The 144,179-nt window shown below is 42.9% G+C and overlaps 2 protein-coding genes and 2 pseudogenes across 6 annotated transcripts; 2 read left to right on the top strand and 2 right to left on the bottom strand.

Annotated features, from left to right (window-relative positions):
* Positions 1–42,027: 42,027 nt before the first annotated feature.
* On the bottom strand, positions 42,028–46,583 carry SOWAHC (sosondowah ankyrin repeat domain family member C). Its single transcript, XM_079776960.1, has one exon. The coding sequence runs from the start codon at positions 46,457–46,459 to the stop codon at positions 44,843–44,845; it is 1,617 nt and encodes a 538-aa protein (XP_079633086.1). The 5' UTR covers positions 46,460–46,583; the 3' UTR covers positions 42,028–44,842.
* Positions 46,584–46,738: 155 nt separating this feature from the next.
* Positions 46,739–120,740, top strand: SEPTIN10 (septin 10). Of its 3 annotated transcripts, XM_079776963.1 has the most exons (13): positions 46,739–47,086; positions 64,253–64,318; positions 83,146–83,263; positions 83,921–84,116; positions 90,719–90,905; positions 95,747–95,908; positions 98,018–98,114; positions 99,651–99,819; positions 112,488–112,620; positions 117,353–117,534; positions 118,018–118,097; positions 119,179–119,245; positions 120,508–120,740. In XM_079776963.1, exons 1-13 carry the CDS (start codon positions 47,060–47,062, stop codon positions 120,614–120,616), a joined length of 1,593 nt encoding a protein of 530 aa, XP_079633089.1. In that variant the 5' UTR covers positions 46,739–47,059; the 3' UTR covers positions 120,617–120,740. The 3 variants fall into 3 exon arrangements, with proteins under 3 accessions (XP_079633089.1, XP_079633087.1, XP_079633088.1); XM_079776961.1 differs by lacking the exons at positions 118,018–118,097; positions 120,508–120,740 and having other exon boundaries at positions 46,747–47,086; positions 119,179–119,338; XM_079776962.1 differs by lacking the exons at positions 64,253–64,318; positions 118,018–118,097; positions 120,508–120,740 and having other exon boundaries at positions 46,748–47,086; positions 119,179–119,338.
* LOC307102674 (large ribosomal subunit protein uL4-like) lies at positions 78,341–83,139 on the top strand (annotated as a pseudogene). Its single transcript has 2 exons — positions 78,341–78,390; positions 81,503–83,139. The product of its transcript is annotated as a large ribosomal subunit protein uL4-like (transcript).
* LOC307102673 (large ribosomal subunit protein eL21-like) lies at positions 85,576–90,710 on the bottom strand (annotated as a pseudogene). Its single transcript has 2 exons — positions 88,257–90,710; positions 85,576–85,582 (listed from the first exon to the last, which is right to left on the bottom strand). The product of its transcript is annotated as a large ribosomal subunit protein eL21-like (transcript).
* Positions 120,741–144,179: the final 23,439 nt, after the last annotated feature.

The following is a 144,179-nucleotide window of genomic DNA, read 5'->3' as shown; positions in this document are numbered from 1 at the left end:
AAGGGAAAGTGCACTCTGAGAGCTAGAGGGAAGCTGGCTTATATGGACAGAAGTTCTTGGCCCTGGTCTCTGATTGGTCTGTCCTCATGTAAATGAGGACTCCAAATTCTTGAATTTTGATTGGTCCAAATGGCACTGTCCTGATTGGACAGAATAGAGTCATTCTGGTTGGTCAGAGCTGCATATCTCCAATTGGATGGGGAAAGCCTCAGTCCTATTGGTTGACATAGGATTCCAGAACTCTTTTACAAGGGCTGGCTCAGGCGGCAGGAACACAGCGTGGCAGGCAGTTCAGTGCAGGCTTCTCGCTGCAGTGCAGTTTGTGTAACAGGCTCCCGTGTAGAAATGACTGCTAGGCTCTGTTTTTAAAATTTTAGCCCAGTTAGCCACCAGAAGGTAGTAGGTGTCTTAGTAGGTGTCTTCTTTCTCAGGGTTCATTGTTAGAGTAGAGAGGCCTGTTCCTGGAGGAGAAACAGCTTATATGCCAAAACAACTGCAAGATTTTGCTAAATTTATATACACAAGAACCTGAGATACAATAAAATATTGAACTATGCTTATTGATATGGGAACTATTATCCAAGATTCTGGACTTCTTGTGCTAGCTTGAAGACTAGGTGCAGCTCTAACAATCTGGATGTTTGATTGACTGAAACCTGGGCCCAATAGTGGTCTGCATTTAACAAAGTAGAGAGGCCAGAACTTCCCTGGATGATATCAGGGGAGGAATCCAAAGATTTAGAAATATGAGGAAGGAAATTATTTTGTGTAACTTAACCTGCTCATAACCTGACTATTTCCCAGTAGGACCCAGAGACTCCCCTCTATTAAGGTTTTGAGAAATGCTTTGGTGAGCAAGGACCAGCAGCCTTGAAAAGCCCTGTGAGAATGACACTGGGAGACTCCCCATTGAAATGAGCTTTTTGATTCAGTGGGAATAATGGGGGCCTGGAGCAATCCATGCAGTTGACAATGCTTAACCAGCAGACAAGGTGAGTGCCATCACTGTAGTGTGCAAAAGGCATAAAGACTGTCTTCAGTTTGAACTATAGGGATCACAGTCACCTTTGAAATGAAACAAATGGGCACCCTCCCAAAGCTTTAATTTATGTAATCAAAAAAATTCTGTCAGTAGAAACATGACGAGTAACAAAAAGGAAGGTATTTCTCTTTCAATTCCAAGACCTTTGCCAGCTTACAGGAGCCCCAGCCTCTTGATGGAGAGAAAACCAGGTCTCCTTAGGAAGGAAACTTTAACACTGTCAGAAATATAACCTGTAAGTCTTCCTCCAAGCACCCCCTAAAGGGACCTGAGGTCATTTCCCAGGGTGACCGTGCATCTGAGAAAGGGAAACAGAGAGACTTTTGAGCACTTATTAAGCACTAAATACATATTGACATTAATTTCTGGAAAGCTAAAATATCCCTGTATTCTATAATTCAGACCAAATATTCTGTAGTATACATTATTTTATAGATAACTATAGTTTATGCTTTAGAGAAACAGCTCTGATCTCCTAATGGGCTCTGGTAGAGACTGAAAGGTTGACATGGGACAACAGATCAGTAGGCAAGTCAAGTTGCCATCATGAACTGGGTGCTATCTGACCCACCAAACCATGTAGTTGTGCATACACTGCAGGAATCCATCATCAAGTGAAAAATGCCTTACTTTCTTTGATGTGTAAGGATTCTTTGGTCAGAATAAGATTTTGCAGGATGCTGTGACAATAAATAAAACATTCTCTGAATCCATGGAGTGTGGGGCTAGCAGAAGCATTGCAGGCAGGGAAGGCAAGTTCACACCAGAACAGCAGACTATTATAGTGAGAACAACTGGCCTCCCCCTCCGTGATGGAAAGGGGTCTAATGTAGTTAACCTACCACCTGTAGCCGGCCTCTGACCACCCCACTCTCAGAAATGGTGCCCTATTGGGAAAAAAGTGTTGGCTCCCACCATCAGCATTGGGCACTCAGCAGCAGCAGCAGCCAGAACAGCCTCAGTGAGGGTGGTCCATGCTGCTGAATCCATCCACAGCCACCATCCTTGGTGCTGTGGCCACTTTGTAAGAAAAGTGGGCCATTGAGCAAACTGATGGGAAAAGCTAATATCCACATATGAACATCATCATGTACACTGACTTTTGAAAGTCTCCCCTCCAGTGGATGCCATTGGGAAGCAATCATATGGGACACAAATATCATCATGCTCTGTCCATTTTGAGAGGTCAGACTTCTTCCCTAGACTTTCTTGCTATAGTCTTCCAATTTGTTTTAAGTTCTCAACCAACCAGCCAAACTGTTAGCCACTATCTGTGAATCAGGGCAGATCCTCACCTCTGGATCTCTCCAGTGCTCAGTTTGCATGCTGGGAAGATTCCCCTCACCACTGCCCTTCAGAGCCACCCTGGAAAGGGACTACATGCAACAGCAGTCCAGTCCTTGCTGGTACCAACATGTTGTGTGAATGTATCTATAAACCAGACCCAAGTTCGTATGTCACTCTCATGTGATCTTGAGCTTCCTTAAGGCCTTGAGAATGGGGTGAGGGAGAGAGATTGGGGTGCAGTAGTAGAAGGTGTCCCGGCACTCTATAACTCTGGGCCTTCTTGAGCCCAATCTTAGATATATTCAGCGATAGAACCAGCAGGGAAATGAGGTTGGAGTGCTGCGAGTCAGGGAGCAAATTTGGTGCCTCTTCTTCCATAGCAGAAATTCACAGGTTCTGGGATCAGGGGGTGGAAATGGTAGTGAACCCTCTCCCCATTACCGGATAACCCATTTCCATCTTTGAAAACTTGTTGCAGTCTTCGTCATCAGGGGAGAATGCTTCACCAGGGAATGCAACAATTCCCATTGACTTGCATGCTGAAACCCGACTATTTGAGGCCTCCCTGTACCACTGAACTAACAGGCAGATGGAGAAGGGGGTTTACTGAGCTGACAGGGTAATACATCCTGATTTCCAAGGGGACACTGGGTTGGCATTATGCAATGGGAACAAGAGAGGCCAGGTTTGGCACCAGGGGATTTAGTGGACTCTTCCTAATACTTCCATGTCCAAAATAAACTCTAATGGAAAACTACGGCTGCCCATTAAAGGCTGGACTACTGAGGAGTAGAACCCCTAAGAAACAAAGGTGTGTGTCATCCAATCACATGATAGAGATGAGAACTTAAAATAAGTGATAAGAAAAAAAGTGATGGTATCAATCTCATGACAGTTACAGAAATGAGAACTGCAGTAGATTTAAATAGTAAAATATAATGAAAAAAATATAATACATAAATATAAGTTTTAAAACTATATACACACATGTACCTATATGTTCACTTTACCTGTTGCCTATTATTTGGTATGAGGAGAGTTAGCAATAATTAACCAGGGTAGTTCATAGGCACCTGAAGCCACATCTGGATCTGAAAGAAGGTATTGTGTATCACCAGAGACCTGGGCTTTGAGATGGATCCAGAGGTTGGAGGAAGAGGGTATATTAAGAAGAACTAACCCTGGTAGTTGGACCTATGATATTACTGAGTGGGAGTTAAATGTGAATAGATATATGAGAATAGTTACTGAGCCATAAAAGGAGTGGTTGTGCCAGTCATTGGCCTTTTGCTTTCAGACACCTTCCCAGCACTGCCCTTATTCTGCTCCATCAGACTACATTTCCCAGAATTCCTTGCCAGCTCCCAGTTAGGATTGGCCAATGGGAGGTACTGGCAAAAGATAGGTAGAAAGGAAAAGGAGAGAAAGGGTACTCCCTCCCCATTCTCCCTGCTCTTGCTGTGTGTCTAGGCTGTGTCTTCTCCATGCTTCAGCTCTGGCTGGGTGGCTACACCCCCTTGGCCCCAGCTCCAGCCACACAGCCTCTGTGGCTCACAGCTGCCTCTGTGGCTCCAGCTCACACAGGGCATCCTGGCTTTGGACACCTGGCTTCACCTCCCCTCTTTGTCCTTTCTGCTCTAGGGAGGTAGTGGCTTTCTGCATTTACTAATATCTGGCATACTGTGCCCTCCACTGTGCTCTGTCAGCTTCCAACACACTGTTCCGAATTTCCCAGGTTGAATTCCCACTGTTGATCATTGTGGCTCAGGCTGTTTCCTGAGCCTGGCCACTGCTGTGTGTGCTGTCACATCACTAGAATGTATTGGGATGAGCCTTATGAATTTCCATCGTCTCCCTGACCTTTGTTTCCCACAAAATGTAAATGAGCACAAATGTTTGTGAATCAGTTGAAAAACCAAAGTTACACACAGTGCCCTGCAATAGACATTTGGAACGGAGGTTATTACGGGAACCATTATGATCATTGCAGCCTTGCCCTAGAGCAGCTCACCACTGTTTTGCAACAAATGGTTGCATTCCAAGTTTGTCATTTCATCACATCTACTCTGACACACTGCAGAGGAAGGGCTCGCGGCCTCCGGTGGACTGTCACTGTGGTCGTGCTCCCAGGTCTCTGCCTAAGTAATCACTCTTTCTCTTCAGCACACAAGGGAGGAGCGTTTCTTAAAGGGAAGTTGTGTTCTGGAAATCAGCTGTTTAGAAAATGGAATATGAAAAACTAGGAATTTTAAAATAGATAAATGACAAATTAATCAAATGCTTCACCCAAAACATTTATTTTAGTAAAGTGTAACATTCAGAATACCTTTAACTATTAAATCCCTGTAATACATTAAAGCACCATTTTCAGGAACACGTCTCAGATCAGAAAGGTTCAGATGTCAGCATGCAGGACAACAGGCACGGAGACAAATTATTCTTGCTTTCTAAGCACTTTCTCTCTTTTGCTGCTCCCAACTTGTAAGAAGCTTGTTTCCTTCTTTCCTTTCCTTTCCTTTTTTTTTCTTTCTTTCTTTTCTTTTCTTTCTTTCTTATTTTCTTTCATTCTTTTTTTAATGCTTACGTAGTTGGATGTTTATTTTTTAGTTCTGAACAAGAGCTGTAAAATGTTGATTCGTAGTGAACACTGTGTCTTACCTTGTTCATGGGTGAGGGCGGTGGTTCAGCACTGCACTGAAGCAGCAGAAGCTGATTTAGCTTTCAATGGGGGAGAAATGGGTCGCAGGACCAAGGTTACCTGGCCTGGTTACTTTACGCCTGGTTTGTGAACCAGTGTCACCTGCGCAATGGTTAGGAACACCGTCTCTAACTCCACCCCAGACCTGCTGGATCAGAATCCACATTTCAGCACAATTCCCAGGTAACTCACATTCATGGCCAAGTTTGATAAGCACTGCTCTCTGGTATAGAGGTTTTCACTAAAGCAATAGGAAGTTAAAATGGCTGTAAGGGCACCGATGACCAAGGCCTGAATCTGAGGTCCAGCCCTGACCTCAGGCAAGTCCCGGCTCTGAAGGAAGGGCAGAGGGAGGCTCTGATCCCTGAGGGTCCCAAGCACACCTGAGGTAGTGACTGGGGACAGTGAGGGCACAGGGTCTATTTCCAGTCGGGGTGTCTCCTCTTCTCCCCTACGATGCAAGCATGTTATTCCCTCCTGCTGCATTCTCCACAAGGCCCTGGGTAGGTGTCCTGTTCCCAGCTTTGGGAAGACCCTGGTCAGCCTACGGCCGGCTCCTTCCTTCAAGAGTGAGGGGCTCCTTCCCAGGCCCTCCAGCAGACTTCCTCATGCACCTCACCAGCTGGCCTTTGTCTAAACCTTGGCAAAACAATGGGTCCCAGTGACGGGCTAAGACTGACCAATATTTCTACACTGTGCAAAGGTCACCTTCCCAAATGGTGGATTCCTGAGCGGAACTGGGCGTAACTGGGAAGAAGAAGCGATGTGCATAGAAAGGCGTCCCCGAACCTGGTGCAGCGAAAGGCCCTCAGATGCCTGAGTGCCCAGGCTGCACTTCTGAGCCAGCAGGCGGGTGCAGAGGAGAGGCAAGGGCATGGGAGGGAAGATGGAGGCTGGCATTTCCCTAGCCGTGCCCACGCGGGGCCACTGCCCCATCTGCTGTGCTCTGGGGAGGTGGGAGCCTGCTGCCTCAGAGGTGGAACATTTCCTGCTGGACCCACGCGCGAAGGAAGCAGTTTTTGTCATTATGTTGAATGAATGGTATTCCCCAATCCACGGGACCAGGAACCAACTAATCATCTCTCCTGGAGCCTGCCAGGGCGGGGGAGGGGAGATGTTTCTGGTTCCTCCTCTCTGGATCTTCCCCCAATGACCATGGGCCAGTTGCCTGTTGTGGGCAATCTCAGGCACACAGGTCCAGAAAGCCCGGGCTGTGGAACCCCATGTTTGCTCCCTCAGCACACTGGAAAAGTGCTTTCCCTCTGTGTGATGATCTCTCATGGCCCTGGTCAGAAGAGTAGGCAGAAAAACGGACTGAACTTAAAGGGGCTTCCTCAGGTGGCTGAACATGGGGCCCTTCAATTCAAGCAGCCAGCCAGCCTCAGGCCCTGAGCAGCCTGACATCCAGGCCTGGTTGACTCAGTAATTGAGATCAGAAGCCTGCACTCTGGGTCCTTCTTTCACAATTCACAAAAGATGGCTATTAGGCGTGGGGGGGTGGGGGCTCCCTTCCCCCACTAGGACCCACTGACTCAGCTCTGGCTGAGACAAGGGAGGAAGATCGTGTGGGCTGGGGTCTTTGGGAAAGATTCCCTCACTCTTAAAAGGAAGCTCCAGAGAGAAACCGGGTCTTCTTCCACAGCATATTTCAGTGTCTGTCTGTGATGGGGGCCCAAATTTTGCAGCCCTGAAGGGGTTAGTGTGAGCTTAGCAGTCTGAGAATAGCAGAGCACAGAGATGGAAAGAACCTGGGTCCTTGATAACATCGTGGAGTGGCCATCGCATCTCTGGAATGTCCTTTAATAAGAGATAAATATATATATTTTTAGACAATTCATTTGAGATATTTTGGAACTTGAAGCTGAAGGCCTCCTAACTTCTCCAATCTCTATGTTCCTTTACTGTTTGTTAACACGCAACTACTACTTATCCACTAGTGTGTTTGGGATTGGCTGCAGGGAGGGAAGCACTCCTCCATCGTTAGCGATGAAGAGGGTGTTCTGGTCAGCATGGCAGCCACCCTATAGTAATGGGGTCCCAAGTTACTGTTTTCAACAGGCTTGCCTTTGGAGCACACTCATCCTGCCCCCCAGAAATGGTGAGAGCCTGACTCAGGCATGTATTTGCATGGCGACATGTAGTTACTGCCAGTGACGTGTGATACCACTTAGAACAGCAGCGCACCTAGCCTTTCCACCAGACTGGCCGCCTGATTCACTCCAGAGGAGAGCAAGAGGGCAGGAGGGGGAGGTTGGAGGTCTTTACAGTCTGGGCCAGAGGATCTCGGCCTGGCTGTCTCAGGACCTGTGAGCTCTTGGGCCTGACTAGACACCTCCCGGGGTATCTGTTTCCAAACGGCTGCCTCACCTTTCTACCTAGGTATCTTGCTCACATCCCAAACTTACTCCATCCCAAAATGTAACCCCCCAGTTTCCCCCTGAAACTTGCTCCTCCATTGGGTCTTCATCTCAATAATGCCACCAAGTTGTTCAAGCCAGAAATTGGAATCTTTTGGTTTTTAGCAGCATACTCCATGATTCAAACCAGATGCAACTAAACGGCATTGTAAGAAAGCTGGACAGTGGTTCCCTTTGAGGAGGAGGGTGAGGCAGGGGCTGCAAGGGGCATGGGGCTCTGGGAGCCGGTGGTGTCTTCTTTCTTGGTCTGGGCAGTGGTTACACAGTGTGATCACTCACTGAGCAGAAGGAGCTCACCCTCCACTCTCAGGACAGAAAAGCAGACAAGCCCGAGGATATCGCCTTGCCTATTTTTAAATATATCAGTACTAATATCACCTTATATTTGTATGTTTTGGCTGTCTCATTAGAATGTCATGTTAAATGACTCGGAACCTAACTTCAAACTAGACCAAAACTGATGCAGTGCGCTGGCTTTTCACAGGCTGCCCGAGTCTGAACCCTGGTTCTGCCACTTAAGTTTTAAATAACTCTTTGTGTCTCAGCTTTCCTCTCTGTGAAATGGGCTGGTGGTGATAAATATCAGTGTGTCTTTATTTCCTTGCTTTCTGTGCAAGTTACTTCTACATCTCTATGCCCCCCTGTTCCAGGGGCCAAGGCCTCCTAATTTCCTTCGGTCTCCTTGCTTTATTTTCTCAGGTGCTCTATTTATAATGAAGTATGAATGACTAATGACACTAAAACTGGAAAATTTGTATTTCAGCGTTCATTCATTTGATTCATTCATTTCATTAAAGAGAAAGGGTAGCCTTAGGGTTGGAGGGCTGATTTGAGCCCCAGCTCTGCACTGACGGCCACTTAGAGCTGTTGTTGGAGAAAAATGGTCGGTCGTGTAAGGGTACTCACAGCACAGGTGCCTTCACGGGTGCAGAACAATTATCACATGAGCATTAGCTGTGACAACTCATTCTAAGAACAAATATTCATTTGCAAAGAATGCATTTGTAACTTCTAACTTCTAGACTGCTCTAGGGTTCATGATATCACAGGACGATACTGTCTTACCCAAAGCATCTGTTTGTTTATATTAAGTACCTGACATTGTCGCCCCCGTACTAGGTACTGGGGATAGAAGGGTAAGCAAACAGCCACAGACCCCTACTCTCAGGGAGTTTACATTCTAGCAGAGAAGACACATACCAAAGCAAGCATTCTTACAAATATTTGATTACATGATTTTGAGAGGATTCACTTTAGTCTGGGGTCAGGAAAATATTCTCTGAGGAAGTGGTAAAACGAAACATAAAGGTTAACCAATCATGCTTTTTGCATTTTCTCAAAATAGCCACTCCTGGGACTGTCATAATACCTGCTAATTGGCACGTTCCTATTATCTTCTACCTGACATTATCTGTCATTGACAATGACAGCCCTACAAATTGTAGCCATGTTATTAGGCCTCCACTATCCTATTGGACTCAGCAAATTTGCCTCAATTATTTTTTTATTCTAAATAATAGAAATCTATTACATCAGCTTAAAGGATAAAAAGAGCTTGTTTATAAGGACATGCATGTAGATCATGGATCCTTGAGGAAATACTCAGGACTTACAAAGTTGTTTCCAAGTCCCACTCCTGGGCCACATGACCACTTGTCTCCATTTCTGTCTGAACCGCACTCATGTTCTGTCTTTGCAGACTATTATGTGAGCAGCCACAGCTGTCTCCTTGCTTCATTCCAGCAACAGCACACAGATAAGCTTTTCTGGCCCCAGTTCTCTAAAGGGATCTATTCTGTCTGGCGCAGTCTGGGTCAAGTGATCAGTCAGATGTGCTCAGGAGGGTCACACTGAATAGACGTTACCTGCCGATGTTAGGTATGCGTGGCTGGGGTCCGGAGCAGGGGTCGGACCAACATTGCCTTAAGACCACCTCTCTGTGGGTGGCCCAGCAGATCCCCAGCAGGCAGGTTTGGAACCAGAGGGTTCTTGGTGAAAGCTCAGGAAAAAATGACATGACCTCAATGCCAAAGCGATCTTACTAGGGCCCTGGACTAATTATAATAAAATTTGCATTTTTGTTTTGACCCCACCCCACATGGGTTTTTCTATATTTATTATGGGTAAGGGCATGACCACAAGAAATAATAGTTTTTATCAATCATCCCTGAATGCAAATGAAAGGCTCCACCCAGAGAATCCCTCCTTTAAACCCGGTAGTTGGGAGCCATGTGCTCTTGCCATTTTGGCTCTCTCACAAGCTCTACCTCCAAGGAGCACACCAATGCCATTCCTTTTCCTCTTCCCTTCTCCCACAGGCATGTATCCCCCAAACTCTAAGGGACCCCATGAAACTTGCAGCCAGGGAGAAACGGGCAGCTACAGCTTGTCCTGGGCTAACCCTTGAACCTGTCTCCAAGGCTCCCTTTTCCCTGACTTCCCAGTGAGCTAAAGCAGCCAGGCCATTCTCTCTCTCTCTCTCTCTCTCTCTCTCTCTCTCTCTCTCTCTCTCTCAACTGTCCCGCTCCTCATTTGGAATGTATCTTCAATAAACCCCATTTTGCTTTACTTTTACTGTCATCGACCTTAAAATCTTTTCTGTGTTGACGAAAAGAGACAAGGTCCCAGCCAGTAACTCCAGTAACCCCAATCTGTAACACAGATACTGCTCTTGCGGGCAAAGGAGCAATCTATACATATAAAAGGCTAAATGACCAGCCGACTGGCCGTCCAACTGACTGGTCAGTAGCTATGACGTGCACTGACCACCAAGGGGCAGACACTCAATGCAGGAGCTGCTGAGTGACAGCAACTTTGCAGAGTGCCCTCTCGCACTCCAGGACCCCTCAGGGGATGTCAGACTGTCAGCTTTGGCTCAATCCCTGCAGGCCAGGCCGAGGGACCCCACCTCTCAGAGGGACCCTGCTCACTCCACAGACACCCTTTGAGCCAGGTGCTGCCCCAGGTATGGGTGGACAGGGAGGGACCACGGAGGTTGGCTCCAGGGCATGTCTGGCCCCTCTCGCCCAGTCCCACCCCACCTGCCACCTTCTAATTAATTTCCTTTCAATGTGCACCAATCTGTGCACTGGGCCTCTAGTGTTTAAATAAGAGAGTCATTTGCTGGGCGATGCCTCCCAAAGTGTGCACACACATGCAGATCATTAGGCCTGAGGGCAGGCCCAGTTGTGCAGCCATATTGGAGCCCAAGGCAAAGAAGAAAAAGTACATTTCTCCTACAGATTCTAATGGATTTTTCCCCCCAGAACATTAAAAATACTGAAAATTTTAAATGCAGTGAAGTGAAGGAAGAACTTTCCTCTACCCTTCTAGGTTGTTTTGTCTGCTCTAATAATTAAATTGACATGAAACAGATTAACATGAGAAAATAATCACGTTTAATTACATATGTACATATAGCAACCCCACATACATGGGAGTCAGAGACAGAAACATAAAATGGTGTATGTATGGCATTTGGAGCTGAGGATCAGGTAAAGCACCTTGGGGCTACCCAGGGGAAGAAGATCATTTGCAGGACAATAAGAGCAGATATTCAGTAATTAGAAATTTTCTAGGCCCTAAAGATAGGTAATAAAAAGTTAGCTCTGATAATCTCTTATCATGGTCAAAGCCCCTAATTTAAGTTCTTTCAAGGAGAGTTAAAAGTGTCTCATGAGCCTTTAGGGTCTACATTGCCTTCAAAATAATTCACAGGCCAGGGTTACAGATCTGGGGAGGCCTGCTCTGAATCCTTCAATAGGCTCATTGAAACTCACAGTATTATTTTAAGTTTAAATATTTTACTTATACGAAAACGAGAATTTATTATCATTTTACTTTTCAGGCTTTGATGGAAGTAATCACTTTAATAATATTTTATCAAAATCATCAGCCATTTAAAAAGACCTAAAGACATGAATATAGGGAGCACATTGTTCCTTTGGCCTCAGGCTCCAATATGGCTCAGCATAGTGCTGCCAGAACCTGTCTTCATTTAAAATTTTAATTTTATTATGGATTTTTTTCCATTCACTTGATTTTTTTTTTAAATAGTGCATCAAAATATTATTTATCTGGATGACCAAGTTTTCTGACATCCCCCCTCCCCCAGCAACGTTGCACCTGAGGTGAGTGTCTCAGTTGCCTCACCCAGTTCCCTGAGTGAAGAATGGGTCAATCAACTGGAGGGAGACCGGAACTACGGCCAAGGAACAGAACGGCGCCTGAGGCGGAAAGTCAGTGCTCGAGAGGTAGGAAGCAGTCTGGACGGGAGGCCATCCAGGGAGAGTACCACAGGGCTGGGGTCAGGCTTCAAATTTACTCTGATGTTAGTTCCCTTTGGTTCTACCTTGTAACTTAGTTAAGTTTTTAAGACTATTGCAGCCTTTCTTGGCTGTGCTAAGAGAAAGTAGGTTTAGTCCATACTTGGAGCAGAATGCTTACCATGGGAAGAATGTGACTGGGAGCCAGCACAGGGTGACAGCCATCACCAAATAGGTACTAACACACCACACTTACTATGTGCACACACAGCTCTGGGGGCTTACCTATGGCAACGAATTCAGACTTCCAACTAGCTTTGTAAGCTACACACTGTTAGCATCCTTGGACCAATGAGGTGAGGCACTGAGGCAGAGGGAGGTTGATTTGCTCCACATTGGTCCCCACGGTACTTGATGCTTCGGCTCCAGACAGTCTGACTTCAGACTCCAGGCACAGAGCACTAGGCTCTCCCATCCCTCAGGACCTTACCACCCCATCCTCACCCTTTAGATATAAACTTGGGAGGACCTGGAGTTATTTTAATAAGGCAATTATCTTTAAATGAGAACAAAATCTCAGCTGAAAGCGTGTATTTTAAGTCAGAGGGGGCTGGGTGCCCACTGCCAATTCACAGCCTACTTGTCACTCTAGAGAAAGTAGCTGAAATTGCTAACTAAATGGGTGAGGATTTGCCCTGTGAGTCCCAGCCCACCTCCTTCCTGCAAGCTGTCTTCAATTGTACCACCAACCCTGCTCTGCTGGCAGCCGAGGTGCAAAGGCAGCAGCAAGCACCGAAGTTCGCTGGGACATAAAGGTGTACATTCAAAATAAAATATGGTGGAAGAATTTTCCCAACTGACTGAAAAGTAATCTTGCAGCTGCCTTTCTGCTGACGTTTAGGATTGCATTGGCTTATGAATCGTGTCATTGTCATTTAGGGCCACACAGTGAGGGAAGAAAACAAAAACTCCTTAGCGTTATCACGGCCTGCCTTCTATCTTGGGAGAGGGGCCAGCAGGAACAAGCCAACTAGGAAAAAGTCCCTAAAAGTAGCCAGTTTAATCAGACCCATTTGTGTTGACTTCCTCCTTTGTTTGTTTTAAGTGACAGGCCTTGAGGCTTGGATGGGGTCCTGTGATCTGGAAACCAAATATTGACAAGCAGCCAGGGACCCAGGGCAGGACACAAGGTCCAAGTTGTGATGACAGCTCCACTTCTTTGGGAAGTGGAGTGCTGGCTGCAAGCTTAAATTCCAGCACAGGCTGCATCCCGGCAGCGGCAGCGTTGCTGCGACCCCCAGCAACAGGATTCTAGGAGCCTTGGGGGTGAAGAGACAACAGGAGCCAGCTCACAGCTCCTGCAGGTTGAATTTGGTTACTGCAAAAGACTGAATTCTGTTTTTTTGATTTGTAAACATTTTGCAGATGATTTCTTAGTACTCATCCTAGATTCTGGAAAATTGTTACTCTAACATACACTACTTTTCTTTAACCACATTCTCTCCCTTATGACCTTAATTTGACCGGATACTTTTAAGTCCTATTAGGCTGTTGACACCTAAATGTATATTGTCAGCCCCAACATCTTGCTGGAGCCTCAGAGCTGGACTTCCAACTGCCAACTGACATTTCTCACTGCCATGTCAAATTTAGTGTGGCTAAAACTGAAATGAGTTCTGCTTATCTCTCCCAGTTTTCTGCCTCCTTCAGTTTTTTGGTAAGTTCATGACCATTCTCCCAGTCACTTAAGGCCAAAAACCTTGGACTCATAATTGATTTCTTCTAGAACCACTAAAAAACAGTTCTATACGCCCCCCAAAATATATCCCAGATTCATTCAACTTCCACCATCTCACAGATAGAATCAGAGTATAAGACCTCTTTTTCTCTCACCTATATATATTCTAAAAGCTTCCCTCCACAAAACATTTTACTTATTTATTTATTCATTTTTGTTAATCCTCACCCGAGGATATTTTTTCCATTACTTTTCAGAGATACTGGAGTGGGGAGAAGAGGGGAGAGAGAGAGGCATTGATTGGGGCTAGGCATCGAACCTGCAACCCAGGTACATGCCCTTTGACCAGGAATTGAACCCACAAAAGAGGTCTTAATAAATTTTAAAACATTGAAATAATATTAAGCATATTTTCCAACCACAATATTATGATATTAGAAATCAATTACAGAAAACTGAAAAAAAATCACAAATATGTGAAGATTAAATAACATGCTACTGAACAACCAAGGGTAAATGATAAGATCAAATGAGAAATTTTAAAAATACATTGAGACAAACAAATTTGGAAATACAATATACCAAAATCTATGATATGAAGAAACAAAAGTAGTTTTAGGAGAGTCCATAGCGATAAATGCCTACCTACCTCAAGAAATAATAAATATCCCAAACCACCTAATTTTACTCCTCATGGAGCTAGAAAGAAGAACAAATGAAACATCAAAGTTGATAGAAAGAAGGAAATACGAAGAACAGAGCAGAAATAAAGGAAATAGAGACTAAAAATACAATAGAAAAGATCAATGAAACTAAGAAATGGTTCTTTTAAAAGATAAACAAAATTGACAAAGCTTTAGCAAGAGAAAAAGAAAGAGAATTTAAATCATAAATGAAAGACATATTGCAATTGCTACTACAGGAATACAAAGGATCATAAGAACTACTATGAACTATTATACAACAACAAATTCGGCAACCTAGAAGAAATAAGTAAATTCCTAGAAACATCTGATCTTCCAAAACTGAACTGTGAAGAAATAGTAAATTTGAATAGACCATTTACTAGTAAGGAGATTGGATTAGTAATCAAAAACCTCCCCAAAAAAACAAAAGGCCAGGACTAGGTAGCTTCATTGGTGAATTCTACCAAACATTTAAAGAATAACTAATACCAATTCTCTCAAACTCTTCAAAAAAAAAAAAAAAATAGAAGAGGAGGGAACACTTCCAAACTCATTTTATGAGAACAGTATTACCCTAATAGCAAAACCAGACTAGAACACAATGAGAAAAGACAATTACAGGTCAATATATGATGAAAATACATGCAAAACTCCTCAATAAAATTATAGCAGAGCAGATCCAACAACACATTAAAATAATCGTACACTATGATCAAGTGAAATTTATTCCAGGGATATAAAAATGGTTCAACATTTGCAAATAAATAAATGTGATGAACTGTGTTAAAAAAAATTCAAAATTAAAAATAATGTCATCATATGCAGAAAAAGTATTTGACAAAATTAAATACCCATTTATGATTAAAAACTCTCAACAATGTGAATATAGAGAAAACATAGCTCAACATAATAAAGGACATGTATGACAAGCCCACAGCTGATATCATACTCAACAGTGAAAACCTGAAAGCTTTTCTTCTAAGATCAGGACCAATACAAGAAAGCCTACCCTCACCAGTTTTATTCAACATGGTATTGGAAGTCCCCACTAAAGCAAGTGGCAAGAAATATTTAAAAAAAAAAAAAGGCATTCAAATTGGAAATGAAGAAGTAAAACTGTCACTATTTACAAATGATATGACTTCACCAAGAAAACTGTTAGAAAAAATAAATGAATTCAGTAAAGTTGCAGAATACAAAAATCAATACAGCCCAACAGGCATTGAGCGTCCACCTATGAACCAGGAGGTTACAGTTCAATTTCCGGTCAGGGCACATGCCCCGATTGCAGGCTCGATCCCCAGTGTGAGGCTTGTGTGGGAGGCAGCCGATCAATAATTCTCTCTCATCATTGATGTTTCTCTCTCTCTCTCTCTCTCTCTCTTCTCTCTCTATCTCTCACCCTCTTCCTCTCTGAAATTAATAAAAATATATTTTTAAAAATCAATTGTATTTTTATACACTAATAACAAACTATCAGAAAGAGAAATTAAGAAAACAATCTCATTTACAATGACATTAAAAAGAATAAATACCTAGGAATAAATTTAACCAAGGAGCTAAAAGACCTGTACACTGAAAACTTATGACATTGATGAAATGAATTAAAGAAGACACAATTAAATAAAAAGATATTCAGTCCTCATGGATTAGAAGAACTAATGTTGCTAAAATGTATTTACACATTGCAATCTGCAGAATCAATGCAACCTCTATAAAATTCCAATGGCATTTTTCACACACACAAAAAAAAATTCTAAAATTTGTATGGAACCAGAAAAGATCTTGAAGCCAAAGCAATCTTAAGAAAGAAGAAAAAAGCTGGAGACATCACATTTCCTGCTTTCAAACTATGTTACAAATCGATAGCAGTCAAAACAGCATGGTATTGGCATAAAAATAGACACTCATATCAATGAAACAGAATAGAGAGTCCAGAAATAAACCTATGCTTATATAATCAATTAATTTATGACGAAGGAGTCAAAAATATAAAATGGGGAAAGGAAAACCACTTCAATAAATGATGTTGGAAAAATTGGACAACATCCAAAAGAATGAAACTAGACTACTATCTTACACCATACACAAGAATTAACTCAAAGCATATTAAAATTTAAATGTAAGAACTGAAACCAAAAACTCCTAGAAGAAAGCATAGGAAGTAAGCTCCTTGACATAAGTCTTGGCTATAATTTTCAGAATTGGACTCCAAGAGCAAAGGCAACAAAGGCAAAAATAAATAAGTGAGACTATATCAAATTAAGAAGCTTCTGTACAGCTAAGATCATCAACAAAATGAAAAGACAACCTGCTGAATTAGAAAAAATATTTGCAAATTATATATCTGATAAGGGGTTAATATGCAAACTATATAAAGAACTCATGCAACTCAATAGCAAAAAAAAAAAAAGCATACAATGTGATTTAAAAATGAACAGAGAATCAGAATAGAAAATTTTCCAAAGAAGGTATACAAATGACCAACAGGTACATAAAAAATGCTCAGCATCACTAATCATCAGGAAATCAAAACCATAGTAAGATATTACCTCAAACCTGTTAGAATGGCTATAATCAAAAAGTCAAGAAATATGAAGTGTTGGTGATGATGTGGACAAAAGGGAACCCTTGTGCACTGTTGGTGGGAATATAATTGATGTAGCCACTAGGGAAAACAGTATGGAGAGCCCTCACAAAATTAAAAAAATAACTACCAGATGAATCAGCAATTCTACTTCTGGGTGTTTATCTGAAGAAATCCAAAACACGAATTCAAAATGATATATGCATCCTGATGTTCATTGCAGCATTATTTACAACTAGAGGCCTGGTGCATGAAATTCGTACATGGGGGGCAGGGGGAGGATGTGTCCCTCAGACCAGCCTGCACCCTCTCCAATCTGGGACCCCTTGAGGGCAGTCGGACATCCCTCTCGCAATCCAAGACTGCTAGCTCCCAACCGCACACCTGTCTGCCTGCCTGATTGCCCCTAACCACTTCTGCCTGCCAGCCTGATCACCCCCTAACCACTCCCCTGCCAGCCTGACCAATGCCTAGCTGCTCCCCTGCTGGCCCGATTGTGCCTAACTGCCCTCCCCTGCCAGCCTGGTCACCCCTTAACTGCCCTCCCTTGCTGGCATGGTTGCCCCTAACTGCCCTCCCCTGCCAGCCTGGTTGACCCCAACTGCCCTCCTCTACCAGCCTGATTGCGCCTAACTTCCCTCCCTTGCCAGCCTGGATGCCCCTAACTGCCCTTCCCTGCCAGCATGGTCACCCCCAATTGCCCTCCCCTGCAGGCCTGGTCCCTCCCACCTGCCCTCCCCTGCAGGCCTGGTCACCCCCAACTGCCCTCCCCTGCAGGCCTGGTCGCCCATAACTGCCCTCCCCTGCAGGCCTGGTCGCCCCCAACTGCCCTCCACTGCAGGCCTGGTCCCCTCCAACTGTTCTTCTCTGCAGGCCTGGTCCCTCCCACCTGCCCTCCCCTGCAGGCCTGGTCACCCCCAACTGCCCTCCTCTGCCGGCCTGATCATCCACAACTTCCCTCCCCTGCCCGCCATCTTGTGGTGACCATCTTATGTCCACATGGGGGCGGCCATCTTGTGTGTTGGAGTGATGGTCAATTTGCATATTACCTCTTTATTATATAGGATAGCCAAAATATGTAAGCAACCTAGGTGTGAATCAGTAAATTAATGGGTAAAGATGATGTGGTACACACACACACATACTGGAATATTAATTGGCAAAAAAAAGAATGAAATATTACCATTTGTGACAACATGGATGGATCTATAGGATATTATGGTAAGTTAAATAAGTCAGATACAAAGAGACAAATACTATATGATTTCACTTCTCTATATGAAATTTAAAAAATCAAAACAGGAGAGAAACCAAGATGGCAGCATAGGTAAACACCTAAAATTGTTGCCTCGCACAAACACTTCAAAACTACAACTAAAAGACAAAACGGACATCATCCAGAACCACAGGAAGGCTGGCTGAGTGGAAATTCTACAACTAGAAGGAAAGAGAAAAGCACACTGAGACTCAAGGAGCTGCGGAAGTAAAGTGCAGAGGTACGGAAGCATGCACACTGAAAGTGCTGGCAACTGAGGACGCGGCTATCTTTTTCATTCGGGAGGGAGACACAAGCTCCCAACTGCTCTGAACTCCAGTTCCGGGCGAGACTCTGGGGACCCAGACTCATACGGGGAGAAACTGGACTGTCTGGCATCGGGCAGAACTCGAGAGCGGCCTTCTCTCAGAGGTGCTTGCAGTGATTACCGAGGGACACTAGACCCGGGGGCCTCTTAGGGCAGGGCTGACGGGAAGCCATTGCTGTTTGCTCCGCCCTGAGACCACACCCCACCCAAGCTGTGCGCAGAGGCTTTTGCATATGAATGGCCTGGTCCTTTGAAATCAAAACTTACCTAACAAACTGCAGCTGAGTCAGAGAGACCCAGAACATCCAAAAGAAGGCCCAAGGCCCCACAGTAGCTTGCATTGCTTCACAGCTGGGCCTCATCTGGGCACCTCCAAACCCCAAACAAAGAGGAGGAATCTGCAGATCTCTCCATAGCTCCTGCTGGGTGGCCTCAGGAAGAGGATAAATTAGCACCTCCTTGGAGATCCAAGAGCCAGTGTACCCAGTGGTCAGAGTGAGACCATCCAGATTACAACTCCTCAGATCCATAAGGGATACACTCAGGGGGCAGACTCAGTGAGCACCAAAACCCACTGAAGCAAGTCTTGCCTCATAAGGGTGTCTCCAGCACAAAAGTTCTCCCATTGTAGACACAGCTGATCCTCACAGCCAATTGGCCTGGAGGTCAATTCCTCCCAGGGATACCAACAACAATCAAGGCTTAACTATAACAAGACTGTGCACACAGCCCACAAAGGGGTGCACCAAGAGTGTCCACCTTAAGTAACTGGGGAAGTTGATCCACTGGGCCCTCTAGGACACATAACACACAAAGCCACTCTATCAACACAGGGAAGCAGCCAAAATGTGGAGACAAAGAAACAGGTCACAAATGAAAGAAATGGAGGAAAGCAAACTACTGGATATAGAGTTCAAAACCACAGTTATAAGGTTTTTCAAGAATTTTCTAGAAACTGCCGATAAATTCAGTGAGACCCTCGAGGATATGAAAAAGGACCAACTAGAAATTAAGCATACACTGACTGAAATAAAGAATAATATACAGAGACCCAACAGCAGACTAGAGGATCACAAGAATCAAGTCAAAGATTTGAAATATGAAGAAGCAAAACACACCCAACCGGAAAAGCAAAAAGAAAAAAGAATTCAAAAATATGAAGACAGTGTAAGGTGCCTCTGGGACAACTTCAAGTGTACCAACATCCGAATTATGGGGGGTGCCAGAAGAAGAGAGAGAGCAAGATATTGAAAACCTATTTGAAGAAATAATGACAGAAAACTTCCCCTACCTGGTGAAAGAAATAGACTTACAAATCCAGGAAGCGCACAGAACCCCAAACAAAAGGAATCCAAAGAGGACCACACCAAGACACATCATAATTAAAATGCCAAGAGCAAAAGACAAAGAGAGAATATTAAAAGCAGCAAGAGAAAAACAGTTAGTTACCTACAAGGGAGTACCCATACAATTGTCAGCTGATTTCTCAATAGAAACTATGCAGGTCAGAAGGGAATGGCAAGAAATATTCAAAGTGATGAATAGCAAGAATCTACAACCAAGATTACTCTACCCAGCAAAGCTATCATTCAGAATTGAAGGTCAGATAAAGAATTTCACAGATAAGAAAAAACTAAAGTTGTTCATCACTGCCAAAGCAGTATTATATGAAATGCTGAAAGGTATTCTTTAAGAAGAGGAAGAAGAAGAAAATAGTAAAGATAAAAATTATGAACAACAAATACATATCTATCAACAAGTGAATCTAAAAATCAAATGAATAAAAAATCTGATGAACAGAATAAACTGGTGAAGATAATAGAATCAGGGGCATAGAAAGGGAGTGGACTGACAATCCTCGGGGGGAAAGAGGTGTGGGGGTGCGGGAAGAGACTGGACAAAAATCTTACACCTATGGATGAGGACAGTGCGGGGGGGAGCGTAAGGGCAGAGGGTGGGGTGGAGGGGAGCTATGGGGGGAAAAAAGAGGAACAATTGTAAAAATCTGAACAATAAAGATTTATTTTAAAATGTTTAAAAAAATAAAATTAAATGAGCAAACAAAACAAAAACAGACTCATAGAAACAAAAAAACAAACTGATGTTTTCAGAGGGGAGGGAACAGAAGGAATAGGTGAAAGGGTGAAAGGAAATATAGTAATAGTAGTGTGATAAGTTTTCACAAACACAGATGCTTACTAGATCCAGTATGGTGATTACATTTTAATATGTATTGCACCTGAAACTTGTGTGCCAACTACACTTTAATAAAAACATGAAAAGAGCCCTGGCCAGTAGCTCAGTTGGTTAGAGGGTTGTCCTGATATGCCAAGGTCGCAGGTTCAATCCCGTCAGGGCACATACAAGTATCAACCCATTAATGCATAAATAAATGGAACAACAAAGCGGCATTTCTCTCTCTCTCTAAAATCAATAAATAAAAAATAAAAATACATTTTAAAAATGAAAAGAAAAGATATATGCAAAATGAAATACTGTTCAGCCATAAAAAGAAGAAAATCTCACCCTAGCCTGTGTTGTTCAGTAGTTAGAGCATTGGCCCATGCACCAAAGGGTTGTAGGTTCAACTCCCACTCAAGGGCACATACCTGGGTTGCAGGTTTGATCCCCAGCCCTGGTTGGGGTGAGTGTGGAAGGCAACCAATCAATGTGTTTCTCTTACATGGATGTTTCTCTCTCTCTCTCTCTCTCTCTCTCTCTCTCTCTCTCTCTCTTCCTCTCTCTCTCTCTTCCTTCCTCCCTTCCACTCTCTCTTTAAAAAAAAATGGGAAAAATATCCTTGGGTCAGGATTAACAAAAAGAAGAAGAAGGAGGAAGAGGAGGAGGAAATCTTGCATTCACTACAACATTGATGGGCTTTAAGGGCTTTATGCTAAGTAAAATAAGTCAGACAGAGAAAGACCATATGAATCTCACTTACATGTGAAATCTAAAAAACAAACAAAAAGAGGATGGAAGATGGTGGTGGAGTAGGTAGAAGCTGCACTTACCTCCTCCCAGGACCAAAATGGAACTGCAACTAAAATGTGGAACAATCAACCTGAATAACCAACTGAAGACAACCTGAACAGAAGGATTTATAGAAGAAGGCACATCAAGACAGGTAGGAAGGGTGGAGACACAAAGGGGACTGGCCCCGCTCTCAGTCAGCTGAGATTCTGGACAGATATGTCAGCTGCAAAGGTTCCCTCTGAGAAGCAAGGGATCTCAACCCCACTCTAGGCTCCCCATCCCAGAGTACCAGACCCAAGAAGGGGTGCCCACAAAACATTTTGGCTGTGAAAATCAGCAGGGATTCTGTCTCCCAGGGAGAGATGGGAGTCTGCTGTATGCACAGGCACTCTCTTAAAGGGCCAATTAATCTCATTTACAGCAACTCACAGAAGGAGGATGGAGTAGACTAGAGTTGTGTGAGGAGAGACAGGGGTTTGTGGCTCTGGGAAAGAGCTGAAGGGTCAGCTGCCAGGATCCCTGTGCTGAGTCCCTCTCCCCCACTGCAGATCCCATTTATCTTGAGTGGAGCACTCACCTTCTCGTGGCATCAATCTTGTGGAATGCAATAGCCCCATCCTCTGGTCTCCCTGTCATCCATACCCCATTGTATGTTTTTTACTCCTTTTTCAAATATTAATTGACAATAATGGTGTTGGTTTATTTCTGGGATCTCTATTCTGTTCCATTGATCTATAGGTCTGTTTTTATGCCAGTAACATGCTGTTTTGATTACTATGTCTCAGGAGTATAGTTTGATATCAGATAGTGTAATTCCTCCAACTTTGTTCTTCTTTCTCAAAACTGCTATGGCTATTTAGTGTTTTTTGTAGTTCTATATACATTTTTGGAATATTTGTTCTAGTTCTGTAAAATATGCCATTGGTATTTTGATAGGAATTGTTGAAACTATAGATTGCTTTGAGTAGTATGGACATTTTAATGATGTTAATTCTTCCTATCCCTGAACATGGTATATGCTTCCACTTATTTGTATCTTGTTTAGTTTCTTTCTTCAGTATCCTATAATTTTCCAAATACAGATCTTTTACCTGCTTGGATAAATTTATTTCTAGGTAACTTATTTTGTTTTGTTGGTGCAATTGTGAGATTGTTTTCTTAGTTTCTCTTTCTGATATTTATTAGTGTATAAAAATTTAACTATTTCTGAATATTAACTTTGTATTAATTTTGTAATTACTGAATTCATTTATCAGGTCTAGTATTTTTCTATGTGGAATCTTTAGGGTTCTCTATATTAGTATTATATCATCTACAAATAATGACATTTTTACTTCACCTTTTCAACTTGGATGCCTTTTACTTCTTCTTCTGGTCTAATTGCTGAGGCTCAGACTTCCAGTACTAAGTTAAATAACAGTGGTGAAAATGGAGATTCCTGCCTTGTTCCTGATCTTAAGGGGAACACTCATAATTTTTGCCATTGATTATGATGTTGGCTGTAGGTTTGTCATATATGGCTTTTATTATGTTAAGGTTGATCCCTCTATTCCCACTTTGCTGAGAGTTTTTATCATAAACTAGAAGCCTGGTGCACAAAATTGGTGCACTGGGGGGGGGGGGGGGGGCGGGGATCCCTCAACCTGGCCTGTGCCCTCGTGCAGTCCAGGACATCCCTTTTGCAGTCCAGGACCCCTTGCTCCTTACTGCCTGCCTTCTCACTGCTCCTTACTGCTCAGTTCGCTGCTCCTTAGTGCTGTCATGGAAGTGGGAGAGGCTCCTGCCACTGCCCCTGCACTTGCCAGCCATGAGCCTGGCTTCTGGCTGAGCTGCACTCCCCCTGTGGGAGTGCACTGACCACCAGGGGGCAGCTCCTGCATTGAGCGTCTGCCCCCTGGTGGTCAGTGCGCATCATAGCGATTGGTTGTTCTGCCATTCGGTCAATTTGCATATTAGGCTTTTATTATATAAGATGGGTGCTGGATTTTATCAAATGTTTTTTCTGCATTTTTAATCTTATTTTTTAATCTATTTTTTATGTGGTATATCACATTTATTAATTTGTGAGTAGTGTACCAACTTTGCATCCCCAGAATAAAACCCACTTGATCATAGTGTATGATCTTCCAAAACTAAATCAGCAAGAATCAGAAAATCTGAATAGACTGATTACATCTAATGAAATTAAAATAGTAGCCAAAAAACTCCCCCAAAACAAAAGTCCTGGACTGGATGCCTTCACAGGTGAATTTTACCAAACATTCAAAGGAAAACTAATACCTATCCTTTTTCTTTATTAATCTTTATTGTTGAGAGTATTACAGATGTCCCACTTTCCCCCCCTTCCCATTGACCCCTCACCACCCAAGCCCAGGGCTTTACCACATTATTATCTGTGTCCATAGGTAATGCATATATGCATATCAGAGTTTTTATTAATCTCTTTCTACCCCCACCCCCTTTCCCTCTGAGATTCGTCAGTCTGTTCCATGCTTCCATGCATCTGGTTCCATTTTATTCATCAGTCTATTTTGTTCATTAGATTCCTTGTTCTTCTATTTTGATTTTTAGATTCAATTATTGATAGATATGTATTTGTTGCCATTTTATTGTTCACATTTTCTTCTTCTTTTCTTCTTCTTCTTCTTCTCCTCCCCTTCTCCTTCTCCTTATTTCTCTTCTTAAAGAATACCCTTCACTCAGCCAGCATGGCTCAGTGATTGAGCATCAACCTAAGAACTAGGAGGTCACGGTTCAATTCCTGGTCAGGGAACATGCCTGGGTTTTATGTTTCTCTCTCATTGATGTTTTTATATCTCTCTTCCTCTCCCTTCCTTTCTGAAATCAATAAAAATATTTTTAAAAGAATATCCTTCAACATTTCAAGTAATGCTGGCTTGATGGTGATGAACTCCTTTAGCATTTTCTCTTCTAGGAAGCTCTTTATCTGACCTTCAATTATAAATGATAGTTTTCTTGGTAGAGTAATCTTGGTTGTAGGTCCTTGCTATTCATCATTTTGAATATTCTTGCCACTCCCTTCTGGCCTGCAAAGTTTCTGTTGAAAATCAGCTGATAGTCATATGGGTGCTCCCTTGTAGGTAACTAATTGCTTTGCTCTTGCTGCTTTTAAGATTCTCTCTTTGTCCTTAACCCTTGGCATTTTAATTATGATGTGTCCTGTTGTGGGCTTCTTTTTGTTCCTCTTGTTTGGGACTCTCTGTGCTTCCTGGACTTATAAGTCTATTTCTTTCAGAAGGTAGGGGAAGTTTTCTGTCATTATTTCTTCAAATATGTTTTCAATTTCTTGCTCCCTCTCTTCTCCTTCCAGCAGTCCCATGATGTGAATGTTGGTACACTTGAAGTTGTCCCAGAGGCTCCTTACACTGACTTCAAATTTTTTAATTCTTTTTCTTTTTGCTGTTCTAATTTGGTGTTTTTTACTTCCTTATATTCCAAATTCTTAATTTGATTCTCAGCATCCTCTACTCTATTGTTGACTCCCTTAAGCTATTCTTTATTTCAGTTAATGTATCCTTCATTTCTGACTGGTCCATTTTTATGTTGTTGATATTCTCACTAAGTTCCCTGAAATTCTCAGTAAATTCCTTGAACATCCTTATAACCATTGTTTTTAACTCTGTATCAGGTAATTTTCTTGCTTCCATTTCATTTAGTTCTTTGGAGATTTCTCCTGTTCTTTCATTTGTAACATGTTTCCTTGTCTCTGCCTTTTGGCTGTTTCCCTATGTTTGTTTCTATGTATTACGTAGATTTGCTATGTGTCCCAGACTTGGTAGAGTGGCCTTGTGTAGTAAGTGTCCTGTAGGGCCCAGTGGCTCAGCCTCCCAAGTCACCTCAGCTTGGCACTCTAGGTGCGACTCTGTATAAGCTGTGTGCACTATCCTATTGTAGTTGAACCTTGATTAATTTTGGTGTCACTGGGAGAAATTGACCCCAGACCAATCAGTTGCAAAGATTAGCTGCAACTACAGCAGAAGAGCTGCTATGAAGGAAACACCCTTATGGATAAGGACTTGCTTTAGTGAGGCTTTGGTACTCACCAAGTCTACCCATTGAATGTGTCTCTTGTGGAGCTGATAAGGTTGTAATCTGGCATGGTTGAAGCTGACCATCGGGTGCACTTGCTCTGGGGCCTCCTGAGAGTTGCAAAGTCAACCACTGTCTGTGCCCTGCCAGAGGCCACCAGGTTGAGCTACAAAGCAATCTGTAGATGGTTGCTAATTGTGTTAGGTTTTGAGGTGCCCAGGAGAGGCCAAGATATGAACCAAGGCAGACTGCTGCTAGTGCTGGGTCTAGGGCCACTTTTTGAGAGGTACAGGGCATGCTGAGGCCAGCTACTGCTTTTTTGAGGGATGTCATGTAAGCCTGAAGCATGAGACAAGAGAGGCCAGTAGTATGGAAAAGCCACTGCAATTAGGGAGGAGCAGGGTCTCAGGGAGTCACCAGGGCAGGGCAAAAAGTGTGAGCCAGGTTGATGGAGATTCAGATATGGTGTCCCGCCCACCAACTCTGTGGCAGGGAAGGCTCATCAATGGAACACCGGTCTCCACCAGCCTTGGAGAAAGGTGCCCCTTCAGCTCTCTGATTCCAGGCAAGTTAGTTCTTCCCCTAATGTCCCAGGTTCCTTTCAAGCTGCTGTCCTACCCATGGAGCTCAGAGGGAGTGAATCTGAATAAGTCCATGCACAGGCCCTTTAAGAGGAACTGTCTGGGCCCTGCTGTTGTAGCTCAGTGGTTCAGCATCAACCTGTGAACCAGGAGGTCACCGTTCAATTCTGGGTCAGGGCACATGCTTGGGTTGTGTGCTTGATCCCCAGTATGGGGTGTGCAGGATGTAGTCAATCTATGATTCTCTCTCATCATTGATGTTTCTGTCTCTCCCTCTCCCTTTCTCTCTGAAATAAATAAAAATATAGTTTCATAAAAGTGAAACTACATGGGACTCCAGCAGTTTCTGTGTCTCTCAGCTACAATCCCCGCTGATTTTTATAGCCAGAAGTTGTGGGGATTTTTCTTATCAGTACTGGAACCCTGGGCTAGAGCAGGGACCCCTCACACCTCAGGGAAACCTCCACACCCAAGATATCCCTCCTGATTTTAAACTGCCACATATGGGTGTGGGACCAGCCAGTTCAGTGATTCTGCCCCACATCTCTGCTTCTCCTCCTAAGTTTTGATGTGTATCTTCTCTAATTCCCTAGTTGTAGGACTTCCATTCAACCAGATTTCAGGTGGTTCTGAATGATGGTTGTTCTATATTTTAGTTGTCATTTTCATGTGGTTGTGGGTGGCAGTGAGGACTACATTTACCTACTCCACCATCTTGACCAGAACCTTAACCATGATTTTAGAAGAGGAAACAGCCTGATATGCTAAGAGAAAAAGAAAAAGGAATTTGGACACTGGACTTCTTTAATTCCACATGTTATGTGTTTACAGTATTTTAAACCATCCACATGATAAATCTTTTGAATATCAAAACAACTATGTGTGATGGGCTGTACAGGACATCCATATTATCTTCAATTTATACAAGAACTATTGAAACAAAATACACAGTTCCTCAGTTTAAATGGCATGTAAATGGCAGATCAATTTTCCAGTGATCAGAAGACAGTGGTCACTTTCAAGGAGAAAATAAAGAATATACATTTTGCATGAGTCAATTTTATCTAAACAAATATTTTTAAGTACTATAATTAATTACAATTGGGGGTCAGATCAATATGAATTTATGAAACTTCTGAATTATAAGATATTATAAGTACAATTCATTTCTATTTAGTAAACTCTAAACTAGGTTGACAAATTTTTGCTTCATCATAGGTTCCAGAGTTAATGAATGCTAACAGTGACCTGCAGCCAAGTTTCTGGAACATGAGAATCAGTACCTATATACCAAAATATTCTACTTAAAATGACCTCAAAGTTTATCCTGCCAACTTTCCACTCAGTTCAGAAACTCTCTCTTCACTATTCCACCAGAATGGTAGTGTTAGCCTGTAATGAAAGGCATGCTGTAGTGATTTCAAGTCCTCACCTAGCAATGTTTTCCTTAAATACTCCTTTATTCTGTTCATTTGCTTACTAAAATATCTCTTCATAATTAGTTAAGAGCTTAAATTCAATGTAGACCAAATCTGAATAAGTAGATTTTCAGTGTGTTAGCAAGAGGCAGAGAGAGATGTGGAGGACACAGGGAGAGAGGTGGCTGCAATCATCATCATAATCACACTCATCTAGACTATACTTATTACCTCCCCACAAGGAAGAAAAAGAAGAGCATACCTCCAGAAACATTCCCCAGACAGCTCACAGGTGGCTTCAAATGGAAACCTGAAGAAGCAGTCTAAGAGTCTGAACTATGTTTATGAAATGGGCAAGTTTGATTGAAAGCATGTTTCATGTTCCAGAATATTGCTCAGAATAATAAAAGCAATTGATTGTGAGAGATCAATTTTCTTAAAATATAATATTCATCATGTTGCTGTCCTATTGAAAAAAACTCACCAGAGTATGGATAAACTTCTCAGCCTGACATTCAAAACTTTCTAAGAGATGGCCCCTACCTGCTTTCATGTTTATCTCCTGCCAACCCTCCCTGGAGCACCCCTAGAATGGAGGTTACCTCAAAACAGTTTTGTATGATAGGCTGGACCATGGCATTTATTTTTGTCTTAGCCTCAGACCATGTTCCCATGGCTTCCTTTGAACACATTTGGACGAAGCAACTATCATGTGCAGAGCACTGTTGTAGACTATGTCAAGGCAGCCTCGCCCCTGTCTTCATGGAGCCGGAAGGCCAACAGGGCATGCCTAGCCCTGCAGTGCACAGAAGAGCAACCATCACATTTTTGTAGAATTAAATTGGCACAAAGATGACACCCAGAAGAAAGTTGTGCAGCCCCTCCCTTTGCAGTGTATCCCAGGACACTCAAGAGCTTCCCTTTTTTTGTCCAGACCCATATCAGGCTGTCCTTGTGTCTTCTCTTCTCCTCCCTCCACCACAAACGTACTAATCTTGCTTATGAAGTTACTAGAGGCCCAGTGCACAAATTTGTGCATGGGTGGAGTCCGGCCAGCCCGGCCCCCATGGGGGTGGATCAGAGCTGGGCCTGTCAGGAGGAAGAGATGGTGGGAGGTTGGCCTGCTGGCCTGTCCCGATGGGGACCAATCGGGGTTGGGCTGGCTGGGGGGAGGGGCTGAGGGTGATTGGCTGGTGGGCCCTGCCCCCAATTGGAGTGGAGGGCCAATTGGGGGTGGAGCCAGCCATGGTGAGGGGCTGTGGGTGGTGGGCTGGCTGCCCCTGCCCCTTAATGGGGTAGGGGGGTCGATCAGGGGCCAGTGGCTTGGGGGAGGGTCCATGGGTGGTTTGGCGGCTGGCCCTGCCCCTGATAGGAGTGCAGGGGCTGATCAGGAGCAGAGCTGACTGGGGAAGGGGCTGATCGGGGTGGTGAGGGCTGCAGGAGGTTGGCTGGCCGGTACCACCCCCTATTTGGAGTAGTGGGGGCAATCAGGGGCGGGGCTGGCTGGGGAGAGGGGCTGCAGGCCGATCGGGGTGGGGTGGGTTGATCGGGGGTGGGGCCAGGCATGGGGAGGGGCTGCAGGGGGGGGGCAGGGTTGGCTGGCTGCCCCGCCCTCAATCTGGCTGGTTCACTGGCCACAGTGGACATCATAGCAACCAGTTGTTATGGTCGTTACAGGGTTCCGGTCGCTGGCTTTATATATATAGATAGATTTTGGGAGATTGATTTGGTTTCTAGTGGTTGATTACTTCACTTTCCCAAAGTGTGCATATAGGAGGGTACCTTAATCCGGGAACACTTAGGCTTCTGAGGTAAGACATTGGGAAAGGTAATCAGGGTGGAATAGCTTTTAAACAAGTAACATAACCCTACACAGATACCAGATGCACCTGCCAGAAGCTATGCACCTGGGCCACTTGAGGTTTTGAGAAAAAGAAGCTCCAGATGTATCCTGTCTTAGAGATGTAAGGACTGTGGGGAGAGGTGCGGCTGGCGAGAAGAGCTGTTATCCCCTAGACTTTAAAGAACTCCTGAGAGCAAGTGCACCTCAGGATGTCTGGGCATGAGGAGCTGACAGCAGTCAGGAAAACCAGGAATGGATGATACAGGGACACTCATGGGTTGAGCAAAGCACAGAGGAGAACATTGTCAGCTGGTCAGGATTGTGGGGGTAGAACCAAGGAGGGACTAGGGATTTCCAGGCAATGAAGAAACTCGACTTCTAGCCATCTGCACAGTTTGGAAAAGGGCATGGCTGGAAAGGGCACTGTGTTCCGTGAACAGCAAAGAGCTTGGTGTGTCCAAAGCATGGTGCCGGGTGAGGAGAATGGAAGCCAGAAAGGAGAAAGTAGGCTGGGAAATTGCAGAGCCATCTCCTTAATAGAAGGCCAGGGCATAGTCAGCTGTTCATTTGCAAATCTCTCCCTAGGAAGGGTGCAGTGGACTGGTGGGGAAAACTCTGAGATGGAGCCAGGGCCTGAGTGAAGCTTCCTGGGAACCTAAACTATAACAAGTCCTACTTTCACCTCTGAAGCCTTATAGTTAAGGTGTTCTTTGGATAAGAATCTAAATACTAGCTGTGTTTCACTTCTTTGATATCTGCATTAGGTATAACCCAGTAAAAACTTAATAAATTACTTTAAATCAAAGAGATATGCTAGCCTGAATTAAAGAAGTGTCAAATAATTTAAAGTTTAGAAGGAACCATTAGCTGAAGTTACTCTGGGGAAAATAAATAGAGAAGACGCTAGGGGGTGGGGTGGGATGAGGGCATGCGACAGGGGGAAGGGGAGGCTGGGGGAAAGTCAAGCGGGGGGGAAAAAAGGAGATATATGTACTACTACATGTAATACTTTAAACAATAAAAAATATTTAAAAAAAGAAAAGAAATAGAGGAGAAATAAGTAGTTTTTTACTTTTCACCCTGTTTCTATACTGTCATTTATTTAAATCCATGAGTATACATTTTTATATAAAAATAGTTAATAAATTAAATAAATTATTAAATTAATTAAAATTTAATTTAATAATAAATTTAATAAATATATGATTTAATATTGAACTTTCATTCATTTGAAGTACATGCGTAGTTAACAGACAATAAGCCAATGTCTTCTGTTCTTAAATACATTTAAATATCACTCTTAGAAATAGAGCTAAGGTAGGCTTCTGCCTATTCCAAAAGAGGTTATCAAAATTCAGATTTAGTGTTACAAATTTATAGATTTATGGTAAGGAAAATGGGTGCTGTGTTGCTGGTTTCCTTTCAGGTTGGCCTTCAGTCTCATGGATATGTGGAAGGGAGTCTGAGTCTTTCTATTAGTGCTTAAGTGCTTAGACAAAGTGGGTGGAGGCTGGGGAGAGGCATGGTGAGCCTAAAAATAGAAACATAACCACACCCTATACATCTTAGCAAGTCTACCATTCTGACCTAAGGAAATATTCTTCCCCAATCCAAAAGAATTTTATTCTAGGTGAGCTGGGGGAAAAAAAAAACACAAAAACTAAAATTCTAGTTCTAATCTGTTCTTGTGCGTCTGTCTTAACCTTTAGTGCTTGTTTGTGGTTTTTGTTTGGTCTCTTGTAGAGAGACTATGAATTTTCTACATTTCTACAGCACTAGGTGGTAGCCTGATAAGTGTGGACAAAAAGGGGCCATATGCTAACCTGACTAGCTCAGGGAAGGCCTGTGTGGTGGCCTTGCAAGCTCAAAAAGAGACCTAAAGTAACCACAAAGGATGGTCTGAAATTAATAACTCAAGTACTAGACAACCTGATGATGCCAGGAGAAATTTCTATTGTCTACACGCCGGGTCATCAAAAGGGGGGAACCCTGGAAGCCTGGGGAAAACAGGATGGCAGATGAGACTGCTAAAGAGGCAGCACGACAGTCTGAAACTCCTATATTTACTCTGGTACCAGTCCTGCTACCCCTTGAAGTTATTCCAAAGTTTAGCATGGAGGAAGAGAGACAACACAGATGGGAGCTGTGAAGGATAAAGAAGAAAAATGGAATTGCCTGATGGAAGGGAAAAGATTAGAGAACTTATGACCCTCCTACACAAAGGGAGCCATTGGGGGCCACAAGCTATGTGTGATTTCATTCTAAAGACAGTGGCAAAACAGGTCCAAGAGGGCTGCATTACTTGCAGAAAGGTTAATAAACAGGCCTGAGGAAGCAACTCTCAGGGGGAAGACTTCCCGGGCTCAGATCCTTCCAAAGCATCCAGATGGATTATGCAGAAATGCCCAAAGTAGAAAGACAAAAAAATACCTACTGGTGATAGTAGATCACTTAACAAATTGGATTGAAGCCATTAAAATTTAGATTCTGATAACGGGATCCACTTTACTACCACTATTATTAAGGATATTATGGCTTAGATATAAGATGGGAATGTCACATCCCCTGGCCCCCCCCCCCCCCTTCTTTGGGAAGGGTAGAAAGAATGAACCAAACTTTAAAGAGACAGATCACCAAACTGATGCTGGAAACAAAGCACTAAATGTCTCCCTATCTAATTCTCTGGATTAGAACAGCCCAAGGAAGGATGTAGGGCTATCCCCTTATGAGATGGTGTATGGCCTTCCCTACTTAGGAAGGCCTCAAGATCTTCCTACAATGGAGACTAAAGATTAATTTCTTAAGAACTATGTACTGGGTAGCTCCTCTACTCTAATCTCTCTGGTTATAAGGCCTCCTAGCCCAAAGTCCTCCTCTTGGGTTTCTGGTTCATCGCCATTGACTGAGAGACTATGCTCTAATTAAGACTTGGAAGAAAAACAAGTTGGAACCCTCCTGGGAAGGACCCTATCTTGTCTTGCTTACCGCTGAGACCACTGTTCAGACTGCAGAATGTGGTTGCACCCCATCACACTTGGGTTAAGGGCGTACCACCAACCTCTCAGGGTAGAGACACCTCAACTTGGATGGTCATACCAGGACATAGCCCCTTGAAATTAACACTAAAGCAACTGTAAGCTGTCTTAATAGCCATCATGTACTAGGTTCTATTTGTTTTAGGGCTCTGGAAATTGCAAGGGCTTACAATGTGGGCTGGGGAAATGTGTACAATCTGGATCATGCTTACCCAGTTAAGTTATTGACCAAGAGCGATAAGCCTATAACCCTTCAATTCAATGCCTGCCAAACCATCAAAGGCAGCTACCGGCCTATTCCATTTACATGTATCCTGATACCTCACTGTCCTACCTGGAATGATGTATAGTGGATCACTCTACCAGGGCTGGATGGCTATACCCTGACCAGCAGATAAAAAGTTTAGTCAACTAAAGGCTAGAATACATCTATTCAGAGGTACACCTCCCTATGCTTGCCAGAATTTACAGTGTAATCCCTTGCTCTTCACTATGGATAACTTGAATGACTTGGATATTTCAGCCTCAAGGCCAAAAGATTGGCTCGGACTAGATTTAGGAGTAGATGTCACAGGACAAGATCCCCAAGGGAGGTTTGCTCTGAGACTGGTAGCCCCACCCAAGGACATCATCACTGCCATCACTAGTTCTACCTCTAAGCTGAGGGGAAATCCCTTTGTACCACAGAATCCTCTCTAATAAAATGGTAATATGCAAATTAACCATCACTCCGCTACATAAGCCACGCCCACCAGCCAAGCCACGCCCACCAGCCAATCAGGGCGAGTATGCAAATTAACCCAAACCAAGATGGCTACAGCCACAGAGAGCAAGGTTTCCCAGGTAACAGAGCAAGCCAAGCTTTCCATAGCCGTTGCAGGCCTAAGCCTCCACTCAAGCTACAAAGTTTCAATTATAGAAGGTAAACAAATTCAAACAAATGGCGGCAGAATGGAGCTTGAGAGAGCAGGCTAGGGTTGCCGGCGGCAACAGGGGAAGCAAAGCTTTCCGCACACCCTGGCCAGGCTCACCCGCTTAAGGCTACAAAGTTTCAATTGTAGAAGGTGAATTAACTGCCACAGAAATGGCTGCTGCCCCGGAGGGAGCAGTAGGCTTGGCTCCGCTCCAGGCTACAAAGTTTCAATTGTAGAAGGAAAATAAATTCCAGATACCAGGGCCTCCACTTAGGTTGCCAGGGGGCGTGGCCGGCCTGCAAACCACCACAGGCCCCTCGCTCAGGCCCCCCCATGCCCCAAGGGAACCCCACCCTGATCAGGGACACCCTTCAGGGCAAACCAGCTGGCCCCCACCCCTGTACCAGGCCTCTATCCTATCTAATAAAAGAGTAATATGCAGATTGATCATCACTCAACACACAATATAGCTGCCCCCATGTGGTCAAAGATCCTGCCCCCATGTGGACACAAGATGGCCAGCAGGGGAGGTCAGTTGGGAGGCACCCGGCCTGCAAGGGAGGGCAGTTGTGAGGGACCAGCCCTGCAAGGGAGGGCAGTTGAGAGGGACCAGGCTTGCAAGGGAGGGCAGTTGGAGGTGATCAACCCTGCAGGAGAGGGCAGTTAGGGGTGACCGGGCCGGCAGAGGAGGGAAGTTGGGGGCAAACAGGCTGGCAGGGGAGCAGTTAAGCATCAACCAGGCTGACAGCGGAGTGGTTAGGGGGTGATCAGGCTGGCAGGCAGAAGCGGTTAGGGGCAATCAGGAAGGCAGGCAGGCAAGCAGTTGGGAGCCAGCAGTCCTGGATTGTGAGAGGGATGTCCGACTGCCCGTTTAGGCCCGATCCTGGTGGGATCAGGCCTAAACGGGCAGTCGGACATCCCTCCAGGAGTCCCAGATTGGAGAGGGTACAGGCTGGGCTGGGGGACAACCCCCCGCCGTGCACGAATTTTGTGCACCGGGCTTCTAGTGATCCTATAAAAGTGACCCTAATTGAAGCTGAGGATTCAAGACAAACTTTGCAAATAGAAGGATATAAGGAAATGAATGTCTGGGTGGAATGGGTTAAATGTACTGTACACGCCCTATATAAAAGCAACTGTTACGCTTTTGCGGCAGGAAGGCCAGAGGTCCAAATGGTCCCATTTCCATTCAGACGGCCTCAGACATGGGATGGAATGTATGCTTGCCTTGTATCAGGAGGAAACCACCTGGGGAAACGCTTCCTGTAAGACTCCCTGTTGTTCCCATCCAACAGAGGTAAAGAGCAAGCGTTTCCCAAAATGATCCAGCCCCCATATTCTGAAGTAAATTATACCTCCTGCCTCTCAAGGTAGAGGGGGAACAGTACTCAGAGTTCATGGGAAATTTATCCGGATATGTAAATGGCTGAGTGTCCTCAGAAGCCAATCATGCTGCACTGTGAATATCCCGTGCTGATGTCTGGTGGTATTGCAGGGGACCATTACTTGCGGCCTTGCCTAGCCACTGGAGTGGAACTTGCGCTCTGATACAATTGTCTATCACTTTCACTTTGGCATACCATAAGCCTTTTTTAATGGACAGACAAACTAGGAAGAAAAGAGAGAGTTCAGAGGGCTCTTTTGATCCCCATCTATAATAATAAAAGGGTAATATGCTAATTAGACCGACAACCTTCTGGACGAAGCCAACACAGTGGCGAGGGCCAAGGCAGAGGTGGCCACGGTGGTGGGTGGGGGCTGAGGCCAAGGCAGATGCTGTGGCTGCGGGGGCCAAGCCCCTTGCACGAACTTGGTGCATCAGGCCTCTAGTATTTACATAGATTCCATTGGGGTTCCAAGAAGAGTTCCAAATGAGTTTAAGGCTAGAAATCAAATTGCTGCAGGATTTGAATCTGTCCTATTCTGGTGGTCCACCATCAACAAAAATGTAGATTGGATTATCTATATATATAAAACCAAATGGCGGAACAACCGAACAACCAGTCGCTATGACGTGCACTGACCACCAGTAGGTGCACGCAAAACATGGCAGGCATCAGCCGTGGCTGGATGGTGGAGCAGATGAGTGGAGGCACCAGACCAAGGTGGGGTGCTGCTTGCTGTCATCAGAGCAAGCCTTTGGTGGTTAATGAAAATTCTTTGCTCCCGCGCACAGCAGTCCCACTTGACACTCACACCTGCTGCTGGTGCGGGTCCCTCTTGCACCCGCTGCCAGCACCTGGTGCTGGTCCTGATCGCTCGGCGCCGTCAGCAGGTGCAAGCAGCCGCTGCCAGCCCTGATTGCCCCTCAGGGCTTCCCCACCCCGCACCCTGCTCCTGAGGGGCGATCAGGGCCAGCAGCTGCCTCTCATACCCGCTGCCAGTGATGGCTCCGCTTGCACCCACTGCCAGCGCCAGAGCTGCCACTCACACCCACTGCTGGCGCCGGCCCCAATCGCTCTGCACCAACAGTGGGTGTGAGCGGGACTGGCGCTGTCAGGGCGTGGGAGCGGTGGTGGCGGGAGGGACTGCCGGCAGACAGGGGACTGGGGCCATGGCTGGAGGGGCCATGGAGGATGGGCCAAGCTGCTCCTGTTCCCATTGCAGCCTCGCAGCCCACAGTTTCTTTCAAGGTGCATAAATTCATGCACTGGGCCCCCAGTATTTACTATAATCAACAAGGTTTGTCAGCTTTCCTTGAGATGCAGTTAAAGGTATAGCTGAACAACTAGATGCTACCAGCAGGATGACCTGGGAGAATAGGTTGGCCTTGGATATGATTCTGTCAGAAAAAGGGGGAGTTTGTATAATGATGAGGGGGCCAATGTTGTACATTCATCCCTAACAACACAGCTCCAGATGGAACCATCACTAAGGCCCTATAGGGATTAACAACTTTAGCTAATGAGTTAGCTGAGAATCCTGGGATTGAGGATCCTTTCTCCAATTTACTAGAGCAATGCTTTGGGAAGTGGGAAGTAATGATGGTATCCATAGTCACCTCTTTGATAATTGTGTTAGGAGTTATGACAGTAATGGGATGTTGTATCATCCCATGTATGAGAGGTCTTATCCAAAGGTTAATTGAAACCACATTGACCAAACAGACCCCAGTATCATACCAACAAAACAATCTCCTTCTCCTAGACCAGTGATGGGCAACCTTTTGAGCTTGGTGTGTCAAACTTTGCCAAAAAACTGAGCATAACTCGGGTAGTGTGTCACTTTGAGGAAAAAACACTATTTCGCAAATGTTTCATCCTCAGGAGCAGCAAATGTTTCATCCTCGGCATGTGGCCGCCTCAGCGGCCACGTGTCATCAGAAATGGCTACGCGTGTCAGTGCTGACACGCGTGTCATAGGTTCGCCATCACTGTCCTAGACACTGCAGAACATGTAAGTCAACTAATGCTGACCGGATTTGAAGAGTGAAATCAGTTAAATAAGAAAAAGGGGGGAATTGTGAGAATTATGAGAATCAACCTGTAATCTTTTCTGTCAAAGAAGGAAGTTCCTTAGTTTATGGGCAGCCATTTTGAGAGACGTCCGTCATTCTAAGTCGCATGACTTAGGAGGCCACCATTCTAAGTTTTGGTTTCCTAAATTCCAACCCCTCCCTGTCCTTTGAATTAGCTGATCATGCAAGAATGTGAACCTGAGCCTTAACCAATCAGGGAGAGGCAGACTGTGTCAGGAATAAAATCTGAGCGGACTTCCTGCTCCATGTGCTTGCTTACCAGGCTCTTTGTCGGTTGCACACCCTCCTGCAGAACTAAAGATATTGCCTTGCTGTCTGACTCCCGAGTATCCTTTGTGTTCTACCAGCACCCTTAACTCTGGTGATCGCCTTCTTTCTAACAAATTGGAATAGGGAAACTGAGGCAAGAAAATTAAACAAAGCCAAAAAGCTATGCAGGTAGCTTGTAGCAGGACCTTACCTTGAGAACAAAAGGTTAAAACCTCTCCTCACAAAAGAATGCAGGAGAGGAGGGGGAATCTTAATGCAACTAGAAAATACATGGCTAAATCACCCTGAAATTACTAAAAGACAGCAGAATGGAGGTTAGAGGGGGAAGAAGAATGCCCTACTGTTCAAACAGTGAAACCAGCAGTCTTTGATTGGTCTAGATAGAGTTGCCAGGTGCTTCTCATAATTGTGGAAAAGCCATAACAAGGAAAAGGGGGGACCTTCAGAGTTCATCTGTACCAAGATATCTAGCAGAGGAATTTTTAAAAACTTATAGATAAGAGGGTATATACGGCAGAAAACCAGCACCCCACATGCTCTTCAGATTAACTGAGCCCATCTGCACTTCATAAACCAGATGTATAGATTTGCTTGCCTTACTTCTTTAATAAATGTGCATGCTTTAATTTTTTGAATAAATTGGCTTTATCACAACACAATAGTCTGAAGTCTCTCATTTAAATTCATTTATATGAGAAGAGAAGAATGGAGGTGGGGGACATCCCTCTCCCTCTGACTCAGGGGGTTGGCTGTGTGATTACACCTCTCTGGAGTCTGTGAGAGGTGCCTGTCACAGAATTGTGACAATTGCCAGAAGCAAAATCTCTGAGATAATGCTCCAGAGAATGGCAGTTTTGCACCTTATTTTATACATTACAATCAAAAGAGAAGACATAAGTGGGTTACTTGAAAGTCATTGGTGATAGATTAGGGAGGCTGGAGAAAGCAAAGTGGGGGAAACCACTGGGATTGGATAATAAGTAAAATGATCCATCTTTAACATAGGTCAGTACAGAATAGTTAATATCAACAATTAATATGATAATAACAACAAGAAGATTTGTAGTCTCTGCTTTGGTGCATTGGTTATGCCCTGAGGGGTCCCAAAAAAGGGAAGTTATCCTGACATTCCCAAGGTATGTTATCATAGATGCAAAAGACAATAGACAGACTTCGTTAAGGTAAAGATTGACTTTTGTCAGGGAAGATTCTAGCCTAGGACATAAACTGCCATAAACTGCTTTTTTTTTAAAAAAAAAAATGTTTTAATTTCAGATCATCCTTTGTGGTTACTTTAGGTCCCTGAGTTTTCAAGGTCACTACAACAGGCCTTCCCTGAACTTGTCAGGTTAGCATGTGGCCCCTTTTCATCCACACTGAATGCTTGTCACCCCCAAATTCATATGTTGAAACCTAATCCCCAGTGTGATGGGATTAGGAGGTAGGGCCTTTGGAGGTGATTAGGTCATGAAGGTGCTGCCCTTAATAAAAAAAGACCCCAAACATATGTAAACTTTCTTTTTAAAATATATATTTTATTGTTTTTTTACAGAGAGGAAGGGAGAGGGATAGTTAGAAACATCGATGAGAGAGAAACATCGATCAGCTGCCTCCTGCACACCCCCTACTGGGGATGTGCCCGCAACCAAGGTACATGCCCTTGACCGGAATCGAACCTGGGACCCTTCAGTCCACAGGCCGATGCTCTATCCACTGAGCCAAACCAGTCAGGGCCATATGTAAACTTTCAACAATATAGATTTCAACTAAAAAAAAAGAGAGAGAGAGAGAGAGAGAGACCCCAGAGAACTCCCTTCTGTCATGTGAGGACATAGCAAATATGTTAGGGCAAAAATAGAATATTGGGGAATAGCTATGGTTATGGGAAATATTAATGATGCCCATGCTCTGTTAACCATTGTTGGAGAGTGGGAATTTTTGAGCACTCCGGAGAGGCCGTGGACTATACCCCAGATAGAGTTGCCAGAGGCTGTGGACTATACCCCAGATAGAGTTGCCAGTGTTGACACCAGGCCAGGCCTTGAGATATGGCTTCATGGCCCCTTCCCCTTGCACCTCACAAAATAGCCTTGCTAGATAGAACACTGTCAGCTTTCTGAAGAACAGGATGACCCTGTGAGCAACATGGTCGTCATTGGCATAATCTTGATGTTACTTGGGAAAACTGTTTTGTCTTAGGATTACTTGTTCCGCAAAAACAGGATGTGGTTAATGTGCTTAAAAGTGGTCCCACACAAAGGGTCGGGGCTGCTCTCTGACCTGGAGATCTGGAAGGCAGATCAGCCGCCGGCCGGCAATAAAGGTTCCCTAAAATTTTAATTTGGTTTGGACTCCAGTGGTCTTTACTCGCGTTCGCTCCACAACACCATGATTACCTTGTATTGGTTAAAGAAAGGACATTCTGACATGGTTGGGAGTTGAACACTGCCAGGACCTGGGAGTCAACCTTGGACCTAGGAGTCAACCTTGGAATGTAGTACAATCTTATTCAGGAACTGCCTATTATCGTGGAAAGATTAACAACCTTGTTGCCCAAACAATGGAGTCCCACTCAGCCTGCATTGCCAACTTCCCCATGTGATCTTTGTCCTACCCTATATAAGCAGCTGGTTTATGGGGATCTGCAGAGCAGATTTCTGTGGATGACCTGCTGCTCTCCCACACTGCTAGCAGTATTGGAATAAACACTCACATATGCTTCAACCCTGTCTGATGAATTGGCTCAAGTAGTGACAGGCAGCCCAGACCCACTGATTGTCTGGTTTCAAATAGACAAATGCCTATGAACCACGAAGCAGGCTCACATCAGAGACTGAATCTGCCAGTTCCTTGACCTTGGACTTCTCAGCCTCCATAACTGCAAAATCGGTTTCTATTGTTTATAAGTCACCTAGTCTATTATTCTGTTATAACAGCCCAAACAGACTAAACAAAGCTTAAAGATCACATTTGTCAATATCAGACAATTCTGGACAAATTTCAAGAATATTCAATTATATTTGTAGACTATTAAACTCAATGTTTCTTAGAGACCCAGAAGAGTATTCAAAGGGGTATTTCCAGGTTCTCTGATCAGAAGAGCATAAAGTTGTGTTTAAAAAAACAAAACACAAAAACATAAGTGACCCTGTTTCTCTGGTTAACTTCATTCTCAGTCAGGCCAGTTTTGGCTAAACCTTTGATCAGTATGGATATAGCCTAGAGCAGTGGTAGGCAAACCGCGGCTCTCAGCCACATGCGGCTCTTTGGCCCCTTGAGTTTTTAGCAAAGGCCAGCTTAGGAGTACCCTAATTAAGTTAATAACAATGTACCTATCTATATAATTTAAGTTTAAAAAAATTGGCTCTCAAAAGAAATTTCAATCGTTGTACTGTTTATATTTGGCTCTGTTGACTAATGAGTTTGCCGACCACTGGGCTAGAGCAAAGTTTCTCAAGACACAATCAGTCACAGGGATGCTTTAAATGATTGATTTTAACTTTTCAAATGCTCACATGACCTCTGACCAATTCTTTCCAAAGGTTGAGTGTTCCACCTCATGAGACAGTCCATGGCAAGCTTTAAATGACTATTAGAAAGTCCTCTAGGCAAAACTAAACATCATCTCTTATTTTGCTTGTTGGAGCTTCACAAAATAAGTAGTCTTTTGTATACTGATAATAATATATTTAAAGCCAGGAAACTTGGGTTTTCTAGTCACAGTTTTATATAAACAAACATCTAAATAACTGACATAACTTCAATTAATGATAAATACAACTCCACAAATTGATTCTTAAAATCTCAATTTGGAAATTGAAAATTAAGAAGAATGTAGAGTTAAAAGATTCTCCTAGGGATTATGTACTTCAGTCAACTTGTAAGGTAAAACTTTTTAATATCAATTTTACACCCCTGGGGGAATGCCCGACTGCCGGTGGTCGGACACCCCTCACACAAACTGGGACTGCTGGCTCCTAACCACTCACTTGCCTGCCTGCCTGATTGCCCCTAACCCCTCTGCCTGCCTGCCTGATCTCCCCTAACCTCTCTGCCTGCCTTCCTGATTGCCCCTAACTGCCTCTGCCTGCCTGCCTGATCACCCCTAACTGCCCTCCCCTGCTGCCCTGGTCAAGCCCCCAACTGCCTTCCCCTGCTCGCCTGATTGAGCCCCCAACTGCCTCTGCCTGCCTGATCACCCCTAACTGCCCTCCCCTGCCAGCCTGGTTGCCCCCAACTGCCCTCCCCTGCCGGCCTGATCTCACCCCTAACTGCTCTCCCCTGCTGGCCTGATGACCCCTAACTGCCTCTGCCTGCCTGATGACCCCTAACTGCCTCTGCCTGCCTGATCACCCCTAACTGCCTCTGCCTGCCTGATCACCCCTGTCCTCCCCTGCTGGCCTGATCTTGCCCCCAACTGCTCTCCTCTGCCGGCCAATTTGGTTCTGACTGGCCAGTTTCTATGCCAGTCAGTGTCAAAAGCTCCGCCTCCTAGGCAGCCATTGGCTCCTCAGTTGACCCAGATTTGGTTCTGATTGGTCAGTTTCTATGCCAGTCAGCATCTCGACCTATCCATGGGGCCTGATCAGAAAGGTGGAGCTAATCAGTGGAGGCCTGGAGAGAAATGGAGGCATGGCTATTGGCCAGGCTGGAAAAGAGAGGCAAGTTCTGATCAAGGGCTGCCACAGAGGCTATGGATTAAAACCTGCCTCTCTCTCTGCAGGCCTCTCTCCAGGCCTGATCCGCAGCCCCCTAGGCAGTCAGTGCTGGGTTTGGGCTATGGCAGTGACTTCCGGTCTGGTTGAGCCTTCGGTGTTAACAGTCGTTACGACCCTGGCTCTTTATTATATAGAGGCCCAGCACGGGTGGGGGCTGGCTGGCCTGCCCTGATGAGGGCCCCAGATCAGGCTGGGGGTCCCAGCTGGGGGGCAGGGCCGGCCGGGGGTAGAGGCCGCAGTCATTCTGGTCTCTGGTCATTCCACCGTTTTGATTGCTGGGCTTTTATTATATAGGATTAGGGATACATGATCAATAACTTCAAGGGATAGGAAGAGACCAAATAAACCGAAACGTCAAAAAGCATTGTATGAACCATAAAACATGATAAAGGACTAGAGATATTTAGACAATTCAGAGAAAAAAAATCTAGTATGAACCTTTTATTTTGACAAAACAAACTATAAATTTTACATTCTAAGCTCCCAAAGTTTCACTTATTTAAAAAATAAAAGACAAGGCATCCTGGACACCCCGATTTCAGGTATGAATAAAGTAGTACCAGATTTTCAAGTTATATAAGCTGGTTGCATTTTATATACCATAAATGTGAAGAGAACTATGACATACATTCATTAGTTTCAAATGTACCTATAAAAGAACACATGGACATTCTTGAGTTTCCTAACTACACAGTTTCATATCAACAAACATCTAAGTAACTGACATAATTTCCATTAATGGTAAATACAACTTCACAAATATCAAATTACACAAATCATTTGCTCTTTATAATCTTAAATTGGAAATTGAAAAATAAGAGGAATTAGAGTTAAGTAGCTGAAAATGCTACATGAGCACACTGTGACAAGGAATGTACAAGTAGTTTCCCTCAGGAATGATTTTTAAAAATTTAAAGTCAATTTTATCAGAAAAGTTAAAATCTCTAGTGTGAAAAGAAAGTTATATGAATTATTAGCTCAATCTCTAAAGATCTAGCAAATTACAGATTTTTGTGCAATTAATTAGTAACATACACATTTAAGAGCTTAATACTGACTGTTTAATAGAATGTTTAGGTGGTTCTGAAGTGCCTACTCTTTATAGATTACTTTAGCTTTACATGTCAATGAAAGATAAGATTCTTCAGTGGGAAGTTATAGCTTATTCTGCACTAGATATAGGTAATGCGTGTAAGATTCAGAGCAAATAGTGGTTTTCACCTTCAAGGAATCTACTTTTAATTTATACAAAATTAGATTTTTACCCACATGTATGGAAAAAGTGCTTCTCAAATGTATATAGCCCCCACTTCTATAATCCTAAAATAAAAATAAAGGCACATAAATGGATAATAGTTTATATATTTTATGTGAATATTCTTCATTAATCTTTAAACAAATTCACTCTAGAGATGTGTGATAAACTTGTTACAAATTTCTATGACTTGGGGAAATTAAAGATCTAAGATCTCTCTAAAGACTGCAGTGGTATACAATTCATATATTGGTTCATTCACTCTGCAAGCCAACTCACCTCTTAATCTCTATAGATTGCAGGTACTTGTTTCATCAATAATGAGACCAAAAAGACTAAAGAAGAACTTGTGGAATTAGTCTCCCAGGAAAGTTGTTTTGAATCTTGTTACAAATAGATTTAATTTGCTTGTGAGTTAAATTTTACAATTATAAAATATTCACACTAATATATTTGAATGGAATGTAATTAAGAATCATGTGTAAGTCTTTAATTTTAATGACTGGTATTTTTCACTTACATGCAAAGAAATTCAATAGCCAGCAGTATTTAAATATAGAAACAGTACAATCTCTTCTCTTTTCCCTTTTATAAAGTGCTATTCTTAACTGGGTAGAGTTACTATCCAGCTTCTCATTAACTTCACTGTATGTCTATTTAGGTTCAAGGAAACAATGAAAAATTGAAAGGATTTAGTAATTTAAAAATTTGCAAAATATTGCTACAAAGCATAAACTATGAGCATGTTTTATTAGTAAAACAAAAAGTGTACCTTAGGTTGATTTAATAATTACTTGAGAGAAGCATAGGCTCACGTACACTTATGCCAATTTTTGCTAATCATCTAAACCAGAAACAGTTCTGTAGGCAATTCAAGTCTAAGCACCATCAACTAGGGCAGTGATGGGCAACCTTTTGAGCTTGGTGTGTCAAACTTCGCCAAATAAACTGAGCATAACTCGGGTAGTGTGTCACTTTGAGGAAAAAACATTATTTCGCAAATGTTTCATCCTCAGGAGCAGCAAATGTTTCATCCTCGGCATGCGGCCGCATCAGCGGCCACGTGTCATCAGAAATGGCTACGCGTGTCAGTGCTGACACGCGTGTCATAGGTTCGCCATCACTGAACTAGGGTCATGTCAAATAGAAAGAATGGTTATATAACCCCAGAATAAAAACTTCAGCAAATTTAGACTTTTAGATTAGCAAAACAAGTCAGTGAGAATCGGAACCACATGCAATATTTTACTTAAAAGTACCATAGGTTGTTCAAGGTATTTTCTTTAAATAAAAATTTGGGTAGTTATTAGTAATGCACCTTAATACTGAGTGCAGTATGATAGTTAAGAGGAAAGCATACTACAGATTAACTAAAAGTGAATGTTGCTTATTTCTTTAGTTCAGTGATTAAAGCTGAAATTGCTTTTTAAAAACAGTTGAACACTTACAATACAGTAGGATACCAATAGGATTCCCATTTTTATTCATTTTCTAATTAGAATTTTTGCATTTCAACTCTTACCTGACCTTCGTAAAAATCTTAAAAAGCAAATGCAATTAGTTTTTGTTCACACTTAACAAATGTTACCAGTTTCATTATAATTTGCATATCTTGTTTTTGGAAGAGTAACCACTTTTAACAATCATAAACGAGCAATATTCCTCACTTAGCATGGCATCCAATAATGGTTAAATCAAAGAAACCCTCAGTCATCAATTCTGTACCTCCAATTTAGATACATCTGTAGTCTTTACAAACAGGGACTCCAGGGCAGAGGAATGGCATGGAGAAAAGAAGCCTAGGTCAAGGTTTGATGAATCACTTGGAAAGCCACCTCACTCAGAATACTAGGGGAAACTCCCCTCCTTGCGCCCTCCCCCACTCCAACCCCCCAAAGCAAGAATGCATAATTTAGCCTAAGTCTTTTCTGGTCTCATTTACTTGCCTGCCTCTAGTATTGTAGTTCAGACAAATAACCCTTAGAATTTTCTAAAAAATTACTTTTACCCAAATACATTGGACTTCGGTCTCAATTTGAATGAGGGTAAGTGGCCTTTGAGAGATCGATCCTCTTCTTCCTGCTCCCCCTCCTCCGGGGGCTGCTCCGGGTCTCTGAGAAAGGGCGTGGTGTGGATGATCTGGGTTCTGAAGTGCATTTTGTTGAGTCTGGGTTTTATTCGCCCACTAGAGCTGCCTGAGGCTTTGCGACCTGGGTCCTTTGCTTTGCCTCCTGCCCATCCCTCAGCCAGGTGGTGGAGGTGGTGGTGGTGGTGATGGTGATGATCCCCTCCATCCTCCAGGACGTGCGAGAGTTTGTAGGTGATGAGGTGGGAAGGAAGCACTTTTGAAAGCCTCCAGCGCCCACCCCCGCTGCCTGCGGCACTTTCACCATCGTCCTCGTCCAGGGCTCCCACCAGGTTCTTGATCTCCTCGGCGATGCTCTGACTCAGGTACTGCGAGGCCTTCTTCCCACTGTAGTCCCTGACGTCCACGTCTGCGTCGTAGGCCCCCACCAGCAACTTCACCACCTCCACGTGCCCGTGCATGGCTGCCAAGTGCAGGGCGGTGTAGCCTCCGCTCGTCTTGGCGTTGATGTTCACTGGCAGCTGGTGTTTGTTGGCGAAATTGACTAGCATGGCCAGGAGCTCCTGTCGGCCGTGCTTGGCAGCCCAGTGCAGGCAAGTGAAGCCGGTGATGAAGTCCCGCTTGGTCAGCAGGCCAGGCTCACAGGTGAGCAGCGCTTCCAGGCTGTCCCACTTGCCGTCCGAGGCCGAGAGCATCCAGGCGTGTTCTAAAGGGTCCAGCGTCACCGAGGCCCCGCTGCTGATCTCCTCCTCGGCCGACGACGAAGCCAGGGAAGCGCTGTCCGAGTCGCCCCCGCCTTTGCCGCGTCCTCCCCCAGAGCAGCCCCCGGTGCTGCCGCCCCCCGCACAGACGCTCCTCTTCAGCTGCGGGGAGTTACCCATCACGAGGTCCCGGAGGTTCTGGCGAGTAGACCTTGGGGTGGTGGTTCCCCCGGGAGAGCTCCCTCCGTCCGCCTCCTCGCAGACCTGGGGCTGGGGTTCCAGGTCCTCGCTGGGCTCGGGGGTTGGTGCGCGGACTGGAGGCTGCGCGCCGCGCCGCGAGTTCTTTCTCCTGGACCCGCCGTTCCGGGGCGGCCCGCTCCGGCCGTCGCCCGCCAGGCTGGGCGGCCCAAGCGCGGCGGCGGAGGGCTCTTCATCGCCGGGTTCACAGCGCGGCCCGGGGGACGCCGCCTCGGGGCACAAGCCGCGCTCCCGGCACTGGGCCGGGTCGTCGGACCCCTCCGGGTCGCCGCCTCCGTGGGGCTCGGGCTCTGCAGTCACCGAAATGCGGGGCAGGTCCCGAGGGGGCGCGGCCTTGGGTGACTGCGGGCCTTCGCAGAACCTCCTTTTGAGGTGCACGTACTTGGCGCCGTCGGCGGGGTCGGTGCGCACCGTGGCCACGGCGTTGACCAGCTCCTTGAAGTGGGCGCGCCGCTCGGGCGCGCCGCCCAGGGCCCCCCTGAAGTGCTGCACCAGCTCGGCGTGCCGGGCCCGGCCCCCGCGCTCCGCGAGGAAGCGCAGCACCGCCTCGGGGCCGAGCTCCGCCGGGCCCTCCATCCGGGATCGCGCTGCTCGCTGGGCTGCGGGCGGGCGGCGGGAGACTCAGCCCGGCCCCATCGCGGGGCGCTCCCCGGTGCGGGCTCCGCGAACTCCCAGCCGCCGCCCCGCGGCCGGAGACGCCGCCACTCGCTCACAGGGCCGCGCCCCGCGCGAACACGCCTCCGCCGGCCCCGCCCCGTCCCGCCCACTTCCGGTCCCCGCGCGGCCGCAATCTCGGCTCCCGCCGGCCGCCCGCGGACACGGCCCCGGGCCCGCCCACTTCCGGCCCTCGCGCGGGAGCGCCTCCGGCCGCCGCCCGCTGAGCAGTCCTGGCCGCATCCCCTCTCCCTCCCGGCCCGGGGTCCGGCGGCCACTGGCCCCGCACTGACTCGTCGCGCGACACGTCGTGGGACACCCCTGTGAGAGGCTCGCTCGCGCCCGCGTCACTGAGGCCGCCGGCTTGGCCCCGCCCCTCCCCGTCGCGCCGCCTCCGGCCCGCGCCCCGCGTCCCGAGCGCTTCCCGGCCCCCGGCTCCCTCCGCCGACGCGCTGCTCCGGCCGCGGCGAGACCGCCGCTCCGCCCGCCCTCGGCTCGCTTCGCCCCGCTCCCGCCGCAACCATGAGCTCTGAGGAGGCGCGGCACCTGGTGAGTCCAGGCGACCCCCGGGGCCGGACTCCCGGGGTCTCCGCCTCGCCGTTCCCGGGGTCCCAACGTAACTTCCTCCCGCACGTCCGGTCGGGCGGTGGTGGGTCCCGCCCTCCGCGGTCCTTGCGGGCTCCGCGGTCCCCCCTCTGGGGCGAACGGGACCCTCTCACCCCCTCGGTCCGCGGGCGTCGGCGGGCGGCCCGCACCCGGCGCGCGAGGCCCCCCAGCTCTCCGCGCCGGGCGGGAGCGCTCAACTTGGTGCTCGGCTTCCCGTCTTCGCCGAAAGTTACGTGGGAAACAGCGATCGTGGGTCCGCGTGTTTGTAACGGTTTTGGGCCCCGAGCACCGAGCCGCTGGCCGCGACGGCCGCGGTCTTCCGCAGCCCTGGCCTTTCCCCGACTCTGCCCCCGGGCTCCGGGCGCGGTCCTCCTCCGGGTCCTCCGCTAAAATTCGATTCCCCGACCCTCGTTTGGGGGGACCTTGGCACCCTCGCGCGTTAAAAGACGGGTGACTGAGCTGTCCGGGGTTTTATACCTTTCAAACCAGTTACATGTTATCTCATTTGAAGCCAGCGGTTCTCAACGTGTGGTCAGTTATTTTCCTGACAATACCAAGCTGTCACTTGTTCCCGCGGGAGTGTAGGTGGTTTTTCAGAGGCTACATGACGTGGACCTCACCGCCCCTCACCGTGGAATGTGTCTCTGTGCACACTGTCGTGTACATTTTTTACTGTAATTTCTAATACTACAAATACCGATGGTTGTAATCCCTGCAAACAAAAGCTCTCTGGGGGGCCTGAGACCAGAAAGTTTGAGGCTGGTCTAAGCAGTCTCTTGAGTCAGAAGGTTCCCTGGTAGGAACAGCTTACCCTTTGCAGCCTGAGAGGTAGGTGATGTGTCCAAGCCCCACAGCCTTTCTGGGACAGCCCGGACAGCCCGATTCCGCCGGGTCGCCTCCTACTCTATGATGTCCTTAGAGAAGTCTCGGTTTTTCTATCTGAGCTGCCTTGTTACGGTGGCTGTGTTCGTGTGCATGTGTGGGTGGGAAAAATGTGTTTTATAAACTTTGGTTCGTAGTAATCTTCAGAATTAAACTTGTGCTGAAGCAAGCGCTTCATTTAATGGGCGTTGGATTTCTTGTCAACTGCACTTATTTTGCAGTTCAGTAGTAAGGCTACCTTTATGTATTTTCTAATTAAACTTTTCATTTTGAGATAATTGTAGATTCACATGCAATAGAGATCCCTGTACCCTTTATTCAGCTTTATTCAATAATAACATTTGCAAAACCATTGTACAAGACCACAACCAGGACATTGATTGTTAAGATAGAGAACTTTCCACACCAGAAGGATCCCTTTTATACTCATACCCGCTTCATTTCCACTCCACCTCCTTCTTAATCTCCAACAACCACTAATCTGTTATTCCTTTCTATAATTTTGTCATTTCATGACTGTTATTTAAAGAACCACACAGTATTTAACCTTTTGGGATTGGACTTTTTTCACTCAGCAAAATTCTCTGGAGATTCATCTAGGTTGTTGCATGTGTCATTAGTTTGTTCTTTTTAATTGCTGAGTAGTAGTCTATGGTATAGATGTAGCACACTTTGTTTGAAGGACATCTAGGTTGTTTCCATTGTTGGGCTATTAATGAATAAAGCTGCTATAAACATTGATGTACAGTAACATGTAATGTAAAATAATGAACAACACATAAGACTTCAGGTTTCTGGGATAACTTCCCAGGAGTACAGTTGCTGGGTCCCATAGTAGCTGGGTGTAAAGATTTATAAGAAACTGCCAAACTTTCCCAGCGTTTTTGCACATTTTCCATTCCCACCAGCAATGTATGAGAGATCAGGTTCTCCACATCCTCACCAGCATTTGGAGTTCCTATCTTTTACTTAGGCATTCTGATAGGTATATAGTGATTTATTGTGGTTTTAACTTGTGTTTCCATGGTGGCTAATGATGTTAAACATCTTTTCATGGCTTTATTTGCCATCTGCATATTCTCTTCAGTGAAAGTCTTTTGTCCATTTTCTAACTAGATTTTTTAAATAGTTGGTTTTAGAGGTTTTTTTTTAATATATATTCTAAATACTAGTCCTTCCTTGATATGCGATTTGCAAATGTTTTCTCTTAGTCTGTAGTTTTTTTCTTCTTCTTAATAGAACCCTTTGCAGAGCAAACATTTTTAATTTTTATAAACCTTTTTTTTTCCATTTTTCCTCTTACGGATTGTACTTTTATTAAGTCTAAGAATTATCTGCTTAACCCTAGATCACAAAAGTATGCTCTTATTTTTTATTCTAAAAGTTTTCCAGTCTATGTTTTGCATTTAAGCCCATGACCCATTTTGAATTAAGTTTTATATAAGGTGTGAGTCTTAGATTGAAGATCATTTTTTGCCATGCTCCAGCACCATTTGTCAAAAAGGCTGTCTGTCTTCTATTGAATTGCTTTTGCACTTTTGTCAGAAATCAGTTGAGCCCCGACTTCCCCACTGCAAGGTTCTGTATTTGTGTGTATCTATTTCTGGGTTTTCTAATATCACGGTCTTGATTCCTGTAACTAAATAATAAGTCTTGAAGTAAAGTAGACTGATTCTTCTCAATTCTATTTTTCAATTTTTTTGGCTATTCTAGTTCTTTTGTCTTTAATTATAAATTTTAGATTCGTCTAAATAGTTTTGCTGGCATTTTTATAGGAATGATGTTAAATCTGTGTATCATTTTAGGGAGAATTTATATCTCTACTATGTTGAGTCTTCCAACTTATGAGCATAATATTTCTCCCCATTATTTCATATTCTTTCATTTCTTTCATCAGCATTATATACAAGCTCTGCATATGTTTTGTTACAATACTTCCCGTTTTCCTAGTACATATGTTCCAAGATCCCTATATATGTTATTTTTTCCTCTACACCAGTGATGGCGAACCTATGACACGCGTGTCAGCACTGACACACGTAGCCATTTCTGATGACACGTGGCCGCTCAGGCGGCCGCATGCCGAGGATGAAACATTTGCTGCTCCTGAGGATGAAACATTTGCGAAATAATGTTTTTTCCTCAAAGTGACACACTACCCGAGTTATGCTCAGTTTTTTGGTGAAGTTTGACACACCAAGCTCAAAAGGTTGTCCATCACTGCTCTACACCATTTCCACCTGAAAAAGGAAGCATTTTATGGCTTCTCCTTGGCATAGTCAAATTGCCAGCATCACTACTCTTGAGTTTTGGAGCCATTATTAAGTAAAATAAGGTTTACTGAACACAAGTACTGCAATACTGTTAATCTGATAACTGAGATGCTACTAAGTAACAGGTGGGAAGCTTATACAGTATAGATACACTGGACATAGGGCTGTCGCTTTCTTGAAGATGGAGCGGGATGGTGTGAGATTTCATAATGTTACTCAAAACAGCATGCAATGTAAAACTTATTATTACTGAAATTTTCCATTTAATATTTTCAAACTGTGGTTGATCATGGGAACTGAAAGTATGGAGAGAATAGATAAGCGGGGGACTACTGTATACCTATTTGATTTTTTTTAAAGCAATTGTAAACTGTCTATATACTCAATCTTAAAATAACATGAGATGCCTTTCAATTGTATTTAGCAATCATGAAGAAAATAGCTTTAAATTTTTCTTTAATGTATGTATACTAGAGGTCCAGTGCACAAATTCGTGCACGGATGGGGTCCCGCCGCCCCGGCCCCAATTGGGGCAGATCAGGGCTGGGCCTGTTGGGAGGAAGAGATGGTGGGAGGTGGCTGGCCAGCCCACCCCAATCGGGGTGATCAGGGCCTGGCAGGTTGGGGGGAGGGGCCGTGGACCAATTGGCTGGAGGGCCTCCCCCCCCGATTGGGGGTGGGGAGCCGATTGGGGGTGGGGCCGGCCATGGGGAGGGGCTATGGGTGGTGGGCTGGGCTGCCCTGCCCCTGATTGGGGTGGAGGTTGCCGATTGGGGGCCAGTGGCCTGGGGGGGGGGGGTCCATGGGTGGTTGGCCGGCTGGCCCTGCCCCTGATCGGGGTGGGGGGGGTCGATCTGGGGTGGGGCCAGGTGGGGGGAGGGGCTGCAGGAGGTTGGCTAGCCGGCCCCGCCCCCTGTTGGGGTGGGAGAGTCTGGTAGTGGGCAGTACTTATTAAAGGACTAGTAGCCCGTTTGCACGAAGATTCGTGCAATAGACCTTCATTCACCTGGCTGCCTGCACCAGTTTTCTGCCGGCACCAGTGACCCAGGCCTTGGCTGTGGCCACCGCCTTCTGCCTTTTTCAGGGTCGGGGCTTGGCCCCGGGCGGTGGCCTTGGGCTCCACTGCACCCAACATCCTTGCTAAGGATCGCAGGAGCCGACCCCCAGTGGTTTCCTGCAATCGGTGCAAGCTCCCCGCTGGTGCCCAATGCCCGGAAAGCCTCGGCCCCTGGGACCCCCGTGAGCGGCTGGAGGGGCCGGGCCACGCCCCCTCAGGTGGCCGATGACCCCCGGACCCCCGGGAGGGGCGGGAGGGGCCGGGCCACGCCCTCCCAGGTGGACGATCAACCCCGGGACCCCCGGGAGGGGCCCGGCCACGCCCCCCCGGGGTGCCGATGGCCCCAGTCACCCCGGGGAGCGGCGGCATGGGTCCGGCCACGCCCCCCGGGGTGCCGATCGCCCCAGGCACCCCGGGGAGCGGCGGCATGGGCCCGGCCACGCCCCCCGTGGTGCCGATTGCCCCAGGCCCCCCGGGAGCTTCAGCATGGGCCCGGCCACACCCCCCGGGGTGCCGATCGCCCCAGGCACCCCGGGGAGCGGAGGCATGGGCCCGGCCACGCCCCCCGGGGTGCCGATGGACCCAGGCACCCCCGGGAGCGGCGGCATGGGTCCGGCCACGCCCCCCGGGGTGCCGATGGGCCCGGCCACGCCCCCCCGGGGTGCCGATCGCCCCAGGCACCCCGGGGAGCGGAGGCATGGGCCCGGCCACGCCCCCCGGGGTGCCGATGGATCCAGGCACCCTGGGAGCGGCGGCATGGGTCCGGCCACGCCCCCCCGGGGTGCCGATCGCCCCAGGCACCCCCAGGAGCGGCGGCATGGGCCCGGCCACTGGGCACCGCCATCTTGATCTTCTCAATGGCGGATATGCCACCCGGAGTCCCGCCCCCAGCCTCCTGCTGGCCCAATCGTGGGCATAGCGGAGGTGCGGTCAATTTGCATGTTTCTCTATTATAAGGTAAGATATTTAAAACTAAAGGGAACTCTAGGCGTTTTTTTACTTCTTGGTTCATATTTTTACCTTTCAGTGGTCTAGTGATCTCTAAAGATCTTTGCAAACATTAAAGTATTCAAGATGCATTTTTATATGGATTTGTTCTTTGCTGCTCTGAATACATCCAATGGGTAAGTGAATGCTACCAAATGCTAAAGTGCATTCACTATGGCAAGGATTGCAGTGCTTGCATTATTACATACTAGAGGCCTTGTGCACAAATTCATGCACCAGTGGGGTCCCTCGGCCTGGCCTGTGGGATCGGGCCGAATCTGGCTCTCTGACATCTCCTAAGGGGTCCCGGATTGCAAGAGGGCGCAGGCCAGGCTGAGGGACCCCACTGGTGCACGATTGGGGCTAGGGAGGGATGCAGGAGGTTGGCCAGCTGGGGAGGGATCGCGGGAGGGCTCCAGGGAGTGTCTGGCCCACCTTGCTTGATCCCAATTGGCTGGACCTCAGCAACAAGCTAACCTACTGGTTGGAGCATCTGCCCCCCTGGTGGTCAGTGCACGTCATAGCGACTGGTCGACTGCCCCCTGGTGGTCAGTGCATGTCATAGCAAGCAGTTGAGCGGCCTTAGCATATCAGCATACTGGAGACCCATTGCATGAAGATTCGTGCAATAGGCCTTCCTTCCCCTGGCTGCTGGCACTGGTTTTTCTCTGGCACCCGGAACCCAGGCCTTCGCTCTGGCCGCAGTGGAGAAGCCAAGCCTCTTCAGTTTTCAGTCTTCAGTCGTCTTCAGTCTTCAGTTTTCGGTCTTCAGTCTTTGCTTGGGCCAGAGCCTTCAGCCTTCGCTCCCTGCCTGCATATGTAAATTAACCTGCCATCGTTGTTGGGCTAATTTGCATACTCACTTCTGATTGGCTGGTGGGTGTTGCAGAGGTATGGTCAATTTGCATATTTCTTTTATTAGTGTAGGTTACCCTTTGACTGGTTAAATGGACAACCAGACACTTAGCATATTAGGCTTTTATTATATAGGACTAGAGGCCCAGTGCATGAAATTTGTGCACTGGGGAGGGGGTGTCCCTCAGCCCAGCCTGCACCCTCTCCAATTTGGGACCCCTCGGGGGCTGTTCGACTGCCGTTTTAGGGTATCGGGCCTAAACCGGCAGTCGGACATCCTTCTCACAATCAGGGACTGCTCGCTCCTAACCACTCACCTGCCTGCCTGCCTGCCTGATTGCCCCTAACCGCTTCTGCCTGCCAGCCTGATCTCCCCCTAACCGCTCCCCTGCCGGCCTGATTGACACCTAATTGCTCCCCTGCTGGCTCGATCACCCCCAACTGCCCTCCCCTGCTGGCCAATTACCCCCCAACTGCCCTCCCCTGCTGGCCCGATCGCCCCCAACTGCCCTCCCCTGCAGACCTGGTCACCCCCAACTGCCCTCCCTTGCAGGCCTGGTCACCCCCAACTGCCCTCCCCTGCCAGCTATTTTGTGGCGGCCATCTTGTGATGACGTGTGGGCGGCCATCTTGTGATGATGTGAGGGTGTCGCACAAGGGCATGACGGCACCTAGGCTTTTATTATATAGGATATCCTCCCAACCCCATGAGTTGAGTAATGTCTCCATTTGGGGAGAAAGGGGAATTAACATTCTCTTATTTTGTTCATGTTGTCATTGTACCTCCTTGCCCCATGCCCTCATCCGTGGTTTTGGCAGTTACTTAGTGCACTAGCAATTTGTATCTGTTGCGATCCATAAACAGTTAATTCTAACAGCCTTCTTAAGCCATACTTTTTAAAAAATATATATTTTATTGATTTTTTACAGAGAGGAAGGGAGAGGGATAGAGAGTTAGAAACATCAATCAGCTGCCTCCTGCACACTCCGCACTGAGGATGTGCCTGCAAGCAAGGTACATGCTCTTGACTGGAATCGAACCTGGGACCTTTCAGTCCGCAGGCCAACGCTCTATCCACTGAGCCAAACCAGTCAGGGCAAGCCATACTTTTATTAATTCTAGGACCGTGGTCGGCAAACTGCAGCTCGCAAGCCACATGCAGCTCTTTGGCCCCTTGAGTGTGGCTCTGCCACAAAATACCACGGCCTGGGCGAGTCTATTTTGAAGAAGTGGCGTTAGAAGAAGTTTAAGTTTAAAAAATTTGGCTCTCAAAAGAAATTTCAATCGTGCTGTTGATATTTGGTTCTGTTGACTAATGAGTTTGCCGACCACTGTTCTAGGAGATCTCTGTTTAGGCAGAATCTATATGCTGCTGGTCATATAGTAACAGAGATTCTGTTGTTTAGAAAAGAATTAAAATTTACAGTTTCCACATAGAGCCAAAATACTGCATTGTAATTTGAACAATTGGAGAAAATATTTTAATCTCATTTTGCATTTGCATATTTTGCTCTATATTTTCTTTTTTATTACTGCTTATAAAATAATACATATATCGCCGAAACCGGTTTGGCTCAGTGGATAGAGCATTGGCCTGCGGACTCAAGGGTCCCTGGTTCGATTCCGGTCAAGGGCATGTACCTTGGTTGCAGGCACATCCCCAGTAGGGGGTGTGCAAGAGGCAGCTGATCGATGTTTCTCTCTCATTGATGTTTCTAGCTCTCTATCCCTCTCTCTTCCTCTCTGTAAAAAATCAATAAAATATATTTAAAAAATAATAATACATATATTGTCTTAATCATGTTGTTATCCTCAGTCCAAGTTTTTGTTAGCTACTACTTTACCATCTATTGATTACTTTTAGTTAGAAAATTTTGTTATATCTTTATGAATTAACTTTTTTTAATGACGTATAATTTATATACATTGAAATTTATTCTTTTTTATTATAAAGTTTTATGAGATTTGGTGAATATATACAATTGTGTAACTATAACCGCAAACATGTAGAATAGTTCCATCACTCCGCTTTCCCCAAATTCCTTTGTGCTTCTTTGTAGTCCCTCTCTTCATCTCTGACAATCACTGATCAGTTTTGTGTTCCTGTTGTTTTGTCTTTACCAGAATTTCTTATGTATGAATTATTATATTGAGATTCTTCCATGTGTTGCATGTTCCTTCTTATTGTTGACTAGTATTTCATTGTATGGTTGTGCCACAATTTATTTTGTTCATCCTTTTTCCATTGAAAAACATTTGGGCTGTTAGCAGTTTTTAAGAGTTATGAATAAAGTTAACTATATATTCACATGTAGGTTTTTATGTGAATATAAGTTTGCATTTCACTTGGGATGATATCTAGGAGTAGGATTACTGAGTGTGTGTTTAACTAACTTAAGAAACTGCCAAACTCTTGCAAATGTTTGTTCCAATTTGCATTCCCACCAGTAACAACTGAGAGTTCCTGTTGTCTGCATCCTTGCCAGTATTGTCAATTTTTAAAAAGTAATTCTGATATATAGTGATATCTCATGATTTAATTTTCATTAATCTAATGACTAATGCTATTGAGCATCTTGTCATGTGCCTATTTGCCATCTTATATCCTTGGTGAATTGTCTGTTTACATCATTTCCCATTTTTAAAAATTAAGTTATTGTCTAAATTATTATGGAGTTATACAAGTTTTTAAATATATATATATATATATATATATATATATATATATCATATAAGTCCTTTATGAGATAAATTATTTACCAATGTTTTATCCAAGTATGTGTCTTATTTTTTTAATTCTCTTAACAGTATGCCTTGAAGAGCAGAAGATTTTAGTTTATTAGGTACAATTTAGCTTTTTTTCTTTATGGTTCATGCTTTTGATGTTATAGTAAGAAATCTTTACTTAATGTAAGGCCACAAAGATTTTGTTTATACCTTTTCTTCTATTAGGTCTGTGATTCATATGGTACAAGGTATGAAATATGAATTGAGGATCACTTTTTTTTTGCATATGAGAGTCCAGTTGTTCCAGCACCATTTAAAAAAACAAAAACTGTCCTTTCTCCCTTAAATAGCATTTGTACCTTGTTGAAAATTCTTGCCCTCCCCGCCCCCTCCCCCCCTACACACACACACACACACTCTCTCTCTCTCTGTATCACATCACTCTTTCCTGGAGGCATGGTTGTTGACAACATTACTTCTCATTGCCACTTCCAGATCATTTTTCTCTCCCTAAATACTCCCAATTTTGACTCTCACTTAGCTATAACACTATATACTCATCTACCTTTCTTTGTTCAGTCATCTCTGAAACCTCACCTCCCTCTATGCTTGACAGTGTTGCTATTAGCTCTCTGTAATTCTCTAACATTAGACCTGTCATAATTCTAGGTGATTTCAGTATTCACATAGATTATCCTTTCAATAATCTGCCTTTCAGTTTTTGACCTCCTCTCCTAAAATACCTTGTGTTCTCTATCCTACTGTAGCATCTCCTTGTTGTAGTTTATAACTTGACCTTGTCATTACCCAATAACTGCAACCCCTCCTAATCTCACTTTCAGGCATTTCACTCTGACCATACTTCCTACTTTGCCTGTTTGTTTACTCCCTCAGGTAACTCCAAGTCCCATAATTCTTTGATCTAATCTGTTGAACCTTTCCCCTTTCCCTCATATCCTTCATGCCTTCTTTTCCTTTTTTGCCAGCTTTAAGTCCATCTTGTAACATGTATAATTATTTTCTTGCACATCTCAGTTTCATCTCTTGCTCCTTCATTCTTCCCTGGCAAAACCCCCCACACACTTAAACTGTCCCAGGACTCTGCTCTTGTACCCTCACTGCTGATTATGATGGGGGAAAGTCATGCTGGTGGTTTTACTCTAATATCATGATCACTACGTAAACTCAAGAGGCTGCTTAAAAATTGTACTGCATTTTCCTCATTCATTCACCCTCTCATTCTTCTTGATAAAGGGTGAGCAGACATTTAAAGGGCTAAATAGTAACTATTTTCAATGCTGTAAGCCACAAGGTCTGTCACAATTATGCAATGTCATTGTTTTCTGAAAGCAGCCACACATGGTAAGTAAAGGAATGGTAGTGGCACATTCTTCATTCCTCCCTAACGGACTTTTTTTTTTTTAACCTGTCTTTCAGGACTCCACACTTTTCTGGATTCCTTTCACCCTCCTTCTTAGCCCTTTGGACTGGTTGCTCCTCAGTTCTCGAACTTTTAATGTTGGAGAACCCCCGCCCAGGGCTCAATTCTGTGATCCCTTCTCTTTTTTGAATACCTTCAATCCCTGGGTGATTTCATCTCATTCCACAGCTTTAAGTACTAGCTATATATTGATGACTTCAGAATTGTTTTCTTCAGTTAGATATCTCTGACTCTCAACTTGTTTATCCAACTACATACTCAGTACCTTCACTTCAGTATCTAATAGGCATCTCCAATTTAACATGTTCTAAAGAGAGCTCCTGATCTTCCCCTATCCTCTTCCTCCTACAGTCTTCCCAGTTTTAGTAAATGGAAGCTCCCTCCTCCTTATTGTTCAAACCAAAAACTTTGGAACCATTCTCTATATCTCCTCACATCCCACATTGAGCCCTCAGCAAGTTGTGTTGGTTCTGCCTTCAAGGTAGATGAATTTGACCTCATCTTACCTCTTCCACCACTAACATTCTGCCATGATGTCGTTCCTGGATTAGATTAATGCAGCAGTCTCTTAGCTAGTCTTGTTTCTGCCTTGCCATTCTTCAGTCTACTTTCAACATAGTAGCTTTAGCAAACCCTTTAGTACAAAGACAAGTCATGTCCCTCTTGTACAAAACCCTTCAAAGCCAAGGCCTTACAACAAGCCACAAGAACTCTGCATGATCTGGCATTGCATTTATCTCTGGCCACTCTGCCTCCCTCTCTCTGCTCCAGCTGCTTGGTCTTACTGCTAGTCCTCAAACACTGCAGTACACACTTGCCTCAGGATCTCTGCCATTGTTAGTTCCCTCTGCCTGGAATGCTCTTCCTCCAGACATCCTCTTCACCAGTCTCCTTTAACCCCTCAGGTCTTTTCAGGTGGGCTTTCCCTTACTACCCTGTTCAAAATGGCACCCTCACCTCTAATTTTGGAAAAGTAAGCAGGTACAGCCTTTTTGAGGGGCAGTTTGGCAATATGTTTATACCTTTGACTAGTACTACATTCTAGGAATTTATTATGAGGAAATTAACAGTTGTTTCTATAGGACTGTTCCTTTGGATCCAGCAGGAAGCAGATGCTGGAGTTAGGAGTGTTAGAGATTGATTAAGGGTGGAAATTGGGGAGAAGAAGTGATGCCTGTGGAAGAGAAAGGGGGAGGAAGCTAGACTAGAGAGGAAAAGTGTTCAGGCCTTGGTGCAGATTTTGATAGCTGTGAAAGGAAAGAGGTTAGGAAGCAGAATTGGGCCCAAAGAGCTTCAGAGGTCTTGCGTATCTGGCAAAGTTTGGGCCAGCCCAGTGGAGAGCTTTGACTGCTTGTTAGGTTTGCCTGCTTAGGGCAGAAGGGGCCGGGTCCTGACACCCTCACTGTGCTCAGTCTTTGGCTAGGGGCTTCCTGGGAAGAGCTGGTCTTGGATTGAGTACTGTGCAGACCCTGAAGGCTCCGCAGCTGGAAGCTGTCGGCATTCTCCATAGCCAAAGGGCAAGTTCTTGCTGGAAGGGAGGGAGATCTGAGTGGAGGACAACCTCTTTGGCTGCTGCATGAGGGACATTTATTAGTGTTAATTTAAAATGACATAATTAGAAATGGTATTTTTCCCCCTATAATAAACATGAAATATTGCTTTTCTAATTAAGGGGGGGGGGAAGTAATTTCAAAGCAAACTTCCATTTGTATTTTAAGCAGCCATGTTAATACTGTAAGCTTTTGTTAAGCTTGAAACTCCTCTTTTACTAGTACATAAACAATTATCAAGAATTTCCTTGTCTTGATATTTTGAGGCTGAATGTTAGACTGTTTAGTTATCATTTAGGTTTTGTATTTATTGAAGAGGATGGTAAAATTGAGGTAAAATGGATATATTGATGGGACTTGTACTACCCTAAGCTGCCCTAGACTGAGACTATCCTGGGGGAGATCCAGGCAGGCTTTGCCATATATTGTGTTGCTTTGTCTTATATTACCAAGTCTTACTGATTTCATTTGAATTCTTTTTTTTCCCTGGGTTGTAATTAGCATCTAATTCTAGAATGATCCTATGCAGAATTTGAATAAGGTAATATTACTATTTATTTTTAGGAAATGTTTAGATTAGCACTATTAACTTTTTTTAAAGTTTCCTTAACCTGAAGATGTGATAAAGTGATTTTAAAGAATGAGCCTGTGTAATCTTTTAAATTATTGTTTTAAGCCAAAGAACCCTGCCCTCAAAACCCATTAAATGGGCCCAGATTTTTTATTTTTTTATTTTTGGTCTTAAAAGACTCTAAGAAACACCAGGGGACAATTTGAAAAGTTTGGTTCTATTTCTTTAACTTTATAAAGATAGAACTTACAGGGAAATGAAGTTAAAATGAAGCTATTTTTAAAGTCAAGTCTGAATTCTGTTCCCCTCAGGCTCATTGTTATACCCAGAGGCTATACACAGTCTCTAAGGAATGTTTCCAAGTAGGGTAAGGAAAGTTGTCTAGGGTCCTGTTGTGAAAGAATCACCATATGTTTTCCTGTAATTGGCCTGTACTCCCCACACTGAAATTTTGAAGAAGGGGAAGAACCTGATTTTCCTCCAGCTACCCCGGAATGTTCTGGCACTTTTTTCTACGACTCATTACATACTACAACTTTTAAAAAATGAGTAAATAAGTAAATAAATATGTTAGACTTTGCTAGGAATTAAAGGTACTGTTTAATATTTTTTCTTCTAGGTAGTAAGTATAGAGATTTAAATATGTATGTTTCTGTATGTATGATGTATATATGTATTTAAAATTAAAAAATGCAGGAAAAGCAAACTTGTGTGACTGTGTAATCAAGTGTAGGAATGAATAGTGATTTTATTAGTCTTCTTTGTGTTTTAGAATGGGATTATGATTGCCTGCTGTAAGTTTGTGTTCTCTGAGATAAGTTCTTAAGATCAAGGGCCATGTCTTCCTCCTCCCAAGACCCCATTGCTCAGCATAGTGATTTGCATATAGTAAGTAGATGGTCAGTAATAGAGCAGACAGAATTCCACTTCTTGGTGGTTGTTACTTTTAATTCAGGGCTTACCACTAAAGGGACTGGGTCAACTCTGGTCCGCTTATTATTTTACCTTTAAAAATGGGACAGGACATTTATTAAGAACTGTTTTCATTCTAAAAGTTGTTTTGGAAATTTGACTAGTAAAGTAGTACCAGTGGAAAATATGAAAAGCAGCTATTTATAATACTTTTTATGTGACTCATTATTATTTCCTGATCAAAACATTTATCCACAGAGATGTTAAGTAGGCTTTTTGGCAGGTATTCAGAAACACCAGAAATGAATAAACAAAAGCAGATATTTTATATTAACTTACATAAATGACAGAAATGTAACACAGGTTTTATTAGTCAAAGTTTAATGACAGATGAGCACAAAACCAATCATTGTTTTCTAAGCAAATTTTACTGGTACTTACCAACCAAACTGCTTACTGAACCGCATTTCACAAAAACCAAGTCATATGTTACCCATTATATTAAAAACTGACTAATGTTACTGTAATTTTTTAAAGTTTAATTAAAGTTGATATGTAGAAATAACACAGTCTTCAGTAAATTAGATGTGTGGCATCTCACTTCCATCACTGATGTGAGCAAATGGCACCTTACATTAGGAAGTAACATTGATCGTGGAGTGTTCTGCTCTCTCATTCAGCTTATCTCATGCAAGGCTCTGAACAGGGCTCCTAAAAAGACATTGTCTGTGGCATGTTTTGCCTTTACCACAAGTCAGCCTCTTCAGATTGGGGTGGGGAATGTCCGGACCGTGGACTGTATAAGGCCCATGAAATAATTTGGTCTGGCCCTGCCAGCACATGAGGAGTGAGTTAATTAAATGTTTGACCAGATATAGCAGGCTAATTTTTAAGTTAATTTTGTATGGCCCGAGAATGATGTTATAAATATCCAAATAGCCCTAGGCAGAATAAAGGTTCCCCCCCACCCCCCTGCTTTAGCTGGACTGGATGCTTCAGACTGTTTAGTCAGATACTGATCTTTAGTGTCCCTAATCTGTTTCTCAACCTCAGTCATAACTTTGCACCAGGAGACGGATGAACCCTTCCTTCTCTTACCAAACTCCATAATCACTACTTACTTTTTCCAGGTACGAAATTCTGCTTCCTCCTGGTGCTCAGCTTTTTTTTCTACTTTAAATGCCACCTCATCTGATGCTGTACCACCTTTCTGACTCAGTTCAGTATCATTGTCTTCCTAGAAACTGCTTTGGCCTTTAGTGACCTCCTCTTTCTCCAAATCTCCATTAACTACCACACTCTTCTAGTTATTCTCACCTTTCTGTCTTGGTGTAGAAGAGGGACTGGATCTGCTTATGTCCACACAGTGACTAGAGTGAAGGGGCTTATTAGAATGGCAGGGGGCTGGCTGGAGGGAGTAAGGTGAAATGTTTGTATAGTTAAAAACAAAACCTTAGGCCAATCTGATGGGCTTTTACTTTTTAAATTGTGAAACATAGCCAGTAGGTGTACTTTCATATAGTGGCATCTTCCAACTGATAAGAGTCATTTCATGTTGGAACAGCGTGTTCAGTTAGCTACTTAGGATTTGGAAACACTGTATGTGTAGTGATTATTTAACAAGTCTAGCCTTCAATAGCTTAGATTACCCATATGTACCAGAGGAAGATGGTTGTTAGCATTCTGTAATATCCAGTATGAAATATACCTGTGTGTCTGTGTGGGATTGCATTCACACCTGGGGGTGGGGGTGGAGGTAGGGGTGGAGGTGGAGGGATGGGATCAGGGGGTTGGTGAGGTGTAGAAACACCACTCCCTTGCTGCAGTTGGTATGGTTCCCCCTTTTATCACTGTAGTATAGTTCATTGTAATTAAAGGCCAGGGGACTGCTTAAATAAAGGTAGAACATTTACATATACTCTAGTACACAGAACAGAATGCTACACTATAGAAACAACTAGAGGCCCAGTGCATGAAAATTCATGCACTGGAGCGGGGGTTCCTCAGCCTGGCCTGCCCCCACTCACATTCTGGGAGCCCTCAGGGGTGGGAGGTGACCCAGTGATCAGGGGAAGGTGACGCCCCCATCACACCTCTGCTGCTGCCACTGCCGGCAGAGCAAGCCTCGGCCAGCCCTGGTTACCTGAGCCTCGGGCGGCCCTGGGCGGCTGGGCAGCCGCCATCCGAGGTTTGCCTGTGCCTCGGGCCGGCCCTGGGTGGCTGGGGGGCTGAGGGGAGTGAGGGACTCCGGAGGCCCCTGCCACCCCAGCGGGGCTGAGGGGCATGGGCGCCACCATCTTGTGGCTGTGGGCGCTGCCATCTTTGAGGGAGGGGCAGTCAATTAGCATATTCCCTCCTTATTGGCTGTGGGCACTGCCATCTTTGAGTGCGGACAGTCAATTAGCATATTCCCTCCTTATTGGCTGTGGGCGCTGCCATCTTTGAGGGAGGGGCAGTCAGCATGTTCCCTCCTTATTGGCTGTGGGTGCCGCCATCTTTGAGGGAGGGGCAGTCAATTAGCATATTCCCTCCTTATTGGCTGTGGGCGCTGCCATCTTTGAAGGAGGGGCAGTCAGCATGTTCCCTCCTTATTGGCTGTGGGTGCCGCCATCTTTAAGTGCGGGCAGTCAATTAGCATATTCCCTCCTTATTGGCTGTGGGCACCGCCATCTTTGCAACAGTATTAGGGTCAATTAGCATATTCCCTCTTTATTAGATAGGATGAGGTAGATCTGGGTACTAGTGAAATGGCCTCTAGGACAGATTAAGCAAAAAAAAACCAAACAAACCAAAAAACAGTATAGAACAATAGGCTACTCCTGTAAACAAAGGAGACCTGCATATTCATGTATGTTTCTACATGCATGGTCTGTCTCTGGAAGGAGACATAAGCTGGTGGCCTCTGGGTAGCAGAATTGCTGAGGGATTAGGGAATTAAAGGTAGGAAGGGAGCTTATTAGCACTGTTTACATATTTTCTTACTATGTCCATATTGATAATACTTTTTAAAAATGCACGCATTTCCTCAGTATTGTGCGCTGCACTCAGAAGTAGAATAGTAATGCCTCTGAGGCAGCATTGCTTTGAAATTCACAGAACTTCTCTCACACCTGTCTTACCCCATTCCTATTCCTGACTGTTACAAGCACAGTGAATATGTATTTGGTTTACCACTTGGGATAGTAGAAGGAACAGCTTTGCAGTCAGATCAGACCTGGCTTACTGGCCTATATGATTACTTTCTGAATTGTAGCTTTCTCATGCAGGGAATGTTAAAACTCAGATCTGTTGTAAGGTTTAAGTAAGAAAGTGTATTTAATAAGCTAGCATAGTGATGGGCATATAATAGTAGTTGGATAAATGATAATTATTTCAATTTTAATTGGATAACCAAGGGACATTTAAAAATACTTGCTTTTCCAACTATACTGAAATTGGAGCATTGACATATCTATTTCCCCTGGCATGCTACAGTGGAATATAACAAATTTTGAGTGCCTCTTGGCTCCTAGAGTAGTTTTTAAGTGATATAGCTTATTTTCCTTTTTTTAATCCAATAAAGTCTTTCAAATAAAAGTGATGTTCTTTGTTTTCCTTTATGTAAGTGGGCATTTGCTAATTTTTAAAATAATTTGTGTGGGGGTAAGTGCATTAATGTATATTATATTTTGACGATTATATATTACTTACTTATGCAGATATCTAGCAAGAAGGTTTTAAACATGAGTCAGTTGTATAGATTACAAGTCAAAATTTGGTAATAATGACTATTAGAATTTCTTTTTAATGTAAATACATTATTTAGGTGTAGGTTTTTGGAGTAATATGTATGTTTTCTATTAATTTTTTTCAGCTCTTTCAGTCTCACATGGCAACAAAATCTTGTATGTCCTCCCAAGTATCTGATGATGAACAGAGAGTGAGTATATCTTTTAAATAGATCCATAAAGTACTCCAGATATCTCTGTGATTTCAAGATAATTATTCAGAGACCTAAGAGACTTTTGTTTGTACTTACCTTGAATGTGAAATAACTTTTATGTTTATTCAAGTTAAAAGTCAATGATGGAGTGAATAATTGCTATGTGTCCAGTATCTCTATCCTACTTGACATTAAGCAAGTTAAAATTCTAACTGAAGACTAGATCTGCTTTTGCTGGGCATACTTGCAGAACTTGGTGGATGTGGAGAACTCCTCTAGTTCTTGAGAGTGTGGAAGTCACAAGACAGCAGTCAGATGCCTTCCTGAGTGTGAGGTCAGACCTTAATGTTTACAGGGTCCCAAAGTCCTAAATGGGCCATATAGCAGGGATGTGTTTCAGTAATTCCTATTAAAATTTATATTTAAAAGGATGGATAAATTTAACTTGGTGAAAGAGAGAGGTTGTCAGTTTTTTAAAAAAAAGAAAATTACAAATACAAGCCTGGGTAATTCGATAAGATTAAATAATTGCCTTTAGTTCTGTGTTCCAGTTAAGTCTTTTCTTATTTTTCCTTCTTTCCCCACACATGCTAAAGTCCTCATGGGTTCGATAAGTCATAATCAGACCACCAAACTGCCATCCTTTTAATTTTTTTCTCATTGGTAATAATAGTATATTTCACCTTTATTTTATCTCCTCAAAGACTTTGAATTACTCTTAATGTGCCTTCTGACACACTGCTTTGCTGAAACTACTGTCATAGTAATCTTTAGTGACTAATCCATTGAGTGCTCATCGCTTACTCCTGATTTTCTCTGGCCCTTCTTCAAATAATTTATGGTGACCAATACCATGTTTTTGAAAAGCTTCTTTTGTTTTCATGACATTAAAATTATATAGCTTTACAAAGCTGTTCAGCTTTTTGTCTGGTACTTTGAATAATTGGAGCCATATTTGCCATTGATTTTGATGTCTGATACAGGTGAGTTATTCCAATGTGTTGGTTCCTACCCCTCTCTGTTAGCCATATGACTATTGTAATAGCATGTCTTAAATATTCGGGATTATTTTGAGATACACATATTAGCATAATCCTAATTATTAATGTAATAAAAACCCTCTTAGCTTAAAAAAATTATATAGCTTTAGAGCCAGAAGGAATTCTACAGCCACTTAGTTCAACTTTTGCATATGCTTGTTAGATAACAAGTATTTTAATTTTCTTGAATACTTTCATGACTGGAAAGCACAGTGTTTCTTCACTCTCCCTTTTTTAAATTATAAAGATAATATGCTTACATGACTAAAAGGGATTAAAGGGGACAAAAGAAAATACAGTGTACTGGTTTTCTGTTACTCCATAACGAATTGCCACAAATTTACTTGGTTAAAACAACACCTATTTATTAGCTCACTTCTGTAGGTCAGAAAGCCAGGCACGGAACAGCTGGGTTCTCTGTCCAGGGTCTCACACTGAGGATGTTGGCTGGCTGGGTTCTTATCTGGAGGCTCCCCTTCCAAACTCAGTTTGTTGGCACAATTCATTTTTTGGCAGGCCAGTTGCTATCAGTTCCTCATCATTCTTAGATACTTGCTCTGTGGCTCCTTTGTACCCATACAGCAAGGAACTGGAATGCCTCAAACCCCTTTCTTCAGAACTTCTCAGCCCTTTTTATATCACACTTAATGATTATAGCTTTGAGTAGGTAGTATAAGTCCTTCAATCCTGTCTTCTATAGAACTGTTTTTACTATTCTAAATCCTACATTTCCATATAAATTTTAGAATTAGCTTCTCAGTTACCGTATTGACAGCATATAGCTGGATCTTGTTCTTTTGTCAAATTTGACAGTTTCCTTCTTTTAATTGAAATGTTTTGTCCTACACTGTCCAGTATGGTAGCCACTAAACTAGAGGCCCAATGCATGAAATTCATGCACGGGGGTGGGGGGTCCCTCAGCCCGGCCTGCACCCTCTCCAATCCGGACCCCTCGGGGGATGTCCGACTGCCTCTTGAAATCTGGGACCGCTGGCTCCTAACTGCCCGCCTTCCTGCCTGCCTGATCGCCCCTAACTGCTCCCCTGCTGACCTGATCGCCCCTAACCGCCTCTGCCTTGCCCCGCACCTAGGACCCAGGATTCCCTCCTCCGGCCGGTCGCAGGCACACGGGACCCGGGCCAGCTTCTCCCGGGATGGCCACAGCTGCAGGGCCCTGTGAGTGGGCGGGTTCGCCCGGGCCACAGTCGCAGGCGCCCGGGACCATGGGGCGGGCGGCTTGTCCCTCTCCTGGGCCGCAGGTGCAGATGCAGCCGCTGGCACCCGGGACTGCGGGGCGGGCAGCTTGTCCCTCTCCCGGGCCGCAGCCTCAGCTGCTGGCGCCTGAGACCATGGAGTGGGCGGCTTGTCCCTCTCCCGGGCCGCAGCCTGGATGGTCTCCATTCCTCTCTCACGAGCTCATTTGTACCCGGCTGGTCCCCTTTCCTCTCTCCCCAGTGTTGAGCCTTTATGGTGTGAGGGTGTGATGACCATTTGCATATTAGCTCTTTATTATATAGGATTAGTTAAATAAAATTTTAAAATTACTTTCTCAGTTGTATTAGTTACGTTTTTTTTATTGTCTAAAGTATTACATATGTCTTCTTTTTCCCCAATTGACACCCTGCCATCCACTCCCTTCCCCTAGGACAAGCCCCCACCACCCCAGTGTCCCTGTCCATTGATTATGCTAATATGCATACATACAAGTCCTTTGGTTGATCTTTAACCCCCCACCCCCACCTTCTCTCTGAGGTTGGACTGCCTGTTCAGTGTTTCTTAGTTCTGGATCTACTTTTGTTCATTAGTTTATGTTGTTCATTATATTCCACATATGAGAGATCATGTGATATTTATCTTTCTCTGACTGGCTTATTTTGCTTAGCATAATGCTTTCCAGGTCCATCCATGCTGTTGCAAATGGTAAAAGTTTCTTTTTTATAGCAGCGTAGTATTCCATTGTGTAGATGTACCACAGTTTTCTAATCCACTTATCTGCTGATGGGCATTTAGGCTGTTTCCAAATCTTAGCTATTGTAAATTATGCTGCTATGAACATAGGGGTGCATATGTCCTTTGTGATAGGTGTTTCTGGTTTCTTGGGATATACTAGTATTCTCAGCATTGGGATTACTGGGTTGATTGGGAGTTCCATTTTTAATTTTTTGAGCAATCTCCACACTTTTTTCCACAGTGGCTGCACCAGTCGGCATTTCCACCAGCAGTGCACAAGGTTCCTTTTTCTCCACATCCTTGCCAGCACTTGTCGTTTTTTGAGTTGTTGATGATAGCCATTCTGAGATGTGAGATGGTACCTCATTGTTGTTTTGATTTGCATCTCTTAGATGATTAGTGACTTTGAGTATGTTTTCATATGTCTCTTGGCCTTCTGTATGTCCTCTTTCGAAAGTGTCTTTTTAGGTCCTTTGCCCATTTTTTGATTGGATTGTTTATCTTCCTTTTGTTAAGTTGTATGAGTTCTCTGTAAATTTTGGAGATTAAATCCTTGTCTGAGATAGCATTGGCAAATATGTTCTCCCATACAGTGGGCTTTCTTGTTGTTTTGTTGATGGTTTCTTTTGCTGTGCAGAAGCTTTTTATTTTGATGGAGTCCGATTTGTTTATTTTCTTCTTAGTTTCCATTACCCTAGGAGCTGTATCCGTAAAGATAGAGCTACGACATATGTCTGATATTTTGCTGCCTAAGGAGTCTTCTAAGATTTTTATGGTTTCCTGTCTTACATTTACCAGGTGTACCAGTTAATAATGCGGATTTTTTTCAATAGATGGAGTTACACATATATTGATATCTATGCAATTTGATATGTATGCTATTTTGTTGTATTGACAGCAAGCTTCAAAACTTCATATGTCAAATTTCCTGAAGGGGTTAACATCATAGATATTTTTACGCTTAACAATGTCGAATTTTGTGCCCAAAAAAGAGCATTTGCAGGAAGTTTTAATGCATTACTTTATTTTGAAGAAAAGTGCTGCTGAAAGTTACCATATACTTCAGGAAGCTTATGGTGAACGTATTCCATTTTGAGATAATTGTGAACGTTGGTTTAAAGCCTTTAAAAGTTATGATTTCCATGTGAAAAACGAAGAATGTCCAGGTCAACCGAAAAGTTTGAAGACCAACACTTACAAGCATTATTGGATGAAGATGCATGTCAAACTCAAAAATAACTTGCATAGAGATTATATGTTGCTCAGCAAACAATTTCTGATCATTTACAAGCAATGGGAAAGATTTAAAAGAAGGAAAATGGGTGCCACATCAACTGAACGAAAGACAAGTGGAAAATTGAAAAGGCATCAGTAAAATGTTGCTTCAATGGCACAAAAGAAAGTCTTTTTTGCATCGAATTGTGACTGGTAATGAAAAGTGGATTTATTTTGAGGATCCCAAACACAACCATCAGCATCGAATGCAAGGCCAAATTGCTTCAGAAAGAAGACAATGCTCTGCATTTGGTGGGATCAGGAAGGTGTGGTGTATTATCAGCTTCTAAAACCAGGTGAAACCATTAATACTGATCACTACTGTCAACAAATAATCGATTTGAACCACGCTTTGATCGTGAAACGACCAGAATGGGCTAGAAGACACGGCAAAGTAATTTTGCTTCATGATAACACACCATTACACACTTCAAAACCAGTTAAAGACACGTTAAAAGATCTTGCCTGGGAAATATTAACCCCCCTGCCGTATTCACTAGACCTTGCTCCTTCAGATTACCACTTGTTCTGGTCGATGGCACATGCACTTTCTTTTTTCTTTTTTTTAATTTAATAAATCTTTATTGTTCAGATTATTACAATTGTTCTTCTTTTTTCCCCCATAGCTCTCCTCCACCCAGTTCCCACCCCATCCTCTGCCCTTACCCCCCCCCCGCACTCTCCTCATCCATAGTTGTACGATTTTTGTCCAGTCTCTTCCTGCACCCCCCACACTCCTTTCCCCCCAAGAATTGTCAGTCCACTCCATTTCTATGCCCCTGATTCTATTATATTCACCAGTTTATTCAGTACATCAGATTTTTTATTCACTTGATTTTTAGATTCACTTGTTGATAGATATGTATTTGTTGTTTATAATTTTTATCTTTACCTTTTTCTTCTTCCTCTTCTTAAAGAATACGTTTCAGCATTTCATATAATACTGGTTTGGCGGTGATGAACTCCTTTAGCTTTTTCTTATCTGTGAAGCCCTTTATCTGACCTTCAGTTCTGAATGATAGCTTTTCTGGGTAGAGTAATCTTGGTTGTAGGTTCTTGCTATTCATCACTTTGAATATTTCTTGCCACTCCCATCTGGCCTGCATAGTTTCTTTTGAGAAATCAGCTGACAGTTATATGGGTGCTCCCTTGTAGGTAACTAACTGTTTTTCTCTTGCTGCTTTTAATATTCTCTCTTTGTCTTTTGCCCTTGGCATTTTAATTATGATGTGTTTTGGTGTGGTCCTCTTTGGATTCTTTTTGTTTGGGGTTCTGTGCTCTTCCTGGAGTTGTAAGTCTATTTCTTTCACCAGGTGGGGGAAGTTTTCTGTCATTATTTCTTCAAATAGGTTTTCAATATCTTGCTCTCTCTCTTCTTCTGGCACCCCCTTAATTTGGATGTTTGTATGCTTGAAGTTGTCCCAGAGGCTCCTTACACTATCTTCATATTTTTGGATTCTTTTTGCTTTTTGCTTTTCCGGTTGGGTGTTTTTTGCTTCTTTGTATTTCAGATCTTTTGACTTGATTCTTGTGATCCTCTATTCTGCTGTAGGATCTCTGTATAATATTTTTTATTTCATTCAGTGTATGTGTAATTTCTAGTTGGTCCTTTTTCATATCCTCGAGGGTCTCGCTAAATTTATCGGCCTTTTCTAGAAAATTCTTAAACCTTATAACCATAGTTTTGAACTCTATATCCAGTAGTTTGCTTTCCTCCATTTCTTTCATTTGTGACCTGTTTCTTTGTCTCCGCATTTTGGCTGCTTCCCTGAGTTGGTAGGGTAGCTTTGTGTGCTAGGTGTCCTATAGGGCCCAGTGGCTCAGCCTCCCCAGTTGCCTGAGGTGGACACTCTTGGTGCACCCCTTTGTGGGCTGTGTGCACAGTCTTGTTGTATTTAAGCCTTGATTGTTGTTGGTATCCCTGGGAGGAATTGACCTCCAGGCCAATTGGCTGTGAGGATCAGCTGTGTCTACGCTGAGAGAACTTTTGTGCTGGAGACACCCTTATGAGATAAGACTTGCAAAAGCCTCTGTGCTCAGCTTGGATGGGGCGGAGTCTCAGGGCGGAGCAGACAGCATTGGTTTCCCCATCAGACCTGCCCTAAGAGGCCCCTGGGTCGTAGTGTCCTGCAGAAATTGCTGCAAGCACCTCTGAGAGAAAGCCGCCCTCAAGTTTTGCCTGCTGCCAGACAGTCCATTTTCTCCCCAAATGAGTCTGGGTCCCCAGACTCTCGCCCAGAACTGGAGTTCAGCTCAGTTGGCAGCTTTTGTCTCCTTTCCGCTTGAGAAAGCCAGCCGCATACTCAGTTGCCCGCCCTCTCCACGTGTCGCAGTACCTCTGCCTTCTGCAGCTCCTCTGAGTCTTAGTGTGCTTTTCTCTTTCCTTCTAGTTGTAGAATTTCGACTCAGCCAGCTTTCCTGTGGTTCTGGATGATGTCCGTTTTGTTTTTTAGTTGTAGTTTTGAAGTGGTTGTGTGAGGCAGCAGTTTAGGTGTTTACCTATGCCGCCATCTTGGTTGCTCCTCGGCACATGCACTATCTGAGCAGCACTTCAAAACATACAAAGAAGTGAAAATTGGGTCTCTGAATGGTTTGCCTCCAAACAAGTAAAGTTCTATTGGGACAGTATCCACAAATTACCTGAAAGATGGGGGAAATGTGTAGCCAGCGATGGACATTACTTTGAATAAAGCACTTTTGATGTTTCTCTTGAAATTATTGTGTTTTCTTTGATTACAGAATCCACATTATTAACTGGTACACCTGGTAAGTCCTTTACCCATTTTGAGTTTATTTTTGTGTATGGTGTAAGTTGGTGATTTAGTTTCATTTTTTTCCCCATGTATCTGACCAATTTTCCCAGAACCATTTATTGAAAAGACTGTCTTACCTGTATTGTATGCTCTTGCATCCTTTGTCAAATATTAATTGAGCATAATGGCTTGGGTCAATTTCTGGGTTCTATGTTCTGTTCCATTGGTCTATATGTATATACTTGTGCCACTACCTGGCAGTTTTGAGAACCATGGCTTTGTAATATAGCTTGATAACTGGTATTGTGATCCCTCCAACTTTGTTCTTCTCTCTCAGGATTGCTGTGGCTCTTTGGGTGTCTTTATTTCAGATGAATTTTTGGACAGTTTAGTCTGGTCTGTAAAATACGCTGTTGGTATTTTAATGGGGATTACATTGAATCTATACATTGCTTTGTGTAGTACGGACATTTTAATGATGGTGATTCTACCAATCCATGAACACGATATGCTCTTCCATTTGTTTGTCTTCCGCTGTCTCTTTTTTCAATGTCCTGTAGTTTTCAGAGTACAGGTCTTTTACCTCCTTAGTTAAGTTTATACCTAGGTATCTTAATTTTTTTGGTGCAATGGTAAATGGGATTGTTGTTTTAATTTCTCTTTCTGTGAGTTCATTATTGGTGTATAAAAAAGCCATAGATCTGGGTGTTAATTTTGTATCCTGCTACATTGCCAAATTCATTTATTAAATCTAGTAGTTTTTTGACGGAGTTTTTAGGGTTTTCTATATACAGTATCATGTCATCTGTGAATAATGACAGTTTTACTTCCTCTTTTCCAATTTGGATGCCTTTTATTTCTCTTGTCTGATCGCTATGGCTAGCACTTTTAGTACTATGTCAAACTGGAGTGGTGAAAGTGGGCATCCCTGTCTTGTTCCTGTTCTTAGGGGAAATGATTTTAGTTTTTGCTCATTGGGTATGATGTTGGCTGTAGGTTTGTCATATATGGGTTTTATTATGTTGAGGTATGATCCCTCTATTCCCACTTTGCTGAGAGTTTTTATCAAGAAAGGGTGTTGGATTTTGTTAAATGCTTTTTCTGCATTGATTGATATGATTATGTGATTTTTGTCTCTCAGTTTGTTTATGTGATGTATCACATTTATTGATTTGCGGATATTGTACCATCCTTGCATGGATCTTTCTAATGTAATGCTAGATCTGATTTGCTAGAATTTTGTTGAGGATTTTAGCATCTATGTTCATCATCAGGCCTGTAGTTTATTTTTGTTTTTTTTTTGTGGTGTCTTTATCTGGTTTTAGAATTAGGGTAATGCTGGCTTCATAGAAAGAGCTTGGAAGTGTGCCTTTTTCTTGAACTTTTTTTGGAATAGTCTGAGGAGGATAGGTTTTAGTTCTTCTTTGAATGTTTGGTAAAACTCCCCTGGAAGATTTTTGATTACTGCTTCAATTTGATCGGTAGTTATCGGACTATTCAGGTTTTTTTATTCTTCCTGTTTGAGTTTTGGAAGCTTGTATTTTTCTAAGAATATGTCCATTTCATCTAGGTTGTCCAGTTTGTTCGAGTAGAGTTGTTCATAGTATTCTTTTTTTTACAATCCTTTTATTTCTGTGGAGTCTGTTGTTACTTCATCTCTTTCGTTTCTGATTTTATTTACAGTCAGTCCTCAGGTTATGTTGGGCTCGACGTACATCATTTTGTGGTTATGTCACCATCACCCATTTATTTATATTAAAAAAAAAGTTCCGTCATTTCGATGTATGCACACATGTGCTTTATGTTTTTTATTATTTATTTACCACAAGTAAATGTCAGGAATTGTTATCTTTTAAGTTTTTTTTACTGTTTCACTTCATTACCGCTGTGTATGTGCTCCATGTGAGTGAAGTAGGTGCTTATGTAGGTGGGTTCCAACTTACAGCAAAAATCGCGTTACATCGCACTTTAGGAACGGATCTCCGACGTAACCCAAGGACCTACTGTATTTGGGTCCTCTCTCTTTGTTTCTTGGTGAGCCTGGCTAGAGGTTCATTAGTCTTGTTTATCTTTTCAAAGAAACAGCTCTTGGTTTTATTTATCTTTTTTTTTTTTTGTCTCTATGTCATTTATTTCCACTCCGATCTTTATTATTTTCTTCCTTCTGCCCACTCTAGGATTTTCTTGTTGTTCTCTTTCTAATTCTTTAAGTTGTAGGGTTAGATACTTTTTTTTTTTTTTTTTGGTTTTTGTTTTTTTGAGGTAAGCCTGTAGTGCTATGAATTTCACTGTGTCCCATAGATTTGGGATTGTTGTGTTTTCATTGTCGTTTGTTACCAGGATGCTTTTTATTTCTTCTTAGATCTCTTTGGTGACCCAATCATTGTTTAATAGCATGCTATTTAGCCTCCAAGTGTTTGATTTTTTTTCATTGTTTTTATTGTTGTTTTCTAATTTTATGCCATTGTGATCTGAGAAGATGCTTGATATGATTTCTATATTCTTGAATTTGAAGAGACTTTGCCTGTGTCCCAATATGTGGTCCGTCTTTGCAGATGTCCCCATGTGTACTCGAGAAGAATGTATATTCTGTAGCTTTGGGGTGAAATGTTCTGAAGATGTAAATTAATTCCATTTGTTCTAGTGTGTCATTTAGGATTTTTGTTTCTTTGCTGATTTTTTTGTTTAGAGCATTTATTCAGTGGTGTCATTGGGGTATTAAAATCCCCTACTATGGCTGCCGATCTCTCCCTTGATATCTTCCAAAAGTTTTTTTATGTATTTGGGTGCTATGTATTTCAGTCGTATTTACACAAGCATCTAAAGGAAATTTTCTTTCCTTTAAGTAACTGTATTGGGTGCAGTTATGTTTGCCATAGTGATATCCTCTTGTTGAATTGCTCCCCTTAGTATTATGAAGTGGCCTTCGTTATCTCTTGTTATGGCCTTCAATTTGAGGTCTATTTTGTCAGATATATGTATTGCTACCCCAGCTTTTCTTTCATTTCCATTCGCCTGAAAAAATTTTTTTTCCATATCCTCTCTATCAGTTTGCGTGAGTCCTTTGTTCTGATGTGGGTCTCTTGTAGATAGCAGATATATGGGTCATGTTTTCTTATCCATTCAGCTATCCTATATATTTTGATTGGAGCATTTAATACATTTATGTTTCAAGTTATTATTGATAGGTACTTGTTTGTCATCTTTTTTATTCTTTATGCCTGTGTTCCTTCTTCCCTTCCTATTTCTTCTTTTTACAGCAGTCCCTTTAGCCTTTCTTGCATTGGTGGCTTGGTGGTAATAAACTCCCTTAGCCCTTTTTTGTCTATGATGCCCCTTATTTCACCTTCAATTTTGAAAGATAACCTGGCTAGGTATAGTATTCTTGGATTCAGTCCCTTGCTTTGCATCACTTTGTATATTTTATTCCATTCCCTTCTGGCCTGTGTGTTTCTGTTGAGAAATCAGTTGAGAGTCTAATGGGAGATCCCTTATAGGTAACTTTTTATCTCTCTGGCAGCCTTGAATATTCTTACTTTGTCGTTGGTGTTTGCCAATTTAATTATGATGTGTCTTAGTGTTGGTCTTTTTGAGTTCATCTTGTTTGGGACTCTGTGTGCTTCTTGAACTTGTGTGAGTTTTTTCTTCCCAATATCAGGAAAATTTCCTGTCATTATTTCTTCAAGCAGGTTTTTTCTTCCTTGCTCAGTTTCCTCTCCTTCTGGCACCCATATTATGCAGATGTTGTTTCATTTTGTGTTGTCCTAAAGCTCCCTGAAGCTCTCCTCCTGCTTTTAAGTGTGTGTTTTTTTTCAGTTGCTGCTCTGCTTGGGTGTTTTTTCCTACCTGGTCTTCTAGCTCACCGACTCAGTCCTCAGCTTCTTCTAATCTGATGCTTTCTATTGTGTTCTTTATTGCAGCTATGTCATTCTTAATTACTTCTTGCTGCTTCTTCATTTCATCTTGATTCTTACACATGTTGAATTTGTTTTACATCCTTTTCAGCCTCCTTATGACCATTTCTCTGAATTCTTTCTCTGACAAATTGCTTGCCTCCATTTCATTTACTGCATTTTCTGGTGATGCCTCCATTTCTTTTGTATGGAGCCTGTTTCTTTGTCTCCCCATTTTTGCTCCTTTCAGGGTGTCTGGTTATGTAGCTTACTCTGCCACGTTGACCGATAGGCACAAAATACAACTTGACAAGACACGACACAGAGGGAACAAAAGGTGAATGTATTCACCACACCGATAACCCCAATAAAGGTGACCACCAGAGAAAAGAGAATTTGGAGAGCAAAAAGAGCACAAAAATGATATTGAGAAAAGGGGAAAAGGTAAGAGAGAAAAGAAAAAAGAAGGGGAAAAGTATACATATATGGGGAGATAACTTCATGAAACAAATAAATAAACCAAAAAAATGCAAACAACAAACATCCAGAGAAAAGGGAGGGAACTGAATCTGAATTGGCAGACCTTAATTCCAGAAAGTAAGTTAAAGGTATTGAATGAATGGGGGAATGGCTATGGTTCAGTATAGAGGAGGTAGAAAGAGAATGAGTGGATAGGAAGGAAAGTAAAAAACAAAATAGTCAATTAAAATAAATAAATAAATAAATTTCCCCCTTTAATCTATCTATCTGTATATTCATCTATTTTTTGAAAAGGAGAATAGAGAGCAAATAGGCTTGAGTTTGGTTAGTTAAACTAATTAAGCAATTAGGAGAAGAACAGCACGTGAGGAGAGGAAAAACAAAAGCATCCTACCTAATAAAAGAGTAATATGCAAATTGACAGTCATTCCAACACACAATATGGCCACCCCTATGTGGACACAAGATGGCCGGCCGGGGAGGGCAGTTGTGGGCGATCAGGCCAGCAGGGGAGGGCAATTGGGAGGGACCAGGCCTGCAAGGGAGGGCAGTTGGGGGCGATTAGGCCTGTAGGGGAGGGCAGTTAGGGTTGACCGGGCCTGCAGGGAAGGACAGTTGAGGGGGACCCAGGCCTGCAGGGGAGGACAGTTGGGGGGGACCCGGCCTGCAGCAGAGGGCAGTTGGGGGTGACTGGGCCTGCAGGGGAGGACAGTTGGGGGGCACCAGCCCTGCAGGGGAGGGCAGTTGGGGGCGACCAAGCCTTTAGGGGAGGGCAGTTAGGGGTTACTGGGCCAGCAGGGGAGGGCAGTTAGGGGCGACCAGGCTGGCAGAGGAGGGAAGTTAGGGGTGACCAGGCCGGCAGGGGAGGGAACTTAGGGGCAATCGGGCCAGCAGTGGAGCAGTTAGACGTCAATCAGGCTGGCAGGGGAGTAGTTAGGGGGTGATCAAGCTGGCAGGCAAGCGAGCGGTTGGGAGCCAGCAGTCCTGGATTGTGAGAGGGATGTCCCAGATTGGAGAGGGTACAGGTTGGGCTGAGGGACACACGCCCCCCCCCCCACCCCCACCCCCCCCCCGTGCACGGATTTCGTGCACCAGGCCTCTAGTAATTAAATAAATTGGCTAGCAAATAAAGAGAAAAGAGAAGGGTGCATGGACTTGTATCAGGGAAGAGGAAATTAGATATATGAGTTAGCCAACAGAGACTACTATAACAGAACACGTCAATAAAGCAGATAAAACAGATCAATTTTTAACAAGGAGTAAAAAGAAAGGAGAGATAAAAACTAAAGCAAGAACAGGAGAATAGATACAGAATGAAAAAGGGAATAGTGAGGAAGAAAAGGTTGGCAAAAAGGAAAAAGTGAGATAAAGTAAAATAATGATAAACAAAAATAGCATGTAGAATATTAATAAAAAAATAAAAGGTTAAAAATAATAAAAGGTTAAAAAGTAATAATAATAATATAAAATAAAATAAAGAAAAAAATTTTCTTTCCTTTAAGTAAATAGTAAAAAATAAAAAAGTTAAGTGTTTGTTTCAGCTGAGTTTTAACCCTTTGCACTCGCTTGCTTTTTTCTCGATTCCTGCTACCAATGCTAACATCCGAGTGCAAAAGGTTAATGTCCCATGGGGGCTATATTAAGACCCCTCTCTACTGTTCTGTCTGCCACTTTTCAGTTTCCTGTTAGGTAGTCAGGACCTGTTGAAGTTCCCAGTGATCTACTGCTCCTCTGTATCTGTCTCCCCATGGTTTGGATTTAGGTATGTGGGACCAATCTGCCCACTTGGTCTCTCTTCTTTCAGTCGTATTTACACAAGCATCTATTTCTGAAACGGGCTCTAGGTGGCAGTGTTGCTTTATTAGTTTCCAAGGCCACTAGGAAGGGCTAGCTCTTCTGGAGAAAAATGGCTGTTTAGGGTTGGAGGGACCGGGCTGTCCCAGAGCTGGATTCCTGGTCACCTCTCCTTGCTTTGCTCCTCAGTCTCCACCAAACCCACATCCAACTCGGTGAGTGTAATTGAAAGATCCTATATACTGGGTTTAGCGAGTAAAAGCAAGGGCAATATAAAGACAGAGCAACCATGCTGCTGCTTGATTCTCTCCCCCTGGCATTGTGTGGCCAGTGCAGAACTTCAGGCTGCCTTTCTGGGTGCAGCCTCCCATGGCTGTGGACTAAGATCTAAAGTCCCCCACTGCCAGCAGCCCTGTGGACTACCTTCCACAGTTGAGTGGTACGGTGTCCCCACGGGACACGGACTTGGTGCAGCACAGTTTCCTTCTGACCCTCTCGTCCCGGTAGTTGCGCGTTTCTCTCTCCTCTCCGGCCATGGATTGTCTCACCAGCTGTGTTTAATTCACCAATTCCGGTGGATGTTATTCGATTCAGCTGTTTCTTCTATCTGCTCTGTGAGAAGGCACAGGACACGTCTTCCTATTTGGCTGCCATTTTGTCTCCCCCCAGACAAATGTTTTAGGAGCCTGAAGCCTGGAATCTTGGTGTTCGTGAGTTCGCAGCTGAGGCAGCTGGTCCCTGGCTGGTGTGGTTGCAGGGTCCCATGGGGTGTCTGAGGGCTCTCTGGGTGGAGGTGAGTCTGGGCTCCCAGTCACAGCAGCTCTCCCCTTCAAGATGGCACAGCCTCTGTGGTGGAGCCGGCTGCCCCGGGAGAGATTTCAGCGGTAAGAGAGGCCACCCAGCTAGGGGAGCCTGGTCCGCCATCCCCCAAAGTCCTGCTGAATATAACTGTCCCTCACTGACACACACATGCCCCACACACCCACACACTCCCTTTTCGCTCCCTCACTCACACTCTCCCTCACTGCCATGCTGTTGGCCACCATCTTGGATTTTGTTAATTACATTTTAAGTGCTTAAGTGCTGTATGTGACTAGCAGAGGATACCTGTTGCACAGCTCAGATAAAGAATATTTCCATCATCACAGGAAGTACAGTTGGACAGCACTGGTTTAGATCATTTACATTTAATTTAATTATAGATAGAGCTGGATTTAAGTCTATTAATTTTCTATTTGTTCCAGGTTTTTCTTTTATATTTTTTCTTATCCTGTCTTCTTTTGGACTAACAGTATTTTTATGATTGCACTAGAGTCCTGGCACACAAAATTCGTGCATGGGTACGGTCCCTAGGCCTGGCATGCGATCAGAGCCATCTCCCCAGCTGCCCGCAGTCAGCCCCATCCCCCGCCGCCACCCATCCCCAGTTCCCCATTTCCCATTGGGTGATTGGAGCTGCCGGCTTGGGGGAAGCACTGAGAGTTTGGCTGTTCTGCCTGCCCGCCAGCCCCACCCCCCACTGCCACCCACCCCAGTTCTCCGTTTGCCATTGGGCGATTGGAGCCTGATGCCGGGGGAAAGGACCAAGAGGTGGGCTATTCCCGCCTGCTCACTGGCCCCGCCCCGCCACGGGTTGCCCTCTATGTGTGGGGTGATTGGTGGGGCAGGGGTCTTGGCCTGGCACCACCCATGTCCCCCGCCACACACCCCTCGGCGATCGGAGCCTGCGAGCTGGGGAAAGGGACCTAGAAGTGGTCAGTGTGCCTCATAGTGACTGGTCGAGTGGTTGTTCTGGTCGTTGCGCCATTAGGATTTTGCATATTACCCTTTTATTATATAGGATTTTGTCTCCTATATTAGTTTATTAGCTATACTTCTGTTTTTAAATTTTTTTAAAATAGTAATCGATGCAGGCTTTAACTTACACACACTACCTTCAAACTGTGCTATAGTAGTTCATGTATAATATGAACCAATAGGACTTCCTGTGATGATGAAAATGTTCTATATCTGAGCCATGCAACAGGTAGTTACTAGTCACATGCAGATATTAAGCACAGAAACATTACATGTGCAGATCCTATCCATGTGCAGATCTAGTCCCCTTCCTATCCTTTGTGCTGTTACTATAATATGTTCTGCTTCTTCATGTATTATAAACCCTGTAATAATTGTTGTTGCTTTAAACATTCAGTTATATTTTCAAAAAATTTAAAAAAGCAAATATTCTCTTATATTTACTCATATTTTTACCTTTCCTGTAGTCTTCATTCCTTTTTGCAGATCTGAGTTTCCATTGTCATTTTCCTTTCTCTTGAAGAACTTTTAACATCTCATAGAGTGTATGTCTGCTTACACAGAATTTTCTTAGATTCTAAGATGTCTTCATTTTGCCTTCATTTGTAAAGGATATTTTCACTGGATATAGAATTTTTGGTTGTCATTTTTTTCTTTTGGCATTTTATTGATTTTGTTCTATTGTCTTCTGGTTTGCATTGTTTCTTATGAGAAAACTGGTCATTTTATGTTTTACTTGTGTGTAATATGTCTCCCACACCTGTTTGCTCATAAAGTTTTCCTTTATCCTTATTTTTAAACAGTTTGTTCTGACATGCCTGTTTGTGGGTTCCATTACATATTTCTGTTTGTAGTTTGCTGAAATTCTTGCATCTCCGAGTTCATGTTTAGAAAATTATAAAATTTTCAATTACTCTTTACTTAGATATTTTTTACTTAGATACTTTTTCCCCTTGCCTACTCCTTCTTTATCATCTGGTATTTTAATTATAGGTATGTTAGCTCATTTGATATTGTTCCAGTTTTTTGAGTCTCATGTTACAGTTTTATTTCTTCCATGAGAGAATTTTATCATTGTTTGATCTTGCTGTTAATACTGCTCAATAACTTTTTATTTCAGATGCTGCTTTTTGCCATTCTCTGAATTCTGTTTGTTGCCCCTTCTTTGTGGGAGCTTTCAAATGTCATAATTTCATGTGCTGTCACCTCTTATAATCCATCTCTTCTGTAGAAAAGAACATATTTTTCTCCTTTAGCATGGTTATCATAGGTATTTTAACGTTCTTATTAGGTAATTCAACATTTGGTTCATTTGTGGATTTCTTTCTGTTGACTTTTTTCCCCCCTTGACTATGAATCAACGTTTTTTGCTTCGTATATAGTAGTTTTTATTTGTAAAAGAAATACTGTGAATGATATGTTGTGGAGATGCTGGGTTCTGTTTTCTTCTGAAGAGTGTTGACCTTTGTTCTGGCATGCAAGTTACTAGCTGGTCACATTGATTATGTTGAGCCCTTGTTATAGGCATTGTTAGAGCAGGTCTACTTCAGTTGTGCCTTTTATACTAGTGAGCATTTCTGACTTCTGGGATGTGATTCTTATTCCTAACACGTGGCTAATACAGGTTTTTAGTAAAAAGACTTAGAGTGTTTAACAAGCTCCTTTAATTTATAGACTTAAAATTCAAGCTCTCTTGAACACTTCACATAGCTTTTCCCCATTCCCATTTCTCCCCTGCTAGGCTCTTTGTATTCCTCCGATACATGTGCGGTTCAGCAGTCAGCCAAGGATTTGAGGGAAGTGTATTTGCTGATTTAGGACTCCATCCTTTCTTCTGGAATTTTTTTTCACTTGCCCTTATCTCCAACTGACTTGTCAACCCAGTAAGACTGCCATTTGCATGTTGAGCTCTATCTTTGTATGGCAATGACTAGGCAGTACTCTCAGGGGAAAAGGTAGTAAGTATCATCTCACCTTATATAGTTTCCTTCTCTCAAGAGTCTCCCCTTCAGTGTCTGTCAACCTTTGATTGCACTCCAGTTCCTTGAAAAAATTGATTATAATTATTAACTGGGAGGTTAGTGTGATGTAATTACTCTGCCATTACTGGGTGCTAGAACTATAGCTATAATTTTATATTGTACTTTTTACACTTAACTTTTTAACATAAGAATTAAAGTGTTCCTTTTTCTGTGGGAGCCACTGGGTTGAGAGGAGTGTAGCTTCTCCTCTCCATGCACTTAGTGTACTCCAAAAAGTGAAATTATCTGGCAAAAATGTCACTTTGCCTACTGTGTTCAAGGCTCCCTTTCGACCAGATATTGTGGACTTTGTTCTCATCAACTTATGCAAAAACAATAGACAGTCCTGTGCTGTCAGTGGTCAGTGAATTGGCAGGTCATTAAACCAGTATGGAGTCTTGAGGTACTGGCAGAGCTATGACTCGAATTCCCAGAGTTTGAGGTGGTGGGACTCCTTGTTCTACGCAGGGTGCTTTTGAAAATATGTGTCATGGGGCCACCACATGTTTACGCCAACAAAAACCTGATGTCATTGGCACCATAGAGTGAACGCAACATAGAAGTGCTATGACATCTGTTCTGCCGTGGCTGCCTTGGCATTGCCAGCGCTGGTCATGTCTGAACGTCATCATATTGAGGAAGTTCCTGAATTTCCTTTGGTGGTTGAAGGTAAAGTTGAAGGCTACAAGAAGACCAAGGTGGCTGATTTATTTTTTAAGGAACTTAAGGCCTGGGAGGATGTTAAAAAGGTCTATACCTCTCAGCTAATGAGAGCTGGCAAGGGCAAAATGAGAAATCATCGTCATATCCAGGGCAGGGGACCTTGCATCATCTATAATGCAGACAACAGTATCATCAAAGCCTTCAGAAACATTCCTAGAATTGCTCTGCTTAATTTAAGCAAATAGAATATTTTGAAACTTGCTCCTGGTGAGCATGTGGGCTATGTCTGCATTTGGACTGAAAGTGCCTTCCGCACATTAGATGATCTGTATGGCACTGTGCAAAGCTGTCTCCCTCAAGAGTAACTACAACCTTCCATGCACATGATGCTCAATAGAGACCTGAGCAGAATCGTGAAAAGCCCAGAGATCCAAAGAACCCTCTGAGCACTACGTAAGAAAATTCATCGCAAAGTCCTAAAGAAGAATCGCCTGACAAATCTGAGAATCATGTTGAAGCTAAATCCATGTGCAAAGACCATGCACCGGAACACCAGTCTTCTCCAGGCCAAATCAGATGAGAAGGGGGTTCCAGGCATGAAGCCTGTGGTGTAGGAAAGGAAGGAAAGAAGGCCTTGCCGTTACGAAGCAGAAGAAACCTTTGGTGGGAAATAAGGCTGCAGCTACCAGGAAACCGGCAGCTGAGAAGAAACCCACAGAAAAGAAACCTACCACAGAAGAAAAGAGGCCTGCACATAAATTTAAATTTTTTCATAAAAGTTAAATCACTTTGGATAGCTAATTTTGAATAAAAACCTGATCAAAGGCAAAAATAATTAAAATGTTATTAAAAATGTATAACAAACATCTTTAATGACTTTAAACATACTGTTTTATGAGTGAATATGCCATAGTTTACTTGGGTACTTTCCTATTTTGGAAATCAAATATTTCAGTGTTACAAATAATGCTGGATTCATTATATGAAGAGAACTATGTTATGAGGGTCTGGACACAATTTACTTAAAACAGTTGTATCTTGGGGAAATATAATGGTCATAAAATCTTTAGTGTCTTTGATTTTTTTATTCTTTCAAATTTGCTTACATCCTATTTTAGTAAAAGTTTTATTTTTATCATTGCTGTTTTTCTTCTGCAGAAAAGAGAAAATATTCGTTCTTTAACTATGTCTGGCCATGTTGGTTTTGAGAGTTTGCCTGATCAGCTGGTCAACAGATCTATTCAGCAAGGCTTCTGTTTTAATATTCTCTGTGTTGGTAAGTGCCAGACTCTTCCTCTAAATTGTTCTCATATTCCTTGTGCTCACTTAATTCTTTATTTTTATTTATTTATTTTTACATTTTATTGATTTTTTACAGAGAGGAAGGGAGAGAGATGGAGAGTTAGAAACATCGATGAGAGAGAAACATCGATCAGCTGCCTCCTGCACACCCCTACTGGGGATGTGCCCGCAACCAAGGTACATGCCCTTGACCGGAATCAAACCTGGGACCCTTCAGTCCGCAGGCCGACGCTCTATCCACTGAGCCAAACTGGTTAGGGCTCACTTAATTCTTGTAAGCTGTGTGGTGCTCATGTTATCAGTTTGAGATCATGATCACAGATATTTTTCAGTTATTTAAATTCTATGAGTTTTCTTTTTATTTTTTTTAGCTGTACTACTTTAACTTTTTTGTTTGTTCTTTAAACATTTCAGTACTTCAACGTTCTGAGTAACTTATCTTACGTACTCATTTTTATGTTCTGCTAATGACTTAGTGGACCACCCTTAGCATATATTTCTTTCTTGGACAACTCAGCCATTGAAATATTTGAAATATTTGGGATCCTTAAAACCACTTTAAGAGTTTATAGTTCTATTTTTTTCTCATCCATCCTGTGTACCAGTGAAGATATACCTTTGTTTCTTTCAGGGGAGACTGGAATTGGAAAATCAACATTGATTGATACATTGTTTAATACTAATTTTGAAGACCATGAATCCTCACATTTTTGCCCACATGTTAGACTTAAAGCTCAGACATATGAACTTCAAGAAAGTAATGTTCGATTGAAATTGACCATTGTGAATACAGTGGGATTTGGTGACCAAATAAACAAAGAAGAGAGGTACATGTTTTCTTCTTGTAATAAAACAAATTTTTCTTAATTCAGGACATTTGCATTCTTGCCCCATGAACTATGATTTGACTTTCTACTATGGAAATCCATACCTTAGCCTCCCAGACTTTTAATTTTTTTAAACATTAAGCAATATTTTATTCTCACTAACAATTGACATTTCTATATTTGATTATCTAATTTCTTTAGAATGATTTGAATTACATTATTAAAATGTCTATTTCAGCAAAAATAGTTTTAATTATTTTCTGATACGCCAATATAGTGTATTTTAAGTGACTTGTATGTATTTTCAGGCAAGACTTATTTCAGTGAGGGGGAAAAAAAGCAATAAGTCATATAATCCTATATAATAAAGATGTAATATGCAAATGGTCGTTACGCTGTGAAGCATAACAACCGAACGCGTAATGACCGATTACATAACGACCGGGTCACGGATCAGCAGGAGGGTGGGGCAGCGAGCTACAAATGGGCGGTGGAGAGCTACAGGAGGGGGCAGGGCAGCAAGCTATGAGGGGAAGGGGGGCGGGGGACGGAGGGAGCTACAGGAGGGCAGGGCAGCAGGCTGAGAGCTACAGGAGGGTGGCAGTGAGCTCCTACAAGTGGGCAGCGGAGAGCTAGAGGGGGCAGGGCAGCAAGCTATGAGGGGAGGAGGGGGCACGGGGGGGAGCTACAGGAGGGTGGGGGAGTGGGTGGTGAGCTACTGGAGGGCGACAGCGAGCTACTGGCGCACGGATTCGTGCGCAGGGCTACTAGTGGCAAATATAAATGGCCAAATCCATGGTGCATGAATTTTTTTGTGAAATTCTAACCAAATTAGCCAGGTACCTTATTATGCATTACAGGAAAGGTTTGATAATGAAATTTCCATTTTATATTATGTCATTATTTCTCTTGTGTTATTATAAAGATTGATTATAGGTTCTGTATGAAATTTAAACTAAGAAAGGGAGAAATAGATTGGGGTAAAGCAATAACTTTTGTTCTTTTGTTTCTTTTTTGAAATGTATATATTTTCATTATTAGCAGTAATTTCCTAAAGTTTGCTTTAGAGAGAAAATATTTTGCATAATTGACTCTATGTAACTTATATTAGCCTTTTCAGCGCATTTGTGTGTGCTGCTTTAAATTTCAAAAAATGATTTGTGTGCTTTTTGGAAGAAACAGATCAGTGGCAGAGGCAAAGGCCTATGACATGCTACTTTAAATCATATTAGTTTTTAAAATAATGTTCTATATAGAGATCTTGGGCATTTTTGATGATCTCATACACTGTACCTTTTAAAAGTATTTCATTTTCTATAGAAATATCAATTTTACATATAGAAACTTTTGTAAATTCTCTGATTAATTATAATAATTTACTTCTAATATTTAGATTTTCTATGTATGTGATAGTACAATGACATTTATATTTCCAATTCTTTTTTTTCTTTTTAAATGTTTAGTTGCTGTAAAATTCACATAGAAAAAATAAAACGTACTGATTGTTTTCAGTGTACAATTCAGTTATTTTGATTAGATACAGGAGAAGGCCAGAGTCTTGAGTGCTTTTCTCATATGCACATGCACATACAGATTAGGGCTTTGCTAAAGCCAGGCCGGCCCTCTCCAGACCTGTACTGCTTTCTCTTGGTGTAGCTCCTTTTCCTAGTGTTCTTGCCTACAAATTCTAGTTACGTTAGCCTCCCCGAACTGCTGTCTGTATCTCTCCAGTCATAGAGTTGGCCAGGCTCTGTTCTCTCTTCTGTGCTATGCCCTGGAAACTTGTCTCCAGACAATAATCTGAGGAAATCGTTGTGCTCTCCTCATTTACTTCCCACCTTTGTGATCACAGTTTTATACTGCCGATTGTCCATTGTCTGAAAACCTTTGTCCATATATTTTGTCCAAGTTTCTGGCTATTTAAGGTGGGAGAGTAAATCCAGTCCCATTTACTCCATCATGTCTGAAGATGGTAGTCTTTATTTTTCTTTCATTTTAAATACCTGACTGTACTTGGTAGAATCTGCAGTATTTTATTGGATAGTCAGTGGTGATGGTGGGCATCCTTGTCTTGTGTTGACTCCAAAGGGAAAGTTATGTTTTAAGCCGTATATTATACTTGCTTACCTTTTTTTCTTTTGGTTAGAATAAGGGAGTTTCTCTATATTACAATAGTTGTGGGTGTTTTTTTAAATCATCTCTATATATAAAAGGCTAATATGCTAAGTGTCCCTCCAGCCGTTCAACCGGTCGCTATGACGCACACTGACCACCAGGGGCAGGCGCTCAACAAAAAGAAACGGCACTGTGGAACTTGTGCCAACAAAGCAACACTCGGCTTTCCCCAAGTGGGACACAGGCCCCACCATCACCCCGGAGAGATAGCCCACCAAATCACAGACAACGCTGCCGACACCCCATTGTGCAAAATGCGGCTCACAGCCCAGCCCAGCCCGGAAACGTCACTATGGGCGCCGGGTAATGACGTCATGTAGCAACGCCCGGCTTCCTCTCCCTAGCAATTAGCCTCCTTGCAGTTTATTCAGCCCAGGAACATGACTTGCTTTATAGCTAGGTAGAAACATTTTACCCTTTAACCAAATGTCTGTGAAGCGTTTTCACATGCCTCATCTCATTTGATCCTCACAGAAGTCCTGGAGTAGGTAGATAGAAGACTCGGTGGAATCCTATTTTCTTTTCATTGGCTGGAAAATGGAGATTTAGAAAGTTTAGAAACCTGACCCGACTGAAAAGCAGTAAGAAATAGTGGACCTTGAAAATGACTTCAGGTTTTCTCACTGCGCAGAATATAGTCAAACATTGCTGCAGTTAAATATTTTACCCTTTGTTCTCCCTGCATGATCTATAATATAATAATAACCTGCTTTGTGTTGATATTTACTGCTGTGTTGCTGACAGTTACCTGAAAGAGAACTTGGGGTGCTTCACTGGGCTGGAAAAAGTTTAGCTAAATCAGAAAGCAGGTCTAATTAAGTTTATTTTATACTAGAGGCCCGGTGCATGAATTTGTGCATGGGTGGGGTCCTTCAGCCTGGCCAGCGATCAGGGCGGATTGGGGCCATCTGGCCCAGTCCCGATTGGGCCAATCGGGGCTGGCCAGCCAGGGGGAGGGACTGTGGGAGGTTGACCGGGCGGGGGATTTTGTGTTTTTGTTTGTCCTGCCAGTTCTGTGTTTCTTTATTCTTTCTTGCTTGATTTCTATTCTTATAGGTGTTACTCTAGAAATTATAAAGCATAATATGTAACCTAATCAAAGTTTAAGATAAATTGATATTTCTACTTGTCCCTGATGATTCAAATAAACAATAAATTGGAATTTTGACCAGTTAAACTTCATTAACTCACCCTTCTGACTTATCATGGCATGTGTTTTATATCTCTTTTTTTTCTTAACCACACAGACATTATTATTATACTAGTGGCCCAGTGCACGAATTTGTGCACATTGAAAGGAAATTAATTAGAAGAAATATTTTAATATCGCTATTCGCCCTTTCTCTATAATAGAAGTGTCAACCAAATTCACGATCAACAATGATAGATTGAAACACACGTGGTCCCAGTGAGAGCTTTATATGTATCATGCATGCGTGAGTCAACTCAGCCTTTTATATATACATAGACTAAACTTGCTTAATTAGACCTGCTTTCTGATTTAGCTAAACTTTTTCCAGCCCAGTGAAGCATCCCAACTTCTCTTTCAGGTAATTGTCAGCAACACAGCAGTAAATATCAACACAAAGCAGATTATTATTGTAGATCACACAGGGAGAACAAAGGGTAAAATATTTAACTGCAGCAATGTTTGACTATATTCTGTGCAGTGAGAAAACCTGAAGTCATTTTCAAGGCCCACCATTTCTTACTTCTTTTCAATCAGGTCAGGTTTCTAAGCTTTCTTTTTTTTTTTTTTTTAATATATATTTTATTGATTTTTTTACAGAGAGGAAGGGAGAGGGATAGAGAGCTAGAAACATCGATGAGAGAGAAACATCGACCAGCTGCCTCCTGCACACCCCCCACCGCGGATGTGCCCTCAACCAATGTACATGCCCCTGACCGGAATCGAACCTGGGACCCCTCAGTCCGCAGACCGACGCCCTATCCACTGAGCCAAACCGGTTTCGGCTTTCTAAGCTTTCTAAATCTCCTTTTTCCGGCTCTTTTCCATTGGTTCTCACAAAGTGTGCTTCTCTGGGTGGAGCAAGCTGGTGCTTCAGTTGAACCCAGGTACCTTTCTCTTTGGCTTCCTTCTTTTTCTGATCATTTTCCTTCACACGTTTCAGGAAGCTATCTCGGCTCTTAGAGTGCTTAATATGCTCAATATGTACATTAATTCTCTTGGCAAGAATCTTGCCTTTAACTTGCTTGTTCACAATAATGCCCACTGCATGCTGGGTGACATTGTAGACTCCTCCAGTTTTGTCTTGGTAACATGTGTGGGGCCTTCCTTTGTGAACAGCGCCCATTCCCTGGATGTCCACAGCATCACCTTCCTGTAGATCTGCATGTATGTGGCCAAAGGAACAGCTCCATGTTTTCTAAAAGGCCTAGAGGACATATAGCGGGGGCCTGTCCTCTTTCCCTGTGCGTTAGTCATTTTGGCGAATTACTGGAAGATGGCAGTTCCGGCTGGAAAGAAGCGCAGGCTAATTTTTAAGTTGATAATTTTGTATGGCCCGAGAATGATGTTAAAATATCCAAATGGCCCTTGACAGAAAAAAGGTTCCCCAGCCCTGGTCTAATGTATGCTATTAAACTAATCCATTGCGTTTTATATTTTGGTTATTAATCTTTCAAGTGTGTACACTCTGTGTGGTTCATATCTGTAGGATCACTTGTTATACTTTACTATTCCCAGCACATATGTTTAAGCTGCCTTTTATTTCTGTTTCTTTTATCTCTACTTATAATTATATCTTATAATTCCAGTATATTAAAATTTTGCAGTTATTTTACTGATGTTTGTTTTTTCCTCTGGTTTTCATTCATTGTGCTTTTTATTTTCTCATGTGCTTGTTGTTTTTTATTGTAGTTGATGGCCTTTGAAAAGTTATTAGCAGAGATACTTTGAGGTCTAAGGTGAACATATCTTGCTATGAACAGATTTGTGTTTGCTTATGTTAAGCCCCTCTGGGCATTAATACTCTGAAGATCCCTAAACCTGTTTCATGGCTTGAGGTTTCCAGAATCAGAGGCAGTGTGCACCTGTGCTGCACCAGGGCCGCCTTGGGCCATAAGTTCTCAATGATGGGTGTTTTTTTCCTTTTCCTTTTATTTTTCCTACTTCATTTAGTGCCAGGCAGCCTTCCCTATAGATACTTGGGGAGAGAGTAGGAAATGTAGATCTATTCTAGTTCATTCTTACCCTGAAGGTTTAGGCTTTTAGGATCTCAGCTCAATGTGAGGAGCAGTCTCAATAGATTTCCACCTTGTATGGGTCTTGGACTTTTATTCTTCCTTCTCATCTTATAAGTTCTTCAGAGCAAAGCCCAAGAATTAGATTGACAAATGACTTCAAGACAAAACTAGCACTGATGCTTTAGTGCAGGGATTACTAAACTTTTTCTTTAAAGGGCCACATAGTAGATATTTCAAGCTTTGAAGGACATATAGTTTCTGTCTACACTACTCAACCCTTCCACTATAGTACAAAAGCAGCCAAAGTGCATTCTATATTTCAATAAAACTTTACTTATAAAAACAGGCATCAGGCTGGATTTGCCTCTGCTTACCTCTCAGTTTCCACACACTCTTCAATTTAAAAAAATGTTTTTATTAATTTTTAGAGAGAGTGGAAGGGGAAACATGAATGAGAGAGAAACATTGACCGGTTGTCTCCTGCATGCCCCCTACTGGGGATTGAGCCCGAAACCTGGGAATGTGCCCTGACTGGGAATCGAACTGGCAACCTCTCAGTGCACGGGATGGGACAATGCTCAACCCGCTGAGCCTCACCAGCCAGGTTGTATATTCTCTTCAATTTTAATAAGTCAAAATGATTAGTTCCTTACCACTTTATGAGTACTTTGATATTTTAAGAGGTGATTTTTCTATTTTAAGCCAGTATCTTTCATTTCATTAGAAGAGTGATCCTGCAATTTACTGGAAATGGAAACCTAGGGCAAACTACTATGGAATGGCATTATTATTTAACTGAGAAAAGGCTTGAGTATCAATAGCTTAATAGACAGTAAAGTAAAATTTCGTGACTTCTTCTTAAATCAGATTTGTAAGGCATGAAAATCATGAACATATTAAGGAAGGAAGGCACACACCAAGTGAAAGGATAATATCAATAACTCAGGCAAGTGTGGGAACCTTGTCAGAAAGGGGTCCATTGTATGAATGAATTGAGAATGAATCAATGTAAATTCAATATCATTTCTGTAAAACAGCTTAAAGCACTATATTTGTACGTGCATGTTTTGCACAATTTAATACTAAAGTTATCTGTTTTGCATAGATATTGAGTGTTTATTAATTGATGAAAATATGGATCTCAAACTTTAGAGTTATAGATATCTTATTAAGGTCACATGAATATGTTGTATTCAGTATTTAAATTATTATTTTTCCAGCTACCAACCAATAGTTGACTACATAGATGCTCAGTTTGAGGCCTATCTCCAAGAAGAACTGAAGATCAAGCGTTCTCTCTTTAACTACCACGATTCTCGTGTCCATGCATGCCTCTACTTCATCTCTCCAACAGGCCACTCTCTGAAGACACTGGACCTCTTAGCCATGAAGAGCCTTGACAGCAAGGTGGGTTTGGAAGAGGAATAAACTTACCCTGCTGTAATATTTATTTTTACTTATTAAAATACCTTTATGATAATATATGTATAACTTTCATTCTTTGCATTTTTAAAATATTTGCTAAATTTCAATCTTAGCTTATTTTCCAGAGAAATTTGGTTTGGAAGATGAGACGCAAAGAAAAAACATTAACATAAAACTTTAGTTCTTTTTTAAATGCTAGTAGCAGCACTTTTTAAAAAAACATATTTTTATTGAATTCAGAGAGGTAGAAACATAAATAAGAGAGAATTATTGATCAGCTGCCTCCTGCACGCCCCATACTGGGGATCGAGCCAGCAACCCTGGCATGTGCCCTTGACCGGAATCGAACCCGGTACCCTTCAGGACACAGGCCGACACTCTATCCACTGAACCAAACCGGCTAGGGCAACTTTAGTTCTTTTTTCATATTAAATTGTATGTCAGAATATGAGAATTTATTTACATTTTCTTTTAAAATGCCTATCAGTAGTCCTTTCCTTTTAATTAATCTATATATATAAAAGCCTAACATGCAAAGTGTCCCCTCAGGAGTTCGACCGACCGGGCGTTCGATCGCTCGCTATGACGTGCGCTGACCACCAGGGAATGGCACGGAACGAAGGAAGGCCCTGGCCGGCTGCCTCTAGGGACCCTACCTGTGCACGAATTTCATGCACTGGGCCTCTAGTTACTGAATAATATTCCATTGTATGGATATGTCATATTTTCTCTATCAGGTGATGGACATTGGAGTTTTGGCTACTCTGAATAATGCTGCTAATGCACACATTTTTGCGTGGTCACATAATTTTTAGTTCCCTTGGCTGTCTATCTAGGAGTGAAATTGCTAGGAGACATAGTTTATTAGTTTGTCTGCTAGAGCTGCTATAACAAAATACAACACACCGAGTGGCTGAAATAACAGAAATTTTCTCACAGTTTTGGAAGATGGCTGAAATCAAGGTGTCAGTAGGTTTGATGTCTTCTGAGTCCTCTCTCCTGGGCTTGCAAAGGCATCCACAAGTAGAAAACTAACTTTTTTCTTGCTAAAATTATTTATTTTTTATGACAAAATTTCTAGGGACTTATGTTAAAGAAAAATCGGGGTAGAGGAAAAATAGGGTGTGCACACATGACAGAAAATCCCTTTCTTCACATTTGATTAATAACACAAACTTCTATTAGAATCTTTGTGCCGTTGGTGCTTTGTAAGAGCCAGTGTGTAGATGGACAGGGTACACCCAGGACTGTTCGTTTCTCTTGTATAGTGAAATTCCTACGGCCCAGGGTCCTGGTAGAATTTAGTTTGGGAGGCTGGAGGTTTAAGATCAGGGTGCCAGCATGGCTGTGTGAGGGTCATCTTCCTGGTTGCAGGCTTCTCAATGTAGCCTCACATGGTGGAAGGGTCATTTACATTTTTTAAATGTGGAATTTATTTGACACTAATTTTACTTTATGACAAGTTCATTGACAAAGATTAAGATGTAATGTTTTATCATATATTATAGTAAATTGTGTTTTAATGTACATTATACAAAAAACACACAACTATTTTTGAATTTCTGAGCCAAGGACATATATATAAATTTAGAGATCTATAAAAAATATTATTCACAAATTAACTCACAATTTTTTTTTGTTTAAGAGGTGGTTATAGACTACTATCTTATACTAAAAAAATAACTAGAAATTTTCTGTAACCTCTAATATTATGAGAAATTCAGCTTTCATTATCCTGGCTAGTTATTTTATGAGATAGTATTCAGAAAGCAAGGTCATTCTGGGCATTACTACTTTCTATGTAGATAGAGTGGAAAGCATGAAGGCCTGCCGGTGAAGTCTTGGTGCATAGATCAATCGACGTTTCACTAGTTGCAGGCTCCTGGTTTTAGCGAAAATTTGATGAAGCTTATTTGATAGCCTGTTCATCTGACCAGACTTTGTAACCACTTAGCCAGTTATTTTTCATTATTTAGTCTGATTATATGGAAGTTCATATTTATTAATGGAACATAAAAGTAAGCATGCAACATTGTCTTAGCTAGACAGAAGCAACATGATGTAGTTTGTGTAAAGATCATGGAATTTGGTGTCAGTAAAGGCTGGTTTTAAATATTAGCTCTGTCACTTAATAGCTATATGTTCTTTGGCAAGTTATTTTAGCCCTCTGAGCCTCCGTTTCTTCGCCTCTAAAATAAAAGCTAGTGAGTTTTAAAAAGAGGTGATCTCAAGGGGCAGATGTGAAGATTAATTAAAATGGATAGTTTGTCTTTTGTTCCTAAAAGCAGAACACTCCACTGCTCACATGGAAACCTACCTTATCTTACCTTCAATGTGGAACCTGTTACTTCCCCTCCCCCTGGTATACAAATACTAATTAGGTTTATCTTTCGGTCTATGTGTGTCCTCAAGCCTATTGATGGTGATGCTGGTGGTTAGAAATGCCGAAGGTACTCCTCTGACTGTATTTATTCATGGTATGAGCTCCACAGACATCCCCCACCCGCTTACCACACCACCAGAGTCTGTGTCCTGGCTGGGCCAGTCCTTGTGGTTCTTATTATGATCTCAGGATGCAATTCGGCAAGAAACCATCAGGGAACTCAAAAGAACAAGATTTGTTACAGATCCCTGGAGGGTACATGGCACATCCAAGGACCACATAGGAGATCAGGAGAAGAGAGAAAAGAAGGGAGTACAAACCTGGAACTCTGTGTTTATTAGGGCTCAAGAATGGGGTATCTCGGGTGTTGTGGGTTTGCTCTTTATTGGTGAATGTAAAGCCTAAGAGTGGGAATTAGAGTGTGGGAAGAGAGATGTGGGTCAGTTCTTTAGGTGGCTCAGGCTATCTAAAAGGGAAACTTCATGGGTCTGGCAGCCTGGTTCCTTACTGGTGTTTTGCTAGTAGCTTTGTCGTATACCTAGCAATATATTTATTCAAGTTTGATGTCTTTGAAATGGATGCCTTGGCAATCGAAAACTTAAGGTCAGGCACTTTTATTACAGTCAAAAAGCTTAACGTTGGGCCACTTATACTGTAGCCCGCTTTCTGCACTTATTGTGGATGCAATTATGTAAGTTATTAACTTGGCATAATTTATTGAATATTTAAGTACATCATATTGAACTTTGCATCAACTTTTTATGTACTGTACTCTGACTAATTTAACATAAAAGCTATTTTTACCAACATGTTGGAAAGTTTTCTGTCATTTATTTTATGGATAGTTAGAAAAATTTTCACTTCCATATTTAAGACTAATAAATCCAAACATACCAGTAAATCAGTGTGAAATTGGAGACGAGAAAGAAATATAGGAATAGAGTAGAAATTATGATTTTTACTTTTCATTTTCATTTTGGAAATTATATTGATATCTCACTCTCTTGACACATGTGACTAGTTAGCCTGAAGTTTTTCACTAAAAACAAACTACGTAAATAAATAAATAACCAAAACCCCCAAAAACTTACACACTCCTAAATTTGTGTAGACATCCATCTTTTATTGTGACATTAATCTTACAGAATTAGCTTTTTACAAGTTTGTTGGCCTTCATGACCCCAGATCTCTTTCTCTCTGGCTGGTGATAGGACTTCAGATAATGCTGAGAAAGTTATTCCCTTGAGTTACGAACATTTTCATTTGGTCATAAAATTTCCTTCCTTTAACATCTAGGTAGGAGTCACTGCTGATGAGGCACAGGTTGGATAGATTCTTTGGGGAAAGGGAGCTGTTGAAATGAGAGGCAGAAGGAGAAACAACCTGTTTCACAATTTTGTATGGGATCAATCATCCTAATTACTTAGTGCTTAGATTATTAAGAAATAAAATATTAGTAAGTAAGCAGGCGGTTTCAACTTAATGATACATGTTACTTATTTGTGTATGATAGGACTGTAAGAGATTTTGAGAGAAGAAAATGTGAGATTTTTAAACTGAAATTCAGGTGAAAGATTAATCTAGGACAGGGGTCGGCAAGCTTTTTCGGTGAAGGGCCAGGTAGTAAACACTTCAGGCTTCTTAGGCCACAGGATCTCTGATTGTAGCATGTAAGTGTCCGTAAACAATAAGTAATGAATAGGCCTAGTTGTATTCCAGTAAGTTCCTTCCTTCTTTCCTTCCTCCCCCCTTCTCTCTCCTGTTCTTTGTCTTCCTCTTCCCTCCATCCCTCCTTCCTTCCCTCCTTCCCTCCCTGTTTCCCTTCTTCCCTCCCTCCCTCCCTTCCTTCCTTCCTTCCTCACCCAAAGATATTTTGACTATTAATTTTTAGAGTGTGGAAGGGGTGGGGAGGAGGAGGAGAGAGAGAAAGAAAGAGAGAAACATCAATGTGAGAGAGACACATCCATTGGTTGCCTCCCGTAACTCAGGTACATTCCTTTGATGGGGAATTGAACCAACGACCCTTTGGTGCGAGGGCCGATGTCATAACAGCCAGGGCAATAAGTCTTTATTTCTATAAACAGGCAATGAGCTAGAGTATAGTTTGCCCATCCCCTAATCTAGATTAAGGAAATTTCTCAGAGATTTAGTGGTTTTGAATGCAGAAACTGAAGGATTAAAAAATAAATCTTGCCCTAACCTGTTTGGGTCAGTGGATAGAGCTTCGGCCTGCGGACTGAAGGGTCCCAGGTTCGATTCCAGTCAAGGGCATGTACCTTGGCTGTGGGCACATCCCCGGTAGGGGTTGTGCAGGAGGCAGCTGATCAGTGTTTCTAACTCTCTATCCCTCTCCCTTCCTCTCTGTAAAAAAACCATAAAATATATTTTTAAAAAAATAAATCTTCAATTATGAGATTTTGTTTTGCTTTATTTTTAATAGGTGAACATTATACCAGTGATTGCCAAAGCAGATGCAATTTCTAAAACTGAATTACAGAAGTTTAAGATCAAGCTTATGAGTGAATTGGTCAGCAATGGTGTCCAGATATACCAATTCCCGACAGATGATGAAACTGTTGCTAAAATCAATGCTTCAATGAATGTGAGCTCCTAACTGAATATTACATCTGTTTTACATGTGAAAAAAGTAACTTATAGATAACATTGCTACTAACATATTTTCACTTATGTTTTCCAAAAAGACTCTAAAGGTGAATTTTCAAAAAGTCTAGTATAGGAAAATGTTTTGTTTTCTGGAGTTGAAAAAAGTATAACAAGCCTATATTTTTTAACATATTTTCTTTCTTCCATATTTTCATGTAAATCAAATGATACATTGTGAGACTGGGATACTCCTTTTGTGGAACCATACTTAAAGATACCTTAAAGATACCTTAATTGCCTTAAAGATACCTTTCGACTCTGTCTTTAAAAACAGAAGACTTGATAGTTTCCTTTGGATACTTCAGAATCTTAAAATCTTTAAGGAGATCTTTCTGATCTGGTGTTTAAGCTCATTCTCTCTTATAGTGTCACAAGTACATAATCTATCTAGTAAAGAGGGAATATGCTAATTGACCCTCACACCGTCGCAAAGATGGCCGCATACACAGCCAATAAGGAGGGAATATGCTAATTGACTGGCCCGCCCTCAAAGATGGCGGCACCCACAGCCACAAGATGGAGACACCCAGTCCCCTCAGCCCCGCCGGGGCACCTGCCTCCAGAGTCCCCCAGTCCCCTCAACCCCTCAGCCCCCCAGGGCCGGCCCGAGGTGCAGGCAAGCCTAGGATGGCGGCTGCCCAGCAGCCCAGGGCCACCCGAGGCTTGCGCTGCCGACAGTGGCGGCAGCAGCAGAGGTGTGATGGGGCATCGCCTTTCCCTGATTGCTGGGTCACCTCCTGCCCCTGAGGGCTCCTGGACTGTGAGAGGGGGCAGGCAGGGCTGAGGGACCCCAGCTCTAGAGCATGAATTTTCATGCACTGGGCCTCTAGTAACATTCGTATAACCTTTAGTTTACTATAATTGAAGACAGATAAGTTATTTATATTACTTTCTTCAGGCTTCCAAATCTTTTAAAATATCGGCTTATATTTTGAAGGATCATGGGTTTTGGAGTTGGACAGATTTAACCATATATTCTTGTGGAAGTTATTAACCTCCCCTCCCCTAAGACTATTAACTTACCTATAAAGTGGGATTAATAATACCTATCTTAAGGGTTGTTAAGAGGATACACTTTTATGCACTGCCAACATCTTGACATTCAATAACTGTTCATTCCATTTCTCTTTTTTCCCTTTTCTGATTTTTCATACTCCCATTTATTTTACGATACTTAAAACTAAATATATAAAAAACCTGATGAATTTAAATGACATATAAATGTAAGTGATCTTAATCCTTATGTGTCATATTATCTCTACATCTAATTTTATTTCTATGTCCATCTGGAATAACTTTTTAGAAAGACACAATTAAGAGACTAATAATGTCAGTGATTAAATATTTAACATAATACTTAATATTTTTTACATCTGTCTTTTCCCCTATATTAATCCTTAACTTTAGACAGACCAGTCTGCTCATTGACTCTAAATCTACCTTTTGTATGTTTGCTCAACATTTTCTCCTTACCACCCTGGCCAGTGTGGCTCAGTTGATTGGGCATCATCCCGTGCACCAGGAGGTTGCCAGTTTAATTCCTGGTCAAGGGCACATGCCCGGATTGCGGGCTCAATCCCCAGTAGGGAGGCTTGCAGGAGGCAGCTGATAGATGTTGCACTCTCACATGGATGTTTGTTTTTTTTCTGTCTCTCACCCTTTTCCTTCCTTTCTCTCTAAAAAGCAGTACACTATTCTTCAAATAAGTTTGTTTTTCTCCTTACTTAAGCTAGTTTTCCAGTCTGCTCGATTCATCTTTAGTTTGGGTTGTATCTTCTTGCTCATAGTAATCTCTCATTTCTCTAAATTTCAGAAACATTTTCTGTATTTAGCATTAATTTGGGATGTAAATATTATTTTATATTAATAGTATATATCTGTGCGCACACTAAATATATATATGGTCAAGTTTTAAAATCTGAAGCATAGTAGATTATTTGATTTTAATAAATTTGCTATCTAATTAATTTTATGTTATTTTTATAAAACTGTTTTAGTATTTATCACACTGGTATGAAATGTAGTTGATAATGTGGCTTCTTTCCAGGGACATTTGCCATTTGCTGTTGTAGGAAGTATGGATGAGGTAAAAGTTGGAAATAAGCTGGTCAAAGCTCGCCAGTACCCTTGGGGTGTTGTACAAGGTAAATGAGATAAACAATGACTAGAAATATTTATGTTACCCAATAGTCTCAAAGTTGCGTTTAATGCATTCTTTAAAGTGATGTTTATTGATTTTTTAACATTTTTATTGATTTCAGAGAGGAAGGGAGAGGGAGAGATAGATAGAAACATCAGTGATGAGAGAGAATCATTTATTAGCTGCCTCCTGCATGCACCACACTGGGGATCGAGCCCACAGCCTGGGCATGTGCCCTAACCAGGAATCAAACTGACTTTCTGGTTTATAGATCAACACTTAAGCACTGAGCCATGTGGGCTGGATAAAGTGATGCTTATTTTTTGTTGACTCATTGTTAGCCAGGTCTGTAGAGGCCAGGCAGAGCATCCCCATTGCCTGCTCAGATGCACCAAGACATGCAGAAGGTGGGACACACTGGTCAGGCACTTTGAACAAAAATTTGAGTGTAAATAACAGTGTGTAAACATGATACATAAACTAATTATCAGATAATTCTAGGGTATAATAAGCTATCTTACAAATTTACATATTTTTTACTACAAAGTATTGCCAACTATTTCCAAAATAAACCAGTCAGCCAACTAAAAAAATGTTAGGATTTATTTAGCATTATAATGAGTAAGTAATTAGAACTATTTGGTTCATTTACTTGTAATGGTAATTGCTAGTACTGATTTCCCAATGCTTTTTATTAAACTGACAAATTTTATAATGAATTTAAATACTGAAAATTAAACATTTTTAATGTATAAAAATATTAAAAAACAGTTGTACTTAAACAGTAACATACTTATTTGTGGTTTTCTGGTCACTATAAACATAGGGGGAACATTTAAGTTTATTAACTGTCTAACACAAGATTGTAAATGTGGCATTTGTATCAAAAGAATTTGATAGTATGCACAGATGGGATTCTTGAGTATGCAGACTTTACTACTTTGAAGTGAAATAATGTTACTTCTTTTTTAAAATATATTTTTATTGATTTCAGAGAGGAAGGGAGAGGGAGAGAGAGATAGAAACATCAATGATGAAGAAAGAATCATTGACTGGCTGCCTCATGCATGCCCCTTACTGAGGATCGAGCCTACAACCCGGGCATGTGCCCTTGACCAGAATCGAACCCAGGACCCTTCAGGACACAGGCTGACACTCTATCCACTGAGCCAAACCAGCTAGGGCTGATGTTACATTATTTTTTAAGCACTATGTGAAGTATCCTGAAGATGTTTTTAAACTGTTAGCACTATATTAGTGAAATAACTGGAGCACGTGATAACACAATATAGGACATTTCTTTCCTATTTTCTGTTTATCCATTGGCTACTAAATTTAAAGCAAATCTTCTGGCCATCAGATTAATGTTGCCTATAATTCTTATGCAAGAGTTTCTTCCTTGGTTACTTATACAGATGTCAGACTTATCATTTCCCTGTTTGTTATTTCAGATATTTTCATTTAATCATTCATTCAACAAACACTAATTGTGTGTCAGTAATTAAAAACTGGTGTTGCTGTTTCTCGTTTTTCTGGCTAGTGGAAAATGAAAACCACTGTGACTTTGTAAAGCTTCGGGAAATGCTCATTTGTACAAACATGGAGGATCTGCGAGAACAGACCCATACGAGGCACTATGAACTGTACAGGCGTTGCAAACTGGAGGAAATGGGCTTTACTGATGTGGGCCCAGAGAATAAGCCTCTCAGGTAAGCGGGGATTATACTTTTTTATTTATCCAGAAGGATGGAAAAAGTCTTTTCCAGAAATCTCCCAATATGAAGTAGAACCATTTGATAGTGATTAATTATTGTGCTTTTAGGTCACTTAAAGCCTTCTTGTTTTTAAGGGTTTCTAAGTCCTCACATAAAAGGAAGAACATATGGCAAAAGCTTACTATTTCAGTATGTGCTGAAATGAATAACTAATTTGGTTTTGATTTTTACTTATCTGAAAAAAAATGAAAGCATATTTACTTATTATTATAAAGGAAAGTTGAAATGGGAATCATATTAAATAAATTTAAAAACTTGGTTTTTATCCTGATGAATGTTTTAGAATGACTTAAATTTAGGGAAATATAAAGAAAGAATGAAAGTACTTATAGGGAGTCAGAAATTAGACTGTGTCTTAAATATTGCAATATACTTACAAGAATTTTAGAACCTGATGACCTTCTTATGATGAACATTAAATGTAATTTTTTTATGCTGCTGCTGCATTCCATTTTTTTAAAGATATGTAAACATGAAACTCTAATCGTTAATACACTAAGTCAGATTTGACAAGAGTATTCCAGAAGGAAAGCATGAAATCTTTAAACTATTTTAAACTCTGTTATAAAACTTAGGACTTCTTCTCCTTTTGATTATTTGTATTTCAGTCATTTTTCTGGCTATTAGAAATTGCACCATAGTAAACAAAAGGAAGGAAGAGGAGAAATTAAATTGATGCTGCTATTGCAAATGACTTTTGGGGAGATTTAATAAATGACATTAAATTTTTAAATTTTTTTCAATCTATGGATTTAATTAGTGTTTTAGTTCTTAGGAGCATTTTATGTACTTAATACCTCATCACCTATTCAGGAATGCTATACTTTCAGTTCTGAGCCAGTTCTGGTAAAATGATTACGTTCTCTATTGAAGATAAGTCACCTAGAGTTGATTCCTCTAATGTTTCCCAAAGAAGGCTTCATCTTTCATTCTTTCAAGTCTCAAGGTCAATTCAGAGGTCTCTGTGTGCAATAGTGAGACATGGATCCTGAGTGAGAGCAAGTAGGACAGCCTTGAAGGACTCCGAGCATCGGGATTCAGGTTGCCTGGTGGATGGGTCATCGGTCACCTGTGGATGACTAAGGGATACAGATTCAGAATTTCTAGGGATGGAGCCCAAGAATCTGCATTTAAAGTAATATTCTAAGTTCAGTCATTTAGCAGATACTTAACTGTTTGCTGTCTGCCCAGCATGATGCTAGTCACTGGGCATGTAAGCACTGTGGGATTAAACCGAGACCCTACCCTTGTAGAGCTTCTGAGGTGGGAGTGGGAGGAAGATACTCTGGCCCTGTGTGGAAAAGAGAATGTGGGATGTGCTCAGAAGTGGAAGTGAGGAAACCAAATTAGGAGTGCACTGTAGTATTCCAGGCATGAGAAGTAGAGGCTTGGATTAGGGGAGTGGAGTAGAGGTTGTCAGAAGCATACTTAGGATATGTGATTTGAAGGTAAAGTTAATAGGACTCACTGATGGTTGGACATAGGACTTAAAGGAAGGAGAGGAATTGAGGATGACTCTAGTCACCAATTGTGACCTAAGAAACTGGATTCATGGTGGTGATGTTTATTGATATGAGCAAGATTGGGGAAGGGTTAGATTTTGGGTGTTGTGTGTGGTAATTGAGAGATTTGGGACATGTTAAATTTAAGTTGCTTATTAAATATTTAGGTGAAGAGTTTGAGTAGGAACTTGGGAAGAAGTTACTTTGGGATTCAACAGTGAATAATACTGTGTAAAATTATAAGTATTTTTAAAGTGTCTACTATTTACAAGGCTGTGGACTAAGTGCTGGAGATATACTGATGATGATCACATGGTCCTGACCGTCTTGTAGTTTATGTTCTTGTAGGGGTGGACAAAATCAACTAATTGCACAACAAATCCCAGTTGTGAAATGTGCACTAAACGACAGACAGTGTATATTGAGGGGAGGGTGTCCTGGTTTAATTCAGAAATTTAGGGAAGACTTCCTTGAGGCAATTACTGTTTTGAACTATAATAACATGGGGGAAACAGAGCAAGACGTGTAAAGATCTGAAGGCAGAGAGCAAATGGCCTCCGGAAAGGCGACAGTGGGGATGGCATAAGATTGAGAGGACAGACAGGCAGGAGTAAGACCATGGAGGCTCTGGGGAGGATTTTGGTCTTTGTCCTAAGGGAAAGGCAAAGTCATTGAAGGAGTGATATCATGTTTGCATTTAAAAAATCACTGTTAGCTGTAATGTAAGGAAGGTATTAAAGGAGTGTACAATGATGCTTAGGAGAGACGAGTTAGGAGATGTGGGTGGGACTAAAGAAACAGCAATGAAATTAGAACTGGTTGCGTTTGAAAAATAACTAAAAGATGAAACTGAAAGAACTAAGTGATTGTTTAGCTCTCTACACTAATAAAAGAGAAAGATGCAAATTGACCATACCTTCACGACATCCACCAGCCAATCAGGAGTGCGTATGCAAATTAACCCAACAAAGATGGTGGGTTAATTTGCAGGCGCCAAGCGGCCGGGGGCGGGATGCTTGTGTCATCACCATGGCGATGACACAGGCCTTCCGCACCACCCCAGCCGCTCCGGGCCTCTGGGCAGCGTGGGAAGGCGGAAAGGCGGCTCCAGGCCAGAGTGAAGGTGGAAAGGCAGCTCCAGATGGAGCGAAGGCGGTGCCAGCAGCCAGGGGAAGGAAGGCCCATTCTTGCATGAATCTTCGTGCATCAGGCCTCTAGTAATAAGATAAAAAGGTAGGGGATGCCAGAGGATGCTAGAGGAAGACTTCTAGTCTCCTGTATTTATGGTTTCGTTGGCTAGTTAGATCTTTGTACCATTCATCATGCTAGGTGTCTCTGGAGGAAAAGTAACTTTTTTGGAGGGGTGGGAGGACAGCAGTAACTAGCATGATGGAAATCATAAGCTGAGTTTTGTACCTGTTGGCTTTATTTCTTTTTTATTTTTCTATTTTTTTATTTTTATTGATTTCAGAGAGGAAAGGAGAGGGAGAGAGAGATGGAAACATCATTGATAAGAGAGAATCATTAATCAGCTGCCTCCTGCACGTCCCCTACTGGGGATCGAGCCCGCAACCCAGGCATGTGCCCTTGACCGGAATCGAACCCGGGACCTTTCAGTCTGCAGGCCAACGCTCTCTCCACTGAGCCAAACCGGCTAGGGCTGTACCTGTTGACTTTAATTTTCCTCTGAAACATCCAAGTGACAATGTCAAATGGCACTTTGGATATTTATTTGGAGCTCAGAGGAGAGGGCTGGACCAAAGAAATTAGCTTAAGATGGTTAATTGAATATATGAGTATGGATGAGATTACTTGGAAAGGGAAGTACATCTGAAAAGAAAGGTGCCTTGGAAACAGCCTTGAGTTTCTCTAATATTTGTCAGCTGGAGAGGCAGAAGAGATTGAGAAGCCTTGGGTAGAGGAAGGAGGGAAACTAGCAAGTGAAGAGGGTCTCAAGAAAAAAGAAGAGGTCAGCTATGTTGAAGTTGAGGATCAGATTTTTGCTGTGGAAGTACAGCAGTGCAGTACAATCTAGTTGCTTCCTTTCCAGTTCTTTGAAAATAATGGAGATCACTTCATCCAAAACAAAAAGAGCAATAGTTGGAAGACTACATAGGCCAAGACCTATAGATTCAAAGGGAATGTTTAGAACAGTGGTTCCCAACATGGGGCACACGCCCCATAGGGGGACAATTTGAGTTTTAAGAGGGCAATTTGAGAATGTGTTATTAACAGTGAATTTTTTGCATTTCTTATGGTTCTAGGGGCCTCATATACAGTATATAAATATATATTGTGACATATTTATGCATTTCAGTTCTCTATTATATGTTTTGAAACTTTATTTGCTATTTTTTCATATATCTTCATTTTAAAAAAATAATTTTTTAGTGATTTCTTCCTCAGTACTGCAACTCTCCTTTTGTTCTTTTATTTTTCTCTTTCATGGATGCCATGTTCTTTGGAAACTTGTTTAGACCAAGTTAATGGCCTTTTAGGCTTCCTCCACGTGAATAGGAGTTCACTCTTTGAATAAGAATTATATGTCACGGGCTGAGGGGGGGAGGTCAGGATTTTAGAGAAGCTTAGGTGGGGCATGGTCAATAAAAGGTTGGGAACCACTGGTTTAGAACCAATAGGAACCAGTTTTATTCTAGTGCTGGGAGCGGAATGAATGAACTGAAACCATTTCCAGCCTTTTTATTCTCTGCTCAACAATCAATACCACAGGGATGGGCTATGAGGTGCTCAGTAGGCCCAGTTTGACATGCACACATGTTTTGGCTTAGGTTGGGATGAACCTGATTAATTGTCCTGCCAGACTATATCCCATGGCGGAGAGGTAGCACTCCAAAAGGGAATCAGAGTAGTAATACCAAAAGGAGATAGGCAGCCCAGCTAGTGTGGCTTAGTGGTTGATCGTGGACCCATAAACCAGGAGGTCACAGTTCAATTCCCCATCAGGGCACATGTTCACGTTGAGGGCTTGATCTCCAGTAAGGGGTATGCAGGAGGCAGTTGATCAATGTTTCTCTCTCATCATTGATGTTTCTGTCTCTCCCTCTCTCTTCCTCTCTGAAATCAATAAAAACACTTTATTTAAAAAGGAGATAGGCAGGTGGTGGGCAGTCAGAGTCAATGACTGCTCAGACCATTTCTTGAGCATTTGTCAGTTTGGGATGTATCTGCTTATTAACCAGATGAAGAATGGAGAAATGGGAAAGGGGGTTTCTTCAAAGGCCAGGTTACACAGATTGGGTACAGAGCAGTGAGTGTAGGTTGCTTGCAGAGGACAAGCAAGAAAAATAGAGAACTAGATATCAGTGTAAGGGAGGCTCTGCCCTTTTCATGCCTGCTGTCCTTAAGACAGAAGGCATCTTCCTACTGGATTTCTCGGGTCAGGGGCAGCAGAATGTCTCTTCTCACTTGTGGATAAATTATTTGATATAGCTTCCATAGTTAATTATAGCCTGATGTCTCAGGAAGGTATTACTTTTGTACTTTGAAGAAGTTACATTCTATTTTCTGGGGAATCTTTCCCATTTAATTTGGGGTGTACATAACAATCCTACATAATAAAAAACTAACATGCAAATTGTCCCCTTGCTGTGACTAACGTGCACTGACCACCGGGGACGGCATGGTACCTGGCAGGCATCAGCAACGCGGCACTGGCAGCGGGTGGCAGTGGAGGCGCTGCAGGCCCCGATGGGCCCTGACAAGAGTGGGAACCTGGCGGGATGGTAGAGCAGGTGAGCAGGCAGCACCAGGCTAAGGCAGGTGCAAGTGCAAGCCTGATCGCCCCACCGATCGCCCTGCAGATGGCAAACAGCGGTGGTGGCGGGTGGCGGGGCCACTGCCCGGTGCCCAGGTGCTGAGAGAGCCGGGCAGGGGGCCCGGCCCAGACCAATTGCCCCGCAGATGGTGACCAGCGGCTGGCAGGCCCTGATCGCCCTATCTGGGCCGGGCCCCAGGCTGGGACAGGAAACTGGGGATGAGTGGTGGCGACCAACCTCCCGCGGCGCCCGGGCAAGGGGCTGCAGCCTCCAGGACTTCAGGGGCTGATCTGGCTCCCTGTGGCTTTGCGCCAGAGCCAGTCTGCGAGGCCGGCAGGGAGAGAGCGTGCTGTCCACCAGAGGCCCACGCTGCACCCTGGCCCGCGGCATCTGGCTGCGTTCACCACATCTCCACATGGGGACTCAGGCGCCATGACTCAGGCAGAGGGGGCCGCATGGAGGTCTGGGGGCCCAGGTGATGCCCAGAGCCCAGAGGTCAGCTGGGACCTGCCCTTCCACGCCAGACGCTCGTGCTTCGATTGCCAGTCAAGCCTGGGGATTACACCCATGCACGAATTTCATGCACCAGGCCTCTAGTAGTCACTATAATTTGGTTGGCATGTAAGTCTGTCCCTTAATATTACCTATAATAATAAAAGCATAATATGCTAATTAGACTGGACAGCCAAACGACCATCCGGACGTCCTTCCGGATGAAACCGCCGTGGCAGGGGCCGAGGAAAGGCAGTTAGGGGCAATCAAGCAGGCAGGCGAGCAGTTAGAGGCGATCAGGCAGGCAGAGTGGTTAGGGGCAATCAAGCAGGCAGCCAAGCCATTAGGGGCGATCAGGCAGGCAGGCAGGCAGGTGAGCCATTAGGAGCCAGCTGTCCAAGATTGTGAGAGGGATGTCTGACTGCCGGTTTAGGCCCGGGGATCAGGTCTAAACCGGCAGTCAGACATCCCCCAAGGGGTCCCGGATTGTGAGAGGGTGCAGGCCGGGCTGAGGGACCCTGCCCCCCCCCACCCGCCCGTGCACAAATTTCATGCACCAGGCCTTTAGTCCTATATAATAAGAGCCTAATATGCTAAGTGTCTGGTCGTCAGGTGACCAGTCGACTGTTCAACAAATCAAAGCATAATCTATACTAATAAAAGCCTAGGTGGCCCTCGTGCCCTCATGTCATCACAAAATGGCCGCCCCATGTCGTCACAAGATGGCGGCCACAAGATGGTCACCCCCATGTCATCACAAGATGGCCGGCAGGGGAGGGCAGTTGGGAGTGACCAGGCCTACAGGGAAGGGCAGTTAGGGGCAACAGGGCTGTCAGGGGAGGGCAGTTAGGGGCAACCAGACCTATAGGGGAGGGCAGTTGGGGGCGACCAGGCCAGCAGGGGAGCAGTTAGGCATCAATCAGGCCGGCAGGGGAGCGGTTAGGGGGCGATCATGTTGGTAGGCAGAAGCACTTTGGGGCAATCAGGCAGGCAGGCAGGCAGGCAGGCAAGTGACTAGGAGCCAGCAGTCCTGGATTATGAGAGGGATGTCCGACTGCCGATTTAGGCCCTAATCCGACAGTTGGACATCCCCAGAGGAGTCCCAGATTAGAGAGGGTGCAGGCTGGGCTGAGGGACACCCTCCCAGTTCAAGAATTTTGTGCACCTGGTGTCTAGTATGCTAATGATATGTTAAGGCCGCTCAACCACTCGCTATGACGTGCACTGACCACCAGGGGGCTGACAGCCAACTGGTCGACCAGTCACTATGATGTGCAATTACTATGGAGGGGGCAGACGCTCTGACCGGTAGGTTAGCTTGCTGCTGGGGTCTGGCCAATCAGGACTGAGCGATATGGGCTGGACACACCCTGGATCCCTCCCGCAGTCCTTCCCAGGCCCTGATCTTGCACCAGTGGGGTCCCTCGGCCTGGGCTGTGCCCTCTTGCAGTCTGGGATCCCTCAGGGGATGTCAGAGAGCCGGTTTTGGCCCGATCCCGCAGGCCACCCCCTCAGGAGGGCGCCAGAAGCACGGCTGGCAAGCGCTATTGTGGCGGTGGCACGAGCCTCTACTGATTGGGACTGATTGGGTGTGAGCCTGCAGCAGCGCAGTGGGGCCAGAAAGAGTGGGTGCAGCAGGTAGGAGCTGCAGGCGGTTTTGACCCGATCCCCACAGGACTCCCAGAAGGACCCCACCTGTGCACAAATTTGTGCACTGGGTCTCCAGTATGTATATATGAGTTTAAAAAATAGTTACATGAACCTTTTAGGATGGCCTTTCTTTCTGTTTACTAGCCCTCTTCATGGATACTCCTTTAGCTTGTTTTTCATTTACATTTATTGAGTCTTTCTGCCAGGTCATAGTTAGTGTCCTAATCTGTCTACACTGATTATCTGTTTATTATGAAGTTCAGGTAATTGGCATTATGTTCTTAGCATCTTAATTAACAGATCTTCAATTATTTAAGCTGTATGAAACATCCTATATAATAAAGAGGTAATATGCAAATTGACCGTCACTCCAACACACAAGATGGCCATCCCCATGTGGTCAAAGATGGCCGCCACAAGATAGCCGGCAGGGGAGGGCAGTTGTGGGCGATCAGGCCAGCAGGGGAAGGCAGTTGGGAGGGACCAGGCCTGAAGGGGAGGGCAGTTGGGGGGAACCAGGCTGGCAAGGGAGGGAAGTTAGGGGTGACCAGGCCTGCAGGGGAGGGCAGTTGGGAGGGACAAAGCCTTCAGGGGAGGGCATTTAGGGGCAACCAGGCCTGCAGGGGAGGGCAGTTAGAGGTAATTGGGCCGGCAGGGGAGGGCAGTTAGGGGCGACCGGGCTGGCATGGGAGGGAAGTTAGGGGTGACCGGTCCAGTAGGGGAGGACAGTTAGGGCAACCAGACCTGCAGGGTAGGGCAGTTAGGGGCGACCGGGCTGGCATGGGAGGGAAGTTAGGGGTGACCGGTCCAGTAGGGGAGGACAGTTAGGGCAACCAGACCTGCAGGGGAGGGCAGTTAGGGGCGACCGGGCTGGCATGGGAGGGAAGTTAGGGGTGACCGGTCCAGTAGGGGAGGACAGTTAGGGCAACCAGACCTGCAGGGGAGAGCAGTTGGGGGGGATCAGACCTGCAGGGGATGGCAGTTGGGGGAGACCAGGCCTGCAGGGGAGGGCAGTTGGGAGGGACAAGGCCTGCAGGGGAGGGCAGTTGGGGCAGATCAGGTCTGCAGGGGAGGGCAGTTGGGGGGGACCAGGCCTGCAGGGGAGGGCAGTTGGGGGGGACCAGGCCAGCAGGGGAGGGCAGTTGGGGGTGACCAGGCCTACAGAGGAGGGCAGTGGTGGGGGGAGCAGGCCTGCAGGGGAGGGCAGTTGGGGGCAACCAGACCAGCAGGGGAGGGCAGTTAGGGGTGACCAGGCCTGCAGGGGAGGGCAGTTGGGATGGACCAGTCCTGCAGGGGAGGGCAGTTGGGGGCAACCAGGTCAGCAGTGGCGGGCAGTTAGGAGTGATGTCCAGGCCTGCAGGGGAGGGCAGTTGGGGGTGACCAGGCCTGCAGGGGAGGGCATTTGGAGGAGAACAGGCCAGCAGGGGAGGACAGTTAGGGGCAACCAGGTCGGCAGGGGAGGGCAGTTAGGGGTGACCAGGCTGGCAGGGAAGGGCAATAAGGGCAATCAGGCTGGCAGAGGAGCTGTTAGGCGTCGATCAGGCTGGCAGGGGAATGGTTAAGGGGTGATCAGGCTGACATGCAGAAGCAGTTAGGGCAGGCAGGCAGGTGAGTGGTTGGCAGCCAGCAGTCCTGGATTGTGAGAGGGTACAGGTTGGACTGAGGGACACCCTCCTCCCCGCCCCCCCCCCCCCCGTGCACGAATTTCATGCACCAGGCCTCTAGTGCTTTTATAAACCTACTTAAATCCCCAAGTTATTTTAGATGGACATAACCAGTCTTGCTCCTACAGTTAATCACCTTTAACATATGCATACAAATCACTGTCCTTGAAGTGTGTGAGACCTAAAGTTTGAGTGGAAGGTTTGGTAGTATTTTTGACTTGCTCAAGTGTTTGACATAATCTTTTGTGTCATACAATTTTGTGTCTTTGAAAGTGTCAGTAAGTAAATAGTGAACTTGTAAGCATTTTAGTCGACAGTAGAAATGGAAAAAGCCCATCAGGTTTATGAGGACCAGGACCGACATGGAGCACAAAGTGCAGGGACTGCTGCAATGGTTTTCTTGGTGAACATGAGCATCTGAGAATTTTCTTCCTGTTTGGTTTTCAACTTTGCTTTAAATCAGTGATATTTGCAACTATAGTTACATTAATATGTTACATTAAACATTCATGACTGCAAGCTACTATTAGAAAAAAGTAGTATAGCAAGAAACTAGTTTTCACTTTTGTTTGATAGTAAACAATGGTTGCATTAGTTTTATAACACTAACTTTATAAACTATTTCCTTTCAGCTCTAAGGGGTTCTTTACCGCCTTTTGAAAGACTTCTGTACTTGCAGTTAGCTTTATAATTTACATTGTCCATGTGGGAAAGCGCTGTGGTGAGGTGGAAATGTAGAGCACCCATCTCTGTTACCTTTTGCTGAGACTTCATCGTAGTCAGTCGTGGTGGTTAGGATGGCTTTCGAGCAGGTTGGCTCTGGCTCGTATCCCAACTATGTTACTTTGAGCAGATTACTGTACCTCTCTGAGCTTTAGTTTTCTTACCTGTAAAGCAGAGTATTAATGCTTGTTCTTCCCGGTTGCCCTTAGTTGCCACGGAATTACTGAAAGAAACCCAGGAAAGTACCTTGCTGCTAACAGCTATTCAACAGATGTTAGGTCTTTTTGCTGGGTAGATTTCTTCTCCTCCTAAGCAACTCAAGTACTTATATAAGTAGATTAAGAAGAATTTTTTAAAACTTACATTTGATATGAATTCAAGACATTATTTAAACCAAATTTGTCATTAAAGGCTATCAGCCCAGTGTAGGACCAGCTAAATGTGGTGAGGTTTCTGAAAGTGGTGAAAGTAACCTGATAGATTTAGAGGCTTCTTTAAAATACGTCCAGAACAAACACAGAGAAACAAGAAACCTGTTAAAAACTAAAATGCCTCTTTGAATTTGAAGCACTTACATGGTTATCTAGAGCATTTTGTACATTTATAAGCTTTACTCTGTAATTTTTATTGGGGTAAAATTGGTTAATAAAATTATGTAGGTTTCAGGTGTACAGTTCTATAATACATCATCTGTACATTGTATTGTGTGTTTTTTACCCAAAGTCAGGGCTCTTTCCGTCACCATTTATCCTCCCTCCCTTTACCCTCTCCCACCTCCCCACATTCCCCTTCCCCTTGGCAATCACCATAGTGTTGTCTGTGTTTGTTGTTGTTATTTTTGCTTAATTCCTTCACTTTTTTCACCCAGCCCCTCCCCCCCTCCCATCTGACAGCTGTCAGTCTCTTCTCTGTATCTATGACTCTATTTCTATTTGGTTTGTTAGTTTATTTTGTTCTTTGGATTCCACATATGAGTGAAATCACATGGTATTTGTCTTTCTCTGACTGGCTTATTTCACTGAGCATGGTGCTCTCCAGGTCCATCCATGCTCTCAGACAGTGTTCAAGATCTGGTCCTCCTTGGAATGCCTGTTATGCATACCGCACATTCACTGGCAGCCGTGGTAACTACTATGCAACGTTTCTTTATTTTTCCTTAAACTTATAGAATTCTATACTTAAAATATTTACTTATCCAGTTATAGTATTTTAAATTGGTAAAATTTCTTTTCTTTTTCTTTTTTTCTTTAACCATAAGGGTGTTTATGGAAAAAAAAAAAAAAGAGCGTCCTCCGGATGTGCAATGATTTTCTCTCCCTCGCTTTCTAAAATCCATTTGTAAAAGTTAAAAACAAAAAGCCCCAAGAAGTCAGTTGTATAGTGTTATACTGCATAGGGCCAAAACATGCTTGCTCCTTCCGGAAGTACTTACTTGGGTTCTTTTCCTAAAATTTCTTAATTTGTCACATTTCCCCCTATTTCTTTTTAGAGAGAGTGGAAAGGAAGGTGGGAGGAGGAGAGAGAAAGAGAGAGAAACATCAATTGTCCACCTCCGCAAGAGCCCCAACTAGGGCCAGGATCGAACCTGCAACCCAGGTCTGTGCCCTTGACGGGAATCGAACCCGAGACCTTCTGTGCACAGGCCGACGCTCCAACCACTGAGCAACCCCGGCCTGGGCAATTTATCACTTTTTTTTTTTTTTGGACAGTCCTTGCTCTGCTCTGTTAAATTTGGCTCTACATCCTGACAATTTCTATTATTAAATGAACATTTACGAACACACTGAAGTGTCTAGAGAGCTGTGCTGCAGAGTGGGGTTACAAATATGAAGATGGTCTATCTGTTAGAGAAGAGCAGGTGGCTATAAATGCCAGGGAGAGGTGTGAACACAGTGCCATGGGAGTGCTTGGAAGGGGCAGCTAGTTCCAGGGAAGACCAGAGAAGACTTGAGAGTCAAGTTGCATTTGAATTTGGCCTTAAGGAAGAGCTGGGTAGAGGAGGGGCAATAGCATCGGAAGCGGAGGAGGTGCGGCAGACTAAAGCATGAAGCGTGTGGCATGCTTTAGGGGCTGAATAGGCCGGTATGGCTGGGACCTAAGGGGGTTTGGGTTTGTTTGGAAGAAATGAATCTGGAAAGGTGGAATTAGGTCACATTGTGAAGTTCCTTAAGTGCTCTCCGAAGGAGGTGGGACTTTATTCTGTAGATAACTCTAATGCAGAGAAAAAGGTAGTGAGCTCTGTGGTTTTGATGAAAAAAATCTTAGGGGTGGCAAGAACAAAGTTCAAGAAAGGAGAACTAAAAGCTCAGAGATCACTTAGGATATTATTGCAGTAGTGAAGACAGAAAATCACAGAGATCAAGTTGGCCTGTAACAGGATAGCTGTAGAAATCAAAAGAAGACTGCTTTTAAATGATGTTCCAGGGTCACAGGCCTTGGTGATCAGATATGGAGATAAGAACAAGGGAAGAGTCAGAGATGACGTCAGGACTTGGAGGTTTCCAGACATAGTAATGCCAGTTAACAAAGATTGAAAGGGATTCCTTTGAGGTAAAATGCGGGTACTTACTGTGAAGGATTTGATAAAGCAGTTTTCAAACTCTAGTGCTCTCTGTTAGCTGTAGCACCGTGGCTTTGTATGTTTCCTGCTATGGGAAATCTCATGTTTTGGGTTACTGTATGTGGGAGGATATTGGCACATGTTATAGTTATGAGACTTCTCCTGAGATATTTGAATTTTTGCAAGTTTGTTAACACCACATTTTTAACATGAGAGTACTATAAAAACTTTTTAGTCTTCAAGAGACCTATGAAGCCAAAAGACACGAATTTTATGGGGAACGTCAGAGGAAGGAAGAAGAAATGAAGCAGATGTTTGTACAGCGGGTGAAGGAGAAAGAAGCCATACTAAAAGAAGCTGAAAGAGAGGCAAGTACACTAGTTTGTTGGGATTTGCATTTTTTTTAGGTGTCCTATTAATTTGGGGGATTTATCTCAAGAATTTAGTTGAGATGCATTTGGAGACTTGTTATTCTTTAAAAACTAGCTATTTTAACACCTAGTCTTTTAAAAAATCATAGTCTGAAATCAAATAATTTTGGCCATTATGAGAAAATGGTCATCCTTTAGAAGTGGCTTACCAAGGACTTGTAATGCACCAGTTTACTAAGAAGTGTTTTAAGTGTCTTAACCAGGAGCCAGAAATGGTGTCGCTCTGGTGTGCTAAAGCCTTTTTTGAGAGTTTAGATGACCTTTGGTCTAAATGACCTTTGGCACAGCTAAACTTCAGCGGTGAATTCCTTTAGTTTTGTTTGCTTCTCATTCTTCAAGCAACAATTTTAATTTTATTTGTTAAGCTATTTACTATAGATCTGTAGACCTAATTGCAATGGCTACTTTTAAGTAAATGGCCGCATTTTCAAATGAGGCTCAAAAAGGGTGAGCTGCAAAAAGAAATTTCTAGGAGAAGACAGAAATGTTAATACAAGTGAACTTGATAACACAAGAGTCCCTGAAGAGTTATTTGTAATTAATTTTACAAATTTATTATGTCAAGTACACTTACAGTACTTGGTATTTAAATAGTAAATGGTTTTGTAAAATAATAATCTAATATAGCCTACTTATAATTTGAATTTTGGACTTTTCTTTTGAAAAGTTCAGATAATAGAAAAGTGAATACAGAGTACACCCGTGTCCCTCCCACACTTAGATTTAGCAGGGAACATTTTGCCATTTTTATTTTACATGTGTCTATGTGCACATGTGTGTGTGTGCAGGTATACGTGTGTATGTACACACATGTGTATTTTCCCCCTGTCATCTGAACGCTGGTTGAGACATCATGGCACTTTATCTCTAGGCACACCAGCGTGCATCTCTGAAGCATGGGTGTATTTTTCTTCATAACCGTAGTACCAATTTACACCTAAGAATATTAATAGGAATGCCATAATCTTGCCTAATCTCTAATCCATATTCATATTTCCCCAGTTGTCTCAAGATTGTCTATTATTATTTCTTTTTGTTTGGTGATTTTTGTTTTTGAACCAGAATTAAATCACAGGTCACATTGCATTTGGGTGTTCTGTTTCTTTTTCTCTTTTAAACTAGTCTCTACTTTGTAGCTATTTTAAAATACAAATATTGAGGAGGAAGGAGTTGTAATGAATAGGAAATAAGGATGCTGGTTTTTCTTTTAATTAGTGGATTCATCTTTAAGATGGTAGTAGAGTAAAATTTTTTCAAGAGTTTCTCATATATCATGATTCCTAGTTTCTCCAATGAGGAGAGAAGTTGTAAAAGTGGTTTATAGATAAGTTTTAATTTTTAAAATCTCACATAAGAATATTTTGCTTAAATGTTTATTATCTAAAAGGATATTAAAAATTCAGGTGACCAAATGATTGCGAGAAAAAGAGGAATTCTGTTTGTTAGTAGGTGCTTTGTAGAGTTTTATTTTTATGATTCAAGTGCTTAAGAGTATATATTAAACAAACAAAGTTAATTTGAAACTAAGGCACCACGGAGTTGTCACAGGAGTTCTAAACTTTTAGTTACATGGTTTTAGAGACAGATTACTGGCCTGCTTCCTTAGTATTACAAGTTGCCTCATGATCACTTTTCATGCTGTTAAGCCACTGTTGTTGATACTTGATAGAGTTACGGTCAGTCTGCTGAAGAAGGGCATCTAGTCAATCATCATCACTCCTTGAGACTAGAATCATCTACTCCAGGGCTGAGGAAGACAGAATACGTTATTGCCTTAATTACGATGGTTTTAGAGGGAAAGGAGGCTTATTAATAATTACACTGGGGCAATAGGTAGGTGTAAACCAAGTCTCTTCAGGGTAAACTGGGATGTTTGATCCCAATACTTGGCTGCCAACATTTTAGTTATGTCAATAAGATACTGGCAGTCAATAATAAAAAGATAATTTTGGTAACCCAAAACATTACTTAACTCCATATTAGGAGACCTTGTTATTTAAAATATCCTTGCTAATGTTGTTATAAAACAAATACCTCTTAATTTATCTTTTGTATAAAACTGGATTTTATCATATAGTTAATTGAAAATGTTGTGAACATGAAATAGACAACTAGAGTAGGGAGATGCACAGAACAAATGTTATCTCAAGATACTGTCTGAATGTTATCTTTCTTACATCTTTATTACATCATTCTGAATGTACTAATGAGGCATGTTATGTATTATACACAGATTTCACATTCCTTTTCCCCCACTACAAGAAAAAGTACAGTTTTTATTTATCCCTCAAAGCACATAACCATCGTTACATCATTACTACTTCCCCATTTTATATATAATTCTATTCTGTTAATATTTCATTTCATTTCGGCCTTATTTCCAAAAGTCTTCTATATGATTTCCAGTAAAAATATAGCTGCATTATAATCCTGAACATGAGAGTATAGGAAGAAGACTTATAATGCAGGGCAGGAAAGAGGGGTTCACCATAGGTGCAGCCAAGAGCTGAGGCCCAAGGTGACTTCTCAGTGAGCACAGGCAGCTCGCCTTCCAGGCAGTCATGGCAAAAAGGCCACTGGGAGGCACAAAACTCACGTAAGGATAATCTAGTTCAGTCAGAGAGGAATGCTGTCTTTAGCATTTGTTTCTAAAAATGTATAAGTTTAAAAGGATCATTGAACATCAGAATGTATGACATTCTTAGAAATAATGTTGGCAAAAGATATAGCAATGTGCCATATTGGTGATAGTCTTAAGAGCATTGGTTAGTAGTTATCAGGAGCACAAAAAGTGTACTGGTTTTTAACTTTTTTGATTAGTATTTGAAAGTACGTTTGAGTAAATGCCTGCTGCAGTGACTAATGGAACTGTGAGTGAGTGCTTCATGTACATGGAATAGATTGTTGCTATCAAAGCTGTGAATGCCACATAATATGAATAATGGTCCCATTCACATCTTTCCCACTCCCCCTTTTAAAACATTTTTCTTGTTACAGTTTTCCTGGAATTTTTATCAACCTCATGAATGAAATATGAAGTACTCTATATATAAAACTTTTAAGATATTTATGTAGGTTTATAAAGAACCCATTTAAGTAATCAGAGTTAGCTCTGTCTCTGTTCACATAATACAAATCTGCCCCTCTAGCCTCAGTTTCTGTTTCAGCCTCCATGCCGCTCCTCTCCCATATTTACAGGGGACGCACATGTGCTCAGAGAGCTGTAGACTTTATACCACTGACGGGAGTGACAGCTGGATGAGTTCCGCCCTGTAAACACATGTGCACTCACACACACGCCTTTTTATAGAAGCAGGAACCCTGTAATAAGCTAGCAAGCAGCAAGCACTGTGCTTCTCTGAAATGGCCCCCTCAGAAAGGATCTGAGGTCAGCAGGTCACTCTCCTGTTTCAGCTTCTCCCGCCTCCGTCTCAGGCCTCCGTCGGGTTTCCTGGCTCAGGACACACGCTCCATATTTGGGACATTTACTGTTTATTAGGGTGGGGTTTAGCTCTCTCTCGTTTCTACCCTCAGCCTCTGGTTGCTAGTAGAGTATTTCTGTTTCCTCAGCTATTACATGCCATCTTTCTGGAAGCCAAGTTCTACTTTTCATTGAATGCTAGGTTGCTACCTAAAACTAAAAAGACTAATTTAACATTTGTTTAACCGGGTTAGAAGATTAGAAAAGAAAAGGTATCTTTTTTTATCAAGATTTAGAATGCTGTGCTTGTATACACAGCACACAGCGGATTCATGTGGAGTCCACTGAAGTGCCCAGATTTGTTTTCAGATTAACACCAACCAGGGAAACCTCATGTTATAATATTATAAACGTTTGTAAAACTCGTTTTCATGGCTGCATTGAGTTATTCAGCATAAATTTATGGTTTTACTTTATTTCTATTAGACACAGGCTATGTTTTTCCATTATGGGGTACATTCTACAGTGAGTATTATTTCTCTGAATTTAGAGTTTCTTGATTTAGTTGCTATCAAACCCTGAATTTAGGGTTTCTCTATTTAGTTGTTTTAAATTTCAAGAAGGTCAATGACTGTGGAAAAATAGAATCGATTTTTAAGGTTCTTGATTTTAATTGGCAATTGACACTTAACTTTCCAAACAGATTTTTCAGTATAACTTTTAACAACTGTCTCACTACAAATGATAACTTTATTTTAAAAATAAGGGTTTCTTTTTCCTTTTTTATAACTTGCTTCTGTAATTTGTGTTCCTTTTATTAAGCATGGATTTTAGAAAATTAATGGAAGAGGCTTTGTGGAAAAACTAGAGCAAGAAAATAAAAACTTCAAGAAAAGGTCGTGTTTTAAAAACAGGTTTGTTCCTGAGGCTATGGTTTTTCATTATATTTTGTTCATGCATTTTTTTTTGCATGGGAATTTATTTAAAGTTAAAGTTGCTAAGGCAAATTCATAGTTAAATTTTTTCTGAAGAACGAACTTGAGCCACTAGGCAGCTTGTGCAGATGCTGTGTCCGTTAGCATGAATTAGCAGTGTGCTCTGGGCAGGAGGACAGCCCTGCGCAGCTGCTGGCTTGTGCATATGTTGTGTCCGTTAGCGTGAATTAGCAGTGTGCTCAAAGCGGGAGGACACCCCTGCCCCGCTGCAGCCATTCTGTGTCACTGCTAAGAGCTACACCTTGTTTCCCAGCTGCAAGCCAAATTCGAGCACCTCAAAAGAGTTCACCAAGAAGAGAGAATGAAGCTGGAGGAGAAGAGAAGACTTTTGGAAGAAGAAATAATCTCTTTCTCTAAGAAGAAAGCTACCTCCGAGATATACCAGAACCAGACCTTTATGGGCAGCAACCTGAAGAAGGACAAGGACCGTAAGAAGTAAGCCATCTCCAACCACCCACCTCGGGTAGCCTCGCCCTTCCCTCTCCCTCTCATTGCCCTCTTTGATCTTTATTGTGCTTCTGTCTGTTTCCTTTTCCTTGTCTGCCTCCTGTGGTCAGCTTCTTGTTCACTCCTGCTTCCCTAGCATCTACAACAGCACCTCGCACATATTAGGTGCTCATTAAATATTTGGCAAAATGAAAGAATGAGTGAAATAAAAACACATCACAATGTAAAATCATCAATTACCTAGGGGGGAAAAGTCAGCTGCTCTTATTTTATAGCCAAGCCTGCGGCTCTAATACACTGCTGACCTACCATTAGTTACATTGAATTTCTCACCTAATTGGAAGCTGTATGCTTTCTTGTGGAGTCATAGGTGTAAAATAATATTTGATTTTAAAATACTAATTCTTAGGTTCACTTTATTTTAATAAATTCTACTGATAATGATTTTGTGAGAATTTTTATTTTAATAAGGGAACCAGGCCGATGTGAACTCCTGTGCTTTGATGTCAGAGCTTATGAAACCAATGGTGGACGCAATGATGCAGAGGAAGGTAGAGAGGGTCCCAGTACAATGGGGCGGCATGAGTAGCATTTGGATGATATTCTCAAGGCTTATAGGTTGGGGTATGTGTCACAATCGAAATTACCAAAGTTTTAGAAAATAAGGTTTTATTCCTCTTTTGTACTTTGTGTCCTTCGTTTTATTTCTCCCACTTAATATGTCCTTGTCAGTTTGCCTGTTTGTCCTGTTGTAAATTCTCCATTGTGGTCTTTGCCTCGGTTTCTCCAACTGTCTCTGCTCTAGCAGCATCTGTCCTCCTCATGTCCTCACAGAGCAAACCTTCCATTGTTGATTTCAAAACCAGGTCTGATTTCAAACCAAGCATTTTCAGATCATTGTAACTCCACTTGAGAATAGTTAGGAAAACGATGCTAATCCATGGTAGCTTTCTATTTTTGAACCGCGGAGAAGTAAATCCACAGGATTTTGGTGTATTTAATTGACCTGTGGATTTTATAGCTTTGCGGGGGGAAGAAAGAAGAATTCTCATGTATGAACTTTTAACATAGGCTCCATGAGGGCATGGATCTATTTGTTCATGGATGTATCCATCCCCAGAGCCCAGCACAGTGCCTGGTCCATAGAAAGCATAATATGATGAATAATAGCTATGTTTATTCAAGCATTGAATTTTAAAAGATAAACTATAAATATAATTTATTGCTTTTTATTACAAAGCTACGGGACCTTTTACTTTATCTTTTTATCTTAATCCAGTGTTACTAAAATTGGATTCCCCCATATTTATTTCATATGTGAAAGACAATTTACACTTACCTTGTGGAAATTATCACCCTGCTCCACTTGAGAATCTTTGGTATGAGCTGTTGATGACAAAATCAGGTCCAAGCTCATAGTTTCAGAATTCATCCTCAAGAAAATAGAGTTTGGTGGGGTTTTTTTCCTTTCTTTCCAAAGTTCCATAACTAGATATCCTATAGACATTAGATGTATATTTGCTCTTTCTGAAAAAGCTTTGTAAAACTAATGATTCTAATAATTTTTATTTCTTAGTTGATTTTATATTGTACCAATCAAAAGATTCTCTCTCTCTCTCTCTCTCTTTTCAGCTCCAATTTTATGTAAAACAAAGGTTCCAGATCACAGAAGGCCATCACAAGCAAAAGTTATTAAAAAGTTAGAAATATGCTGTGATTTTCTTGCTCATTTTATTTGCTGTATCAGTTATTTTGTATCTGGCAAATGGCCACAGTTACTGTCTTTTATGGAAAAATACTTTCAAGTATAAGGCCAATACATAAGCCAGAGTGGGTGATAGAACTTATGTGTCCACTGCTGTTAGAAGTTTTAAGCTGCTGGTTTGTGATGGATCGAGATCATTGCCTCTACTGCCGACTTACTGTCACTGCAGAGCGCCACCACAGAGCCGTGCCACCGCCTTTGACAACAGAGCTTGCTCACATCAGGCGGTCTGATTGCATTTACGTTCTAAGATGAACCTTTTGTTTTGTGCACACTAAAGGTAAAATTTTGAGAATATGTTTTAAAATGTATTATGTACCTAAAACTAACTTCTCAATAGTTTTATAGAACTTTTTAATTTTGGATATAATTATCCAGTTAGTAACATGATCCTAAGCTTTTGTATAAAATTTTATATAACACGATGGTCTTCCATGCTTCAGTACACCTTCTTGTGGCTGATGTATTATGATGGAAAAAAAAAAGTTTAAAAGTAAAAACACCCACATATATAAACCCTTTTACTAGTGATAAGTACTTTTGAATCTGGGTGTTATCACAGTATTTTTATTATTGTGTTACATATTTGTTGCTTAATACTGTCTTCCAAGGGAAAAATAAGATTGAATTACCTTACTAAAAATATTTCTAAGAAAATAGCTATGAGCATCTGAATATTAAAGATAAAAACATTTAGATAATTCATATCAGTGCCTTGTAGTAGTCTCAGAACAATTAACTTTTTATTAACAGTCATAGGTATATAATTTTTTATTTTTTGTACCTAAATATTCTAAATAAAACTGACATTTACTCTTGACAAATAAAATATATCTGCATATTTACTAAAATGTGTTTAAATTACATTAATTTTTCTGTTTACAAACTGTCATCTTAAGAAACATTTTATCAAAGTTAGTTTATTTAATTGTATGTCTGAATTATTTTAAAACAGTATGTTAGTAGTATTTTTCAGACAACAAAATCTTTAAGTTAGTCTATGTTGGATTCTGAACAGTGCTTTTTTTATGAAGTTGTATAAGTTGCAAATAAAACCTTTCATTTTTTAGCACAGTTTATCTGGACAAATAATTTACTTTCCATTTTTATATTTGAAATTCACAAATGTCTCTCAGCCTTTTTCAACTGTAGTAAAGTTATAAGTATCATAGAAAAAGCTCTGAAATTCTTCTCAGGATAAGTAATGTTCAAGTTCTGGAAGGTGAGAGCCGGATAGGCAGGGCGTCCCTGCAGGCAGGTGACCTGTCGCACAGAGCCCAGCCAATGCCACAGCACCCAGTGTGAGCAAAGGAGCGTGTATCCCCAAAGCTCAGGGACGCAGTGTGTGTGCTGGTTATTTGTAGCCATATCATATCAAACTGTATGAAACAGCTGTCCTAAACTCTAATAAAGTTCCTTTTAAATGCCAGATTGGAGGTTGGCATGTTCGAAGTCATTCGAGTTTCCAGTTAAAAAGGTTGTGAAAGCTGCCTAAGACTCTCACTTAGCAGGGGACTCACTCAAGCCTTGCTGTCAAGAAGACGTGTGCTCAGCCACCACGCAAATGTTAATGTAGTCCGTCCATTCGGGATTCTGTATATGACTTCATTTTAAAAGACTTACACTTCAGCCCTAGCTGGTTTGGCTCAGGGAATAGAGCATCAGCCTGCAGACTGAAGGGTCCCAGGTTGATCAAGGGCACATGCTCCAGTTATGGGCTTGATCCCCAATAGGGGTGTGCAGGAGGCAGCTGATCAGTGATTCTCTCTCATCATTGATGTTTCTATCTCCCTCCCCCTCTCCCTTCCTCTCTAAAATCCATAAATATATATACACTAGAGGCCCAGTGCACGAAATTCCTGCATGGAGGGGGGGTTTGTCCCTCAGCCCAGCCTGCACCCTCTCCAATCTGGAACCCCTTGAGGGATTTCCAACCGCCCGTTTAGGCCCAATCCCAGTGGGCCTAAACGGGTGGTTGGACATCCCTCTCACAATCCAGGACTGCTGGCTCCCAACTGCCCTCCCTTTCAGGCCTGGTCCCCTGCACCTGCCCTCCCCTGCAGTCCTTATCTCCTCCAACTGCCCTCCCCTGCTGACCTGGTCTCCCCCAACTGCCCTCCTCTGCTGGCCTGGTCACCCCTAACTGCCCTCCCTGATGGCCTGATTGCTCACAACTGCCCTTCCCTGCAGTCCTGGTCCCCTCCAACTAACCTCCCCTGGTGACCTGGTCTCTCACAACTGCCCTCCCCTGCAGGCCATCTTGTGGTGGCCATCTTGTGTCCACACAGGGGCAGCCATCTTTGACCACATGGAGGCGGCCATCTTGTGTCTTGGTGTGACGGTCAATTAGCATATTACTCTTTTATTAGATAGGGTGTGTGTGTGTGTGTGTGTGTGTGTGTGTGTGTGTGTGTGTGTAGTATATGTTCTAAAAACCCAGTGGTCCTAATGCCCTAACGAACAAAAAACCTGTGCAGGTGGGCAGGGCTGAGAGCACGGTGAGGCTGCATGGGTGGGCAGGGCTGAGCAATCTCGCGTGCTGGGCTTCTAGTATATATATAAAAGAGTTACACTACAAAGAAAAAAAGTTATAAACAATTGCACTGTATTCAAAATCTTACAAAGTGAGTTATCATCCACTGATGCTTAAATTGATGAATTTCCTGGAAACAAAATAAAGCTAGATATGTTTTATTTATATTTTCCCATAAGACATGTGAAACAGAGTTGCCTCTCACTACCAACCCCTAATCTTTGTACACACTGCCCTGGATTTTAAAGGTCACAGGCTATGATTTCAGCTTCAAAATAACACAAAAGAGGTGATACAGGCATTATTATTATCTCCATTTTGAAGATGAACTCAATTTAGTCCCCATGTTCCTCTTGGGCTGGGAGGCTCTCCATGCACTTGTGGAGCAACAGTAGTAACAAGGCAGAGCAGGTCTGCCATCGAGCACTCTCCGAGGGCTCCTGCCTCTACCTCAGCACAGAAAGCATCTGGGGAAGTGACTGGGTCCTGAAACATTGGAGGTAGTTTTTCAAATGTAGGAATGGAGAAAGTTAATCCAGGCAGAAGGAATAACATGTTTTTGATAAAATCTGTGAACTCTGTAAGGTAGCCAGGTATGAATAGAGAGTATAGGGAAAATGTGGGGTAGGAGGAAGGTGAGGTTTTAGAGTTAGGTGGGGAACAAATCAGGAAAGACTGTATGAGACCAATCCAGCAGGCAGTAGGAGCCATGGAAAGTTAGACCTCACATGGTCAGCTATTGCTCCAGAGCTCGTGGGAAAGATGTATTGGAGGAGAAACTACAGAGAGCAAGTGACTCATGAGAGACTACAGTCTAGGCCAGTAGTTCTTAACACTGAGTATACAAGAAAATATCGTTAAGTTGTGTTAAAAAAAATAATGATGCAGAAAGGAATATATAGTAATGGAAGTGGTCATTACACAGATACATGTAAATGAATAATGACTGTAAAACAATGGATATGCCTCTTGGTTAGAAATAGATAAAGAACTAAAATGCGACACTGCAGTGGCCTGTCAGTTGGGAGAGGGGCAGATCGAGTGGTCTACGTACCGTTCTTGTGTTAACCAGGAATGCAGAGTGATTCGACCACTGTGGCAGTTTCTTATCCTCACCACATGTGTTAATTTTCTAAAGCTGCTCTAACAAATTATCACAAACTGCATAGCTTAAAATAAGACATATTCTTATAGTTTTATGGGTTAGAAAGTTAACATGATTCTCACAGGGCTAAAATCAAGGTGTGGACAGGGCTGTGTTTGAGGGGAGACTCCCTCTTGGCCTTTCCAGCTTCTGGGAGCTACCCATATTCCTTGGCTCCTGACCTGGAGCCCCCCCCCCTTTTTTTATTTTATTGTTTAAAGTATTACAAATAGTAGTACATATGTCTCCTTTTTTCCCCCATTGACCTCCCCCCGGCCTCCCCTACACCCCAGACTCCCCTAACCCCAGCACATGCCCTCACCCCCCTGGTGTCTGTGTCCATTGGTTATGCTTATATGCATGCATACAAGTCCTTTGGTTGATCTCTTACCACCCCCCACCCCCCTCAACCCGCCCCAGTGTAGTTTGACAGTCTGTTCCATGCTTCTTTGCCTCTGTATCTATCTTTTTGTTCTTCCGGTTATAATGTTCTTTATATTCTATAAATGAGTGAGAGCATGTGGTATTTTTCTTTCACTGACTGGCTTATTTCACTTAGCATAATGCTCTCTAGTTCCATCCATGTTGTTGCAAATTGTAAGAATTCCTTCTTTATTACAGCAGCATAGTATTCCATTGTGTAGATGTACCACAGTTTTCTAATCTACTCATCTGCTGATGGGCATTTAGACTGTTTCCAAATCTTAGCTATGGTGAATTGTGCTGCTATGAACATAGGGGTGCATATATCCTTTCTGACTGGTGTTTCTGTTTTCTTGGGATATATTCCTAGAAGCTGTATTACTGGGTCAAATGGAAGTTCCCATTTTTATTTTTTTGAGGAAACGCCCTACTTTTTTCCACAGTGGCTGCACCAGTCTGCATTCCCACCAGCAGTACACAAGGGTTCCTCTCCAGCACTTGTTCCGCATCCTCTCCAGCACTTGTCCTTTGTTGATTTGTTGATGATAGCCATTCTGACAGGTGTAAGATGGTACCTCATTGTTTTGATTTGCATCTCACGGATGATTAGTGACTTTGAGCATGTTTTCATATGTCTCTTGGCTTTCTGTATGTCCTGTTTCAAAAAGTGTCTATTTAGGCCCTTTGCCCATTCTTTGATTGGATTGTTTACCTTCCTTTTTTTAAGTTGTATGAGTTCCCTATAAATTTTGTAGGTTAAACCCTTATCGGAGATAACATTGGCAAATATGTTCTCCCATGCAGTGGGCTTTCTTGTTTTGTTGATGGTTTCTTTTGCAGTGCAGAAGCTTTTTATTTTGATGTAGTCCCACTTTTTAATTTTCTCCTTAGTTTCCATTGCCCTAGGAGCTGAATCGGTAAAGATATAGCTATGACATATGTCTGATATTTTGCTGCCTATGGAGTCTTCTAAGATTTTTATGGTTTCCCATCTTACATTTAAGTCCTTTACCCATTTTGAGTTGATTTTTGTGTATAGTGTAAGTTGGTGATCTAGTTTCATTTTTTTTGCATGTATCTGACCAATTTTCCCAACACCATTTATTTTATTTTATTTTATTTTTTTTAAACATATTTTATTGATTTTTTTACAGAGAGGAAGGGAGAGGGACAGAGAGCTAGAAACATCTATGAGAGAGAAACATCGACCAGCTGCCTCCTGCACACCCCCTACCAGGGTTGTGCCCGCAACCAAGGTACTTGCCCTTGACCGGAATCGAACCTGGGACCTTTCAGTCCACAGGCCGACGCTCTATCCACTGAGCCAAACCGGTTTCGGCCCAACACCATTTATTGAAAAGACTGTCTTGCCTCCATTGTATGCTTTCGCCTCCTTTGTCAAATATTAATTGAGCATACTGGCTTGTGTCAATTTCTGGGTTCTCTGTTCTGTTCCACTGGTCTATGTCTGTTCTTGTGCCAAGCTCTTTCTATGAAGCCAGCATTACCCTAATCCCAAAACTGGATAAACACAATGCAAATAAAGAGAATTACAGGCCAATATCCCTCGTGAACATAGATGCCAAAATTCTAGCAAATCAAGTCCAGCATTACATTAGAAAGATCATACACCATGACCAAGTGGGATTTATTCCGGGGATTCAAGGATGGTACAGTATTCATGCCACAACCTTTTGCACTGAGGATTCAGGATCTGGAGAAGGGGCTGAGCGGATACACTAGACAAGAAATATAAATTTAGAAATTATTGGGGGAACCAGATGGAGACCCTTCTCTAGTGGAAAGGCTCCCTGAATCTCCAGATCCATGGCTTTTTATATCCTAGAATATACATTTGCCCTTTTGCAAAGCAAACCGACATCAATGGTAAGGTTTGGTAAACAATAAAGGATTATCAGGTTAGTGCATTGCCTTCAGCCATTCAGCCAGCAACAGGTAATATGCTGATTCTCAGCCCTTGCTGAATATTAAAATCCATCAGCCTTCTGACAGACTTCTCGTATTTATATGTTAACTACTTGTTAGTCTTTGCCTCCAGCATATCCCCCTTTTTATTTTCTTAATAAATTTAGAAGGGTGCATGCCATTTGCAGAGCTCCGGTCCTTTTAATACTTTTAGATTCAATGAAAAGGATTGAGTTCTATCATGTCCTTTTAAAATTGTTGTCAGGCATCAAAGGAACTAGTTTGCAGTAAGCTTCTTTCTGGGCCATCAGTTCTTTGTGGGTTCCCTTCTCAATCACTGTCCCCTGTGACATGACAGCAATGATATTCGAGTTCTGGATGGTGGACAAATGGTGGGAAATGACAATGCAGGTCCGACCTTCTTTGCCTTGGTTCAGGGCAACCTGCACCGACACACAGCTGATGACTGCTAGCATGGCAAGGCATCTTTACCATCCCCCATCTCTAGATTGTTTCTCCTCTGTCTCATCAGCGTGTTGCTTGGGGCCACTGCTATCTGCGATTGGAGTAGTCTCGTCAGTTCCTCTCTCGGATCCATTGTTGAAGTTTCCACATGGGCTTGGAGGAGTTTTCTAGAAATACACAAGCATATCCTCGACCAAAGGTTAATAAAGGGATCCTTCCATAAACCAGACTCGGGATCTTTCCATTTAGCCAAACTATTTTCCTTTGGCTTATTCTGACACCAGTGTAATTCCACAGGTATCTTGCCATCAGCATTACAAGTGAAAAAAGTTTTAAAGTGAAAAAATTTAAAGTAATTAAGACTTGATGTAATTTACTTACACGAGATTACTCTTTCCCCTTTTTTGTTTTAACCTGCAAGGGGGATATTTTTTGCTTGCTGTACAATATTTTGGTTTTTTAAAATCTGCAATGCAGATTTGATAGCTTTTAAATTTAATTCTTAGCACAGAAGTATGACTGCTCTGGATGACTTGGTCTGAATTCATTACATAATAAGCAGCTTTACTATGAGATGAACTATCAGTAAAAAATAGTTAATGCGCCCTAACCGGTTTGGCTCAGTGGATAGCATGTCGGCCTTCGGACTGAAAGGTCCCAGGTTTGATTCCGGTCAAGGGCATGTACCTTGGTTGTGAGCACATCCCCAGTAGAGGGTGTGCAGGAGGCAGCTGATTGAAATTTCTCTCTCATCAATGTTTCTAACTCTATCCCTCTCCCTTCCTCTCTGTAAAAGATCAATAAAATAAAATAAAATAAAATAAAATAAAATAAAATAAAATAAAAAAGTTAATGCTCCAGGAATAGGTTCCTGCCTAATACAACTAAGTTCCCCTGAATATTCACTTATTTCACTTTGCCAATTTAAATCAGTCTGAAATAAGGCTTATTTTCTAACTTCATTTGTCCTTGGGTGTGGACAGTAAATGACACTAATTGGATTTCTGCTATTAATCTTTGAGTATATTGACATAAGTTTTGTTAGGGAGGCAAAATGCAAATTATTTTCTTTTTGAGGCCTAATACATTGATTTTTAATTATAATTTTCTAGATATTTGAAGGGCATTTCCTTCTGTTTTTTTCTCCCAGAGTAATTTCTAGGCCACATTTAGGGAATTTCTTTTAAAAACTTCTTTTCTTTCTTTTAAACACAGCAACAAACTGTTGCTTTTCATATGCTGGCCAATACTGTAATGCATACATATCAAGTAAAAGTAACTCTTTTTTTACTTATGGTGTCTTATTAATGATGAGATTTAATGCTTTAATAATAACTTTTAGTTTACTTTGTAAATATTAGCAGAAGAGATTTTAAAAGTTCTCCTTTTTGAAAAAAAAAAAAGATGGTGACTGGCAGGAAGGTAGGGAGAGTGTGTGAGAGAGTGAGGGAACGATAGAGCAGTGTGTGGACCTGAGTGGGTGTGTGTGAGTGAAATAGGGACAGTTAGACCCTGCAGGTCCTCCAAGGGGCTGCCAATCCAGGCAGTCTTAGACGGCAAAACCCCGCTGCCGCCGCAAACACTCCGGGGAGAACACCGGCAGCACAGAGACCACGCCATCTTGAAAACCAGAACTGCTTGAGACTAGGATCCTAGCCTCGCCACCACCCAGTCTGGTCTCAATAGCAAACTGGGACCCTACAGCCACTCTGGTAGAAGACCTGCCACCACACCTGCAGACCCAGGGACACCAAGACTCCAGGCACCCCGGCTGCAGATTTCTGTGAGTCACAAAGTCAATCCCCCTCCCCCACCACCCCCGTGGCAGCAGATAGGAACTGCCAGACCCCGGCTGCACAATAGGGATTTCTGCACACATACAGCAGTGGCAGCTCTACCTGACTTTAAGCCTTGGTGTCGGACACGGGAAGTTTGTTTCCCGCGAACAGGCTCCACGCCAAGGCAGGGAGACTGCTAATTTGACCCTAAGTGTGCATTTTTGGGGAGATTGTTTGCTGCAACCAGATCCCGCGCCCACGCAGGGCAGGGAGACAGCACTGAATTTGAGCCTGGACGTGCAAACTAGGGGAAGTTTGTTTCCCGCAAGCAGGCTCCGCGCCAAGGCAGGGAGACTGCTGAATTTGACTCTAGGCGTGCATCCTTGGGGAGATGGTTTTCTGCAACCCGTGCCCACGCAGGGCAGGGAGACAGTGCTGAATTTGAGCCTGGATGTGCGAAATAGGGGAATTTGTCTCCCGCAACTAGGCTCCGTGCCCAGGCAGGAAGGCTGTGCTGAATTTGAACCTGAACATGAGAACTTGGGGAGTTTGTTTCCCTCACCCAGGCTCTACGCCCAGGCAGGGAGGATGTGCTGAATTTGAGCCAAGGTATGCAACCTTGGGGAGATTGTTTTCCGTGACCAAATCCCGCACCCACGTGGGGAGACAGCGCTGAATTTGATCCTGGGTGCGCGAACCCGGGGAGTTTGTTTCCCAAGACCAGACCCTGCACCCAAGCAGGGAGGTTGCTCTGAATTTGAACCTGAACGTGAGAACTCGGGGAGTTTGTTCTCCAAGGCCAGACACCGTGCACACACAAGGGGGCAGCACTGAAGTTGAGCCTGGGTGCATGGACACGGGAAGTTTGTTCCCCGCAGTGCACACCCGCGGGACCAGACCCCACACCCACACTGAGTGGCAGTGCCACCTGACTTTGATTCAGGGCAAGCACACACACAGGCTGTTTTCCGCAGGGCAGACGACCTCCTGCCAACACAGTGCGACTGTGCAACCCAATCTCCCAAGCAGATCGGGGACCCTGAATCTCCATGCAAGAGGCAGCAATGAGCACCAGTGACTAGACTCTGTTTCTCATTGCATGTGCCTGGGATCCCTAATTCCCAGTACATTCACACTAAGAGCCAGCGACTCCAATATTGGTGCAGGCGCACACAGGGACACTGATTTTCTGTGCAAGGTAGCACCAAGCAACAGAGACTCTGATACTTGATTCTTGGCATGGACACAGGGAGCATCTGACTCCTGACACACACTAGGGGACATTGATTTTTGGCACACCTCAGCAGGTTCTCTGTTTTAAAGTGATGCAGGCAGGGCCCCAGATTCTAGATGCACACATGAGGCCACACTAAGCGCCTGTGACTCTGAGCCAGGGCAAGTGTGGCTCCCACCATCCCATAGCAGCCACAAGTTGTGGTGTCAGACCTCTTCAGTGACACTTGGGAGGTGCAAAACTCCCACTGCACATGGCCCAGGCCCCCGCAACTCAACATTTGAACCCTCTGGTTATAGTCAGAATGGGGAGACAACGAAACAATCTCCAGAGGAAAGAAAAGGAGGAATCGCCAAGAAAGGAAATAAGTGAAACAGAAGCATGCAACATGACAGAAAAAGAAATGAGTAATGGGCATACAGTTCATACACCGGATGGACAAGAAAATCAACAACCTATGCAAAAATCAAGAAGAAATGAAAAATGATATAGCTACAATCAAAAACACAATGGAAGGCTTCAACAGTAGACTGAAAGAAGCAGGAGACCGAATTAGTGAATTAGAACATAAAGTAAAAAAACAACCGTAATCTGAACAGCAACTAGAGAAAAAAATTTAAAAAAGCAGGAGGAGAGCCTAAGGGAGCTTTGGGACAATGCAAAACTAAATAACATATGTATAATAGGGCTGCCAGAAGGACAAGATGAGCAACAAGGATTAGAAAATTTATTTGAAGAAATAATGACAGAAAACTTCCCTGATATGGGGAAGAAAAAAGTTACACAAGTACAGAGAGTCCCAAGCAAGATGAATCCCAAAAGGCCCACATTAAGACACTCCATAATTACAATGGCAAATGTTAACGACAAAGAGAGAATCTTAAAGGCTGCAAGAGAGAGACAGAGAGTTGCCTATAAAGGATCCCCCATCAGATTATCAAATGATTTCTCAACAGAAACACATCAACCTAGAAGGGAATGGAAGGAGATATACAACGTGATGCAAAGCAAGGGTCTGAATCCAAGGATACTCTATCCAGCAAGACTATCAATCAAAATTGAAGGGGAAATCAGGAGATTCACAGACAAAAAAAGGCTAAGGGAGTTTATCACTACCAAGCCAGCAATGCAAGAAATGCTAAAGGGAATGCTGTAAAAAGAAGAAATAAAAAGGTAAGAAGGAACACAGGTTCAAAAAAATAAAAATGGCCCTGACTGGTTTGGCTCAGTGGATAGAGCATCTGCCTGTGGACTGAAGGGTCCCAGGTTCTATTCCGGTCAAGGGCATGTACCTTGGTTGTGGGCCATCCCCAGTAGGAGGTGTGCAAGAAGCAGCTGATCAATGTTTCTCTCTCTCTCTCATCGATGTTTCTAACTCTCTTTCCTTCCTCTCTGTAAAAAATCAATAAAATATATATTTTTTAAAAATGTCTACAAACAAGTACCTTTCAATAATAACTTTAAATGCAAATGGACTAAATGCTCCAATCAAAAGACATCGAGTGGCTGAATGGAAAAAATAACATGACCCATACATATGCTGTCTACAAGAGACCCACCTCAAAACAAGGGACTCCCACGGACTGAAAGTGAAGGGATGGAAAAATATCTTCCAGGCAAATGGAAATGAAAAAAAAGCTGGGGTAGCAATACTTATATCAGACAAAATAGACCTCAAAGTGAAGGCCATAACAAGAGATAAGGAAGGCCACTTAATAATACTAAAGGGATCGATACAACAAGAGGATATAACCCTGGTAAACATGTATGCACCCAATGCAGGAGCACTGAAATACATTAAAAAAAAAATTGGAAGATATCAAGGGAGAGATCGACAATAATACAATCATAGTAGAGGATTTTTATACATCACTGACATCACTGGATAAATCCTCTAGACAAAAAATCAGCAAAAAAACAGCAATCCTAAATGACTCACTAGATCAGATTGACTTAATTGACATCTTCAGAACATTTCACCCCAAAGCCGCGGAATATACGTTCTTTTCAAGTGCACATGGGACATTTTCAAAAATAGACCACATATTGGGTCACAAGCAAAGTCTCTCCAAATTCAAGAAGATTGAAATCATACCAAGCATCTACTCAGACCACAATGGCATAATATTAGAAATAAACTACAATAAAAACAATCCAAAACATTCAAACACTTGGAAGCTGAATAGCATGTTATTAAATATTGATTGGGTTACCAATGAGATCAAAGAAGAAATTAAAAACATCCTGGAAACTAATGACAATGAAAACACAACAATCCAAAACCTATGGGACAAAATGAAAGCAGTCCTGAGAGGGAAGTTTATAGCTCTACAGGCCTATATCAAAAAAACAAGAAAAAATGGTAGTAAATCATCTAACTCTACAACTCAAAGAATTAGAAAGAGACCAACAAGAAAGGAACAGAGTGAGCAGAAGGAAGGAGATAATAAAGATTAGAGCAGAAATAAATGACATAGAGACCAAAAAAAAAAAAAAAAAATACAAAAGATCAATGAAACCAAGAGCTGGTTTTTGAAAGGATAAACAAGATTGATGAACCTCTAGCCAGACTCACCAAGAAGCAAAGAGAGAGGACCCAAATAAGCAAAATCAGAAATGATAGAGGCAAAATAACAACAGACCCCACAGAAATACAAAGGATTGTTTAAAAAATACTATGAACAACTGTATTCCAACAAACTGGACAACCTGGAGGAAATGGACATATTCCTAGAAAAATACAACCTTCCAAAACTCAATCAAGAAGAATCTAAAAATCTCAATAGACCAATAACTATGGAAGAAATTGAAGCAGTCATCAGAAAGCTTTCAGCAAACAAAAGCCTGGGGCCAGATGGCTTCACAGGAGAGTTATACCAAACATTCAAGGAAGAACTAAAACCTATCCTCCTCAGACTATTCCAAAAAATTCAAGAAGAAACACTTCCAAGCTCATTCTATGAAGCCAGCATCACCCTAATACCAAAACCAGATAAAGACACTGCAATGAAAGAGAATTACAGGCCACTATCCCTCATGAACATAGATGCCAAAATCCTCAACAAAATTCTAGCAAATTGGATCCAGCAGTACATCAGAAAGATCATACACCATGACCAAGTAGGATTTATCTGAGGGATGCAAGGATGGTACAATATCCGCAAATCAATAAACATGATACACCACATAAACAAATTGAGGGAGAAAAATCACATAGTCATATCAATTGATGCAGAAAAAGCATTTGACAAAATCCAACACCCTTTCTTGATAAAAACTCTCAGCAAGGTGGAAATAGAAGGATCATACGTCAACATCATAAAAGCCATATATGACAAACCCACAGCCAACATCATACTCAATGGGCAAAAACTAAAACATTTCCCCTAAGAACAGGAACAAGACAGGGATGCCCATTCTCACCACTCCTGTTCAACATAGTACTGGAAGTACTAGCCATTGCTATCAGACAAAAAGAAGAAATAAAAGGCATCCAAATCAGAAAAGAAGAAGTAAAACTCTCCTTATTCGCAGATGACATGATACTGTACCAAAAAACCCTAAAGACTCCTTCAAAAAACTGCTAGACTTAATAAATGAATTCGGCAATGTCGCAGGATACAAAATTAACACCAAGAAATCTATGGCATTTCTATATACCAATAGTGAACTTACAGAAAGAGAGACTAAAAAAGCAATCCCATTTATCATCGCACTAAAAATATTAAGATACCTGGGAATAAACTTAACTAAGGAGGTAAAAGAAAAACTACAGGACACTGAAAAAAGAGATAGGGGAAGATGTAAACAGATGGAAGAACATACCATGTTCATGGATTGGTAGAATCAACATCATCAAAATGTCCATACTACCCAAAGCAATTTATAGGTTCAATGCAATCCCCATTAAAATACTAATGGCATATTTCACAGACCTTGAACGAACTCTCCAAAAATTCATCTGGAATAAAAAAAGACCCCGAATAACTGCAGCAATCCTGAGAAAGAAGAACAAAGTAGGTGGGATCTCAATACCAGATATCAAGCTGTATTACAAAGCCACTGTTCTCAAAACAGCCTGGTACTGGCACAAGAACAGACATATAGATCAATGGAATAGAATAGAGAACCTAGATATCGACCCAAACCACTGTGCCCAATTAATATTCGACAAAGGAGGCATGAACATACAATGGAGTCAACACAGTCTCTTCAATAAATGGTGTTGGGAAAATTGGACAGATACATGCAAAAAAATGAAAGTAGACCACCAACTTACACCATACACAAAAATAAACTCAAAATGGATAAAGGACTTAAACATAAGATGGGAAACCATAAAAATACTAGAGGAATCCACAGGCAGCAAAATCTCATACATATGCTGAAGGAACGTCTTCACTGATACTGCTCCTAGGGCAATGGAAACTAAAGAGAAAATAAACAAATGGAACTACGTAAAAATAAAAAGCTTTTTCACAGCAAAAGAAACCATCAACAAAACAACAAGAAAGCCCACTACATGGGAGAACATATTTACCAATGTTATCACCGATAAGGGTTTAATCTCCAACATTTACAGGGAACTCATACAGCTTAACAAAAGGGAGATAAACAATCCAATCAAAAAATGGGCAACGGACCTAAATAGAAACTTTTTGAAAGAAGACAGAAGAAAGGCCAAGAAACATATGAAAACATGCTCAAAGTCACTAATTATCTGAGAGATGCAAATCAAAACAACAATGCTGTACCATCTCACACCTGTCAGAATGGCTATCATCAACAAATCAACAAACAACTATTGCTGGTGAGGATGCGGAGAAAAAGGAACCCTCGTGCACTGCTGGTGGGAATGCAGACTGGTGCAGCCACTGTGGAGAACAGTATGGAGTTTCCTCATAAAACTAAAAATGGAACCCCAATTTGACCCAGTGGTCCCACTTCTAGGAATATATCCCAAGAAACTGGAAACATGAATCAGAAAGGATATATGCACCCCTATGTTCATAGCAGCATAATTCACCATAGCTAAGATCTGGAAACAGCATAAGTGCCCATCAGCAGATGAGTGGATTAAAAAACTGTGGCACATCTACACAATGGAATACTATGCTGCACTAAAAAAGAAGAAATTCCTACCATTTGCAACAACATGGATGTAACTGGAGAGCATTATGCTAAGGGAAATAAGTCAGTCAGAGAAAGATAAATATCACATGATCTCACTCATGTATGGTAAAAAATGAACAACATAAACTGATGAACAAAAACAGATCCAGAGATAGGGAAGCATCGATCAGACTGTCAAACCTCAGAGGGAAAGTAGGGGAGGGTGGGGGTAAGGGTGAGAGATCAACCAAAGGACTTGTATGCATGCATATAGGCCTGGCCAGTAGTCACAGACAACAGGGGGTGGAGGCATGAGTGGGGGCGGGGTTGGGATGGTAATCAGAGGATGAGGACAAATATGTAATACCTTAATCAATAAAGAAATTTTAAAAATAAAAATAAATAAATAAAAGTTCTCCTTTTTATTAAGCTTAAAATTTACTTTTAAACAGCATTCTTTTTGGCTAGTGCTTATTTGCATACATATGCAAATTTTTACTTTGGCCTTTGTTAGACCCAATCCTATCTAATAAAGAGGTGATATGCAAATTAACCATCACTCCAAAACACAAGATAGCCGCCTCCATGTGTTCAAAGATGGCTGCCCCCATGTGGAAACAAGATGGCCGCCACAAGATGGCCGGCAGGGAAGGGCAGTTTTGGGCAATCAGGCCAGCAGGAGAGGGACAAGGCCTGAAAGGGAGGGCAGTTGGGGGCGATGAGGCCTGCAGGGGAGGACACTTGGAAGGGCCCCAGCCTGCAGGAGAAGGCAGTAGGGGGGTACCAGCCCTGCAGGGGAGGGCAGTTGGGGGGAACCAGTCCTGCAGGGGAGGGCAGTTGGGAGGGACAAGGCCTGCAGGGGAGGGCACTTGAGGGGGACCAGGCCTGCAGAGGATGGCAGTTGGGCAGGACCAGGCCTAAAAGGGAGAGCAGTTGGGAGGGACCAGGCCTGCAGGGGAGGGCAGTTGGGCGTATCTGGCCTAAAAGGGAGGGCAGTTGGGAGGGACCAGGCATGCAGGGGAGGGCAGTTAGGAGTGACCAGGCTGTCAGGGGAGGGCAGTTAGGGGCAATTGGGATGGCAGGGGAGCAGTTAGGCATCAATTAGGCTGGCAGGGGAGGGCAGTTAGGGGCAATCAGGCTGGCAAGGGAGCAGTTAGGCATCGATCAGCTGACAGGGCAGTGGTTAGGGGGTGATCATGCTGGCAGGCAGAAGCGGTTGGGGCAATCAGGCAGGCAGGCAGGCAAGCAGTTGGGAGCCAGGAGTCCTGAATTGTGAGAGGGATGTCTGACTGCTCCTTTAGGCCTGATCCTGGAATCGGGTCTAAACAAGCAGTCGGACATTCCTTGAGGGGTTCCAGATTGGAGAGGGTGCATGCTGGGCTGAGGGACACCCCCCTCTGTGTACGAATTTTGTGCACCGGGCCTCTAGTTGCTTATAAAAATATTGGCTTCTAATATAACTGAATTTATATGAGACCTTGATTATATTATAAAAAGCTAGTTTATTAAGTAACTAAAGCAGGCATCTTTATTGAAAAAGCAAAGTAAGCAAACTTATATGTTTGACCTATGAAGTACAGATGCCGCCCTATCCCCCAGCCTATTTAAAGAGCAGGCTGTTGGTACTTTTTATCTTAAAATTCTGTTGCTGAATTATCCGGTTTTGCTTAAGAAGTATTCAGCAACTTTGTCCTTTTCTCCCTTAGAGGTTGAAACTTTTATAACATTTAAAATATATGTATATAAATAAAATATAGTTATTAATTTTTATTTGAGAAAGCTTCCAATGTGATTTCAAGTATATTAGATCGGCATAATTTAGTTCAAAAAACATTTCTTTTTAGAAGAGAGAATAAATCATTGAATCATTCCAGGGCCCTTGAAATATCCCAAGGCTATCTCTCAGTTAAAGATTTGAAATTTAACTTGAAAAGTCTATCAAATGTACATAACCTAAAGATTATATTATATACTTTTTGTAATTATTCTAAAATATATTAATTAAATTTAAACTGGTTTTTATATTAAAATTTTGGTTCAGACCATAAAATTAATCCTCTTTCTTTAATTAGGCCAATAAATATTATATCTTAGGTTGAAATTTTACCACACATGGTACATATAAGGACTCTAATATATTTTGAACTACTAATTTCTCCAGAGAAAATATAAGAATTATTTTCTTCAAAAAATAAATTTTTATACTTTATGCATTTTATTATTACAACCATATAAGTTCTCCTAACTTAATTTGAACTTTAAACTCATAGAACCCTTAAATTTTAGGAGGCAAGTTAAATACTTAGCATTTCTTAGATTAGTAATACCTTCACATTTTAAGGGTATATTTCAAAAATACAAGACGTATTTAATTAATATATTCAATTCTGTCCTCTAGATTTTTCATAGGAGGAAAACTCAGATTAATATTTCAGTATTCTGTTATTTCAAAATACCTAGGTATTTAATAAGTTTTATTATTTAATTCAGTAAACTTCAAAGTTTTAAGTTGGAGTTTACTGAATTACTTGCCAAAGACTTTGGAAGCAGGCCTATAGCTGCTTGAATTTAAAACCGCCACATTCTTCCTTAGAGATAACATCTAAGGTTAATGCTGTGGACAAGGCAGCCAGCCTCCTCCATGAATCTACACTAATAAAAGAGAAAGATTCAAATTGACTGTACCTTCATGATGCCCACCAGCCAATCAGGAGTGAGTATGCAAATTAACCCAACAAAGATGGCGGGTTAATTTGTATACACAGGCGCTGAGACGGCTGGCGGTGTTCTGTACCACCCCAGCAGCTTAAGGCCTCTGAGCAGCGTGGGAAGATGGAAAGGTGGCTCCAGCCAGAGTGAAGGCGGTGCCGGCAGCCAGGGGAAGGAAGGCCCATTCTTGCATGAGTCTTCGTGCATCGGGCCTCTAGTATACCTATAATTATTACTGAAAAGCTCCACTACAAATTTTTCATTTTACTTCCATGTATTTATTCATGTTTCAACCATTTTGAGATTTTAAAGCCAATTATTATTATCCAAGGCATTTCTTTGGCAAATTCTGTAACAGAGATAACTTATTGATTTTCAGTGGTCTTAATGTTAACCTTGGAATGTGGTCCATTATTATTCAAGAACTACACTTTACTATGGAAACACTAATCTTCTTGCCTAAATACAGCCTGTATATTTTCCTTGTGTGATTTTCACCATCTTTTAGAGAAAAAAACAGTCCTGGGTTTATTCTATAGCATCCATAAAGAGAGGGGGCTCAGGTTTAAGAGGCCATCCAAAGTCAGGTGGGGCATGCCTTTCTCTTAAGCTAGCCTGTTTCTCTTTATGGGTACAGAAATCCCAGACGTATCCCTTAAATTTTGAGAAATGTCTCATCTATCCAAATTTCAAATGATGGGCTGGGAAATAAAAACATGGCAAAAATCAGACTTTTAATAGTACTCTTGAGAATGGGTGTCCATTTTACAGGATCACCAAAAGACTTAGTAATTAATGGGCCACGTGTACTGCTCATATTCTTTCTCCCCACCCCCACATCCTGTTTGCGTTGGGGAAATTCAGTAAATGGCCTGGCCACCTAGGTTTCTTTTCTTAGTAAATTAAATTAAAGGCATGCTTAATAAACTAACAATAAACAAATTAAACCAAACAAAAAGGACAGATAAAACAACAATCAAACAAGCGCCTATAACATATAGACAAGTCTTAATAAATCAGAGTTCTTTTCATGAATCCTTTTTTATTCCATTCTCCATAGCATTCACTGGTGTCTAAAGTTATTTTAGCTAAAATCTGCCTGTCCCAAGGCGTCATATGGTAATTTTCAGACAAACCTTTAACGAGTCCTTTTGTGAGAGTACTGATAGGCCTATCTCTAGCTGTTGAGCCTTTCCACACTAGAGGTGTTGAGTCTGGGGCATTTTTTGTTATTACAGACTTTGGATCCCCAATATGAATTAGGCATAATGCAATTTGAGAGCTTGTTTGGAGGTTCTAGCAGGGGAGCGCAGCTACTTGTATACCCTTGACCGAAGACCGGTCCTCTCCTCTGGGGGGAAGGTCGTCCTCTTCGACCGAGCGCGCAGCTTCGGGAGGGACGCACATGGATCGGTGAGGGAAGAGGGGGACACCCACCTAGCCAGCCAGATCAGCCGAATCAACCCTGGTGATCAATGGGGTGACAGATGTCGCAGCCAGATCGCCCTCACATGTGGCATAATGCAATTTGAACAAGAACCCACATAGTTAAAGATGACAAGGGTGCTCATTTTCCTTGAGCCTGCTTTAAGAGAGTACCTTTTGACATTTTAATTTCTTTATCCTTGAGCATAGAAGCTAAAAATTTACAATGATAATTTTGCCTTTTAATTGAATTCTTCCCCATTATAGCCTGGCTTGAAAAAGATATTCCCGCCCACTTCGGATCAAGACTTCCAAAGCTTGGTACAGGCTTGTGCACAGTGAATCTCCCCACCTTTTCGGTGATCCAACCTTTTCTGGTGAACTTTAAACTCTTCTTTAGCTCTGGCAAATCTTCTTCTCTGTGTCCCTTTTTGAGGCTCCAGAATGCCACAACCTTTTGCAGCGAGGATTCAGGATCCGGAGAAGGGGCTGTGCATAAACGGATACACTAGACAAGAAATGTAAACTTAGAAATTATTGGGAGAGCCAGGCGGAGACCCTTCTCTAGTGGAAAGGCTCCCTGAATCTCCAGATCCATGGCTTTTTATTTCCTAGAATATACATTCGCCCTTTTGCAAAGCAAACAGACATCACTGGTAAGGTTTGGTAAACAATAAAGGATTATCAGGTTAGAGGATTGCCTTCAGCCATTCAGCCAGCAACAGGTAATATTATGCTGATTCTCAGCCCTTGCTGAATATCAAAATCCATCAGCCTTCTGATGGACTTCGTGCATTTATATGTTAACTACTTGTTGGTCTTTGCCTCCAACATATCTGCAAATCAATAAACGTGATACACCACATAAACAGAGATAAAAACCATTTAATCATATCCATTGATGCAGAAAAAGCATTTGACAAAATCCAACACCCTTTTTTGATAAAAACTCTCAGCAAGGTGGGAATAGAAGGATCATGCCTCAACATAATAAAAGCCATATATTACAAACCCACAGCCAACATCATACTTAATGGGCAAAAACTAAAACCATTTTCCCTAAGAACAGGAACAAGACAGGGATGCCCACTCTCACCACTCCTGTTCGAGATAGTACTGGAAGTACTAGCCATTGCAATCAGACAAGAAGAAGAAATAAAAGGCATCCAAATTGAAAAAGAAGAAGTAAAACTGTCCTGATTCGCAGATGACATGATATTGTACATAGAAAACCCCAAAGACCCCATTAAAAAACTACTAGATTTAATAAATGAATTTGGCAATGTAGCAGGATACAAAAGTAACACCCAGAAGTCTATGGCTTTTCTATACACCAATAATGAACTCACAGAAAGAGAAACTTAAAAAGCAATCCCATTTACCATTGCAACAAAAAATTAATATACCTAGGAATAAATTTAACCAAGGAGATAGAGGACCTGTACTCAGAAAATTTAAGGATGCTGAAAAAAGAGATAGAGGAAGACATGAACAAATGGAAGAATATACCATGTTCATGGATTGGAAGAATCAACATCATTAAAATGTCCATACTACCCAAAGCAATCTATAAATTTAATGCAACCCCCATTAAAATACCAACCGCATACTTCAAAGACGTACAACAAACTCTCCAAAAATTCATCTGGAATAAAAAAAGACCTGAATAGCTGCAGCAATCTTGAGAAAGAAGAACAGTGTTGGAGGGATCACAATACCAGATATCAAGCTATACCACAAAGCCACTGTTCTCAAAACTGTCTGGACCCCCTTTTCAAAGCCAGCAATGCCTCAGTCTGACTTTCCTCTCTTCCTTGCTCTCTCACTTACTGGGCCCACCAGCATCACTCCCCTGCCTGCTGGTTAGAAACCTTAATTCCCCTTTCTGTGTAACCTAACATTCAGAGGGTCCAGAGATGAAGACCTTTAGGGCCATTGTTCTGCCTATGATGCCACACAGTCCAGAAATTCTAGTCCTAAAAGTGCATTGAAGATAAATGAAAATATCTCTTCATTCAAGGACCTGTACTTAAATGTTTATAGCAGATATTTTTCATACTCTACCAAACTTGAAACAACCCAAATGTCTATCAACTGATGAATGAATAAACAAGTTGTATAGTTCATCATACAATGGACAAACTATTGATACATGCAGAACATGAATAAATCCAAAAGTAGCATGCTAAGTGAATCCAGACACAGAAAGCTATAGACTATGACTCCTCCTTAGGTGACATTTTTGTCAAAGTGAAACTAGAAGGATAGAAATTGGCTGTTGTTGCCAGGTTGTTAAAGGGCAGGGCACGTGGACTTGAAAGGCACTCAAGGAAATTTTTTTGGGGTGGAAATATCTCATATCTTTACTGTGGTTGGTGGTTACCTGGCTACATACATTTCTAAAAACTTAAGCAACTACACATAGAAATTTTTTTACTAAATGTAAATTATACCTCAAAAATAAAAAGTGAAAGTTAAAAGGCCAAAACAATGGGAATGAAAAAATCACTACAGATTCTGTAGACATTAAATTGTCAAAACATTTGAAAATATAGAAGAAATGATAAATTCACTTTAAAAATTGACTTACTGTTATAAGAGTTAATGGAAAATGTCATAATAAAAGTCAATCCATAATTGAAATTGCATTAAGGTTAGGCTGTGATAACTCTCCCAGAATCTTACCAGACATTTAAAGAAGAAAGCCGCCGAAACCGGTTTGGCTCAGTGGATAGAGCGTCGGCCTGCGGACTCAAGGGTCCCGGGTTCGATTCCGGTCAAGGGCATGTACCTTGGTTGCGGGCACATCCCCAGTAGGGGGTGTGCAGGAGGCAGCTGATCGATGTTTCTAACTCTCTATCCCTCTCTCTTCCTCTCTGTAAAAAATCAATAAAATATATAAAAAATAAAAATAAAGAAGAAAGCCATTTTTTCATAAACTTCCCTGTTGTAGGTAAGACAATGCCCCCACCTCAGGATGCCCACTCCCTAATCCCTGGAACCTATGCGTAGGTTGCCTTACCTGGCAAAAGATACTCTATAGACGTGGTTTAGGTTACAGCCTTGCAATGGGAAGGCGATCCTAGGTGGGCCCAGTCTAGTATTTAGGTCCTTAGAAGCTAAGAGCTTTCCTGCTGTGGTCAGAGGAAAATGTGACAAAAGCAGGATCAGAGATGCAACTCTGAGGGCAAGACAATGGAGGTGGGGCCGCCAGCCAGGGAGTGCAGGGGCCTGGGGAGGCCTCCAGAACCTGGAAAAGGCAGGAAATGGGTTCTCTGCTGGAATCTTCAGAAGGAAAGGAGCCCGATGAGACCAGAGGGAGACTTCTGACCACCAAAAGTATAAGGTGAATGCATTTGTATTGTTCTTACCACTATGTCTGTGGCCATTTGTTACAGCAGCAATGGAAAACACCCCCCAAGAATAACAGGTAGAGGAAACACCCCAAACTCATTTTATAAAGCCAGTAGAACTTTCATTTCAAAGCCTAACAAGGACATTCTAAGAAAGGGTGATTATGCATGAAGCGATGCAAAAATCCTAAACAAAAAAACAAAAACAAAATACTAACCTAATCCAGCAGGCACAGTGCGGGCTCCCTGCCGCGGGATCTGTTGGGGCTCAGGATGGCATGCCCATCCAGGAGCGCTGGGGCCTCAAGCAACCTTTCCAGGGGAATGGAGGTCTGTGTGAGGCCTGAAGGATGCCCGTCAGCCAGAGGAGAGTGGAGCTGTGCTGCAGGCAGAGCACGGTGAGCAGGAGCACAACCCCTGGGCTCTGACCTGGGTGAGGCTGGGGTGCAAGCAAAGCCAGGGCAGGGAAGGCCTTGTACCTGGTGTCAAAGGTTCTGGACTTCACTTGAAGGTGATGGGAAGCCATTAAGAGTTGCAATAAGGGGTATGACATCATCGCATAAGTCCCTGTGAGAAGGCTAAAAAGGGCTAATTCCAATGTAACCCTGATATTTGGGGCTAGTGATCTGAATCCAAGCCAGCAAGCTCAGTGTACATTCCTGATAACTTATAATTAAGTCCCTCTCTCCTTCCCAGATACTGGTCTTGCAGAACCTGTTACTGTGAACAGTGCACTGCCCCGGAGGGAGGGTTATTAACGCTGGCACCAGGCCAGACCATCAGATATGGCCTGGAGACCCCCAACACCTGGGGGCCTTCTTGCAAGGCCCGCGAAAAGGACCGGAAGCATAATCCATGTTTGTGGGACAAAGACCACAGGGAGATATAAAGGAAAGCCCCATGCGTGTTCCTTCACTCAGATTTGGAAGGCTGTTCACTGAGTCCGCTGGTGTATTAAACAGTGTCCCTCCTTTTTCTTAGAAGCGTCTTTGGTTTTCATTGGTCTTCTGCAACACCTGTGGCACCCTGTAAAAGTGGATTGAATTGCAGGTGGGAGTTGGGGGCGGGGGGGGGGGGGAGATTGGGGAGCAGCTTGCTGGAGGGCTCAAGGCAATGGAAATGATGTGGGCTAGGAGACATATTAGGTCCTGGGGAGACAGGACTGTGGGATGGGCCTGGGGTAGGAGGGCACCTCTGGTTTGTTCATCTGGGCATATGGTTGTGCTACGACCTGGGCAGGGTAGCCAGGGGCAGGGGCAGATTGTGGAATGAAGAGGCAATGACTGGGAGCCCAGCGCGGGATTCAGAGGGGTCAATATCGTGTGCAGATGGGCTCAGGGGCCCAGGAGAGTGTGAGATCACTGGGCACACGTGTGGAGAGAGGACGAGTGCCCCCACCGAATCCAGAGGAAAAGAAAATATGTAGGGACAGGCCAGGGGGAAAAAATAGGGACAGAAGGGTCAGCTAGGGAGGGAGGAGGAAAGCCAGGAGAGGGCATCTGGAGAGAAGAGGCAGAGCAGACAAGACAGGACTGATGTTAAGAATGAGTCCAGGGTAACAGAAAGATGCATAGAGCTTGGATTTCTCAGCAGTGATATCACTGGTCACCAGAGAGGACAGTGAGACAGGGTTCCACTGGAGGAGGAGGGGCAGGAGACACTCAGCTGGGGGGTCGGGGGGGCTGAGTGCACAGTGGAAGAAGGCCTTTCCTAAGAAGGTTGGCTATGACAGGAAGAGACGGGAGGCCGTGATTATCAGCTAGCTGTTACTAAGTCATAAGGCAGCCCCAACATGTGTACAATGTATGTGTTATTTCCCACAAGTTCTCAGACTGGCTAGGCCTGCTGTTCAGGGCCAGGCTGCAGTCAGCGGCTGCATGGGGCGAGCGCACCCACAGGAGAGCCTGCGCTGGTTCTCGGATGAAGGATGCAAGGCCTCTGGAGGCCCAGGCTCCCTGGCCATCGCTCACACTGCACTGCCGTGGCCACAGGAGTCCGGCCAGCCGGGCCAAGGCCCGCAGCCCCCCTCCGGCGGTCAGAGGGGAGGTGCAGGCAGAGTGTGGCGGCATGGACACTTTGTCTCCGTCCTCCGAGGCCCTCCGCTGACCCGTCCTCACAGCAGCCGCAGTGACCTGGTCACAGGCCCACGGTGTGCTGACGGTGACTGCGTCCAGGCCCGCTTCCTGTCGGCCGTCCCCTGTGCCGGGGGCTCCCCAGGGACGCGGTGTGCCCTTGGGCCCCAGGACGTAGCTCTCCGGCCCCAGGCCTCTGGCAGTGGGGCTTTCCCACGTGCCCGTGTGTTTCCGCAGGGACCATGTCTCTGGAGGCGGCCACGGTCACCTCCATCCCGGGGTCACCCCTGGCAGGGGTGTCTGCGGGGTGAATAGACGGACACTGGGTCAGCCGGAGGGACAGAGGCGGGTGGCTGGTGCCGGGGTGCAGGCGGGAGGGCCGGACCGCTGCAGCGGGCCTCGCCCACAGGGGGCAGTGCCGGCCACCAGCCTGTCCTCCACGGCCTGCCTTTCCCTTCCCTTTAAGGCCTGTTAGGACGCCCGGGACAGTGCGGGGTGGAGTGGTGAGCAGAGCCACTTTGTTCCCCGGAAAGAGGGAGCTTTCGCTTTTCACGAGCGAGTCCTCACTGGGGTTTTCACGGAGGCCCTGGGATGAGGAAGTTCCCTTCCTGTTCTAGCTTTGGAGTTTCTTTGCTTTTAGTTAAGAATGGATGCTGGATTTTGTCAAATGCTTTCTCTGTATCTATTGAAATGA

The sequence above is a fragment of the Cnephaeus nilssonii genome (assembly GCF_951640355.1).
Source record: "Cnephaeus nilssonii genome assembly, chromosome: 7".
Classification (NCBI taxonomy): Eukaryota; Metazoa; Chordata; class Mammalia; order Chiroptera; family Vespertilionidae; genus Cnephaeus; species Cnephaeus nilssonii.
The sequence above is the reverse complement of the archived record's forward strand: the minus strand, read 5'-3'. Positions and strand labels throughout refer to the sequence as shown.

What these genes read in the sequence shown, in the direction of transcription:
- SEPTIN10 (XM_079776963.1), top strand. Translation starts at nt 47,060, where the DNA reads ATGAGCTCTGAGGAGGCGCGGCACCTG. An exon ending in AAATCAATGCTTCAATGAAT is followed by an intron (nt 95,909 to 98,017) that starts GTGAGCTCCTAA and finishes GCTTCTTTCCAG; the next exon opens with GGACATTTGCCATTTGCTGT. An exon ending in CAAGCAAAAGTTATTAAAAA is followed by an intron (nt 119,246 to 120,507) that starts GTTAGAAATATG and finishes AATTCTTCTCAG; the next exon opens with GATAAGTAATGTTCAAGTTC.
- SOWAHC (XM_079776960.1), bottom strand. Translation starts at nt 46,459, where the DNA reads ATGGAGGGCCCGGCGGAGCTCGGCCCCGAGGCGGTGCTGCGCTTCCTC.